The sequence below is a fragment of the Trichomycterus rosablanca genome, chromosome 12 (genome assembly GCF_030014385.1).
Source record: "Trichomycterus rosablanca isolate fTriRos1 chromosome 12, fTriRos1.hap1, whole genome shotgun sequence".
Classification (NCBI taxonomy): Eukaryota; Metazoa; Chordata; class Actinopteri; order Siluriformes; family Trichomycteridae; genus Trichomycterus; species Trichomycterus rosablanca.
Genome location: NC_085999.1, coordinates 6,379,735 through 6,523,913, shown reverse-complemented (window position 1 = coordinate 6,523,913; position 144,179 = coordinate 6,379,735). Strand labels below are relative to the sequence as shown.

Here is a 144,179-nt window from a genome sequence, read left to right as displayed (position 1 = left end):
TTTTTTTATTATATATCAAATACTATATTTTATTTCAATGTGTATAGCTACTATGTACTGTAAATGTAAATATAAAAACTTTCTTATGTAAACAATAAGAGTAAAATTAAGTTATTTAAAACATAAAGCATGTGCATCGCTTGAGTGTCCCAGCGGTCTGTTAATCCATCCTGCCAGGTTTGAATCTTAGCGGTGTTATCAGCAAGCTTGTGTCTACACAAACATACCTGGCTATGTCTGAGAGAGGGATGGCTGAAGCCTTGAGATAGAAAGATATTACTATCCTGCGGCCAGTGTTTCCTGACACGTCTCTGACCAGCATAAAGTGACTGGTGAAAATGTAATAATAAGGTATGTACTACATGTACAGAATGTATACTCCTCTTAACTGGGACATGTCTAATGTTAGCATATATTCTTCTTAACTGCTACTATCACAAAAAACTTGATTAATGTTAACAGTAATTAACAGTCTGCAAAATTATAGTGTACACAGTTCATGTTCCTGACAAGCCAGACATTAGCAGTTGCACAACAGTGATACTTCTATTACTTTTATTGACAAAAAGTCAATTTCATAAATTTATCATTAATATTTGCATAATGCGATAATTTTTCTTTCATTAATCATAAATCCAGCCAGAGCTGTGCCAGAAACTTGCTGATAGTAATTAAAAGTGGCTGATTGAGGTGAAAAGGGAAGGATATCAAAATTATGCTGTATGATTTATTCTTTTGACTTTTGATTTTAAGAAAAAAAAAACAGAATAAAAATTAATTAGTTGTAGAAAAAAGTTGTAGAAATAATTGCAATCCCAGAAGATAGATGTCCCTTACATGTAAATGTAAACCTTGAATGCTTCCAGCATCTCTAATTGAAACTCGCTAAGAGGAACTGTTGAGGAACTGCTGATGGGGATTGCCCTAGCGTATAAAAGAGTAAAAATAACCTTTATTAAAACTACCCCTACAAAGACAATTTATGTATTTAATAAGTAAATGCAACATGTTAGTAAAGGGCAAGTTATATGTTCAGAATCTTTTATACATTTTTCTCTACTAATGGTGATTATCAGAACTAATTTCATGTGGGAAATGTAAAACACGTGAAACTGTGCAGATGTGTCACATGTATTCACCAGTCAGGTACGACAAACCTGGAATGTGGCTGATGGTCATAAGTAATTTGTTAGACACACACACACACACACACACACACACACACACACACACACACGCGCGCACACACACACACACACACACACACACATACACAGAGAGAGAGAGAGAGAGAGAGAGAGAGAGAGAGAGAGTAAATCCATCCTAAGTTTGTAATTATTTAATCAGAATGATGACTCAAGACACTGTACATTTAGACAGCAAATCTTGAAAGAATCTGGGTTAGGGTGTGAAATGTGTCCTAGGTGTTAACTGTGAATGTAAAAATGAAGGCTATGCCTTCAACATTTTATTAGTAGTTGCATTTTTGCAGTTTTGGTAGCTCTGTAGTGAAGGCAGGCTATTGGACTTGGATTAGAAGTCTTGGTTGGTTGGGCACATGAGCAGGACCCTTATTTTCTTAATTGCTTGCACTGAATTTGGTCAAAGCTGTATGTTACTTTAAACAGAAGCGTCTGATGGATTTTAAAAGTGAAAATGTGGTACTGTTTTCGATTTGAGCCAGAAAACTAAGTGTCTGGCAGTAAAGCCGCAATAACAGCAACACTGCTGCCATCTAGTGGTACCAGCTGCATAGTTTTCAGCAAAACCCTTTGTCATTAATCTTGGACAGAGGTTAAAAAATTACTGTTATTTTAAAAACTAAGAAATCGATACAACACAAATTAATTTTAACATTTATAAAGTAGTTTTATGCAAGAATTTACTAGGCTTTTGTCTTATATTTTTGACCACATACTACTGACTATTGCACTGACTAAAATGTCACAGATGTCTACTAGTTTTTGTTTGTCTGAGTTTTTTGGTTACTTACTGGAAATCAAGTCATATACTAATAAATTTTAAATAGATTTTTTCTTATCTTTTTTGGATTTGTCTGACTCAAACTTCCTAATGGCTCGTTCATTTATTCACTATCTCTTTTACCACCTCTTGATCCTGGTCAGGGTTGCGGTGGGTCTGATTAATTGGGCAAAATGTAGGAAACATCCCGGACAGGTTGCCAGTCCCTTAAAGGGTGGCTCGTTCACTGTTTCTCTAATTTTACAAATCCATCTTTGGCATTTTTATATAGGCCTACCTTATTTTGTGTACAGGACATAGTCATGCTAAAACTGGAAATAGTCTTCCTTTAAGCAATGGGTGTGTCTGAAGCACCCAATATCTATAATATATAAATATGATGTGGCTTTACAAACATTTGGCCATGTAACATAACTTTTAAACATTTAGAAACTTAATTGGTAAAATATCTTGTTGACGTTAACTTGACATTAGCAGAAGAAAGTTGGGACATTAAATTGCATCATAACTTCTCCACCATATGTATTAATCTAATTGCAGTAAGTGCAGTAAGTAAGTAATTAATCCTCAAGTCTGTCCCATCAGCCTGTGGTATTAACAAGTCTAAAAAAAATGATCACACAACATTTAGCAAAGGTTAAGCACTGTAGTTTTAAGTGTATACAAAGGTTCTACTGATGGAGGTTAAAGTTCAGTAGGTCTATTTTTATAAATGCTAAGTTAAACAGGAGAATGAGCAGTGTTATATTTCATGTGGGATTCAGCTCGAACTTTACTTTAAATGTGAATACAGGCTACTACAGGTTCACAGGCGGAAGATCTGGTGTGAAAGCACATTGTCTTGTGCACTGTGCAGTGTGCACCAGTTGCAGAATGAAACAAAAGCGGATGGTTACTCCATCGCCCACTGACCTTTTGGCCTTGTATAACCCACACAGTGTAATTGGTCCATGTTAGTGGGAGTAACAGGCCACATTAAGTACTGGAATATAACCAGCGTTTTGATGTTTTTATTTTTATTAGGCACACAAAATGTGAGTGCGGTTCTCACTAAACAATCTCATGTGGAGCATGCTTTAATGAAACAGATTACAGAGGAACTAGTTTTGTAAAGGTAAATTAAGCAGGAAAGAGCTACCCAATGATATTCTAAAGACAGTGTTGTCCATCAATTCTACATAGTAGGGGGTATCCTGAAAACATCCCACCGAGCACACAATCCTAAAGTAAGTAAAAAAAACAAAACAAGTAAAAGCAAAACACCCCTAGAAATCTGTGTTCACGAATTACTAAACAAAATTGTATCTATAAGACACTATTAAGTAAATGACTGTATGTGTGCAAAAAGTATAGCTATACTAGACTAAATTCTAACATTTGTTGAATAGGTCTCTGTAACGCTGGTTAAAGTTAAAAATATGATGATGCACCTTACAGGGCTCTGAAGAGTCCAGGTCCAATTGACATTGGCATTATACTGCAGCAGCAGGAGAGCAGAACAGCAGAACAGCAGAACAGCAGGGTATAAAGTCAAGCTGCATCGATTTTATACCACAGCAGCAAAGTAGAACAGATTCTGAAATTTATGTTTAGGTCAAGCTGATATTAAGTTCAGACTGCAGCAATAAACCAGAGTAGAGTTAAAGGTTTAGGTTTTAGTCCAGCTGACATTAAGCTCGGACTGCAGCACTAAATCAGAGTAGAGTTTAAGGTTTAGGTTTTAGTCCAGCTGATATTAAGTCCAGACTGCAGCAATAAACCAGAGTAGAGTTAAAGGTTTAGGTTTTAGTCCAGCTGACATTAAGCTCGGACTGCAGCACTAAATCAGAGTAGAGTTTAAGGTTTAGGTTTTAGTCCAGCTGATATTAAGTCCAGACTGCAGCAATAAACCAGAGTAGAGTTAAAGGTTTAGGTTTTAGTCCAGCTGACATTAAGCTCGGACTGCAGCACTAAATCAGAGTAGAGTTTAAGGTTTAGGTTTTAGTCCAGCTGACATTAAGCTCAGACTGCAGCACTAAACTAGAGTAGAGTTTAAGGTTTAGGTTTTAGTCCAGCTGACATTAAGCTCAGACTGCAGCACTGAACAAGAGTAGAGTTTAAGTTTTAGGTTTTAGTCCAGCTGACATTAAGCTCAGACTGCAGCACTAAACCAAAGTAGAGTTTAAGGTTTAGGTTTTAGTCCAGCTGACATTAAGCTCAGACTGCAGCACTAAATCAGAGTAGAGTTTAAGGTTTAGGTTTTAGTCCAGCTGACATTAAGCTCAGACTGCAGCACTAAACCAGAGTAGGGTTTAAGGTTTAGGTTTTAGTCCAGCTGACATTAAGCTCAGACTGCAGCACTAAACCAGAGTAGGGTTTAAGGTTTAGGTTTTAGTCCAGCTGACATTAAGCTCGGACTGCAGCACTAAATCAGAGTAGAGTTTAAGGTTTAGGTTTTAGTCCAGCTGACATTAAGCTCAGACTGCAGCACTAAATCAGAGTAGAGTTTAAGGTTTAGGTTTTAGTCCAGCTGACATTAAGCTCAGACTGCAGCACTAAACCAGAGTAGGGTTTAAGGTTTAGGTTTTAGTCCAGCTGACATTAAGCTCAGACTGCAGCACTAAACCAGAGTAGGGTTTAAGGTTTAGGTTTTAGTCCAGCTGACATTAAGCTCGGACTGCAGCACTAAATCAGAGTAGAGTTTAAGGTTTAGGTTTTAGTCCAGCTGACATTAAGCTCAGACTGCAGCACTAAATCAGAGTAGAGTTTAAGGTTTAGGTTTTAGTCAAGCTGACATTAAGCTCGGACTGCAGCACTAAACTAGAGTAGAGTTTAAGGTTTAGGTTGTAGTCCAGCTGACATTAAGCTCAGACTGCAGCACTAAACTAGAGTAGAGTTTAAGGTTTAGGTTTTAGTCCAGCTGACATTAAGCTCAGACTGCAGCACTAAACTAGAGTAGGGTTTAAGGTTTAGGTTTTAGTCCAGCTGACATTAAGCTCAGACTGCAGCACTAAACTAGAGTAGAGTTTAAGGTTTAGGTTTTAGTCCAGCTGACATTAAGCTCAGACTGCAGCACTGAACAAGAGTAGAGTTTAAGTTTTAGGTTTTAGTCCAGCTGACATTAAGCTCAGACTGCAGCACTAAACCAGAGTAGAGTTTAAGGTTTAGGTTTTAGTCCAGCTGACATTAAGCTCAGACTGCAGCACTAAACCAGAGTAGAGTTTAAGGTTTAGGTTTTAGTCCAGCTGACATTAAGCTCAGACTGCAGCACTAAATCAGAGTAGAGTTTAAGGTTTAGGTTTTAGTCCAGCTGACATTAAGCTCAGACTGCAGCACTAAACCAGAGTAGGGTTTAAGGTTTAGGTTTTAGTCCAGCTGACATTAAGCTCAGACTGCAGCACTAAATCAGAGTAGAGTTTAAGGTTTAGGTTGTAGTCCAGCTGACATTAAGCTCAGACTGCAGCACTAAATCAGAGTAGAGTTTAAGGTTTAGGTTTTAGTCCAGCTGACATTAAGCTCAGACTGCAGCACTAAACCAGAGTAGAGTTTAAGTTTTAGGTTTTAGTCCAGCTGACATTAAGCTCAGACTGCAGCACTAAATCAGAGTAGAGTTTAAGGTTTAGGTTTTAGTCCAGCTGACATTAAGCTCAGACTGCAGCACTAAACTAGAGTAGAGTTTAAGGTTTAGGTTTTAGTCCAGCTGACATTAAGCTCAGACTGCAGCACTAAACTAGAGTAGAGTTTAAGGTTTAGGTTTTAGTCCAGCTGACATTAAGCTCAGACTGCAGCACTAAACTAGAGTAGGGTTTAAGGTTTAGGTTTTAGTCCAGCTGACATTAAGCTCAGACTGCAGCTCTAAACTAGAGTAGGGTTTAAGGTTTAGGTTTTAGTCCAGCTGACATTAAGCTCAGACTGCAGCACTAAACCAGAGTAGGCAGACTTGTCAGTGAGAGGAAGCGAGCTCGCTGATTGGCTGCGCGGCCGCAGGCGGAAGTTACAGGCGAATGGGGATTCCCCGATGGAAGTTCCCGGCTCCTTGTATAACATGTAAAATGTACATTTGTGTGAAAACTGCATTTCCTCCCTTCAACGCGAACATTTGGTAGTAGAGCAACATCGAGGCAGCAGCATGATGAGTTCTACCCGATAGATTCATACAGGTGTTTTGAGGCAGTTTTCGCATGAAGGTAAGATCCATTCAAACCAGTGAGGACTGAGTCAGTTCACTAAACTCTGTGTACTCAGATCTCTGCACTTCTCTTTACTCTCATTACGTTTTATTATTGACTGTTTACGCTTTACGTCTTCAGTGATGTGATTACTACACTTATTTTATCTCTAAAGTTTATTCTAAATGTAAAAGTCGCTTTTATTTTGCTTTATTGTTTCACTTGTACTTGAGAAGTGACGCGTTAAGCTTGAACTGATGTCATTACAAACTTCCTATATTTATCAATAGATATAATATCGGTTCTATTGTGTATATTAAATCTATATGCATATAAGAACTGTTTAAAAATTTAATTTGTGTTTTAAACTTTTTTTTTCCTCAGGCCACTTTTGTATTTAACTGTTTTATACATAGAACAAACATTTACTGTTTTGCTGAACACAAGATATTGAAAATAATAATTAAAATTCACAATTATATAGTCTAAATATATAATAATAAAAAATACACACAAATATATAGTCTAAATATATAATAATAATAAAACACACATAAATATATAGTATAAATATATAATAATACAAATACACATAAATATATAGTCTAAATATATAATAATAAAAAATACACAAATACACACAAATAAATAGTCTAAATATATAAGAATAAAAATACACACAAATAAATAGTCTAAATATATAATAATAAAACATACACACAAATAAATAGTCTAAATATATAATAATAAAAAATACACAAATACACACAAATAAATAGTCTAAATATATAATAATAAAAAACACACAAATAAACAACAAATAAATAGTCTAAATATATGATAATAAAAATACACAAAAATATATAGTCTAAATATATACACAAAATAAAACAAATACACAAAAAACTAATGTGCAACAGCTGAAGCAGAATTAATGTTTTATATTTATTTTTATATTCTATTTGTTGATTTTAGCAAATAAATCGTGCATTAACATTATCTCTTATTTAGGTTTGTTCTTTATAAAATGTGTGGGTTGGTGCTGTGCATAATGTATTAATTGTTATTGTTGGTAAAAGCTGGTACATAATGTAGAGTTGTACCTGTTTTGCTGGTAAGAAGATCTTCTGGAGTGTAAATAATATATTAATAATAATATTTTGATTACATTTAATAGACGGCTTTTTAAATAATAGTATTAAACTATAGTTAGACATTGTTTTGGCTTGAATAAATTTTAACAGCAGACTTACTGACAAATATATGTCATTAATGTTTTGTTTTTTCTTTACTCTGGTAACCCTAATACTAATGTAATATTGTGTATACTCTTTTATTTTGAACAAAGCAAAGATGGTCTAAACATATAAAACTGTTGTATGGCAAAACAAAGAGCTTACTGTACAATAAACAATGTCTTGTTGCAAAAAAGTTTATATGATGTACTACATAAAATATGTCATACACCTTGTCATCAACAACTAGTTTTTACAACAGTGGAAATTACATTTTATCACTGAGTAACATGACAAAACATTAGTATGCATAGTTTATGGTTTAATGACTTTGCTGCACATTAAAATATGTGCACAGTAAGAGTATTAAATAATAAAGTAATTGATGATAAACCTTGTGGTTGGTAATACCTTCTGATAAACCAAATACATATATTTTTATACATAAAATAAAATTGTGTGTTGTAACAATTTATCACAAATGTGGACAAGCACATTTAACTGTATTACGGTGAAGTCTAAATATGATTTCCAAACCCAAGATTAGTGACAAGCCTTTCAATATCTTTTACTATGTGTGTATTTTTTACCCAGACTTTTGTCTTTTCAAAATAAAACATGTTTTTCTGCTCATTATTTTAAGAGATTGGCATAGTACTAGTTCTTTTTCTTTTAACCAGAAAAAACACAGTATTGCAGAACATACTTCTCATTTTTGCACAAAATTTTTTTCTAAATGTACCTTTTCTCTATCTGCTTTTCACAAAATTTAGGTTTGTGTTTGTGGAAATGACCACCTAGTCAAAAGAGCCTTTGTGAAGGTCAGGCACTGATGTTGGACAAGGCCTGGCTCACTTTTGGCATTTTAGTTTATTCAAAAGCTTTTCAGTGTGATTGAGGTCAGGGCTGTGTGCAGGCTGCTGAAGTTCCTCCCCACCAAACTTGTCAAACCAAACTTGGTTTGTACCCTATTTTTGGGCACAGCGGGGCCAGGGCAGGTAAGGGTTGATAGTGTATAATTTCTTTTTTTTGTTGTTGTTGCAATGGGTGTGACTAAACCACAAAAACTTAGTACGTAACATGTACAATCAACGTACATAAAGTTTTCTGCAGATATTTTAAGAATTATGCAATCATTACTGGCAATTTATTTAACTACTGGCAATTTATTTAACTAAACTATCATTTTGTAGGTTTGGATACTAGGTTTGAATTTAGTGAACATTACATAAGTCTATTAACAAAAATGTTTTTTTATTATGCTGCATTTTTAACAATGTGGTTTTCAGGATTTTTTTGTTAAATAAATTCACACAGTGTACACCAGGAATTTTATGACGAGTATATGTCAAATCTGTATATACTAGTCCAGAAATCACCAATCACCCAGACCCAGGCTTGGGATTCTAAGTGAGTGTTGTGTGTCCGCAGGACTCATGACAGCCTCAATCGTGATGTTACTGAAGGGCACGGCATGGACAGAAACAGAGATCAGCTAAACAAAGCCTATGAAGCCTACCGCAATGCCTCAATTGAGAAGGACAATGCCAAAGAGGAACTAAAACAAAAGGTGTAGTACAGGCTGACAAAAGCCATGCCATTTCTCTCTATTGTTTTGTCTGTAGTTAGCAAACAAAGATCTGTGTCTGTCTGTCTGTTTGTCTATCTCTGTCTGTTGGTCTGTCTGTCTATCTATCTACAATACATCAATCTAATATTAAACTAATCCTTGTGTGTTTAGACAGAGCAGTTTGAACGCTATACTGAGCAGTTGGAAAGAAAGATAGAAGACCAACAGCAACTGATTTCAGAGCTAAAAGCACAACTGATTTCAATAAAGCTTGCCTCAGGTTAGTTGTTCCTTCATATATAAAATATATAAAATATACATTTCTGTTGCATATGTTCCCATAGAAAGTGTACCCTTATGATTAAAAAAACCTGTATATTCCTAGGGCGGCACAGTGGCTCAGTGGGTAACACTGTCGCCTCACAGCAAGAAGGTCCTGGGTTCGATTCCCAGGCAGGGCAGTTCGGGTCCTTTCTGTGCTGAGTTTGCATGTTCTCCCCGTGTCTGCATGGGTTTCATCCGGGAGCTCCGATTTCCTCCCACAGTCCAAAAACCTGCAGTCAGGTTAATTGGAGACACTGAATTGCCCTATAGGTAAATAGGTGTGTTTATGTGTGTGTGTGTGTCTGTCCTGCGATGGACTGGCGCCCCGTTTAGGTTGTTACTGTGTGCCTTGCGCCCATTGAAAAGCTGGGATAGGCTCCAGCAGACACCCTGTGAGTGAGTGAGTGTATATTCCTGTATTCCCAGGAAATACCATTTTTGATCTAATTGCGTATTATTGTATTTGATTGTGTTAAACAGTTGCTTTTAGCAAAATCTCAACTTAAACAATCAGAACGGCACATTTCCTGCAACTTAGTTCTCAGTGTTAACACATAATTACTGCATTTCATTGTGGTATGAAATGTCCCTGCTCACATTTTAAGTTTAAATGAACTATTTATAATAATAATAATAATAATTTTTGAGGGCCATTCAGTGTACGTTTTTCAGAGGCCTGATGGCCTAGGGGTAGAAGCTATTCTGTAATCTGGTGGTCCTTGATTTCACACTCCTGAACCATCTGCCAGCTGGAAGAAGTATAAAGAGGTTGTGTTTAGGGTAAACTTTGATCTTGTAAACCTCCTGAGGACCTTGGAGTGGTCCAAATCTCTTAGTGGTATGAGGGCTGTTTCTGAGATTGGTCAGACTGTTCTGACCACCCACTGCAGACACTTGTGCTCATGGACAGAGCAGTTTCCAAACCAAACTGTGATGGAGCTGGTGAGAATGCTTTTACTGGTGCACCTGTAGAAGTTTCTTAGAATTCTGACTGACATGGCAGTTTTCTTGAATCTTCACAAGCAATGCAGTTGTTGTTGTGCTTTCTTGACCAGTTGTGTTATCAGACTAGGTGGGATCTATACAGATGTTAACAGTCTTTCTACCATAGTTTGTGCTCCTCTGCCCTTCTCCGATAGTCCACAATCACCTCCTTTGTTTTGTCAACATTTAATAAAAGATTGTTGACCTGACACAAGGTTTCCAGGTTTTCCACCTCTGTCCTGTATGGTGTTTTATCACCCCCAGTCCTATGACAGTTGTATTATCAGCAGATGGTGGTGATGATGATGGTGTTACTGTGGAAGCCAACACAGTCATGAGTAAACAGGGTGTACAGAATAGGACTCAGTACGCAGTCCTGGGGGGTCCCTGTGTTTATAATTTGTGAACTGAAAGTGTGGTTTCCAATCCTGGCAGACTGTGGTCTTCCCGTTAGGAAATCCAGCACCCAGTTGCACAGGGAGTTTATCAGTCCAAGAGAGTGGAGCTTTTTTAGTCAGCTTGGATGGGATGAGATGATAGTGTTGAATGCTGAGCTGGAGTCAATGAACAGCATTCTCACGTAGCTGTCCTTGCACTCTAGGTGTTCTAGAGCTGTGTAGATGGCACTGCAGATGGCGTCTTCTGTGGATCTGTTTGGTCGATATGTGAACTGTAGGGGGTCCAGAGTGTCTGGTATAATGTTTTGTATACAGGCCAAGATGAGTCTTTCAAAGCATTTGAAATGCTTTGAAAACATCTAGACATCTTCTCAAGGTTAATTAAAACAAAAAAGGATCCACCTGACTACAATTTGGAGTAGTGCTTTTGTTACTGTATTAAAATGTGACAAATTTTAGGATCTTGCTTTAATAATTCACAAGAAAATTTTCTGTAAATTAATTATTTGTCAGTGTTTAATACATATACAAAAGTATATTATATAATTTTAAGCTAATCAGTTCCACAAAATGGGACTAGCATTGAAATCCTTATTTGATTTGGCTTATTGATATGTGTTAAACCTGAAAAGAGTACATTTATTTTTGTGGTATTTGTTAATTGTTTATTACTTAATTCTGATATTTTGGTGAAGATTGTGTTTACTCAATAGAAGAAATGTCCTGTATTGCACATTATCATGTGTCATGAAAGTTTAATTTATTTTATTTAATGGCAAGATCCAGTTGGTATATGTGGTTGACCTGGCTCAATTCATGTCGAAAATGCAGTGGATGTACATTCATGATTGTTGTTTTTGTCATAATTTTGTCACAATTATTGTCAGTTCATCATATTAATAATAAGAATCTTGAACTAGATACAGTACAAGTCTATTAAGACATCTGATCTTTTTTTTTTTTTTTTTTACAGAGGAACCGAAATGTTGTGAGGCTGCACACCGAAAACAGGAAACAGAAAGGTTATCACCTAGCAGTCAGTGGCCTGGTAACCCCTCCACTTCCCATAGGACTAACCATATCCTGGTAGGTATGACTCTGCACTGGTCGCAGATATGTCTAACAGTCCTTATTAGCTATTAACTGAATTTATAAAGATTACATATTCCATACCAGTCATAACTAGATTATAGCTGTTGAAGGATTTATTTAGTCCTGACCTGTAATTTGGTAGAAAATGTAAATATGTTACATACTTGCAGTTTGCCCTGCCACTATTATGATTTAATTACAGACAAACATTCAGTAATATTTTATATATAAACTTTGATAACCTCTTCATTTTGTTCAGGATTAGTATTTGTTTTAGTTCATAAAAAAAAATTACCAGTTGACAAATTACCAGTTAATGAAAGGTGTATATTTATTATTTCATTAGTATTGTATGATACTGGTATCAAGGGTCAAACAGTTTAATTTTAAACTTTCACGGTATGACAATTTCCTTTTCCATTGTATGGTTATTTTTTGACAAATTATCAGTATGGGCCAAACAGCAAAGCACAGTCTCTTGAGCAAAACACAGAGAAATTCAGCTGTCGTAACATTACAGTTTGACTCCATAACACTTGGATGCCATTTATCTAAATGAGCTACTTTGGGCACAATAGCCTTGCATGTGCTTTCCATATTTTCATATTGTTAGTAGAAAACAGGCTGAACATCTGATGGCAGCATCTGAGCTGCTTTTGCACTTATCCACAGTTCAGTTGAGGGTTAAATTGTGAAAAATGTGTGAAAAAGATATAGTTCTTTTTCTTCACAGTTTGATATCATTTTTCAGCGCTATCTGTCCATAGTGAGAACTTTTCTCTAATTGAATCCACTGTGGTAATTTCTTAACAATTCTGAATTGTTAAACGCTTGTCATGAGTTCTAAACAACAGAGGGCGCTATTGCACAATACTTGCAGGTTATATCTTTTGTAACGTCAGAGAAACTATTTACCTTACTTATTTTACAAAAAGAAAGTACACACATGTATACATGCATGTATACATTTAGTATTACAACTTATTTAACTTACTTAACTTACAGCTTACTTAGTACAATAACTTGTACTTAATATATACACTGATCAGCCATAACATTAAAACACCCTCCTTGTTTCTACACTCACTGTCCATTTTATCAGCTCCACTTACCATATAGAAGCATTTTAAAGTTCTACAATTACTGACTGTAGTCCATCTGTTTCTCTACATACCCTTTTAGCCTGCTTTTATGCTGTTCTTCAATGGTCAGGACCCCCACAGGACCACCACAGAGCAGGTATTATTTAGGTGGTGGATCATTCTCGGCACTGCAGTGACACTGACATGGTGGTGGTGTGTTAGTGTGTGTTGTGCTGGTATGAGTGGATCAGACACAGCAGCACTGCTGGAGTTTTTAAATACCGTGTCCACTCACTGTCCACTCTATTAGACACTCCTACCTAGTTGGTCCACCTTGTAGATGTAAAGTCGCTCATCTATTGCTGCTGTTTGAGTTGGTCATCTTCCAGACCTTCATCAGTGGTCACAGGATGCTGCCCACAGGGGACTATTCTCATTCCAGCAGTGACAGTGAGGTGTTTAAAAACTCCAGCAGTGCTGCTGTGTCTGATCCACTCATACCAGCACAACACACACTAACATAGTGCTGAGAATGACCCACCACCCAAATAATACCTACTCTGTAGTGGTCCTGGGAGTCCTGAGCATTGAAGAACAGCATGAAAGGGGGCTAACAAAGCATGCAGAGAAACAGAAGTTTGCTAAGGTCTGCATCATTAAATGACATTTTATATTTTCTCTGTGTAGCTCCTGCAATTAGATTATTTAGTTGTTAAATTTTTGACTTAAGATAAATGTAGTGTCTGAAAAGTGCCTTTTTACTAAACTAAACTTCCTATTTTTTTCTGTTTCTGAAGAGTGTGAAGAAAGAATCAGCTGCGTTTACTCAGACGCTTTTTCATCAGTCACCTGGACACAGTGGCACGTATGTTAATCAGAATGACAGTGAACACGTTACTTCAGACATCTACTATGAAATATCACCTAAAGTCATAGCTGTACTTACAAACACTGATAAGGCCTTAGAAAGCAATTTAATTAATGTGTTTTGTTTGTCGTAGTTTTTTATTTTTTATTTTTACAGTTCATTTTTAGTTATAAGTGACAACATGCACAGTACAAGTGTTTGTTCAACACTATCTCTTTGCTTGTGTTCGTTAGTGAAAATGTTCTAGACACGCTGCAGGAAATCCAAGGGACTTTCCAGAGGATTCAGACTCTTGCAAGGCAACAGAAAGATCACCTAAAAAGAATACCCAGAGGAAATGACGCTACTAATGGTAAAATTATTTACTCTTTTTATATCGTAGATTAACCTATTAGGCCGAATGGCTTTATTAAAATATAAATGTTCTTCAACCTATGCACTCTTTTGTTTCATTCTAATTAAATAACAAGTTACAAAGAAATGAAAAATGCAATTGCTTAAGAAATGTCACAACAAAGTGTTAGTTACTGTACTCCTCCTGAACACAATTAAATACAGTCGCACCTGGTGAAGAGGCAAGCAGGTCCAGTGTTACTGCTGCTGGATTCCCTGCCCCTCTCACTCGATTAAAATAGGTTAAACAATTAACACTGCACAGTTGTACAATTAGAAGCTTTTTGTATGGTGTGAAGAGAAACAACATGCTTGCGGAATGTCATTTTAGCTGGAGAATTATGATGAAGATCTGGCAGAAAGGAGTCTGTGATTTTCACACAATGCAAACATTATTGTGTACCATCATAAAGCGATAGATCTGGGTCAGAGCAGTTATACACATATTCATTTCATTTTTTTTTTTTTTTTCATTTTTATCAACCGCTTTATCCTGGTCAGGGGCGCAGGGCAGGAATACTTTGGACAGGTGTCCAATCCATCGCAGGGCTCTAACCTCTTCCCTCAGACATAGCTTTTTTTGTAGACACCCGGCTGAGATTCAAGCCCAGATCTCAGCAAGAACAGGCTAACATAATAGACTGCTCTGCTACCTAAGCGTTGTTTTAATAAATGTGTGTCTTAGGTTCAACAACTCAACAATAAAGTATAATATGTATATGTATAATAGGGCAAAGTTCCCTTATTATGAAATTGTTATTGGTTGGTGTTTTTGTAATTTTGGTGTTTTTCAGTATTTTGGATGTTTCCATGGTATTTTTGTTTCAATATCATCAATTACATCATGTTGTTTAACACATGCAAAAACTAGTACAGTGGTACGTTGAAACTCAACTACAAAGACATTGAGTTTCAAGGTATTTTTTCCCATAAGGATGTTTGGGAGACCTGTTAATGCCGTGGAACTGCATATATTTTAGGGTAATGTAAAATAATGGGGTTGTTTTTGACACACACACACTGAAAATAACACAAATATAATATAAAATCACTGAAATAAAAAGCTGATTATCACAATTTCTCAGAACCTCGAGCTGTAACACAAGTTTAAAAGTAAAACAGGGAGGAAACTCCAGATAAACACAGTTACATGTGGAGCTTTCAGAGTGAATCTGACTGTTATTCCACACAAATGCAGATTCGGCTCATATTCACACTTTGATCACGTTTTACCGCACCGCTCAAGCCGAGCGCTAAACAAAGCGACTGTTTATTGTTAATTTGAAATTAAATAAATACATTTTTAAAAAACAAACTGAACACGTTGAGTTTAAGGGAAACGTTGAGTTTAAGGGTACAAATTTCTCGCTGAAGGGCGTTGAGTTTCAAAGATTTTGAGTTGAGGGGACGTTGAGTTACAAGGTACCACTGTACTGTTATCTAGCGTTAAGTGGCTGGGTCATTTGTTGATGTCACACAACTCATAGGACTCATGTGTGATCTTTGCTTTCAGTCACTGATTGTGTGACCAGTAGGTGCTTTGGCTACTTTGACATTATATTTGTGTATGATTGTACAAGTATTTAATGCCCTGCTATAAACTATTACCCTGTCTGGGGTTCAGGCTTCAGACCCAGTGACACACTAATCAGGATTACTAAATATTGGAATTAATTAAAATCATCGATAGACAATACCTTTAATAGGTCCTACCCTTAGAGGCACAGTACATATTCAGAGACTGACTACATGCATTGTAATGTTACCTGCATTTAAATAAATATATTTTAATATAATGCTTCCAGTAAATGTTATTGTTAATAAACTGGGCAGTAACTTAATGCCTGGCTTGGGCTCAATCACTGCATAAAGTCTTAAAGTGTCTTTTCTTTCTCTTGTTATTGCTCTTGTGCCTTTAAGCTAGGTATGTGGGTGTTGTTATTTTTGTTTCTCCCTAGAGCAATGAGCAATAAGTGCTCAATCAAAATTCTATCCTTGGATGCCTTAAATAGGTTTTAAAGGTGCCTCTGCACTGGTTATGTGGAAAAATAGTTTAGTAAGGGTTTTTTATGTAGAGACAAGTATATGAAAGAATAAAATCAGGATCCTCTCTGCATCATAACATTTATTAAAATATATAAATATTCATTAATTTAACAATTAGAAACATTTCCATTTTCTCTGGCCCTACCATAAAAACTAAGCAAGCCAAACGGTTTGTCATTTAAAGAGATATGTAAATGATCTGGTTTAAACAAATCTTTATTAGTTTATTTCTCAACAAAACAGCAACTATTGAAACAGGCTGCATCACAAACCACATCCTATTACTCTACATAGCCATTTTTTTCTTCTTATCATAACCTTGCCGTACATAAACATGTTTAATCTTTACAGTGATCATAATGGTTGGTGCTGGAGCTATATGTACATTTTGGTATCATGCCAAGAAAAAATAAGAAGAAGCAAATGTTATGGATTTTAACGTAATTTTTATTCTGTTGGGATACGCACAAAACCTTGGAGATATAGAAGGCATCAGTCGCAGTTTCACTGGAGAATCAAAAGAACAAGTTTGGCTTTTGCCCAATGAATCAGACTCACCATGACCAGATCAGGATAAAATGGTGGGAAAAAATAAATAAATGAATGAATGAATAAATGAACCAGTTTGTTGAAAGTGAGGCTGTGATGGCATTCTCCACCAGATGCTGAGAGTAAATATGCTACGTTAGCTGTATACAATAGCAGTACCAACTACAGGACGATTTTCACTTTGCTTTGCTGAGGTTATTGTGAGGTTTAATTATCTGTAGCCCATTTTATGTTTTTTTAAGGTTTTTCACTGCACCACTTTAATACACTTTATTGCTTGTGGGTTATGACATGGTGATTGTATTTTTTAATGCCAGTGATAATTCTGTTTTACCTGTCAATTGTCTACACTCTTGCTCCACCCATATAGCCTGCGTTGGTACACTTGGTCCCTGTTTAAGAAGGGTACTTCAATTTAGCACTAATACTTAGGTATAGTGAAGATCACTTGGCAATGGCATCAACCACTAAATGTGGAATAATGGATTAAATAAAAAATATCGTATCATAGGATATTGTGCTGTGGGTAACATTAACATAATGATTTAAACCTTTAGAAAGTAATAGAAATAGGATGAAAGGAACAGGAAGTAACTTTTAAGTAAATTTTAAACAAATCCCTATGCTTTATATAATAAAATTAGCTATTCAATAGGTTTTAGCCATTTAGGGACATCATATGTATAATTATTATTTGCTCCAGCAAATTAAATGATCTGAACTGGTCCTACAAAAGTTAAGTGTTTTAAATACTGTGTTTTTTTGTGTACCTACAGAGCAGTTCTCCATGCCCATCCAGTGCACGGACGACACAGCCCAACAAGCCGAGGTGCCTTTTCCCGCCTCCTCACAAGCAAAGGTCAAAGACGGCTTAATCTCAGGCGCACTAGCTTCACGCGGTGTCAGCCCAGAAGATACAAGCTTCATGGATGGTGTTAAATTTCCACCTCCTACAGACAGTGAATATGAATTCCTGCACAGTACTCCAGACAGGCCCGTGCAAACAATGTTTAGAAAATGCCTGGCAGCTCCCACTTCCACAGTTCCAGAGGAGTCGTGCTCTTCATACTCAGACTCTCTTCCACCATCACACCTGCTGCCTTCATCAGCGTCAAACGAGAGTGTCCGTGGACCACAACAGGTAAGAGCTGATCACATGTTGGGCTGCATAGTTATACGCTAGATTAGAGGAAGGTATGGGCAGAAAGACCAACTTTCATATCAGCAGGTAAACTTAACATGGCCAGATTTAGAAAGAACAAATTTAATGAAATCATGGCAGGAATGGAATGCATAGCAGGTAAATTTTTCTGTTATTTTCTAATGCATTACAGGGCTTCGGTCATCCGCTCAGACACAGTCAATCATGACTCTGTAGCACCTCTGAGATTCGAGCATAAAAGACAAAACCAAGAACAAAGAAATATTTCATTTCATACACATCACTATATATTATATTTTATTGTAGATGTTATTTTACATCCAGCTTTAGTGTAATAGATTATTATTTATGTTTTCTGTGATCTTAAACCAATCATGTTTTTTTCATTATGATTTAGATCTTGTTGATATTGGGTAGGTTTTTATTCATACCTGAACACATGGCTCTATGTGTAATAACGATTCACAATGTCATATGTTACCTGACAGCTGTTTTACAGCATAAATGCTGTAGCTTTTTATTTATTAATTTTGAATGAAATGCAAAATGAGAGCCTAAATACATTGTGGTCATTGTCCATGTTAAGGTGGCAGTGAGGTTAGTTTTATTGTTCTGAAAGCGTACATATCAAAATCATAGTAACAGCTCTTTTAAAGCTGTTTTAAATAGTTGCTGTTTATTGGCAAATATTGGTAATTAGTCTCTTCAAAGTCAAACTTCTTTTATGTGGTTCTTTTTTTGTCCACTGCCTGTATATTAATTTAATGAGACCTCTAGGGGTATTTTAATACTTTTAGTTAATTACAATTAGTTGTTCTCTGAAAACACATTGTAATCTAAAACATAATGAGACGAAGTAAAGAGCTGTAGCTGTTATACATTGTTTAATAAATCATGTTCACACATTGACAGATATGAAAGATGACAGACATTTACAGAATCCTTTGTGGAAAAAGAGGTGTTTCACTACATTTCTGTCAGGTTTTATCACATGCATGGCAGGTGAGACCCTGTGTTACTGAGAGGCAGGTACTGTTTACAGTGTCCATGTTACAGAAGAAGGTGATGGTATGTCATCTGGTGGATTTGCATTCATCGCTGAGGTTAAATTGTATAAATAACCCACATTTACTCAAACAGTTTAGACTTTAGATTATTACAGATTTTGGATTATTAAACATGTAATGAACCGTTTTGTCTTGTTCTACTGCAAATACATTGTTCAATAAAATACATAGGCTACACAAAATGTCATTTATAAAATTGGTAAATTGGATGTACTGCGTGATTTTATAGCTCACCAGTAGTGATTAAGAGACAATACAGGTACATATTTTTACTTTTTATCCACAAAGTGCTGATATTTCTGTGTGCAATTAAGCAACACTTAGGAAATTGAAATGCACCTTATTTAAACTTGCACTGCAGTAAGGTTTTGTCTTATGTTGTTGGCATGTTTTTAAATTGTGACTGTACCAGCATACTGTATCAAAAAATTGTGAAAATGTACTTGCATGAAGGATACATGCAATGCTGCCTTCGCTCCTTCCTGTTGGGTGCCAGGCGGTGCACCAGTGTAATATTCCAGCCCTCTATAAAACTGCCACTGGCTGTTTTAAAGATGTATTCAGCTGATTCTTACTTGTCTGAAGAGGCATGTGTTAGTCTGGCAAAGGAGTCTGGCCAATGCACAGGAAATCTGAGCATACACAATTTGTGTGGAAAGTATTGCAATTTCTGGATTAACCGGACAAAGTCCAAAAATTCAAAACACACCAAGACTTTCCATAATAATAAAAAAGTGAATAGTATTGTTGTTGTTATTATAGTTATGTCATAGTTAATTATAAGGATTTACACGTTACACGTCAAAATGACCTCTCGGGGGAAGGGGAGCAAACTAGGAAATTATTTACAGTGGTGTCCTCAGAAGTTGGGGGACTACTAAACTACTAACCTGTTTTTGTCAGTACTGTTACCATGTCAGTACTGAATGCATTACATGTAATAACTGAAAAATGAAGTGTAATAACAGCATATCAACTGTCCAACCGACTTTTAATGTATTTTTAAAGTGGTGTCTTTCTTTGTGAGCAGCCTCTTTGGAGCCCTGATCTCTCTGCTTTGGCACTGGAGGCATCAAGCATGGAGGGTGAGGCAGCTGGTCCGAACCTGTGTCAATTTTGCAAGGCTACTGTTCCCAAAGACCTCATGTACAGCCACCTTAATTCACACTTTAAGGACAAAGTGGTTGATTGACACAGCCAGGCCCGGGAGCTGCCTGCAAGCCGATGCCGTGCCTTATTCATGCCTTTGTTGGCTGTCCTATTTACAAAATCAGCACACCGCATGACAGACACGTTGGCTTTTCACTGAAGGCATAGTGAAAGGGGAGGTCTCCATGCTCATTTATTTAAGCTCAAACAACTCTGAATGGTACGTTTTGTGGTTTTTACAACTTAATTAACTGGTTTCTACTTGTAGCAATAACATGTGAATGGGTTCTAATTACCTGTGTAATAAAATGATATATACGTTTTCCAAGTTTTTGTTTGTTTCATTTGTATATAAATATTTTAGTTATGTGGCAGGTTTTTGTTCTCTACCTAGACACCATGGCCTGTTTTAGCTGTACAAACAATACAAATCTGTAGACCTGCACAGTTTTACAGAAAAATTCCAGGTCAGAGAACACACATTGTAAAACCATGTGATCAGTGTATTTTGTTTTCAATCAAGTCGGCTCATATTAACATTTAAAATTATTTAATGCAGTGTTTTGGTTTTAATTCAACTAGCCATCTATAATACTTCATTTGAACCACAGCTTATTTGTGCTATAAGAGTTTATGGGCAGGATTTTAGGGGATTTTCTGATTGACCACTACACTATCAGAAATGGACATACTGGAATGTACTTTTGCTCATCACTAGGGTTTTTACATGCTGAGGTACATCAGTACAAAAAAAGTACAAAAGCATGGGTAAATTCAACTACTTCCATTTTTGAAGCGTATCAGTTTTCATTCCTCAATTTTCACCTCTATTTTAAGATATCATTTATAATTTGTCCATATCTCACAAAAGATGCACAAAATAACTAAAACTGAACATAAAAATTGCACACAAGGGGCCGCTCAGGTGGCGCAGCGGTAAAAACACACGTTGGATCCAGAGCTGGGATCTAATAAATTTTATATTTTATGGCTGAGTGGCCACATGAACAACGATTGGCCTGTTGTTCAGATATGGGTGGGATTAGGCCGGATAGGGTCTCTCTCTCGTAACTAATGCAATTACGACCTCTGCTGGCCGATTGATGGTGCCTTCACAGAGATGAGAAAAGAGTGCTCTCAGGTGCTGAGCTGCACTGCACTCGTCAAAGTGTGGGTGACAAGATGCATATGGCATGCTTAGCTAATTTAGCTTCGTTCTCCTCAATTAGAGCAGGGATCGGCATTGGTGGAGAGGAAACATGACATAATCGGGCAATTGAACGTGCTAAAAGGGAGAACAAGGGGAAAAAATGCATAAATAAATATATATATTGTGAAAAAGTTAGGACACCCCATGAGAACCTTTGTCTTTTTGAACATATTTAAACATATGAACATTTGAGCTTTATTTGAACAGTACTGAGAGATGGAGCTTATATCATTAAACAAATAAAACTGAAAAAATTACTTTTAAACACAAGTTGTAAAATGTAATAAACAAAAATGGAAATTAATTGTGAGGAAAAAGTTAGGACACCCTATGCCCTAATAGCTAGTATTCCCCCCTTTGGCTGAAATAATCTCAATAAGATGTTTCCTATAACCATCTACCAGTCTCTGACATCGACTAGGAGAAAGTTTTTCCCACTCCTCCATGAAGAATTTCTTCAGCTGTGTGAGGCTTGAGGGGTTTCTTGCATGCACAGACCATTTCAAATCACCCCACATCATCTCAATAGGATTAAGATCCGGGCTTTGACTTGGTCATTCCAGAACTCTCCATTTATTTCCTTTGAGCCATTCCTTGGTGGATTTACTGGAATGTTTTGGGTCGTTGTCATGTTGCATGGTCCACCTCCGCTTCAGTATTTGGACAGATGTTCTTACATTTTCCTCAAGCACCCTCTGATACAGTGAAGAATTCATCGTGGATTCTATAATGGCGAGCTTACCAGGCCCTGCTGCCACAAAGTAGCCCCAAACCATGACATTTTCACCCCATGCTTCACAGTTGGTATGAGGTTCTTGTGCTCAAATGCTGTGTTTGGTTTGTACCAGACATGTCTTCTGTTACTGTGCCAAAATAATTAAACTTTGGATTCATCTGTCCAAAGCATATTGTTCCAGAAGTCCTGGTCTTTGTCTAGGTATTCTCTCTCTGGTAAACTTTAGTCTTGCCCTGATGTTTTTTTGACCGCAAGGGTTTCCTCCTTGCACACCTCCCATGAAAACCAAACATGTGCAGTCTCTTTCTCATGGTAGATGCATGTACCTTGACATCAACTGTGGCAAGAGCTACCTGTAGGTCCTGTGAAGACATTGTAAGATTATTGGAGACTTCTTTACACATATTGCGGTCTGCTCTTGGGCTGAACTTGCTAGGACGGCCTGACCTGACCATGTTGGCAGTTGTTTTAAATGTTCACCACATGTAAATTATTTTCCGGACACTTTTTCCTCACAATAAACTTTCATTTTTGTTCATTACATTTTACAACTTGTGTTTTAAAGTAAATTTTAAAATTTTTTTGTTTAATGATATAAGCTCCATCTCTCAGTACTGTTCAAATGAAGCTCAAATGTTCATATGTTTAACTATGTTTAAAAAGACAAATGTTTTCATGGGGTGTCCTAACTTTTTCACATGACTGTATATATATATATATATATAAAGAAATTGCACACAAGTGCTTAGATGAGTTTTCTTAATTTGATTGTTAATTAATAGCATGTGCCAACTTTTAAATACATTTATTACGTTTAGAAAAACGATTTAAAGTGATGGACACCATATAAAATAAAACAGTGGTCACATATGAAAGCTTCTGTACAAACATTTACAAGACTAATGAAATTTTAGGGGTTTTGCCTACCTGAATAAGAGTGAATAAATGTAGCAACTGTATATAAGTACAGTGTTAAAGGTTTCCTTACATTCCTGTCAACCTTATGTTACTAGAATTATGTATGAATCTCCTTATGGTTGCAGATTAGACAACAGATTACAAAAGCATGTGGTCAGTGTACTTTCTAATGAATCTTATAATAACTTCTTAAATGACTTAATTTAATGTTCAGATTTAAATTTGAAGCAGCTGTTTGACAGATTTTAGTCAGAATAAGGAATAATTCTTGGATAATTATTTTGATATTACGACGCCATATGGTCTTTGAGAGCAGTTCTGCACAGGTATAGCAGGTTAATTAAAACTTTGTTACTACACAGAATGTCTGTTACTTTGTGCAATTAAATGCACAATTATCCCAGTAGTGATAGTGTGATGTTCAAATCTTGATTGCTATTAGGCCTATTAAACGTAGACCATGTTTCTTTACTCTGAATATCCAGACGAACAAACACCAGGTATTTTACAGGTCATTGTTTTGTGTATTTTAAACAAAACATTTTTCTCATGAATTAAGCAGCACTGTGAGGCTGTCAGTGTTTACAGACTACTGATCGTATGGATGAATTCTGCTTTGCAGTGAAAACATGAAGATTGAGCATTCTGCTTCATCAGCTCCATTTTCCCACCGGGTGCATGATATTGATAAGTACAGTAATGCATGAGTGAAACTAGATGTATTTTCTAATTGAGTGTTTTAGTCTGTCACCTTCCTGCAGCATTGGACTGTGGGAGTAGATCATTAGCAGCTTCGAAAACAAATGTAATAATTTTCAGCAGCTAGTGTGATGATGTGCTAAGGAAAAAAGGGAAAATATGTGTATTGAAACACATGCGTGTTCAGTGAGGACCTTGCAGGCCCCAGGATTACCGCCTGCTAACACTTGTGCTGGGTAGATGAGCTGGTGTGAAGACTGCAAACTGGATTTTTTTTACTGATTCAGCACTAACTGCTTTGGTTGGATTAAAATACACAGATTAATGCTTTTGGTGTATGAATAAATTAATGAGGTAACAGTAATATGGGTCAGCCAATCAGTGTTTACATGGAATTCTCAAATTTCATAATGATTCAGAGCGTTTAATGGGTATAGCTAGAAAAAGAGCTAAACTGTGTGTTTGGGTGCTGTAGTGCATTATGTTTGTGGGGACCTTTTTTCCCTGTGTTTATGTAAGTTTTTCTCTCACTGTCCATAAAGGTGGATTGACTGCAAGTGAGTGTCTAATGCTCTACAAAGCATTGGCATCGTGTTCAGAATGCAGTCCTGCCTTGTGCCTAGTGTTTTTAGGTGACCACTGACACACTCTAAAACAGGTATAGGTAAATAAAAGTATATACACTGATCAGCCATAACATTAGAACCACCTCCATGTTTCTACACTCACTGTCCATTTTATCAACTCCACCGACCATATAGAAGCACTTAGTAGTTCTACATTTACTGACTGTAGTCCATCTGTTTTTCTACATACTTTTTAACCTCCTTTCACTCTGTTCTTCAATGGTCAGGACCCCCACAGGACCACCACAGAGCAGGTATTATTTAGGTGGTGGATCATTCTCAGCACTGCAGTGACACTGACATGGTGGTGGTGTGTTAGTGTGTGTTGTGCTTATATGAGTGGATCAGACACGGCAGCACTGCTGAAGTTTTTAAATACCGTGTCCACTCACTGTCCACTCTATTAGACACTCCTACCTAGTTGGTCCACCTTGTAGATGTAAAGTCAGAGATGATCGCTCATCTATTGCTGCTGTTTGAGTTGGTAATCTTCTAGACCTTCATCAGTTGTCACAGGACGCTGCCCACAGGGCACTGTTGGCTGGATATATTTTTGATTGGTGGACTATTCTCAGTCCAGCAGTGACAGTGAGGTGTTTAAAAACTCCATCAGCATTGCTGTGTCTGATCCACTCATACCAGCACAACACACACTAAACACCACCATTATGTCAGTGTCACTGCAGTGCTGAGAATGACCCACCACCCAAATAATACCTACTCTGTAGTGGTATTGTGGGGGTCCTGAACATTGAAGAACAGCATGAAAGGGGCTAACAAAGCATGCAGAGAAACAGATGGACTACAGTCAGTAATTGTAGAACTACAAAGTGCTTCTATATGGTAAGTGGAGCTGATAAAATGGACAGTGAGTGTAGAAACAAGGAGGTGGTTTTAACGTTATGGCTGATCAGTATACTGATCAGTATACTGTATATATATATATATATATATATATATATATATATAATAGCTTCATATTTTAATCTTATCATTTACCCATTTATTATTTGTAGTTTAGTTATTATGGTTCACAAAAAGTAAAAAATTATGCTAAATTGATAAAGTGCAGCAAGAATTTACCACTCTAACACTACTGCTCCCAATCTCTTCTATTTTTGCATACTTGTCACACATAAATATTTGAGATAATCAACCTAAATGATGATTTAATTTATTAAAAGAAAAATGCTGTTCAGCCATGCCTGACCTTATGTGACACAGTAATTGCCTCTTTAGCTACTAAATCAACCAGTTAACCAAATTAAATTAACTTTTGGGTTCAATTTCCATGAAAAGAACACAAATGCTCATTTGCATTTGCCAAATTTTCACACACAAAGTAATAAGGGTATACCAATATTCCTATAACCAATTTTTATTCAAAGTCTTCAGTCTGAGGATACCTAAAACACCCTAAACATTTTTTGCAAAAAGTTAATGCCATGCCCCTTAAAGCCAAATGATTCTTTAATATTAAAATTGAAAAAGAAAAAAACTGTAAAAATGCTTACCAGCTCACCAATTAACCAGTATAGTAAAATTATTTGATGCCATACATTTGTTGAATCACTTAGCCCCACATCATACTACATTATTTCTTTAATCTCAGTTTTGAGCTTTTCTTAATTTTTAAATAAGTTATTTAAATTATTTATATTATTATATAATATTATTTTTAGAATTGCACTTTAGAAATAATATTTAAATTCCATTCTGGTCTCCAGTACCTGCAGAATGTGTTCTGTCAATGACAGCAAATGAGACTAACATTTGTGCATAAATCTCCACCCATTGAAACAGAAAATATTAGGATGGCTTACAGACTGCATGTTTCTACCAAATCATTTTCATTAGTTAGCACTCGGGAGTGTTGGGTCGATGAGCTGCTGTGAAGACTAAATTGATTTGTTAATGATTTATCAATTGCTGTATTGATTTTACTCAGAGATAAGAAGTTAGCTGGTTTGATGTGCAGTTAAATTATTGGGATAAGAGTAAACAGTGAGATGAGTCAGTCAATCACTGTGTTTTCTCTTGTTTTAAATGTTTACATAATGTAATCTGTCTAAATAGCTTTTATAGCAAATGCAATTACAAAAAGACTATTAGCAAATATTCATTATAATGAATAGCTTCTTCAGCACAATATGTAGACCCTCTGTGGGACATTGTACACTAACCTCCAGTAGTGCTTTGTGGAGCCATCCCACACCCCTCAGACACAGTCAATCATGTGGCTAATAGCACCGCTGGGGATTCGAACCCAAAAGCATAAAAAAAAACAAGCCAAACTTCATACAGAAAGTGACTGTAGGTTAGTATCAAATTGAGGTCCTCGGGGCTTATGTTGGTGTGCAAAACCCACTTTTCCAGTTGTACCACCATGCTGTCCTATATAACCAGTATGTAGCTACAACAAAAATATTGTACATATAAAGTACTTAAAGTGCCATTAAGTTGATTTTGACATTTGTGTCGCTCCAGAATATCCTTTCATCTGTTTGGGTCTTCAGTCTACTTAATTGTTTCTCTTAATTATATCAATTCCTCTTGTTGGTGGCCATCCTCTTTCTTTTTTACCTTCAACTTTTCTTAGTATGATTGTCTTGGTTGTCAGAGAAGAAGTTAGAAAATAAAAAGCGGGACAGGAAAATATTGATGCTATTGAACATCCATAAAGAATCACAATTCTGATCTTTGTTTAAAGAGACAAATGTATAAATCTGAAAAAAAAAAAAACTTTTCCAGTTATTCCATTTCTGTTCTGGCAAATTCCAGTCTGTGTCCTATTTCTAGACTGCTGGATCATTTGCTGTTAATAACTGATCCACAGTTAGACAAATCTGCTTACCACTTCTACATCTGCTCTATCAATGGTGAAGTAATTGGTCTTTCCTGTTGTCATGACTTTTGTCTTCTTCATATTAAACTAAAGTTCCATAGTTTCACCTTATTCTTTAATGTTCCTTATTAGGGCCTTTAGATCAACCTGATTTTCTGCTATGATTGTTGTGTCATCTGCATTTCAAAGGTTAATGATGTTTCTTCCACCAATCTTGAATTTCTAATTATCTTTCCCCAGTCCTGCTTCTCTCATTATATGTTCAATGTACAGGTTGAACAGGGATGGTGACAGAATGTAGGCTTGTGTGCTTTGCCAGTGTGGAACCTCCTTTGCCAGTGTGGAAACAGTCTGTTTGTCCATTTTCTGTCATGACTGTGGCTTGCTGATCAGTGCAGAAATTCCTCATTAGAAAAATTAGATGTTCTGATATACCTATCTATATGTGGACAATCCTAAATAATTTCATTATATCTTTATAAAATAAAATAATTAATTTTGTATTCTGAATACAGACTGTATTTATAGTCTGTACTGAACCCTCAATGTACTTGAAACCTAATGAAAGCTCACCCTTTAATTTGCTACTTAAACACACGTGTTCTTAGACTGTAGCCTGTTCATGTTAAAGTAAGGGAAAAGTTTACTAAGGAAAGTACAAGCTCTTGTGTAGGTTACATTATGCATAATTTGCATAACTTAAAAAACCTGAACCCAGGTCCCAGCTTTCTGTACGGCATTCACTTAACCAATTGTTACGCACGCCTGTACAAACTGCGTGAATCTGTCATGGCATAATTATTTTCATTGGTTAGCACTTGTACTGGGTATGTGAAGTGGTGTGAACAAAGCAATCTGAGGCTGTTTTGCTTTGAATGAGAACATGCAGTTCAGTGATTTTCATGTACAATATCATTCATAAGCAAAAAGTTATGTGAGTAAGTAGTATATGGGGGAAAAATGTGCACCGATCAGCCATAACATTAAAACCACCTCCTGGTTCCTACACACACTGTCTATTTTATCAGCTCCACTTACCATATAGAAGCACTTTGTAGTTCTACAATTACTGACTGTAGTCCATTTATTTCTCTACATACCTTTTTAGCCTGCTTTCACCCTGTTCTTTAATGGTCAAGACCCCCACAGGACCACCACAGAGCAGGTATTATTTAGGTGGTGGATGATTCTCTGCACTGCAGTAACAATGACTTGGTGGTGTGTTAGTGTGTGTTTTGCTGGTATGAGTGGATCAGACACAGCAGCACTGCTGGAGTTTTTAAATACCGTGTCCACTCACTGTCCACTCTATTAGACACTCCTACCTAGTTGGTCCACCTTGTAGATGTAAAGTCAGAGACGATCGCTCATCTATTGCTGCTGTTTGAGTTGGTCATCTTTTAGACCTTCATCAGTGGTCACAGGACTCTGCCCACGGGACGCTGTTGGCTGGATATTTTTGGTTGGTGGACTATTCTCAGTCCAGCAGTGACAGTGAGGTGTTTAAAAACTCCATCAGCATTGCTGTGTCTTATGATCCAACACCCAAATAATACCTGCTCTGTAGTGGTCTTGTGGGGGTCCTGACCATTGAAGAACAGGGTGAAAGCAGGCTAAAAAAAGTATGCAGAGAAACTGATGGACTACAGTCAGTAATTGTAGAACTACAAAGTGCTTCTATATGGTAAGTGGAGCTGTTAAAATGGTCAGTGAGTGTAGAAACAAGGAGGTGGTTTTAATGTTATGGCTAATGTTAAGCAACCCTAAAATACTTTTAAAATTTTTTTCCTTCACTGTGTATCATGTCATACTTTTAGCAAATGTGATTAACACTGTTGCTTATCTACACAGGTAGACATATAAATATTGTCTTTATATTTTTGACTACAGCTTACAGACTGCATCTTTTCACCATTGCATAATCATTTTCATGAGTTAGCACTTGAGTTGATGAGTTAGTGTGAAGACTGTGAAATGGATTTTAATTAATTCCGCACATGCTGCTTTGGGTTTGTCTGGCATTATGGACATAGCCATCATTTCTTTTAATATGTTGAGCTACACTACTAGGTACTAGTGATATCGGCCATAACTGTGGAATGTTAATAGCACTGAAGCCCAGATGCATGTAACATCCTCTGATGTATACTTACAGATGGACTGTAAGACACCCTGGTTCTGTTTCAGACATTTATACCCTTTAATCTCACACTTTCCCCCCAAGAAAACGCATTATTTTGAAACAGCTTACAGCCGAGCGGTGTCAGATGACTGATATTTACAAAGCTGAATATTACATCTTTCGGTATTGCAATGTGTTCAACATAATGGCCGCCTCGCACTGGATCAGCAGGCTGCTTTTAATTCTCCTCGCTCGCAGCAGATCTGAGAGAATAAAGAGAGAATTTATTCTGGAAATACAAACACACTCTCTCCCTAATGACTCTCCTCTTTTTCTGTGTGTGTGTGTGTGTGTGTGTGTGTGTGTAGCCCTACAGCCTGTGCCACTCTCTCTCACTGGAGCCATGCACAGATGCTTGTACATAATTATGTTGTCAATGCTTGTTATTTGGACGAAGGAAGCTGTACTGACAGTTACGGGGCCCATGTGTTTTTTTTCTTTCTTCTTGTATGGTCGACTCTTTTTTTTTCTGATGGAACTAATATACAGTATAGTAAAGTGTACATGTGGGATGGGTTACATTTCTTTTTCATCCTACTGTAAATGTATTAAATGTATTATTTAACAATGATTAAATAATTATAAAAACAAATAACACACCAGGCACAAAAATGTCAGTAATTTTGAAAACTTATTGATTAATTTATTTGTTTTCAATAAAGGCTTCCTAATCAGGACTGCAGTGAGTCTACTGACGCCTGAAAACACTGAGAGCAAAGTAGGACTTCAGCACGGACACGCTGCCCTCAGCATCATAGGTCACCATACAGAAACTCACTCACTCAGTCACTCACTCAGTCGCTCACTCACTCAGTCACTCAGTCACTCACTCAGTCACTCACTCAGTCAGTCACTCACTCACTCAGTCACTCACTCAGTCACTCAGTCACTCACTCAGTCACTCACTCAGTCACTCACTCACTCACTCAGTCACTCACTCACTCACTCAGTCACTCACTCACTCACTCACTCAGTCACTCACTCAGTCACTCACTCACTCACTAACTCACTCAGTCACTCACTCAATGACTCACTCACTCAGTCACTCACTCAGTCACTCAGTCAGTCACTCACTCAGTCACTCACTCATACATTCACTCACTCACTCACTCGGTCACTCACTCAGTCAGTCACTCACTCACTTACTCAGTCACTCACTCACTCAGTCACTCACTCACTCAGTCACTCAGTCACTCACTCACTCAGTCACTCACTCAGTCAGTCACTCACTAACTCACTCAGTCACTCACTCAGTCACTCACTCACTCTCTCACTCACTCATACATTCACTCACTCAGTCACTCACTCAGTCACTCAGTCAGTCACTCACTCACTCACTCAGTCACTCACTCAGTCACTCAGTCACTCACTCAGTCAGTCACTCACTAACTCACTCAGTCACTCACTAACTCACTCACTCACTCACTCAGTCACTCAGTCACTCAGTCAGTCAGTCACTCACTAACTCACTCAGTCACTCACTCAGTCACTCACTCACTCACTCTCTCACTCACTCATACATTCACTCACTCACTCAGTCACTCACTCAGTCACTCACTCAGTCAGTCAGTCAGTCACTCACTCAGTCACTCACTCACTCAGTCACTCACTCAGTCAGTCACTCACTCACTCAGTCACTCAGTCACTCACTCAGTCACTCAGTCACTCACTCACTCACTCACTCAGTCACTCACTCAGTCAGTCAGTCACTCACTAACTCACTCAGTCATTCACTCACTCTCTCACTCACTCACTCACTCTCTCTCACTCATACATTCACTCACTCAGTCACTCACTCACTCACTCAGTCAGTCACTCACTCACTCAGTCACTCACTCAGTCAGTCAGTCACTCACTAACTCACTCAGTCACTCACTAACTCACTCACTCACTCAGTCACTCAGTCACTCACTCAGTCACTCACTCACTCAGTCAGTCAGTCACTCACTAACTCACTCAGTCACTCACTCACTCTCTCACTCAGTCACTCACTCAGTCACTCACTCACTCAGTCAGTCACTCAGTCACTCACTCACTCACTCAGTCACTCACTCACTCACTCACTCACTCAGTCACTCACTCAGTCACTCACTCAGTCAGTCAGTCACTCACTAACTCACTCAGTCACTCACTCACTCTCTCACTCACTCACTCACTCTCTCTCACTCATACATTCACTCACTCAGTCACTCACTCAGTCACTCACTCACTCAGTCAGTCAGTCACTCACTCACTCAGTCACTCAGTCAGTCACTCACTCACTCAGTCACTCACTCACTCACTCACTCAAACATTCACTCTCACTCACTCACTCACTCAAACATTCACTCACTCACTCACTCACTCATTCAGTCACTCACTCACTCACTCATTCACTCACTCACTCACTCATTCAGTCACTCACTCAGTCACTCACTCAGTCACTCACTCACTCAGTCACTCACTTAGTCACTCAGTCACTCACTCACTCAGTCACTGTCACTCACTCACTCACTCACTCACTCAGTCAGTCAGTCTGTCACTCAGTCACTCACTCACTCAGTCACTCACTCAGTCACTCACTCACTCACTCACTCACTCACTCACTCAGTCAGTCACTCACTCACTCAGTCACTCATTCACTCACTCAGTCACTCACTCACTCACTCAGTCAGTCACTCAGTCACTCACTCACTCACTCACTTACTCACTTAGTTCACTTATTTCATTCACTCACTTACTCACTCACTCACTTACTCACTCACTCACTCACTCACTTACTCAGTCACTCACTCAGTCACTCACTCACTTAGTCAGTCACTCACTCACTCACTTAGTCAGTCACTCACTCACTCACGTCACTCACTCACTCACTCATTTACTCACTCACTCAGTCAGTTACTCACCCAATCACTCACTCAGTCACTCACCCAATCACTCCCTCACTTACTCACTTACTCACTCACTTATTTCATTCACTCACTCACTCACTCACTCACTTATTTCATTCACTCACTCACTCACTCATTTACTCACTTACTCACTCCCTCACTTACTCACTCACTCACTCACTCATTTACTCACTCACTCACTCACTCAGTCACTCCCTCACTTACTCACTCACTCACTCATTTACTCACTCACTCACTCAGTCACTCACCCAATCACTCCCTCACTTTGCAAATTTGAAACTGAAAAATGCCCAAGGTAGCTATAATAGCCAGAAGTTCCCATAAACCGAGTTAACAAGGTAGCTAGTGTACGAGATATGAAGTCAGACAATAGGAGATTTCTTTTAAGTTCTTTCAAATGTTTCTTGTCAGTTTTCGGAAAATATTATCAGAGCATACATTAATTGATGTAGAAAGTTTTATACTGTCATATAACTCATTGTCATGGTTTCCTATTTTTTCAGTGGTTATTATAATTAATGGACTAGTTTGATTGTTTTTATTAAAAAGTACTTGGAACAGGAGTCTCTTGCTCAGACCCTCCACAAAAATAGTTCCTTAAAAAGAACCAATGAATAAAACATTTTAGTTGACTAAAATTTCTTTAGTTTTGAATTGGACTAATTCTAAAATAAAACAAACAAAACAAAAGGTCTTTAGTATAGATAAAACTACTGTGTATTATTTCATAACTGTTGTTTTATGGTTAGTGTAAATATAAACAGACTTAATAATCAGATTTTGCACAAATGTAATTATTACTACAAATGTAAACACTAAAGATCAAATTATTAATGTGAATGTAAATACTGTAGAATAATTACAATTATTAACTGAAATATTAAACGCTCCAGAAATAGATTGCCAGTGCAAATGTAAACACCCTCAGTGACCAGAATCATTAGTGCAGATGTGAACACACTTAATGTTTACAAATAGTATTGCAACAAACGTTAACACACTTAATAATTACATAATGAATGCCATTTTAAACACAAATGTCTAATATTACTGTGAATGTAAAAACAAAGTAATATTTAGTAAAAATGCAAATAAAATGTAATTGACCTAATCATTAATTTAAATATAAATGCATTAGTAAGATTATTTATGTAAATGTATACTCACTTAATGTTTCCATTATTATGTGAATGTAAATACATTCTTTAATAGTTTTATTAGCATCAGTGCAAACACATGTAATGATATAATGATATGAAATTGTCAGTAATATAAACACTGTTGATTACTGTGAATGAAAACACACTGGATTGCTGGGTAAGTGGTGTATAGTTAAATATCAAGCTATTATTGTGAATGTAAACATACTTAGTGATTACAATCAGTAATGCTGATATAAAATCACATGATCGGATTATTATTGTATGTAGTTAATTGATTGATTGACGGATTGATTGATTACTTTATTGATCTCCAAAGGGAAATTGCAATGTTACAGCACCAATTTACAAATACCACAGGCATTACACAAAAACAGTCAGTGTAGTGCAAGGAAATGAAATAAAGATTAAAATGTAATGTAATGCAAAAATAAGATATACAAATAAAAAAAATATCAAAACATAAAAATATAGGAATATAAGAACATAGAACAAAAAACTAAAGGGTTAGGCCTAAAAGGTGCAGTTTATAGACATTATGTGTGCATTTGTGAGCTGTGCAAATAAAAAAAGTACCATGTGTATGTAAACACATTTAGAGACTGCAGAACATGTACATATCACATATACATGTATTATTGATGTTAGTGTTATTGTGCATTAAATGTGCAGATTAGTGTCCATGTGAAACGATTCAGACTGGTTGTACATTAGGCTCAAAGCACATGTGCTACAAGCATTTTTGTTTGAAAAAAAGAAGTATTAGTCCTATACATGATTCACACAGCCTATGAAAAGGCCGAATGGGTGGACAAGGATGGATCGGGATCGAAAAGGGGAGAAGCAGCAGGCTGATTACGAGGTGTCAAAATTGCCAGGAGCAAAAAAAGGTGAAAGCAATCAGGGGTGAGAAGAGTGAGGCGTGCGTGAGGGGCAAGTAATTATCCATCTCATTTGTGGAGTGCGGCAGAGCGGTGACAGATTGGTGCGGAGGAGAGGGAGGTGTTAGAACAATGGAGCCCAAGTCGGGCCGCCATTATTAGCGCATGTTAATCATCCACACAGCTCAGTTCACGGGAAATAGTAAAGTCTCCAGATTCAGGGGAGCACAGTCACCTCCAGCGCCAGCGAATAAGAAAGAGAGAGAGAGAGAGAGAGAGAGAGAGAGAGAGAGAGAGATGGAAAATGGTAGAAAATAGTATGCTTGAGCTGGCACTAGTTCCTCCAACGCACTGAATGAGCCAAAAGGTTCCTCAGGGTGCGCATTGACTTCTTATTGCTGGTAGGTTGTCAGAACGGCATCCACTAGCTGCTAAATTTAAACCCTCATGTAGACAGCAGCTTCAGCTGGGTGATCTTTACTGAGGAAAGTGAACAACAGTTACACATGTAAGAGCTGCATTTCATTTTACACAGATTTCATACATTATTCTGTTTCCAAGCACCATACATGCTGCCCCAGAGCCTATATAAATAGATAGATTGAGATGAATGAATGGAGGAAAGGATAGATGGATGGAAGGATTGACTGAGTGATGGATAAGTAGAGGGATGGATGGGTGGGTCGACAGACAGATACTGATACAGATACAAAATGAGGAAAATAACAAAAATACAAATAATGTTTGTAAAGTATAGCAAATATACAATATACAGTATACAAAATGTAACAGTATATTAATTTCCTTCAGGATCAATAAAGTATCTATCTATCTATCTATCTATCTATCTATCTATCTATCTATCTATCTATCTATCTATCTATCTATCTATCCATCCATCCATCCATCCATCCATCCATCCATCCATCCATCCATCCATCCATCCATCCATCCATCTAAATACAGTTTCAATACCAGGGTGGTTGATATAAGTATATAAATAAGATGTGCAGGGCAGAAAAGTTGTGCAGCTGGCAATGTCAATTACCTTTGGCTTAGAATAACTCCAGGATGTTATGCCATCATCTACTCCATACCTTTACCATTAATGCAATAATGAAACCCAGGCACTAAATTAGCTTGATTTAAAACATCTGTTGCCATTTCATTTGCACCTAATTTTCCTGCAATTAATGTCACCGTATGTCTGCTTACCTGCATAACAGAGCAATTCAGGTATGTGTGTGTGTGTGTACGCACATGTGTGTGTGTGTGTGTGTGTGTGTGTACGCACATGTGCGTGTGTGTGTGTGATTGCCAAGATCATTTAAAAAAGAAAAAAACCCCACAAATGTCAGTTCAGTATAATAATATTACAAATGTTTTGGAGAAGTATTTTTAAACGAATCTGAGAGATTTAATTGTCCAAATCAGCAGCATGTGTTGAAGTAATCAACTTATAGAGGTTTAATTTGTCAATTTGTAAATTTTTCTGCCTGATGTGTAAATGAGCTAGATTTCTTGGCACATATTTTTTAACCAAAAATCTATACTACCTGTCATTTAATGTCATTTGTAACTTAGTTAAAATAATAAAGGTATTGATAAATTGTGCATTCATTACATTTTGCATTAATTAATTAATTTAATTTGTTTATTTTTATTTCATTTAACTTTCACCAACCACTTTATCCTGGTCATTGTCACACTGTCCATTTCCATTGGGTGCAAGGCAGGAATACCTTAAGGCACCAATCCAGCAGGATGTATTTATTGATCTGTTCACTGATTGATTGGTTTACTAATTGATTTACTGAACTCTTAAAAGCCATTATGAAAGTCAAAATTACTTGATGCAATGACAATTCTCAATGTAAATTAGGGGACTATCCATTTACAAATAGACTTAACCACTTATTATTTTCTAATAAAAACCATGAATACATTTTTAAGTTTTGAATTCAGGTGTTTAAATATGTTTGTGATTAAATATGCAATATGCATTTTATTGTTTCTCAAATACATTTATTACTACACATACATTCTGTATTATAATTATACATTGTATATTTAAAATATATTACTTAACCTCAATGTAGATAATGTGAATAAAATTGTTATTAATATGCATATAATGTGAATAATATTTAGGGTGTATTATTAAGAGGTTCCATATTCTAGTGAACATAATTCTGGTTTTTATATTTCAATCCATGGGTTTGTGAGAATTAGTGCCTATAAAAAAAAAAAAAACCTTCTGAGTTCAGGCTTTGATTCCAAGGATGTTGAGTGAGGTTGAGGTCACCCACAGAAGTTTATCCACAACAAACCTGTCAGACTTTGTCTTTATAGACCTCAATTTGTGCACAGAAATGGATTATGAAGGAGCTGCTGTCCCATGATGGAAGGCTATTCAATACACCTGTTAGCAATGGCTGTGGCTGAAACACCTGAACTCAACAACTGGGCAGGGCGTCCACATGATTTAGCCCACATAGTGTATCAAGTTTGTTTGCTCTTTTAAAGGGTTTGTTATATCTGAAAATGTTTTTATAGTCAACCCACACTTTATTTTTCTTGGAACCTTTTCCTAAACAAGCTGAGAATGAATTCCTCCAATGACCATCAGCTAAAATGAGTCAGAATTGTAGTATGTCATTCATGAATAAGCTAGATTTCATGGTGTGTATACAAACAGGGCATTTCTGTTTCATATTTACTAAATTTCATGTGTAGATTTCTTACATCAAAGAATAGAAGATAACTAATAAAAATAACAACAACAGTGATAACAATGAAAACAACAACAATAATTAATAATAATAATGATAATAAAAACAATGATGTTAATAATAATGTAATAATAATTATACTACTACTACTACTACTACTTATAATAATAATAATAAAAACAATGATGTTAATAATAATGTAATAATAATTATACTACTACTACTACTAATAATAATAAAAACAATGATGTTAATAATAATGTAATAATAATTATACTAGTACTACTACGTTCTCCCTGTGTCTGCGTGGGTTTTCTTCCAGGGACTCCGGTTCCCTCCCACAAGTCCACAGACATGCAGTCAGGCCAACTGGAGCTACTGAAACCAGCCCTGGGTGTATGTGCGTGTGTATGTGTGTGAGTGTCTGTCCTGTTCACCCAGTAAAGTAGACCCACCAATAAATTGATTATTTTGATTTTTTTCATTTATTTGTAATATGAACCCAAACCTTGACCATTAGATTGTACTCAGTATCATTTACTATGTTTTCTAACTGTTATTAACATACTTTTATGTAATTATCCCAAACAATATCATAGTAATCTCACTATTAGCTGAAAGCCACATTATAATAGTCAGTAATGTAAATGCAGCAAAAATGACAGGCAGTCATGTGTAAATTTGTAAATCTAAATTTAGTGTGAATGTAAGTGCTAACATTTTTGACAGGTGCATAATTACAAGATCACCAAATCAGTAAATTATTTTCATTTCTAGCCATAAAACTGTGGATAAGTTTATTCAACATTTAAAGATTTTTTCCTGCTGATAACATATTTGATCTTCCCTAAAGTAAGCAAAGAACAACAAGCTGAGTGTGTCTCAGTGACTGCAGAGCACCCAGTGTATTGCCAACTAGCAGTTAGGGTGAAAAAAGAAAATGATTGTAGAATTAGCATGAAGTGTTAATTAGCAGGAAGTTAGAGGCAACCTCATCATTACCAGTTTATTTAATAGGAGAAAGGATATCTCCCTTTTTATTTTTTTTGAGTGTCTGTTTTTTATACATAAACAAAAAATAAAACAAGTCTAAAATTATATTTTCATGCAAGCAAATATTTGCAGAAACTGAAACGTTAATATGAGAGGTGAACTTTCACATAGTGACAGTATCGTGAATGTATCACACATGTCATTTATAATGTATAAAGGCTTTCATTTATTCAAGCATCTGTGACCACCAAAACAACAGATTAAGTGCTTAAAATCCAGACAACTTGATATCAGTCTCAATATCTCCACATCAGAGTCACGTCAGTGATCAACAGCTTCGTACAGAAACATATTTGGGTGTCTCTGGTCTGCTAACGTGCAGGATGCAAACAAAATGTAAGGGCACAGAAGAGAGAAAGGAGCCACCACCGATTTTGAAAGTTGGCCAAAAGGCTTGGTTTCCCCTTTGGTTCGGCTGCATTGTGATTCAACAGAAATGCGTCGCTGTTAGGACTGCCTTCGGTAGGTCTCTAAACAGCCCTGTCTACATCGTCTGTTTGTTTCGGTTCTGCTTTGCGAGCCCTTGTTTCTGGAGCACAGAATTGGCAGTCACAGCAAGTGATGACAGAGGCATTCGTGAGATCGCACCCAGAACCCCAGAGGATGCTGCCTTTACTGGGGAACCGAAGAAGCTTCTGCAGTGCCCAGGACTGTAAACTCTAAAACAATACATAAAGCATCAGCTTATTAGTGACATTTGCGACGTGTTTTTTAAGCACTGTTCACGTTCTAGACGTCTAGTGTCTATTCTCAGTATTGTTTATAATTAAAGTTAGTAATGCATCCTCTGAGCATGCTGACCTTTCTAAAGTGTCACTGACAAAGCTGAATATATCAGGCTCTTATCAGCTTGCTTTTTGTCTGTCTTACCTGCCTAGTAAATATGACCTATTTTTTTTTATGTAGCCCTGCCTCAAACTAATACATTTTGTCTATGGTATTACTCATTATAATACTTTATGTAACTTTGTGGAATTATAAAGTCTAATAATTGTATAGAAAAAAAATTAAGCTTTCTTGTTAATGCTTAAGGGGAGAGGTGTGTGGTTTATGGCTAATCGATTCCTATAATGTTTAAATGTTATATAAATCCTCTGACATTTTCGAATAGCCAGGCAGGTATGTTATTATCCTATAACAAAATTAAATGCTTCAGAAAATGTACGCATTAAATCTAGAAAAATATACACATGGACGGTTCTTTTTTTAAAGTTGATTGTAAAAATTTAATATTTTCACATTTCTGCTTGCTGTTCTGTGGTATTGTAATATCGGTGTGATGTTACTGTGAGATGCCTCACAGCTACAGGATGTAGCCTGTAATGATTTAATATCACACAGTTTCTTACATTGTAGAAAACCAGACACCATTTAACTGATATATATATATATATGTATATATATATATATATATATACTGTATATATATATATATATATATATATATTTAATTTTATTACAAAGGATGCCTGAATAGAAAATAAGTCAATATAATTTGTTTAATATAGATTATATACATTTAATGTTTCAAATAATATCATTAGTATAAATTACTGCCAAATGATTAAGTGTATTTAAGGGATAATAACTGTGGTTGTTCTTGGTGTTACTTACTTAAGTGTTTCTTTAAGAGGTGTAGTCTATTGTTACACTCTCCAGAAACACAAGGTTAATCTATTTAATTTAATGTTTAAATATTATGCACATTATCATAAACAACTACTGTCATTAAAAAAGACCCAACCAGCAAATGATTATTTTATCACAAAATGCTACAAAAAAGCTACAACATCATTTTACGTGAACTCATATGACTTAATAAAAGTAAATCCTAAAGCTTTATAATATTTGCATCCGTTTGTCTGACATTATGGCTGTAGAAGGTTCTTTAATGCAGCTGCTGGATGAGGGATGTAGCAGGATGGTGAGGAATAAAACACGGTGGTGCACTGTAAGGGTTAAGGCAGCATGAGAGAATCCATTCTCAGCTTAATGACCTAGCCTAGCTGGGCGAGGACGACGGGGAACATGCTCTTGACTTGTACTGAATTTGCCAATTAACACCTCCGATAACAGGCAGGCTCTGAACATCAGGCAGCAGGCGAGAGGGGAGGAGAGACTCATATTGCACTTTGTTTTTCATTCTCTGCCTGTTCCCAATGTGTGGGTCTTTCTTATAGAGGCTGTATAAGGACTTTTGATTGTGTGGTGTTTTATTATGGTTCACTTGATTCTTGGGTACTCGAGAAGGTATATGATGCAACGATATGACACAAGAGGAGCGATAAATAGAAAAGAAAGAAAGACAACATGTTGTGTACAAGCCTCATTTAGTTAAGTTCCTTGAAGAGATTTGGCTCTGGGTTGTATGATTATATCTAAAATGCTGTGTATTTTTTTCATGGTTCTTCTTTTACTCTACTCTGGCATTCTTTTTTCACACCAGTCCATATGGCCGCCCGCAGCCTCAATTGGATCTACTACTCTAGTGTCCAAGATGCTCTCAGCTCGATGTTGTCTCTTCCCCGTCTCGCCTTTCTTTGTTGAATGAATGACAAGAGACTGCTATCATCTTAATCACAATGTTAATTATTCTAAAATCTCGATCTTGACTCTGGTCTCTGTGGTTAAAGCACTCCACTCCTCTCCCCAGCCCATTATTTTCTCACATGTTTATCAGACGCCTAAACAACACCTTGGATGGGTGTGAATTTTCAAGCCCCTGGTGAAATTCTCACCGGGCACTTGTTCTGTTTTCCTCCGAGTCCATTTACAGGTAGGAGCTGCGCCACTGCCAGGTTCTAATGACTAAGGCAGGCAGCACCATCAGAAACACCTTTTGTCTATGTGTTGTTCGGACATCCTCACTCGCCTAAAGCTGGTAAAGCGGCTCATAATTAAATAAAAGTGTGTGCACACTACTGCGAACATGCAGCGAATAGTGATACTGAACCTACATTTGCACTATAACACCATGTTTCACAATTCATTAGCAGGTATTCTAATGAAGTATAATAATCAAAGGTCGGCGGCATAACTGATAGCGGTTCACACGGCGGGCAAAGGTGAGGCAATCTATCTAATGATGTTAACAAATCTGTGGAAGAGTTCTAACACTTGAGGTGTGATCTGTCTGTGTTCAGTAGAGAACAGACAGGCCTTCATTTAACACTGTCCACAAAGCTGCTTTATACACAGTCAACGCTTTAGTGGCCTTACAGTAGACCTTTTATGTGCATTATTATTGTTATAATAATCATCATCAACAATTTTTCTCTGTTTTTCTTTCCCTCTTCCTCTCTCTCTCTCTTACTAGCCTTCTCTTTTTCTATCCGAGTCCTGTATGTGCCATAAGAATGTGATCTGTGCTATAGAGGTCCACACCCCCGCGCCCATTTATTTATGCAGTGTGAAGAAACCATCTGGCCGTGGTGGAACGAGAGTGTGGGTCCGCTCTGGCAGGAGGAGAGGATGACTGACACCTCGGCTAGTGGGTAGACAGCTTCATTAGTGCCCAGGCTCCCTGACATTCTACAGGGCCTTTTTAAAATTAATCCCCAATATAAAACCCATTTGCTTTTTAACAGAAATCCAACAGCTGTCCCTTTGACCAGTCGAAAAGGAAATCTCTTGTTTATCAGCTATTGTGTTGAGGGTTTTTTTCTTTTTAAATTCTTATTGGTAGCACTGTAGAAATGACACCTTGAAAATCACATAGTCTGTACTGCCGGTCCTCTCAGCTCCCCAGGGATCCTTTTACTATGCCCAGTAATCTAAGCGTGCCCTGTTTTTTTGTTTTTGTCATGTACAAAACTCACTTATTTGTCTTTTACTATTTTATATTAGTACATTTACATTTTTTTAATCTAAATTTTGTTCTTTAGTTTTAGTCATTTTAGTTCTTGGGATAAAAAAGACTTTTATTTTACTCAGATCAATACCATGCATTTTAATTTGCATGTAGAACTTTACAGACTGCCTGTGCTTTTGTAATGTATTTTTAACTGATTACAGAAAAAGTCAAGAATCACCTCATTTAACTCTCGACTTATTGTTGCAGCTAAGTCGAGTCAGCTAAGCATTCAAGCCTTTAAAAAATAATGTGCTAAAAGATAACTGCAGAACATTAAAAGGTAAATTTAACATTGTAAAATGTTTGAAATGTACACAATGAAACACTACAGACAGAGAAACTGAAACATCACAACTTACATATTTCTTAAGGCGAATGTACAAAACACACAAGATGTTAAATTTTGCTTATCATCCTTTAATTTTGCTCATCATCCATACCCTTCATCTTCAATACTCATGTTCAAGACCATGTTATTTTGCATTTATTTATTTGTTGTTATCCAGTTTGCATTTTACACTGTTAATTGCTAAATTAAGTCCAGATAGTTATTATTATGCATTCTATTCTGTAGAATAGAAATAAATGATACACACTGCAAACTGCAATTACTCTTCCTGTCCGCCAACATTTTCCACTCTCAACTAAAACTCAAATCACACAAATGTTACATGTAATATACATGTATATAGTTTTATTGACTTTTCTAGTTTTAGTTGAATATTATAAGCTTAGGGTCAACAATATGTGTTTTGTTTAATCTGAAACAAAACGCATGAGCCCAAATAATGAACGACACAACCAGGTAATCCATATAAAAAGGTGTCAACTGTTAAAAAGTCTTTTCGCTGGAATGTCTGATTAGCAGATGTGATAAATCAGACACGTCATGTGTTTGAGAAAGACGAGGTAAAAACTGTTTACGTGTCAGATGTGCTGATGATGTGGAACAAATTCATTTAATGTTTTTGGAGCTTTTAATTTAGTGCAACACAAATTGGCTGTGTGCTTTTCTTCACAGTCTCATCTATCTGGGGATAAGCAAGCGCAATTCTCCCTCGGCCAGCCTGTGACAACAATGTGCAAAGTGCTCCCACAACCCTAATCTGCCAGTCAGTGAGCCTGTAACTCCACAGCCCCAACAGTGCAAGTTGCTGTTGTTTTCCACACAGCTTTTTTTTCTCATTACGGATGTGCTTTGTGATCAAGCTGGTGCTATGCATGGAGAAGTATATATTTCATCAGCCTGCAGCTTGAGTGTTGCATCAGTTTAAGTCATTAATACTCTGGCGTATATGGCACTGAATAACTGTGTGTAACTTGTATCAGCAAAATAATTGCACACCATAAATGAGGCTGTATATTATAGTACCACTGTTAGAAAGTAAAGACATGTGGAACTGCAATGTTTCAGTGCAGAAATAATAAGTACTGACGCATGACTACTTTGTCCTGCTTAGATTCATAGTGGGTCTTGCACTATCTTAAAAAGACTGGACACAAAAAGAAATACACCCATAAATGTGGAGAGCAACACATGTTCAATTGTTGGCTTGTGGTTAAAGGGATACCATATAAAACCCTTCACGTTTAGTGACTGGTGGTGAGACTTGAACCCAGCATCCCCAGAAATACTTACATTGTGCTATATACAGAATTAATAATAAATAGTAATTCATGTTTGTAAAATAATAATAATAATAATAGTAATAATAATAGAAAGGTTGACATGGTGGCACAGGAGGTCAATTTCAGTGACCCAGGTTACATTTTTACTTGCAATTACTGTCTGTATGCCTTGTTCTTTTTATGTCTACAGTATTTTTTTTCTGGTACTCTGGTCAGCTCCCACCTACCAAAACATGCCTGAACGTGAACTGGATGCCTTTAATTGCTTCTAGATATGTGTGGTAATAATAATAATAATAATAATAATAATAATAATAATAATAATAATAATAATAATAATAATAATAATACAATGGTTCTTAACCAGACATTATTCCAGCTGAATTAAATCCCTAATTTGGCTGAGAAATGAATTTGCTAGCCTATCGTTACATACCATCATTTAAACTGCACAAATTACTATATTTGTATATAGTATACATATATATATAGATAGTATACTTATATATATATATATATATATATATATATATATATATATACAGTATATATATATATACAGTATATATAGTAATTGCAGTCTAGATTTGTGTTTTATTATTATGTAACATATTTCTTGTTGTTGTTCTTCTTCCTATTATTATTATTATTATTATTATTACTATTGTTATTATGTTGGTGCTACAAGGCACCATCATGTTTTTCCATGTCTTTCAGGATTTTATAACCCTGGTTTCTTTCCACCCCCAAAAACATGCAGCAGGTGGATTGCTACTCTGAACTGCAACTTGGTGTGATTAGATGAATGGGTGTGTTCTGCATGTCTCTATGTAGCAACAGACTCACTGTGGACTAAACTAAAGTAGTTATTAATATATTGGTAGTAATAATAGTAGTAGTAGTTGTTGTAGTTGGAGATGCATTATAAGATGTATGTTTATTGTTATGTACTTTTTAATGCTGTTTATACGTTGGCTATAGGACTGGCAGTGTGCTTTTCTGCTTGAGGCAGGAGCTTTTCCCTATAGAGCGATGGTGTACACAGACACAGTGGATGACTATCAAGTGCAGATTATTTTTGTATCATCTCAGATATGTCAGTTCTTCTATAATGGCAGGAAAGAGAGAGAGAGAAAATGAGAGAGACAGAAATATGTGTACTGGCAGATTCCTCCATCTGCATTACTAAATCATATTCCCTGCCACTCCAATGGGACAAATAAAACACCAGTGCTAAATATTTTAACAATATATTGGATTACATGTATGAGCATGCAGCTAATAAAAACAGGCAGGAACATGCCATACCACAAATAAGCCTTGTTTACCATATATAAAAAATAAAATATATTTACAGATATATTGTAGCAGTGAAAATATGAAAGACGTATCCTGACATAACCGCTGTAAAAACAATATAATGCAATTTATGTAACTTATATGCAGCTCATGAATTATTGAAAAATAATTTCCTGATTACTTGTAATAAAAGGATTTAATGAAATGAAGTACTGCAGATTTATGAATACTTTAGTTAACACAAAAATACTGCACAATAAGCAAGATAAAGATATGTTGTGTGCCTACTTAAAATAGCACTTAAGAAATACATTAAATTAAATTAAATACAATGCCGACTAACAACAAGATCAGGCAACATATACCATTTAAGGAAAGTAGTAACTGAAAGGAAAAAATACAGAAAATACAGAGGTTATGTTGGTTTATTGTTAGGATTTTAACGTCATGTTTTACACTTGAACAGGAACGGTAGTTACTCATTACACAAGGTTCATCAGTTCACAAGGTTAACTTGCATGTCTTTGGATTGTGGGAGGAAACCGGAGCACCCAGAGGAAACCCACACAGTCATGGGAAGAACATGCAAACTCCACACAGAAAGGACCCGGACCGCCCCACCTGGGGATCGAACCCAGGACCTTCTTGCTGTGAGGCGACAGGGCTACCCACTTATAAAGAATAAAGAACCCTTTAAAAAGTGTATAACTATATTTTATTGACAACAAAGTATTCAGACAAACACAGGCACACATTACAATCCCAACTTTGTTGCTAAACCCTTAAGGCAATTATAGCTTTTAGTAAGTGTGGATGGAAATAATTAGCTTTTTAAAACTTTGTCATTAAATTTAGACCCCTTAAATTTCTGAGGTAATACGGTTCTTACTGATACACCCACAATTACAAACTTCCAGCTAAACCATACAAAGATTTTTGCATTCTTTTTAGAAAACTGAAATTCTTGAAATTATGTATGCAGCTCGTTAACGCTTCACACGCTCTTTCAGAGAGCCGTTTTGACAGTGGTAGCCTATTGGGTAGAGCTTTGGGCTATCAACCGGAAGATTGGCGGTTCAAATCCAGGCTCTGCTATGCAGCCACTGTTGGATCCTTGAGCAAGGCCCTTAACCCTCCCTGCTCCAGGGGCACTGTACGATGGCTGACCCTGCACTCTAACCCCAGCTTCCAAACAAGCTGGGATATGTGAAGAAAGAATTTCATTGTACTGTACACATGTATATGTATATATGACAAATAAAGTATATCTTCTTCTTCTTCTTCTTCTTTTGCCAAACATGACAAGCTAAATTATTTAAATAATATGTTGAGAAAAGATAAATTATAGAGGAAAGAAAACTATTTTTCCTTTAACCCAACCAAAAAACATTGTTCCAAAAGTGTTCTAATTTGTCACAATGCTCATGCACATTTAGAAGCTCAGGTCTTAGTACTTCTTTTTTAAGCAGAAAACTTTTGTGTGGGGTGCAGGAGTAGAGATGAAATGTGGTGCAGTTAATTGCTTATTGTTCTCTGTAACTATTGTTCCTGTAGTATTTAGGTCATCGTGCACTTCTTTTTAAATGACTGCTTGCTCTGTAGCTTTTTACACTTAAGTTTTCCTTAACTCTTGTGTTGCCTTGAGGGTCAACAATGACCCACCAATATAATTATCAGCAGATAAGATCTCCAACTTTGTTCAACCTGAGATTTGACTTTTCCTTGAGTGACTCCAGATATTCACAAAATTTGTGATAAATGACAGGTTGCTTCTTTATGTAATATTGGTTTGGGTTTTGAAATTTAATAAGCTGCCTTTTTTTGGGCAGCAGGATGGCTCAGTGGATAGCACTGTCACCTTACAGCAAGAAGATACTGGTTCCTATCCCCAGGTTTGTCAAACACAGGTGACTGTGTTTGACATTAAACTTGTAAACTGATGAATCTTGTGTATTGAATAACTACCGTTTCTGTCATAAATGAAACCAAAGTGTGTTAAAATCCTAATAAATAAATAATTAATTTTTTTGTCCCTAATAACTTTAGGAAGCTTCTTCACCATGATTGTTACTTGTTGCATTACTGAAATCAGGTACAGTTTGCACAAAATCAGAATGTCTAACAAGCTTATGGTCAAAAGTTCATAGAATTTGGCCATATTGTGTTAATTTGATTATGTTGTCTGAATGTTCAGGCAGTCACAAAAGATTTAAGTCACAAAACATTTAAGAAACTGCATTCTTTACTTAGCTCTGATGTTTTTGAGATAATGTTCAGTGGAATTATTGATTTGAATGGGTCCCATTACATCTAACATAAAGCTAAAAGAATTCCACAAATAGAACATTAAATTAATAATCACACATGGTGTTGATAGTGTTATTCAGTTGTACATTAATTGCAATTTTAAAAGTAAATTGTATATTGTCACTGTTTCTTTACAGTTTAATACTAAGACAAAGTTATAATTATAGTAAAAGAAAAGATGTTTGTGATGTTTTGGGTGATAATACAATTTTTTAAAATAATATTTCTTACTGGACTTGTCCATATAGCAGATAGCAGAGCAATAGCAAGACTCACATCACCTGTGTTATTGATCTATCTGCCCGTGCAGACACTGTCATGGCACCTCAGCATTACAGTGATAACTTGTTAGGGTGCGATGATGCTGCTGTCAGATGAGAGCTGGATGTTGTCTTTGTGACATATGCCTTGTAGACCCGTCATATGCTCTAGCAAGCTGGCCCACGCTGGATAACAAAGCCTTATGGTAATACAATTGATGAACGTAGAAACAGCAAAGGAGAAGATATCATTTCGGCATTCACTGTTTTATCCATTAACAGAAAAATGATTCATTATTGAGATTGTAGTCATTAGAGCAGGCAACAGAGGGATGAAACCTTGGTGAATTTTTGTGCATGTGTGGTCATTTGCAGTTAAAGGTTTTTGAACCCTTGTAATTGCCTTTATTCCTGCATTACCTACTCATACATTAAGATCTCATTTTATCTACCTTACAATATAGGACAAACATCTGAGAACTTAATGTACCTTTCATGTCTTTAGTAAACACATTTATATTTAATTTACTAAATAACCAAAATGGACTGTGAACCCTTCTATTTAATAACTGATGTAACCTCCTTTATTAACAGTAGCATTACTTATACCTGTTGGTCAGAATTTTAGCCAATATAATTCTCTTTTAAAACCATTATAAGATTTTTTGCATGAACAGTGAAGCAGCCCCAAACTAAAAACACATATTGCCTTATACCATGCTTAACAGGTTCTGTTACATCTTGTGATTTTCAGTACTAAACATAGCACTGTGCAATTCAGCTTGTACCTCTACAGAATATTATCCCAAGAGCATTGTGGAACATCCATGTAATCTTTTAAAACCTTTTTTCACAGGCAGGGATCTTCTCTGAACCCGCTTGTGTAGTTGTTCCTATAATGCAGTAGTTTCCTAAAACTATGTGCAAAAAAGATCTAGTTTATGAAAACAAATTTTTAAATATTAAGGACATTGGGGAAATATACCTAATTATGCACCTTATCTAGCTTGTAGCTGGTCTTTATGATAAAATTATGTGTTAAAAAACTTCCCCCTTGCTCGACTGGGTTGTGTTTTTAGCAACCTTGATGTGTTCTAGCCTTTTATGGTCTGTCAAGATCAGGAGTGGATGTTCAGCTCCTTCCAGCCAGTGGGGCTTTTCTTTAGTGCTCAATTTATAGACAGCATTTCCCTCATTCCTACACCACAAATTCTTTCAGTTGAGGTAAGTTTGCATAAATAAGGCACAGGAAAATGTCTTTTCCAGTCTCCTATGTTGTTGGGAACAACAGGAGTTTATTGGGTCTGGGTGTTTTAATATTAGAGCTTTGGTAAAATGTTCTTCAAGGTCCTTGAATGCTTGCATAGCAGTTGAGTTCCATTGTATATTTTTTAGATATTTTATCTTCAAGCAGTGAGGTGTGAGAGCAGAAATTGCATATTTACATTTACATTTTCAGCACTTAGCAGATGCCTTTATCCAAAGCGACTTACAGTAGTGTGACAGTATATAGTCTGAGTAATTGAGGGTTAAGAGCTCAAGGGCCCAATAGCTGCAACCTGGCAGCGGTGGGGCTTGAACCGGCGACCTTTTGATTACTAGTCCAGTACCTTAACCACTAGGCTACAACTGCCCTGCATATACAGTATATTGCTGTGGCCACTGTATGACATCTTTCACTTTATTATTGTCTACCTCAATTCTCTTTGGACTTAGGAAGTACTCCAGAAAACCTATGGTTCTCAGATGGAACTCACATTTTTCCAGCTTCATGTGAAAGAGCCTGGCCAGGACCTTGTGAACATGATTAGTGTGTTCTTCAGTCCCTCATGTTTAGTAGGTGGAAGTTTCCCCATTAGAAAAAGTTATTAGCCCAGTTTAAATGTACTTCGCACCAATGAGAGTGTACTTAATTTAAAATACTTTAATCCCCACTTCTAATGTCATTTCATTGAGTGGAAACCTTGAATGGAGGACAAGACATATAATTCATGTACAATTTCCAGTCTTTACACTAAATGATTGTGTGTTATTGAACAAAGATCTGTCTAGTATTGTTACTCAGATAAATAGTTTCCAAAACCATTCCAAACACTTTTAAGGGGTGTTAAAATTTTTTGCAACTGAAATATGTGCACTTTAGATGTGTGTGTAGTATAGAATGAGCAATTTGTATGTCTCCAAACTTCCATGCTCATGAAGAAATCCTGCATGTATGTGCTTAAGTATAAGTTTAAAAAATTAAAGCTCTTTCTCATTTTTCTATCATTCTCTATCCTGCTTGCTCTTCTCCAACTCTACAGAATCTCCTGCAATGCCTCAACTCTCTGCCCTTCAACAGTTGTCATCTGTTTCTTCAAATACCTTTATCATTGAACATGGATGAAAAAAAGCACCAAATGAATGTGAACAAAGGCACAGCGGAGGAGTGACACCGTGCAAATTGCTTCATGATGAAGTGGCTAATCCCACTGCTAGTTTAATTGATACTTAAAGGCCTGGTAGCCAGACACAAGTGCTGAGTGGTTACAAACTGCTTCGGCCAAGGTGTGGTAGCTGGGTGAAAAACTGAAAGCGACTTTTTCTATTTGATAATGTACTTTGTGTTACGTTAGCACTCCGTCCAGGCTACACACACACAGCTCCCATTTTTATGTATGAACTCTTGCATATTGAAAGAGCCAATTTTATCACGTGTGTCTATGGTTTTATTCTTTCATCTTTTTTCTTCCACAATTCACTTTAGACTTTCAGTCTGGTTTGGAGGGCTTTCATTTTCTTTGTGCTATTGCTTCAGGGTGGTGGGCATTGGCTTGCAAGATAGAAGTAGGGCAGAGTTGCAATATTTGTGAGTAGGAATATGTATGGCCCTAATGGATGTCTCAGGACATTTAAGACTTATTAAGAGTATTAAAGGTAAGAATTAAAATTTTACTTCTAAACAATTTTTGCTGATTTAATAACATTAATATCAATAATATCTCTTTTTTACTGTTTTTTTTAATTAAAAGCTTCTTAATTATTAAAAAGATCCACAATTCTGGACAAATTAAATCTGATATATTAATTATGAGTATCTATTGAGCAAACGTTATGATAATTCACCAGCATGTGCTTAATGTAGCTAAACAAAATCATAGTATTTGAATATTTTAATACTAATACAGAAATGTCTGACAACATAATGCTTTGAATCGAGACTAAAATACTAAAATCACACTTATTTGTACATGCAATTAATGCAAGTGTCATTTAGCAATCAGTTTCACAGCTAATGGATACCTACCTCTTTACTCTCTGGCTGGCAAAAATGTGGTAACGTTACCGACATAAAATCACAATTATTAGGGCCGCTCAGGTGGCGCAGCGGTAAAAACACACGCTGGAACAAGAGCTGGAATCTCGAATGCATCGTATCGAGTCTCAGCTCTGCCTGCCGGCTGGGCTGAGCAACCACATGAACAACGATTGGCCTGTTGTTCAGACAAGGGTGGGATACTAAAAAAAGCCGGATAGGGACTCTCTCATAACAACCTCTGCTGGCTGATTGATGCCGCCTGCACAGAGACAAGGAAAAGAGTGCTCTCAGGGTGTGTCTCTCCATACACAGTGCTGATCTGCATTGCACTCGTCAAAGTGTAGGTGACAAGATGCATACAGCTGCTGCCCACGTGTCAGAGAGGGCGTAGGTTGGCTTTGTTCTCCTCGATCAGAGCGGGGATCGGCATTAGTAGAGAGGTCAACTGGAGCTGCTAAAAATGGAGTGTGAAGATGTGTTTCTGTTTCTGTGTCCCTGTGATAGACCTGTCCAGGGTGTTTCCTACTTTTTGTCCGATGAATCACACCCACCGTGATTCTGAACATGACAAAGCGGTGGTAAAACAGACAATGACTGAATGAATGATTAAGTTGTGATTTAAATGTAATAAACAATGTTTTATGGGATGGCTGAAAATGGCATTCTGGTATTTTTAACAATTGTAAGGATGTAACAGATTAAAATTAGACAAATGGTGAGTACAGCATTCAAATGTATTTCACCAAAACATTTTAATTGGATCACAAGTTTCAGGCTCTACAATCTTCACTGTCCTTGTATGAAATGGAAGTGAGTGACCGTGAGTGAAGTGAGAGCACATTTTATTTTACAAGTGATTGTGTGAGGTGCGCAGTAAGGTAATCCATTCCAGCATCCTTTCCCTTTCTCTCTGTCCTTACCCCCACTATCTCAACTTAAAGCAGACTTTCTCCCACTAGAATTGTGTGGTGATCATTAACCTTTTCTTTGGTTTCCACTCTTGCCAAGCTGCAGTTCCTGTTCTGTTTGGTTCCTGGCCCCATATGCCACTTTCCTATTTCCTGACAGTAGACAGCAGGGAGTAGCTCTATTATCACCTTCACTGAGCTGTCTTTGAATGTGAGAGGCAATTCCATTTCACTTTGCCATGGGGAGGAGGAGATAGGCACACTACCTAGTTCACAGAAATTGGCTCAGGGCTTGCTTTCATAAGCCGAACACAAGGACACACTATTATTTTTTCATTAAAGTATAATTCTTCTGCAAAAAAAGTATTATAAAAGCAATTTGAAAATAAGCCTTTTTAAGAATAGGTAAATGTATCATCCAAGACTAATCCCACCAGGTTAAAACATATGATCATTGTGGGAAGGTATAATTTTAATCTGCTATACAACACATTTCTTTTTCAGCAGGCTAAAAATGCAATGTGTAAAATTTAAAGCTACAGTTCGACGAGATGTTTTCTGGTTTGGGAACTGATCTAATAGCCTTCACCTGCTGTTGGAATTTTGTCCATTAAATAGAATAAATTTAAATATACGTAAATATATGCAAATATTACATTTAATATGTGACCCCAAAAAAACTTCACAGATTTTATTGTGTTTGGCTTGTGCATTTATAATAGATGAACTGGCTACTCAAAAATTAGAGATGGCCGAAACAGACTGGCCATTGGGAAGTGTGCTTGTCTGTGCGCTCTCAGTGCCAGTACCAAGCCCAGATAAAAAATAAGACAGGTGCTTCAGGATGGGCATCCGGTGTAAAAGCTAAGCCTGGTCTGGTATATATATATATTAATATATATATATATATATTAATTGTATTTTATATAGCTTGGATTATTTTAAAAAAGATAGACTGGTTAATTTAGTATAAGAAAAAAACCTGAATGTTTTATCACTGCGTTTGTTAATTGCAGCTTGATCTTGGTCAGTCACAGTGGGTAAGGTGTCACCTGGATTACTGGCCCCAAAGCAGAAATACTGCTGGACATAGACAACATATAAATACATTGCAGGGCACCACATACTCACCCATTCATATACTCACACACATCAAGATAAGAGCCAATTAAGAGGAGCCAGTAGTCACTTTCAATGTCTTTCTGGTAGCTGGTAGGAAAAAGGAGTGCTCAGAGGTCACCCATGTGGACACACTGAAGATAAATTTCCTAATAGGCATTGAATAGAGTGAGGTTCCCATGATTATGTTGCTGTGTGTCTCCCACACCATGTGACCCATTATATTTGCCAAGACTAAAACTGAACATTTACTAACAGTGGAATAATGGACAAAGTTTTTCAATATTTCCTTTACGGACAATCTGAACCAAGCAAAGGTACATAGAATAGAATGCCTTTATTTGTCATATGTACATATACAGGTGTACAGTACAACAAAACTCTTTCTTCACATATCCCAGCTTGTTTGGAAGGGTTAAGGGCCTCAAACTCTCAACATTTCAGTTGACAGCCTAAAGCCCTACCCACTATGTCAAAATTCTCCAAGGGTTCAAAACCCTAGCACACACATTTTCTGTCATCACGCATCCTAAACTAAAATAAGTGTTTTATAAATAATTTCCACCCCACAAACATCAAAGGTAAAATCTCAGCAATCCAGTCATATTCATTTGGCATAAGTCAGTTTCATTTCTCTGCACTTTCCCTCAAAAATGGCTTAAAAAATAGAGTTGGTCTGAATTTTTAATGCCCAGAGCTTGCTGGGGACAGGGACTGATGTGCTTTACTCAGAGACGTCTGGCGGTGCATGGCAGCAGAAAGAACAAAATAGTCGCAAAGCCCAACTGCACTCCGCTGGTCACACAGCTCACTGAACATTTAAAGACGCTAGCAACAAACTAAGCAGTTGCTAACAGGCTTGGAACTGGTGATAAAAGATGTTTTAGTTGGGACATTAGCCATTTATTTTCTCTGTGATACCTGATATTAGATCTCACTATCCTTTACACCACTAATACACATCAGTGATTTGGTTTTGCAACCTTATTGCCTAAAATTGAGAGTGTGAGTCTTGGGATTGATGTGCAACACTGCTACAAAATACTCTGGGTCAAAAGTTCTAGCATTGAGAATGTCTTTATGCAGTAGAATAGAAATATAAGCTTAGTATTATTTAAGGAGGCAAAATTTGATTTTCATATCATGTGTGTGTTATGTTTAACTTATCTGCAAGCTAAGCAAGAAAAGGCAAAGTTGCAAGTTATGTAAACAAATGTACAGTATTAACTTAAAAAAGTTATCTATCTATCTATCTATCTATCTATCTATCTGTCTGTCTGTCTGTCTGTCTGTCTGTCTGTCTGTCTGTCTAAATGCATTTAGTTGTGAGCAGTAATTAGACATTATTTATTATGCATAATTTCAGCAAGAATGACTGAGTTTCATTACCACTGGACTTTTACTTAAAATAAAAAAATAATAATACAATGTGTTTGCCCTTTCATTTGATATTAATTAACCAAAGATCTTGATTCCATCCAGGTTTTTGGAGGGCAACTATATAAACCATCATGGTCGTCATGCTTAAACATAAGGATGGGGAGCTATGCCAATGTGCCGTATGTTTGCCATCTAGTACCATACGCTGAGGGTCAGTGCAGCACCTTATAATGTTAAATGTAATCCTACTATATTTTTAAGTGTGATATTTTGGGAAGCCTTGTAGCCCTAAAAGTCATCCTAATTAATTTACTTTTGCAAATAACTTTGTCAGCGTTTGGTCAGCGTTTGTTGGTAGCAAGCTTTAGAAAATGTTATATAATCCACAAAAATAATCCAATAATCCAAAAAAAAGCTGTGATGTCTGATTTACTACATTGCTCCTATACTTTTTAATACTAGTCCAAATACACTATATGGCCAAAAGTATGTGGACAAGTGTATTTTGTCTAAAGTACTAAACATGATTTAAGTTAACAAGTTTAATATAATGTTTAAACATAAATCCACATATTGTGTAATTAAGTTCACTTTTCACTATTTCACCCTATTTAAATCCAGTTAGTTGCATTACACCAGGAAAGCAGCAATAGTTTGTTTGGCCCAGGTTCGACTGCACAGAATGCACAGAAATAACACTGCCCTAACAAGTTTTCTTTGAGAATCGGGCCTTAGTGTAGTTATGCCAGTATAGAATTGGCACAGAGAAATGTTCTTTATTTAGAGTATTCTTATTTAAATATAAGAAAAACTAAATGTTCTATCACTGCTCTTGCCCACAGAGTATTTAAATTCTAGTTATTCTAGCTATAAATATTGTAATTTTCCATTTTAAATCAGATTACTGAGAAAAAATGATTTTTGGACACTGTGACTCATTTCTCATTTCAGTAGATTAATAAAAATATCAGAGAATTAACTAGAGCACACAAGTTTAAAAGACTTAAAAATACACTACTAAAAATCTATCTTCCCATACAGAAGACAGAATTGTCTGGAAAAAAAAATATCAACACGGTCACCAAGACTTAGAATTGACATTATGGCACATAATAATAATAATAATAATAATAACAGTAATAATAACAATAACAGTATTAATAACAATTATAATAATAGTAATAATAATAATAACAATAGTAATAATAATAATAATAATAATAGTAATAATGATAATAACAGTAATAATAATAATAATAATAATAATGATAATAATAATAATAATAATAATAATAATAATAATGTTTTTAATAAATAAGGCTTTTAAAACATCTTAGTGATAGACTCACAATAAAATATGAAAGAAAACTAAATTTAAACTTTAATTTAACAAATATTGCCACTTTTAACACTTAATTGTATTAATTCCTTTGCTGTTTAAGCAATAATTTAAATGTTTAAAACCACCAAAACTAAAATGATCTTGTCTAGAAGAGAACCCCAGTCTATTTATCCCTTTGTGAAAATGATAAGTGAGGCAAACATTTCTTCAGACATCTTGGATGGAGATTAACCTAAGATGGTGGCATAGTTTTCAAATCTACATACCATCAAACTATTCTGAAGGTGTGCCAGAAGAAAGTTATTTAATCTAACCCTAAGCTCACGCACCAGTTAACCACAAAATCAAGCTTTTGTCACCTCCACCTTTTTTTCTTCTCACTAAACCCCACTAATAACCTGTGGAGTGAATAAAGGAGGCCCAGTACATCTGGGATCCAGGGTTTGAATCCCCAGCAGTGCTATCTGCCGGTGGGGCTTCTACATACAGGCATGATTGGCTATGTCTGAGAGAGAAGGTTGGCTGAGGCCCCATGATGGATTGGCTATAACTGCTTTAAAACTGTAAGTACTAATTTACTACAGTAAGTACTAAATAATTGTACATTTCCAAGCAGTTACACTTTACTACACGTTTTTCTTAGGTTTTTTTTTTCATTTGAGAAACTCTGGCTAACCTATCTTGTATTAAATGTCAAATATTGTTTCCAGCACTTGTCTCATATCTACAGTTATCGTAGGCAGTGAGAGTCAGTGCACAGTCAGAGGCCTTCCTAACTATATTCACTATGTGTAAGTGAGAGAGTGTGTCTGCATGTGGCCAGTAAATCAGGCTCCTATACCAAGCCGAGGCCAGTCTGATAGGGACATGACTGACACCTGAGCAGAGGACCTAAAAGGACATCAATAATGAGCGGTGTAGGAGTGTGTCTCGGGGGACGATGCAGTCCTGGCTCTGATTCACTCAGGCTAATAAGGCCTTAAAAGCCACAACTGTCCACACAGCCCATGCCAACCCATCTCCCATCTCCGTTTTCCAAAGACCTGCCTGATGCCTTGTGACAGGCCTCGACCTGTCCACAGGACACTACAGCAGCCAGCATTTGTGTTAATGGCCAACAATACCACCAGTCTTTTAATGAGATAGTTAACAGAGCTGTGAGCAAATTAGCACTGTAAATGTAAGAAATGTTTTAAAATAAGACTTTACATTTTTGTTTGATTTGTTAATGTCATACATTTCTGCATAGCGACTAGCAAACAACTTATAAATATTTGAAGAGCCATCTTAAATGCATTTTCATGAAATTTTTATTGGCACTGTAATATAAGCCACTACCTGCCATGAATCACAAATAACCTTGAGCCCTCTCTTTCTCTTTTTCTCCTGTCAGTACAGTGTTTACTCTGTACATTGCCTCTCTCATGCTCACAAAAAGCAATCGCTTCTGACTGGGGCAGCCTCCTCTGTCCCCATATCCAGTCTGGCTCTAATTTTGTTGTCATTCGATGTGCGGTGATCCTGTCATTGATGTGACAGAGCGGGCATTAGGTAAAATCCCTGAGCTGGTGCTCACTTACAGAAGACTTCTCTCCTTGCTATTGACAATGATTAGATGAGACCTGGGTGGCAAACATAGCACCTCCATTACAAGAATTTAAAATAAAATTTTGATTTAGGCAGAACCCTTGGGTTACTCCTTGTTACTCCCTTATTTCTTAAATTAAGGTATCATTATTTTGTCGGCAATGTGACCTCTATTCTTTTGCTCAGTTATATATAAATGATATTGGGTGAAGTGACTCATAAAGAGTTCTGGCACAGATCCATGGGCAGATGTGGGAAGGTTTAGTGGACATGTCTCGTTCTGCAAGGCTGATAAGAGGATCTGACGTTCGGCTTGTTCATATAGCAGGTTACTGGCATCTTACGACTGATCAATGCCAACATGATGGCTTCGGGAGGCGAATCAAAGGCAAACACCTCCTCATCTGAGGTCACATACTCAAGCTGTTCACAACGGTAACACATTAGAGGTTCTTTGAATATCACTAGAAGACTGGGGCTTCATTTATTGCTCTAAGTTGGATGCATTGACACTGCAGTTATCAGATTAAGACCTTGTTATAACTCAGTATGCACATTATAATCACCTCTATAGTGAGTACTCATATTTTACAGCTTCATTTAACTCCTTTAGAAATACAGACTGATGACAAATAAAAGAGGGAAAAAAACCTGAATAAACAAGTGGAGAAGAATGGATGCAGTTGTTTTCAGAAATTGTAGTGTATGATGCAAATTAGAAATTAACATCCTACCATGTTCCTCGGCATGAGCTGAGAAGGTTGATCTAGGTGTTAAATGAAGATAATAAGTTTGCAAGAATATGTCACTAAAAACAAAAGAGCAATTTACAGGTAAATATGACTGTCAGTCTAGGACAAAGCCATAGCCATGAACTGAACATTGAAGGAAATCAAATCTACTGGAGTATGGTGTACAGTCATTCCTGCCATATCAACAACTGATGGGGACACTGATGGATCATTTTATTAAGCAAATCTAGTAAGTAGAATATGTTTATTTACAATTTTAACATTAGTGTATTGGGGGATATTTATAACATATCTGAATATTGGGGGGACACATTTTGTTATTACAGCGTTTGTGCAGGATCAAACAGGTGTCTGAGACAGATAAACCATGGCCAGTTAAGACAAACACACAAGTTGTGCATACACCAAGAGACCACTGTGGTTCTAAATGCTTTATTCCTATTTTAGAGTCCTGTGCTGGCATGGTTTTGGTTTATTTGTTCCCCCCAACTTTTAAAGTAGTGTAAAGGGGCACTGCAAATTAATACACATTTGTAACTGATCACTATAATAGAACATTTCCGTAAGGGAGTTGTAGCCTAGCAGTTAATGTACTGGACTAGTAATCAGAAGGTCGCTGGTTTAAACCCCACAATTGCCAGGTTGCTGCTGTTGGGCCCTTGAGCAAGGCCCTTAACCCTAATTGCTCAGATTGTATACTGTCACACTATTGTAAGTTGCTTTGGATAAAGGCGTCTGCCAAATGCCAAAAATGTAAATGTAAATCTTAGTGGTCTGGATGACAGTGCCTGGCTTACATGACTCAGTGGGTGACTGAATGGTTTAAACATAAAATTATGTAAACAATATTTTTTAGCATAAAATATTAACTTAAATAGACAACTATTGGAGATTTTATTACTTGACAGAAGTTTTTTTTAACAGTGCTCATAACAGCACCAACAAAACACCAGTTGATGGAATATCTTTATAAGGAATGGAGTTGCTTCTCTCAAATCCAAAAATATATTTTAAAGTGCATTAAGCTGGATCATCGTATAGCTATAAACCTTACTAGGTTATTTTTTCATTTAATTGTCGCTTGTCTGTAATTTGTGTGCTCTATCCTGTGGCTGCAATAATATGCTGATAATTGCATTTGAGCCGATAATAACATCTTGAAATCTAATTAATATCGATATGGAGCAAACATATAATTAAAAGCACAATGCATGGCTTAAACACATTAGTGTAATGTGCTCATGGCACAGACAATAGTCACCTGTGTGCGTGGGTCAGTGGCGTGTGTTTGTGCCCACCTGAGGACGCAAAAGCTGTATGTTCCACACAATGACCCCCTGAGGGACGCTGCACTGGCCCTGGCATTGATAACCCCCCCTCCAGGCCCTTCCTCTGCGGTTACGGCCACTGGCTGAGCTAATAAGTGCAAAGTAAAAGGGGGGCTAATGCACAACAAAACAAGGAAAGGCGAATAACAAGTCAGATAAAAAACAACTTCTTAATGCAAGACATGCACGCTGAGTGAGTCAACAAGGCCTGCAGCAGAGTCAAACCCCAAGACTGGTTAAAGGCTTATTAATGAAGAGCTGGAGAGACTAGGAGAAAGAGAGAAAGAGACATAAAGAGAGAGAGAGAGAGAGAGAGAGAGAAAGAGAGAGAAAGAAGGGGGGGATAATGAGGAGTAGAAGATAGCCGCTCGTTCAGCTGGTTAGACGCATGAAGGCAAGCCTGTGCTTGCACTTTTCTGGAGAATAGATTGCTGGACCCAGTTGCCCCATTCTAATGACCCTTCTTGTTAGCCTCGTAGACGAAAAGCCTGTTCATTAGAAGTGCAGGTCCGCTCACCTCCGCGCTCAGCTCCGCGCTCTCACCCAGCCCAACTCTTTTACACTCATAAACGAGCCGCATCCTGGGTGCACATCTAAAATTCTCAACTACTCAAAAGAGATTTCTCTCAGATCCACTCTCTATCAAGTCCCGGCTTTTTAAATAAATAATATTACTTTAAATATTTGACAAAAATAACAAAACCACCACTGTCTTGAATTTAAAAATAAGCCCGCACATGTATTTACTAGAACAGAAGTGATGCTGGAAATAGTATTTTCTGTTTATTCATTTGTTTGATGTTAAATATTTATGGTAGATTAAAATTTCGATTGCTTGTGACACAATAAGAATTTGTAAATAACAAAATTAAACACAAAATAATCCCCCTCAAAGCAATCAATAAATATAAAAATAACAACAATAAGGATAAATAATTTTATATATTCTATAATAACAATAATAATAATAATAATAGTAGTAGTAGTAGTAGTAGTAGTAGTAATGATAATAATAATAATAATAATAATAATAATAATAATAATAATTTTTATTATTATTATTACAGTAAGTGATTAGATGGGAAAAAAATCTGGGCTGAATTCAGTTCTATTAATCGGTGTTTTAAAGTGCAAGTGGAGCACTCTCATTCATAACTTGATGTAGCCCTCTCACATCAATTTTTTATTTGCCTTGGGACTAGTAAACAGATTTTACAGACGATGATTTCACGCTTCACCACAAACACAGGAGGTGAAACAGATGTTTAATAATGAATCTTAGTTTTTAAGGGTAAGTAAGTAGGTAAATACAGGTGTAAAGAACTAATCACATGGATTCGTTATGAAATACTGCGCCACACATGATATACATGATATTTAAATTACAATAATTGGGTTGGGCATTGACAGTTGGTAATGGTTAGTCTTACTTTGTAATAGTGTGTAGTATGACTATTGCATTAATATTTGTAATAATGTTAAGCATTATATTGTAAAACATTTTGATTTTATAGATAATTGATTATGCATCGGCAATTGCCACAATAGTTAACTATACATTTTAATAGTTCGGCATGTACGTTGCATAAATAAAGGTTGGGCATTGGTAGCTGTAGTAAAAAATTAATTGAAACTGGTTCGACATTGGCAATGTAAAAAGCATTAACGATTACCGTTATGCAGTTTTATTGTTGTATTGATGTTAAAAATGGTTATACATACTGTAATAGATTTCAGTTAATTTGGTTTAAGCATTGGTAGTGTGAAAAATTACGTGCATGCAATATCAATACTGCTTATATATCGTTATAATGATTACTTTTATGTACTGGTAACCTATAGGCATCATAACTTACATTGCTAAGGTCTTAGGTATACATTATTGGAAGGTAAGCCTTATATTGTGATCGTATGCTTTATGAATAATGAATAAGGTTTAGTTTGAAAATAACTAAATAAATAGTATAAATAGTGCAGTATAAACAGTGTATTGATAATTATTGATTGATTATTTTTAATGGTTACTATAATGATCTAATGGTATTGAGAGTTAGTAGGCTATTGCTTTGATAATAATTAGGCATTGTCGGTAGAAACATGTACAGTACAGTTGTTACCATTCTTTGGTATATGGTGATAGTTTTGGCTTATCAAACTATTGTCTTCTGTAGTAGCTAAAATTACACCAGTCCCAGTTTTCACAAGTTTCAGTGTACAAACATCACTGGCCACAAGAAGCGAATACACTGTGGCGTGAAGGGCCTGCTTGATTATCCTAATTAAGTTCTGTCTAATTAAATTACTGTCACGTGTTAACCAATAGCAAAAGTCGATTCATTAACGATGCAGGCGGCAGAAGTGAAAAGCGAAAGCCCTTACGATTGCAAAGGTAGTGTCAACTGGCTGATTTGCTTTCCTGCGCAAAGTAGCTCCGATTGGGAAGGGCGTTTTTTATTATTATTTTTTTCTCTTTCTCTCGGGTTAACTTTGCAAGGCGTTAAGCCTGTGGTCTCACGTCGTCCGCGTTAATTGCTGCTTGTCGTCGTGGAGAGCTATGCAGCTAGAACACTGCATCTCACCAGCTCTCGCTCTCTCCAAGAAATGTATGGGTGTGGGCAGTGGCTACCCAAACTCAGAGAGCTCTGATCTCGCCTTACACGGCCACCCTATTACATCTGCTCGTGACAACCTGGAGAGAAGTTCACCACTGAAAAAAAACTCCGCTGGGATGACGAATCAGTCAGAGGCGGACAATTTCTCCGACTCCAAGGACTCGTCTGGAGACGTGCAGAGAGGCAAACTCTCTCCGACGCTCGACGGAGTAGCTGACATTCGTCACAACTTCGATGGATCTGCTGGAGAAAGGTATCTCCTGTCGCAGTCCAGCCAAGCTCAGCCGCTCTCCGCCAGCCCCGCTGCCATGTTTCCCTACCCGAGCCAGCACGCCCCGACGCACCCGGCCTTTTCCATCGGAAGTCCGAGTCGCTACATGGCGCATCACCCGGTCATAACGAACGGAGCGTACAACAGTTTACTGAGTAACACTTCCCCACAGGGCTACCCGAGCGCCGGGTACCCGTATGCACAGCAGTACGGCCATGCGTACCAGGGAGCCGCTTTCTACCAGTTTAGCTCCGCACAGGCCGGACTGCTACCGGGCAAAGCGCAGATCTACCTGTGCAACAGGGCACTGTGGCTTAAGTTTCACCGCCATCAGACCGAGATGATTATTACCAAGCAAGGACGGTTGGTACTCACATTTTTCAGTTGACTTTTAGATTTTTTTCGAATTACAAAAAGTGTATTATTATTATTATTATTATTATTATTATTATTATTATTATCAATACTATTGTTATTATTATTATTAGTAACAGTAGTAGTAGTATTAATAGTATTAGTATTAGTACTGTTTTACATTCTAGGGAACATACAGGACATTCATTTTAATATATCTATTGTATGTTATGTGAGTGCGTTAAATAATGTATTTATTTTATTATTATTATTTGTTTAATAACCACATACCTGATTATAATTTTATTATTATTAGCATTATTACGTTGCTTATTATCTTTAGGGTGCTCTTTTTATCATCTTTATTGTCAAATGTGTTGGGTCCAGTTTTAACCAATTAGAACATTTTGTTTCATTATATTTTGTTTTGTTTTATTTTAGTGTTAACTTTTTGGATGCGCCAAAAGATTTCTAATATTAAACAATAAGAAAATTTTATAACATTTTGAAACATTACATTTTATTTTGTCTTATTATAGTGTTAACTTTAAGTTTTTGGTAGTCTTAATGTTTTTGCTTTGTACGCATTAATAAATTCATTCACTGAAATATAACATGTCTTTTTTGTTACTTTAGGCGAATGTTCCCGTTCTTAAGTTTTAACATATCTGGCTTGGACCCGACGAGTCACTACAATATTTTTGTGGATGTGATTCTCGCCGATGCCAACCACTGGCGCTTTCAGGGGGGTAAATGGGTTCCGTGTGGAAAAGCCGACACCAATGTGACAGGTAAGCATCCAGTCGAATAGACTGTGCCAAGATATTTTGCAGTTGATTAGAAAGCTTGTTACAGATAAAATGAATTAATCAAGCAACATCAAAAACAAGTTTAAGCATTTCAGTAATGAAAGTAATTGAAATCGTTTTCCACTTTACAGGAAACAGAGTGTACATGCATCCAGATTCGCCAAACACGGGCGCGCACTGGATGCGCCAAGAGATTTCTTTTGGAAAACTGAAATTAACGAACAATAAAGGGGCATCAAACAACACCGGACAGGTCAGTCAGTTAATCAACATGTACAGGGTGAATTTGTGACCTGCTTTTGCCACTGAACTGTAACTGACGCAGTTGACGATAGCTAGAAATGAGTATTTCTGTAACATTTCTATAACAAACAATCTAATAGTTTTGTTACATCTTTTAATATTTGATACAGTATTTTATAGCAACATGTTTACTATTACAAATACATTTTAAAACTAGTGTTTATCTATAAAAAATATTGACTGTTGGATCGCAAGTGTTGGATTTTAAATAGGCTCTCTGCTTTATTTTGGATGAATGCTTGAGCGCAGATGGTGGTGCTCCAGTCTCTGCATAAATACCAGCCGCGGCTGCATGTGGTGCAGGTGAATGAAGACGGAACGGAGGACACGAGCCAGTCGGGCCGAGTACAGACCTTCACCTTCCCTGAGACCCAGTTCATCGCTGTCACAGCTTATCAAAATACTGATGTAAGATATTCAACATGGCCTTCAGACATGATCAAAATTCCCTCCAAAGCCTGCTTAGTGACCAAATTGTTCAAAGCGAACCCTTTAATTTTACAAGTAAAAATCGAAAAATACAAGTTTTCTTTGTACAGTAACTACTGAATTGTAAATAAAAATATAAAGCGTGTAACTTTATGCCATAAAACATTTAACAGCAATAATTAAAAACTATAGGATAGTCTGTCTCTTAACTAAGGGGCCTAATGTTAAAAGCCAATCAAAGATTAACTAGTTTATTTTAATTAAGGACATTTTTACAGTAGATTGTTTTACAGTAAACAGAAGCTGATTATTTTTCCAAATTCAATGTTAGAAAAACGTGAAGCGTATTTATTATTACATAGAAATGAGTTGTGTTTTTTTATTATTGATTTTTACTTTTCTCTTTCACAGATTACACAGCTAAAAATCGACCACAATCCATTTGCAAAAGGATTTCGGGACAATTATGACACGTAAGACTTATTTCATTTTTGTTTTAGTAAATATAATTTATACTGGTTCACTTGCGTCAAGAAAATAGTCCATAATGACAAGTTTATTTATGATTTTATTAAGTTACATGTGGACGTTCTGTATTATATTTTATTATGTATATATTATATATAATATTTTACTTTTTATGCATATTTTAAATTTACTTCTTCCATATACAACAATAATAATAACAACAATATATGTGTTTAGCTTAGTACTCTGATCTCAGTTTTATAGATATAGCTTTATTTAGAAATATAGAAAATAAACGATCATTACATTAGTCTCTTGAAATTGTTCAAAGAAGTGTCAGATAAATTAATGAGCGCACTTGTTCCTCTTGCTAGTTCTCGTAGATTACCAGAATTTATGCATAACCAGCAGATTAATTGCATGTTGAGAATGCATCAACTGTAATAAATTGTAGTTTTACGCACGACACAAAGTTCTCTTGCACAATATTGAAAAGTTTGTGTCCTCCTTTATTTTCGTAGTTACATTTTGACCAATAAAATAACCTAATTATTGACATCAAGATGCACATTGTGTCTGACTCTTTATTGCAGAGTGTACACAGGTTGCGACATTGACCGTTTGACTCCGTCCCCGGGTGACTCTCCGCGCTCTCAGCTCATGTCGGGTGCGCGCTACGCCGCCATGCCGGGCTCCTTTCTGCAGGACCAGTTTGTCAGCTCGTATGCCAAGTCCCGCTTTCACCCTGGCGTCGGGGGTGCTCCTGGCACGGACCGTGGCGTCCCGCTCGGCAACAGCTTGCTCTCGCCGCAGCAAACCGACGAGACCGCGGTGGGCTCCCCGCAGCGCTGGTTTGTCACCCCGGCCAACAACCGACTGGACTTCGCCGCTTCAGCGTACGACGCTGCCGCCGCGGCCGATCTAGCGGGCAACGCGGCCACGCTGCTCTCGTACGCGGCTGCCGGAGTCAAGACCCTTCCGCTGCCCGCGGCCGGCTGCTCCAATCGAGCCTTGAGTTATTACGGAGATGCGACTGCATGGGGAGCGCGCACTCCGCCTCAGTACTGCGGGAAATCCGGTACAGTCCTTCCCTGCTGGCCCTCCAACTCAGTCCCCGGCCGGACCGCGGCTCCTGGTTACCTGGTCGGACTGGATGAGGGTGACCCCGCAGCGCCCGAGAGATCCCCGTTAGGTACTACCGAGGACACCAAACCCAAAGACCTGTCCGAGTCCAGCTGGATAGAAACTCCCTCCTCAATTAAGTCGATCGACTCGAGCGATTCGGGTATTTTCGAACAGGCCAAGCGGAGGAGGATCTCTCCATCTGCCACGCCGGTTTCAGAAACAGCATCACCGTTAAAATCTGAATTACTGACGCCCAGGGAGTGTGAGAAGAACTGCTCCAAGGACATTGGCTACTACAGCTTTTACTCACATAGTTAGATAGGAAAACTAACTATGAAACAGAGAGTAGTGCCCAGTTAGAGTAAATATTGGTAAAGTGGGACATCTTTGGAAACTGTACATTCTCTTTTAACCATGCTCCAAATGGCAAAGAGAATACGTTTTATAATACGTTATTTTAAAGTTAACAACATTCCCTGTAATATTCAAAAGCAAAATTAAGAAATAAATATATAAAGAAATAACAAGCAAAGCTTTGCTGACGAAACATCAATTGTTCTAGGTATAGTCAGACATAGACTTGTTCTTCAGAGAATATATTTTATACAGTTTATTTTAATATCATTTAATAAATTGTGTATTTGTTTTCGTTAATAATACTTATTTATTTATTTTATTTATATTAATTATCAATTATATTAATTTATTTGATTATTTTTGGATAGCTTGCATAACATGCATAAGAACAAAAAACATTGTTAATAAACATAAAACAATTTTTGTAGACCTACATAATAAAGAAATAATACTTATGTTTATGAAAAAACAACACAAACTCAAATATTTCATAAAATGGTACATTTTAGACATTTATAATAATAAAAATAATTTATCCTGTACTAATATCCATTCCTAAGAAATTGACTGTAATAATTGACTGACTAATAGTTAATAATAATAGTTAATAATATTTACTAAACAGTTTAGAAAAAATCCTGATTCTCCTGCAAAAAACTGATTTAAATGACCATCACACTTTATTTTAGTAATACCCTTGACCTATGTGGAATACTGATATACTGGAACAAAAACGCTTGTTGTAGTATTGGGATTAATAATGTATGCACTGTGTATGCCACGACCCTAAATCACGTTACTCTTTTTTTTTTACTATACTACTGATATTGCTATGTCATTGTATTTATCTTTTTATTTACCCAGCATAGCACTTCGACCACCTCGACTTTTCAAGCATGCAGCTTTTTACAAATAATACAGATACTGAAGATCAACCTTTAAGGTTCCACTTTATCATTACTTACTTTACCAATATTCACCCACTCTCATATTTGACCTATTTATTTATCGTTTATTTTAGTACTTATGTATTTATTCCTGCCTTTATTTATATGTTTAAATAGATCCGCTGTTTTATTTTTAATATGGTATGATTTGAAATGTTTTCTTTTTATTGATTACACCGTGCACTGTAACTATTAATGTAAATAGTTGTGTAGACATCTGTGACTTCTCATTACCTGTTGATGTACATTATGTATAAGTACAGAATTAATAGATGCGATGGTGAGATGTTTTAGATCATGCCAGACTGTTTAGAAGGAGTGGTGAAACCCAGTCTGTTTTTTCTCCTGTAAACGATGTTATAGGAGATAACTGACCCTCGGAGCTCCAGGCTTTTCGTAGTTAGGGACCAAATTGAGTTGTATTGCATAGCTCGTTATTGCTGTTGTTTGAAAATACAATATAGCCTATTTGTCAGTAGTTTCATTGTTGCTCTCCACATGACATCGTTTTGTATTTTGTTGTAATGCTGTTTGCAGGCCGTTAATAAGAAAAAAACGTAACTATTTATATAATATTTAAATCACTGGTATATATACCAAGGAAATACATTAAATTATTTGTACAGAGCAGGCATCATTTTGTATACGCGTCCTATTTTCACCATGTTTTTGTGAATAAATAGGTGTTCATGATTAAATGTCTTTCATAATAAGGCCTGCAGAAAAGAGAATGCAACTTTACATCTTTTGCAATAAACATCAAACGAGTGCAAAACTTAAATATATTTCATAGAATGATAAACTCTAGACATTTACAATAAAAAAATAAGTTATACTGTACTGAACATATCCATTCCTAAGAAAACTGACTATCATCACTGTTACTGTTCTGTGCAAGTCATAACAAACAATACTTTTTTAATAGTTAATAATAGTTAAAATTATTTACTAAAATATTTAGACCTGAATTCTGTATGAACACTAGATGCAAGGCAGATTTTCTTATCATCCTTTCTGTTTCACAACTGCATTCTAAAATCCTGTTAAATTAATGCATTTTTAATTACTGACTACATAATGTAATCCTTATTGTTCCATGTAAATTCATAACATTATTTATAGGGGAAATTTTCTGATTCTCCTGCAGAAACTGATTTAAATGACCATCACAGTTTACTTTTAGTAATACCCTGTATCTATGTGGAATACTGATATATTGGAACAAAAACGATTGTAGTAGTATTGGGAGTAATAATGTATGCACTGTTTTATTGTTACTCTCCACATCTTTATGTAACAGAATTTAAACCAGACAACTCCAAATTCTGATTTCCTAAAGGGAAAAGAGATGGGTTGGCAGAGTTTATTCTTTATCCTGGGTATATCGCACACTTATCAAACATAAGAGTTAACATTAGGAGTTACGAAAGATTAAAATCACAGTGTAGATATTGGTTTGTTTTTCAAATGTATGTGATGGTTTCCTCCGGGTGCTCTTTTTTGTTTTTACCCCCTGTAGGTGAGTGAGTGAGAGAGTGAGTAAACGTACGTGTGATTAAGCGTTACCATGCGACGGATTTACTCATCGTGTGCCTGCCTTGCGCACAGTTTTTCCAAGTGGTGTCACACCGCGACCCTGTCCAGAATAAGGTCGTTGCTAAAACATAATGAATTACAACTGCCATCAAATGGTACACTTAGCTGGCATAACATTAAGCGTACAACCAATTTAATTGTAAAAATGGGATTGGGGGCATTGGGAGTTTACGTGGCCATCCATGGCAGGGCTTCACACACACACACACACACACACACACACACACACACACACACACACCTGTTTTCTTAGTTACAAACATAGGAAATTCGGAATAGCCAATTCACCTTCTGCATGTTTTTGTGATGCGCGATGAAAATGCAAGGACATGTGGACACATGGACACATGGAAAACATGCCAACGTTATTAAAGACAGGGAAAGAAGCAAGATTTGAAGCAAGGTACCCAGTATAAGCAATAATTTTATTTATTTAATAAATAGCTAAACTTACTTTAAAAAAAGATTGATGTTTTACATCAAATTGGTTTTACCATGAGGTGCCTCCTGGGAGGGGGAGTTACAAAAAAACAATAAATAAATAAATAAAACACACTGCACCGACCAACCCTGCTCGCCCTGTAAATGTTCAAAAATGTAGTTTTATTTTGTACATATATTAGGTTTGGCACCAAAATATGTTTTTATGTTGTCTTTATATGAATATGCGTTAATGTCAGGTCTTATTAGTTTATATTAAACATTAACATGTAATTACATACTGCCATAGATTTAATCAGGAGTATTTTTACAGAGAACACGACTATTTTGCCATCACATATGGTCTGTGCTGCAAAAACCTCAGATCAAAATTTTTGATTTGGTAGAGAAAAACATGTTGTGCTGAATAGAAAAAATGCTTTGCTTTTTATTTTTTTATTTTTTTTATTTTTACTGACCTTAACAGCTTCAATCATGAACATGATTAAATGTCCTTAACTGTCCAAATTGTGAAAAGCCTAAAAATCTATTCAGTTGTGAGCTGGAGCACACGGACAACGTGGTGCAAATATGGCGCACTGATGAAAACATATTGGGTTCACAAAGTGTCACCAATGTGCTATTAAGTACTTGTCAACAATGCGACTTTAAAAATAATGCCCAAATGTTTTATTTATTTACTTTATTTATTTATTTACTATTTACCATTTCCCATTTTCAAGCCATATAACACATCTCTTTTGAGAATGTAATTAATGATCTGAATTATAAAAACATAGTAAAACAATAATGGTAAACATATTAATAATAATGACCATAATTCATAAACCTGTATAAAACAAATTTAAATCATATTTTAATCATATAGAATAAAAAGCACAAAGTCACCACTGTGAAAATATTATAATTCTCCATTTTGGCTGGTAGAAGTAATTTGTAGGTATACATGAGCTATTAATTAACTTTATGTAATTGTGTTATTGTAGAGATTATTCGACTCATTAGCGCTTTTCCACCAACTCTGGTACTCGAACCGGTTCTGTTCTGGTTTCTTCTTGTGAGCAGGGTTTCATGCAGATTTTTTTTCTATTTTGCTGCCATCAGGTGGCAGAGAAATTATTTTTATATTCTCTTGAATAATAATATCAGTTATTTATACCCAGAAGGTTTGCTAAAATTTTCCTATTACTGTGAAACACAAAGTTACAAAAATATACTAAAATTCCTTTTCATATTGTGCACAACTTTTAAACGTGCACTTATCAATTATGCAATTTATGCTGTTATAAAAAGTTAAAAAGATTTGCCTCACAGCAAAAGGGCCTGAGCTGGATTTCCCGAGTCCTTTCTTTCTGTGTGGAGTTTGCAAATTCTCCCTGTGTCATTGTGGGTTTCCTCCTGGTTCTGCATGCAAAAGCCATGCAGTCAGGCCAATTAGAGCTACTAAGAGCTACTAGGGCAGTGATAGATCAGTGGTTAAGGTACTGGACTAGTGATCAGAAGTTGCCACTGTTGGGCCCCTGAGCAAGGCCCTTAACCCTCAATTGCTCAAAGTCACAATTGTCGCTTTGGATAAAAGCATCTGCTAAATGCTGAAGATGTAAATGTACTAAAATTACCCTACATGGGTGAGTGTGTCCATCTGTGGGTACATTGAATCCGACCCACCGCGACCCTGGCCAAGATAAACGGTGAAAAAACTCTATCTGTCTGTCTGTCTGTCTGTCTGTCTGTCTGTCTGTCTGTCTGTCTGTCTGTCTGTCTGTCTGTCTGTATACTATAGCATAGTATCAGTCATTGCTTTAGGTACCTCAGCTTCTTGGTAACAGGGTACGCAGGCCTCCTTGATTAGTTGAACTAGTATTACAGACAATAACCGCTAGAGGGAGCCAGAATCGGCATATTTAAATGAAAGCGTCCAAAGGTCAACCAGGCAGCACATTGTACATTACACGTAGTACATAAAACGGAAAATATGAATATACAACAACAAATAACAATAAATTACAAACAAATATGCATTCACTTGTCAGTTAATTTGTTTTTCTCCCTTTGTACACACACAATCCAGGCACGTGCACAGACATTTTTGGGGGGCAGGTGCTCAAGCCAAAAAAAGGGCACCCATCGCCAACATTAATAATAAAAGAAAAGAAAAGACACAGTAGGATATTTAACTATTTATTTTTGTTAACACAGTCAATCTAATCAAATAACTCAAATTATCAAATTGCATAAATAAATGAAAAACAAGGCCATATTGTGCACACTTTTTAATAACCAAACAACTGATACTGATACATCTCCCTTATTTGCTTTACTGGTAGATGGCCTAATCCAGGATAGAAGAGAGCTGCTACCCTGAGCTGCTTGCTGTAGTTCCTTTTCTTTCTGCTTTTGTAATCTTTCTTTTCTTGGCATTATGCTGCAAAATTTGTAAATGAGATAAATCAATGTTGTGCATAATGATCAAGAGTGACTTACTGAATCTCCATGAAAAGGAGAACACCGTATACATCATTTTACTGTTTTCTGACAGAGTTGAAGCATTACACCAATAATATACCATTACTAGTATCAATTTACCTCACCAGACTGTCATGTAGCTCAACTTAAGATTTACCTTTGTTTTCAAATCAGAAACCCACTTTGGGTAGTTAATATTAACAATGGGCCTATTATTATGCCAATAAAATCAAACAGACAGCTAAATAACATTTTCCTATTTATTCATCATTTATTCGTAATTTTTATTTTTAAATATTGATGAATGTAAAAAAAACATTGGGCTCCAGCAGAAAGGGCACTTTTCTCATCCAGGGCAAAAGGGCAGGTGCTTGAGCACCACTAGGGGTCTATCTGTGCACGTGCCTGCACACACACACACACACACACAACGCGTAGGACAATTTTACTACCTTTAGTGAGCATGACTGCATGATACCGGAGAACCTGAAGAAAACCCACGCAGACACAGGAGGAACTCCACACAGAGAATCAAACCCAGGCCATTCTGGCTGTGAGGTGACAGCGCTACCCACTGTGCCACAGTGCCACCAATTGTATATTATTAATGTATAGGCTCCATCACAGTCACAGCGGCATGTTCACCACTGTATTACATAATATTTTTTTTAACAATGTTTTGTAATTGTTTGAAAATTAAGGGTGTGAAAATAGAATTTCTCTCAATTCTCTACACATTGAATACATAACACTGTAGTTGTTCAACAGTCCGGGGTCATTGCTGTTATTTATTGTGCTATATACTGCTCTACATGTAACAATAGATGGCTGAGTAGGCAGGACACATGTGTGCAGACATACATTTATTTCATAAAAAACAAAAGTGGGCATATTACAGGACTAACAGGGGAGTTGGACAAAACACAACAGGGAAAAAAACTATAAACATGAAAATATCACTGACCAAACAAAGACTAATCTGAACTTATGTTAAGCTATGCTAACTACTAATAATAAACACAGAGGCTATTCCCTATGCTAGGCTAACCTGGACTAAACAAAGGAAAAACGCAATAGCTGAAACATAACATTGTTATTGCTAATCGCTAAATTTTAACTGCTACAACAGAAAAATGTAAAAAAAAAAAAAAAAAAAAAAAAAAAAAAAAAGAGCTAAAGAAACCATACAATAACAGAAAAACAAGACCGAACACTAGAAAAATATGAGGGAGACTTGGAACCATGAAGAAGGAAACTAGGAAACATGAGAAGGTCAGCACATAACACAAGGAATCGAAAAATGTCTGAAAACCAGAGAGAGACCAGGACTGATTAAATACTGTACATCAGTGGTCCCCAACCACCGGGCCGCAGACCGGTACCGGTCCATGGGTCATTTATTACAGGGCCGCACAGAAAGAATAAATAATTAGAGATCGCTACAAAAGCAATTAAATTTTCAATACTCTTTGGGTGTTATTGTCCCCAATCACCACTAGGTGGGAGCAGCGTTTCATTGAAGCGAAAAAAGCTTAAGATTCACACTGATTTTCCATTCTATAGTTATTCTACAGTATATGCCCCCACCCCTCCATGAAATTATATCTTATATGAATACGGTCTGTGGTGCAAAAAAGGTTGGGAACCGCTTCTAGTACATGATAAATCCAAAGAATGAAACAGAAAAAGGGTGGTGACTAATAGGTGTGGGATCAAAACAAGAACCTGTTCATGTACTAAGCCCCGGGGTAGAACACACTGGACACACAACTGGAGAGAGGTCTGGACTGTAGACAGGCTAGTCTAGCACCTGCACACTTTTACTTTTAAGCCATGTAATATTAACAGAATGTGGATTGGCATTGTACTGCTGTAACAAATAGAAACAATGTCTACTCTAAATAATTGATGTTGCTCGCATATTTTTGATTACCGGTGTCTTCTAGAATGTTTAATTTAACAGTGTCATTGACACCCCCATAGCATGACACTCATTGGCTTTTAAACTTTTGACACAATGTTTATTATTTTTAAAAAGAGTATGACGAAGAATTCTTATAGCACTGCACACATTTATACGTCTATCCCTCCTCTGAGCCCAGAGAAGCAAGCTGCATTTTAATATGCTAAGAATTGGTTTCTGTTTTGGATAGTGGAGTCTTAATTACATTTTAGATGCAGCAATAAACTGCGTTCTGAAGTACTCCTAAGCCCATGTGGTTAAATTAATTTTAGATAGGACTTGAGAACACTTTGCAGACCAAACATTGGTTGATCAAATATGTTGAGAGAGAGGAAAAATAAAAGTCTGAAACACAAAACAGACTATTTAAGTTACACCATTTCAGACATTTCAGCAGATGAACTGATAACAGGTGAGAGATTAATTTTGGCTCACCACTGTGCCAAACTCTGTAAGAAAATGGTTAATCACTTAAAAAACACATTTGTCATTAAACTATTGAAAATAATTAAGGTTTTTACCATCTACAGTACATAAGATTGTAAAAAGATTCAGGGAATCTGGAGAAATCACAGTCCATGTAAAGCAAGGCAGAAAACACTGTTTAATGTGCATGCTGTTTGAGCCATTAGATGGCACTGCATGGGAAACTGTATGTTTTTGTGATAAATTTTGCCATGTGGGCTTTGGAAGTACTTTGGAAAGCTATTGTCACGTAACACAGTCCACCGCTGCAAGAAATGCAACCTAAAACTCTACTACGCAAAAAGAAAGTCATACAATAATTATATGCAGAAATAGCAGATTTCTGGGCCCGAGCTTATGTCAGATGAACTAAAAGACAGTAAAAATGTGTGCTTTAGTCAGATGAGTTCATGTTTTCGCTTGTTTTAGGGAAAAACAACATTGATTTCTCTGTGCCAAAGACAAAAGGACCATACAGACAAAATGACCATCCAGACTGTTATCAACAAAAGGTGGAAAAGACAACATCTGTCATGATATGGGGGTGCATATTGTGCCCATGAAATGGGTAACTCACATGTATTTTCCCCAAAAATACAGTGGACTGCTTGAGAAATGTTTTAGAGATAAAAAAAAAAGGTTAGCTATTTTCTCCAAATATTCAGCTAGGTCAGCACAGTAGTGCAGTGGGTAGCACTGTCACCTCACAACAAGTTCTCCCTACGTCCACATGGGGTTCCACCCACAAGACCAAAGGCATGCAGTCAGGCCAATAGGCACTTCTAAAAATTGTCCTATAGGTGTGTGTGTGTGTGTGTGTGTGTGTCTGTGTGTGTGTGATTTGTCTAGGGTGTTTCCTGCCTTTTGCCTATTGAATCAGACCCACAGTATCCATGATCCGGATAAAGAAGTGCTAAAATAGACAATGAACTCTAAGGACTCATTGAACAGTGTGTTTATTTAAAAGCTGTGGTATCGGTCTCTGCACTGAGGGTATTGCAGTACATTGTGGATGTTGCAGATAGCTATGTCGTATATATCTAAACTACTAAAAATAGTTATTGGAAGATTATTGTTTTGTGTGTACAGTCAATGAGTGTGTGTGGGGTGGCTAGTTTATTACATCTATGGGTTCTGTGTGTGTTAGGGGAATTTGTTTTACTGTGATAAAGTGAAACTGACCCTGATTCCTTTATAAGACCGAGCCTCCATCTGCAAAAAGCCCCAAAACCCCCAAAACCCCCAAAGCTAACTCAGTCTTTTGTGGCAGTCAATTACTACCCGCGTTACATAATAGTGCGAAGGGTACCAATATGTTTGCGGCATTTTCAATTTAATTTCACACACACACACACACACACACACACACACACACACACACACACACACACGAGGGTCGACCGACCACTTTAATAAACACGTGATCACATTGCACATTGTGTCTGTGCTAACATAGAGAGAGAGAGAGAGAGAGAGAGAAAGAGAGAGAGAGAGAGAGAGAGAAATAGAGAGAGAGAGAGCATCTTCAGGGGCTCAACACAGATAACACAGGTACATCATCATGGACCTGAAGGACCAGGGCGCTCAGATGGAGCCGCTGCTTCCCACGGTAAGATCTCATCTTCATTCATGACACGATTCATACATGCTGCGGACATTTACTGCGCATGTAACCGGACATACTGCAGAATCCCCCCAGCCTTATGAGAATCCCTGTATGAACAGTCAGTCAGTGAACAGATAATTAATAGGCTCTGTGTGTTGTGATATCGTTTATGTTCTCCTCTTTAAGGACGATGCGCATGTACAGTATGCGCATACACAATAAACTGCGGCTGAATTCATGCTGGTGGAACGTGACTAAATACTGCGGATCTGTGCGCCCAGAGGACTGAATAATTCAGCCTATGCATGAAAGTCGAAATCAATTCCCAGTTTATTACAGCACACAAAATGACTTAACCTGCCGCATGTAATATATCGAAATGAGCAACGTCACGTTTTGCCTGTGGCGCAGGTTGCATACAAGTTGATTTACACGTTGACATCAGCATCCCAGAACCTGGTCACACCATGTATATTATTCCTCAAAAACCTAATGCTAAAGACTCATGTCTCTTGAAGTATAATTATGATTTAAAACCCTTGTTTCTATATAAGGTGGACCTGAAGTTATGTGAGTTCATTGCAATTGCCTCTTTACTATGAATGTCACACTAAACTATTTCAAATCATTGAAAATATCACACATGTAGAACTTGAGTAAAACACATATCATAAACATAAAACATAGTTTCATTTCATTAATGAACATAACCCTTGTACTTAGTAATTTGTCCCTTGCAACTAGTTTAATAGTCAACTAGTTGCAAGCCAATTTAGCAATTCAGACTTGATTTTAGCCAGCCATGTGGCACGCAAATCTTACCCATCTTAACACAAGTTTCTACAGGAACACAATGTCTATGTAAAATTAATGATATAAATTATGTGCCTCAGACTTTGGAGCAACAATTTGGAAAAGGCTTTTTTCCTGATTCAGCAGGACTGTGCCCCTGTGCCCTAAGTCCATAAAGACATAGACTGGTGACTTTCATGTGTAGAAATCCTAGTGGCTTGAACAGACCCCTGACTTTTCCAGTGTTGACATACATTCGGCCATATACTCTATAAGATAATGGAATGATGTATTCATAAACAGTTGCAACGAAAATTATGGCAAAATATTTTATTTAAGTTACACAAATTGGTTCAACAATGATTCAGTGATTGATCTACAGTAACTGTTGGACAGTATTACTCTGTATTGGATTGGTATGTTGTTAGGGTAACACATCCCAGCAATAGTAGAATACTGGTTTTAGGCTGGAAAATGGCTTTCACTGGGTGTGTTCGAAAACCTAGGGAGCTGCCTTGCTGACTTACTGCCTACATAGGCAGCTACCTCAGTAGAGAGGATTCTAATAAGTCAATGACTTATAAGTCAGGTTATTCGAACGCGCTACTTAGACAGCGATTCCATCGGGTTTTGCATTTAGCATTTAGCATCTTGCCATTCAAACCAATGGGATGGGGTGGCACAGCGTGCTAGCATGTCAACTAACATCTCACTTCGTGTACCGAAAACGGTTAAATTCGCTGACAAGCCTGAACTTGCAAATAAAAACACTTGTGCAAGTTTATACAAGTTAAAAATCAATAATAATTTATTTACGTTTGAAAATAACTCCATTCGTTTCATGTTTTTTTAATTTTTCTGTGAGAGAAGAGCTACCGCACTGAATGCTGGGATTGCCTTGATCACTAAGGACGCTTCCGATGCTCACTCATTCTTGAGTCAAAATAACATTGAAATTTTAAGATGCCTTACTAGACAGCTTATTAAGGCATCTAGGATTTCGAACAGCCTCATTCTTGGGAGCGTGCGTAGGATGGCGTAAAATGCTGCCTATGTAGAGAGCTCCCTAGCTTTTTGAACACACCCATAGTCTCTATAACAAAGATTTGAAAATTGGGGGTGATCTTAATCATGCTTTGCATGTAAGACGGCTCAAGAATATCCCCAAACTAAAAGCCTTCATTAAAGAAAGTTGATTACATTTTATGCACTCATTTAGAAGATTTGCTTCTTTACACCAAAGAGTTGTGTTGTTTTGTGATCACAAACATAAAAGCATGTTCATGTTACTGCTATCCAGTTTGTTATGCCTGAGCTGGAACATTGGGCTATTTGACTATAGTGGGTAACAGTCCTGCTGGGTGTATTAAGCTAAACTTCACTCCCACTTAATCAGATCTAAGTGCTGAGTGTGGCTGTGTAGGGGTGGATGGAGAACACTTTAATAAAATGACATAACTTAAAGGTCTTTTTAATGATATTCAAGCACAAACTCCCTCACTAATCACTTCAGAGCAGATTTCCTGTCATTATCCATGTACAGTTGACAGTAAAGCAGCTTTTACATGGCCCTAAAAGCACAATCCTCTGATGCACCTTTCATGACCTTGCTGCTATGGGGGTCAGATTGCTTTAAACTGGGGCTTAAAGCTGGATTGCCTAAACTAATGATCTTTTGGAATTATGATTACGACTCATGAATAGGGATGGTCTTTGTCATCACAGGTCATTGGTTCCTCATGGCTAATGGGTTTTGGAACTTACATAGCCTAAACACTTGATTTCTCTATGAAAGACAAAAGTAAAGCAATGGTGCTGAACAAGGTTAGAATAGATGATGTTCTAAAACTTATAGTAGAATAAATGCTGACCTTATTTAAGGCAAGATAGACCTGTAGTGTCTTAAAGTTGGTTTTTCACTGCAATACCAGAACCTTAGACCCTCTCCAGATTACAATATTTTAATGTTACTTTCTCTTTGGGAATTTCTTTAAACTAAAAACCAGTAACTAAAAGTAAATAGAAGCTAACACACATAATTATACATAAAATGTTTTTTCACTGCCTAATAACAGATGTTTGTTTTTAGGTAATAACACCCTCCAGAGGAAGAAGTGTGGTGAGTTAAACAGCTTTATTTAATGTCATTAAAGATCAAATATAATGTTTTTCATAATACAAAGTTTAAATGGCAAATGGCTTCAGATAAAAACCTATTTTATCTGTTATTAATGCAATGTCAAAAACTGTTCCTACTGAGCAGTAATCAAAGGAAATGAAAGATATTTATAGAATGCCTTGGCAGTGCAGACTGTCTCATGCACTGACCGAACTAACCGACTGTCCAGGCGCCTACACAGACAAGACTGGCTGTGTATGAGGGAGGGAATGGTCAAACGGGTTTCTCTGTGCTGCTGCAAATGCGACAGCAGTATGCAAAACTGCTCTCTATGAAGGATCATTCCTAGCAGGTAAAAATAAGTGGTTGTCAACTGTGCACATGGATGGATGGGGCACATGATAGTCTGAGGTTCTCCTCAGTCAGGTTTGGGGTCTGCAGAAGTGAGAGAAGTTACAGTTGGTGAATTGGATATTACTAGATAGGAAGGAAAAAGGAGATTAAACTATATAGTGTGGTTGTTTTAGTAGATACCTGTACATTGTTTAGTTGATCTTTTTTGTGTATGCAGTAATAAACTGATGGGCTAGATTATTGTTAGAGCAATAAACACCATCTATTGTTATATAGTTGGTGTGGGGAGGGAGTAAATTACTAATTCATTTTTAATTCAGACTTTGCAACTTGACACATGCAGCATGACTCCTTATTTGTCAATGGGGGCAATGAAGTATGCAATGTTTGCTGTAGCAGCTACAGACAGACACTGATCTTTTTTTAATATTGCTAAGTATCAATTAGGATTATTAGAAAAGCTTTTGATTCATTTGAAGCCACTGTGTTCACTGTCATGTTGGCACTTTCTTCAGTTTACTTTCAGCACAACTTCAGTCTTTTTATAATCACATTCTCATTCTGTTGACTTGTCTGGCTTATAACATAGAATAAACAACAGCAGTGCAGAGTATTTTGTATCCTACATAGATGGTTTGTTATTTTCAATTTGTGCACACACAGTTCTTTTTGAACCAATTGACAATTCTCTTAATTTAATGAAGTGGTAAGCCAACCTTAAGTGGATCCTTCTATCATGATACCCTTACATTTTACTTATTACCTTACCCGTTACAAGTTACCTGCATATAGTGTAATGTTTCAAAACGGTGTAACCTGATTATTCAAACTTTTCACTCTTATTTTGTCCCATTATGATTTTAAGCATGTTGCAGTCATCAGAATATTTTTTTCCAAGTTGACTAAAAATCAGAATCTTGTTTGCCCCTAACTAATGCACTAATTCCATTGTTACAGGACAGCCAATAAGTTGTTCTGAAAAGTATGTAAGGAAAGGAAAATAAGAGGTTGGTGTATTGTATGTGTGCAGGAAAGTGGGGTTTGATCCTATGCCTCGCTTATCACTGTGCTATTCAGCCTGCAATGAGCAACTCGAGACGAATCGATTCTTAATTCAGAGTCGACTCGCCCGAATCGATTCGCGTGAACTAAGTGATCGTGTAAAATTAATGGAAGCCCGCTTAGATTCCCTTTAATAAGAGGAGATTGGTTTCTTTGACGCATTATTTTTTTTAACAGACATAACCTTCCCTTAATGACCTTCACAAACCAGCTCAGCATCTGTGCAATTTGGTGTTATTTGGTGCTGGGTCCAGCTGTTACGAGTCAGACTAATGAACGTGGTGGTGACTGGGCTTTGTAGTTCTATTAGAACTACAGGGCGTTACTCCTTGCTTCCTGTTTCCACGAGAAGTAGTGGATGTTAAAACGCTCTATCACACCCTTTTTTAAATTAGAGTACATTGACTACTACTTCGATATTAATCTGCTGCTGGCTTGGTTGCTAGTCTATGCACAATCATACAAGAATGATGGAGACATACTTAAATAAACTATATGGCATAAAGGCTGTAGACTAATAAGTGAAAAGCTTTTAGCCACATAAATTGGCAACATATGCATGAAATCAAGTATAAACCATGCAGTATATGTATCTATGGGTTATCCAAGCAGCTGCTCGAGGGTCCTTGTGAAGTGACGAGTTAACCCATAGCTTAACCTTTGCACTGTATCTATTCTTGGCAAAACGGAGGAAGAAGGATGGGACTGTGTCTCTTGAATCTGGCAGGCCAGTCAAAAAGGAGTGAAACGTTTATCTTACTTTAGTAATGTCAGGATGAAAAAAATACCTGACAAACCGAGGCATACTTTGCAGTATGTTCTGGTCACACACAAATTGTTTCCATATATGACAGTGTCCTGTTTTTTGTCAGACATACTAGGTTATATAGTTATTATAGTAAAATCGCAGACCGCTGTAGATTACATTGTATCCACTAGCACTACAGTTTTACCCTAGGCACCTTATAGTGCATTTCCTAGCCATTATCACATTATCATCCTGTCTAGATAAATGCTGCTATGGGTTGGTGTTAGAATTAATTTGTAATGTTGTCGTTCATAATACCTTGCAAAAATACTGTAACAAAGACATCACTGTTATCCTGCTTAGTGTAAATACATAGTAGTCATATGTAAAATTGTGTCTGTATTGCACATACTTCACCTGTTCACATGTCCTGTACACTGCAGCTATTCTGAGCTAACAGTGCAGACGGATGCCGTCAGAGTCGAGAGTGGTTAAAGGGAGAGAGCGATGGAAAGAAAGAGGTTAAGAGAAAGAGAAACAGAAAATCAGACCTACATGCAGTCAGGCAGACACAGATAGAGAAAGAGATAGGCAGAGGCAAGGCTAGGTGTAGGATGCTTCTTTGAGTGGTTGCTAGCTAAACACTCTCAGGATGTCCTTGAGATGGAAGAGAGCAGAACAGAATGTGTCAGAATGGAGGTAGTGTCTGTTCTGAAAAAAATAGAGTGGGAGAGAGACAAGGACAGCATGGTAGCTTAGTATATGTATTAGAATACTGCATTGGACCTGTGTAAACACCTACAGTGGAAGACGTGCAGCTGCACAACTACATGCAGATATACACATCTGGATTAAATGACTGCTTGACTCTGTAATGCAGATATGAGTTTAGACCCTTACAGCCAGCTTGGATCACAGGTACTCTCTTACCACTGCTATTACATTTCTCTGATATTTAGTTTTTGCTAAAATGGTTTTGCATTAGTGATTGCAAATACACATCAGGTCAGTAGAAATACACATCAGGTCAGTGAGCACTGCAATACCAGTAGAGCTTATTATGTGTAATGCAGTTTTGCTGTCTAAAGATGAATACATTTTAGGTATTTATACAGTGTGAGCTATAAATATGATCTCAGCCTTAATTACCTTAAGCCCTAAGTTTAAATCTCAGAAGAGCGACTGAACTGGCCGAGTATCCACATAAACACAACTGGCTGTGTTTGAGGGTGGATAGGATCTCTTCCCTCTGTGATATGCAAATTTCGGGACTGGTCAAAACACCTGTGTGAGTGGAGGGAGGATGACATGGAGCATAGTGTGGCTCTCAGTGCGTGATACCACTGTGTGGGAACTTAACAATGGCAGGTGATAAAAAGCAGCTGGAGTATTAACTGGAAATAGGGAATGACTGTGAGAAAAGGGGGGGAAGAATTAACTGAATAACAGGCCAATAACGTGAGAGCTTAAACTCCCATTGGCTATCACATTAACAAATTGTGCCACCTAAATTTATTAATATGACAAATATTAATAAATTTTACCATTTTACCAGCCTCTAGTCTTCATGTGTATGGCATTATTTCATACCTCACAAATCTTATGCATTGAGGCATAATCTTAAGGTTTCATGCCACAAGCTTGGGTTCTGCACTACAAACAATTCACAGTTTGTCAATAAAAAGGATTAACCAAAGAAATTTGACAATTACTGATTTTATTTGAATTAAAATTAAATAAAAACTAAAATCTACGTATAGCTCAGCAGGGGGTGCAGATTACCCTATGATTCCCACCTGACAAGTCAATATTAGCAGTAGGCATAGAGGCTCAGACAGCTGACAGTGCTGGCTTCTTAATCAGCAGTCTCTGTACCTCATTAAGTGTTAATTTGCTTCAGCTGGAAGATGACCTTTAAATTCCAGCTGTGTGGGTTGACTTTCCTCTTTTTTTGTACAGTCTTTGCTGAGGGCTGTAATTTACCCCTGTATGATGAATGAATGGTCTCTTGAAATTTCTGAGTCTATGTGCTTGCTAAAAATAGAGGTTTGCTTGGGCAGCCATTACTTATGTCTCAGTGGGCTAAAAATCTCATCTCTCCTCTTCTCTTTCTGTGTTTTGGTTGTTTGACCACTTATTATTTAAGTTATTATTTATTTCCTTCTTTTTGTAGTTCTTTATGTACCACAGCTGTAAGAGTCATGTTCTTCAGCATTGCTGCTGTGGTCGGCAGAGGAAGCATGGAGGTGCAGTTGATTGATGTGTCAGTTTCTTTAAATTGACAATCATGTGCCTTGTAGGCACTAATTTGCTCCAGGTGGAAGTTTTTCTATATATCACGGTTTCTCCTTCTCAGCTTTGCCAGCTCCTTTGTTAGCAAATCTGCTTTTCTCTGAAACTATGATATCAGGCTAATGAGAGGTTCAGTCTGGTTTTCTGACAGCACGTTTCTTTCTCGGAACCCAGTGTCACAATGTTTTGGGCCTCAAAATTGCTAAAATGATGTGAACCCATAATACTGTTATTATAGTTTTTAAATTATAGTTATTGTTGTTAAGCTCTTTTGTGCCTATTTTATGAATTAAACTTTATTATACGTATGTATGTACGCAAAGAAAAAAAACCCATTATACATAGGGTTCTGTACTATCTGTGTTTTCAAACAGGGCATAATCAATATAGCCCCTAGCAAGATGCCAGACCTGACAGAAAGGCAGGATAGGATAGATTAAAGAGACAGAATGAGAGCCGAGTTACCATCGTCAGCTACTGTTTATATTTACTATTTATTCTTACTTATCAAAAAAAGTAAATACATGATCAGTTAGTTCAAACTAACTTTCTGGACTATATTAATTGTGCAGAATTTGAAGCGTACTCTTTTCTTTTCATTGAACTCCTCTAAACATCTTAAAAATAACCATAGTGTCATTTTCATTAAATCAGTATATAAATACATATCATGTTGCACAATGAAGTATTTTATAACAAACACACATTTGCATTTAATTATTGCATTGAATTAATAAGAGCCAGACAATGTTTCAGCTATCATTGTTCTCAGTGTCAGGAACTTCTGGTAGGTGCTAACAACAGCTTACTCTTTATATTTGTAAGAAATGTAACACACGCAAGTGTTATTGTGATCTGTGTAAAAATATCAGATAGAATGAGCATGTGGTGTTACATCAAATCAAAGTAATTACAATTACTGGTACCCCTGGTAAATGAGCTCAATCTTACACTAAAAAACAAGAAAAATCCAACCTTTAATTGAAGTAATTCTATTCAGAAGAAAGAAATCAGCAGGATATAATAATTTTTAACAAAACTGTGTGCCACAATTATTGGAAATCATATTTTTTTCAGTGTGGTCAAGCTTAATTGAAAGCTTAATTTTTTAAGTCAAGGTTCCAGCAGTGTTTCAGTGGGGATGGGGGGTTGGTCTGATAGTAGCTTTGGAGACTTGTAACACTCCTACAGGGATCCCTATGGATTTTTTGCCTCTTGTATCATCCTTCACACTGTGGTTTTGTTAAAATAATATTTTTAATGAGGGATTGTTTATTTTTTTAAATTATTTTTTGGAGGCACTGAGTGTAGCCCCACACTTGCAGGAACTTAAAAAATATATATGCATGATCCTCAACCAAGGTAGAACAATATTGTAAAAGCCACAAAAAGGGTAAAGAAAAATAAAAGCAGTGGTCAAAATAAGGAAAACAATGTCACAAATAAAAGACAAAAATATGCAGCCTGCAGTGGAGAAAGAGGATAGAAAAGGGATAGTGCAGGAATAATAACTAGTTGCTAAGAGTGCCTGTGACAACCCAGTTTTCAGAAAGATAGAAAGAAAAGAAAAACAAGAACAAGCCAGGAAGGGTATAAAACAATCTCGAATACATCGTATTGAATCTCAGCTCTGCCTGCCGGCTAAGGCTGAGCGGCCACATGAACAACGATTGGCCTGTTGTTCAGATATGGGTGAGATTAAGCCGGATGGGGTCTCTCTCTCATAACTAATGCAATTACGACCTCTGCTGGCTGATTGATGGCGCCTGCACACAGATGAGAAAAGAGTGCTCTCAGGGTGTGTCTCTCCGTACACAGTGCTGAGCCGCACTGCACTCGTCAAAGTGTAGGTGATAAGATGCATACGGCATGCTGCCCACGTGTCGGAGGGGGCGTGGGTTAGCTTCATTCTCCTCAATCAGAGCAGGGATCGGCATTGGTGAAGAGGAAGCATGACGCAATCGGGCAATTGGACGCTCTAAAAGGGAGAAAAAGGGGAGAAAAGGCATACACAAAATTATATTTTAAAGAAATGGGGGAACTGCTCCGGATATTAGTTGAAAAGTGCCACAATGTTAGCCGAGTTCTCAATATAGATAACCAGTGCCAGTGCATTAGTTCCATTATTGAACTACGAGTTCCAGGCTGTCTGCAGAAAGCATGAGTGTGTGGGTGTAGCATGACAGGAAGTGAGTCAGCAAAGCACCTGTATTATACTCATTATGTTAAACACACTGCATTAGTGCTGGTTGTTGCCCACTCTTTACCAATCATTATTTTTACACCTTTTTACTTTTTTAATGGATTTGCCATCTTATCTGCCTGTTTTTCTCTTTTTCGTTAATGTGTGTATATTGTTAGATTTAAAAAGACCATTGGTAATCCGTCTGGAGGAAATTGGTGTTTAGTTTAAGTGTTATCAATAGAGATGTTCTATATCTGCATGTGATGTGCTAAAGTGGCCTTCTGAGAACATCACAGTTTCATTAATCCATCTCACTTTGTTGTAACCAGGCAAATTTAAAGTCCTCTTGAGCCCTGAATTAATGTAGCAGACACACAAATCTTCATTCTAGCCCAGTGCTGCTTACTTTTCGAATGGACTGAGATTTAAGGGGAGCACAGGAAGAAAAGGACGTAAGACACGTGATTAGCTGGCTGATGCAGATTCGAGACCTTACGTAAGATTTTTAACTTATGTCACTTTGTACTAATCACTACTGTACCATCACTGCCACTGTCATTATCTAAATCATATAGCATTTAATTTACATACAGTTACCATAGATAAACCACACAAGTTTATAGACTGAGACTGCCAGATACCAAACTGTATCGCAGCAGTCTGGGAATCACTTCATTTATAGAAATGGAAATGATGAATATGAATGTATCATGAGGGAATATTATGACAAACAGTTCTTATTTTTATTGGTTTGTTCTTTGGATTTCCTGTACACAGTTCAGTTTTTATTGTTTTTTTTCCCTCTTTTATTCTTCTACGATCCCCCCCCCCAATTTTCTCCCCTAATCTAGTCGTATCCAATTACCCTGATTGTGATACAACCCTCCACTGCTGACTCAGGAGCTTCGCAACTGACACACGCCCCCTCTGACACGTGCACAGTACCGACTGCCTCTTTTCACCTGCACGAGGCGAGTTCATATGCGGATCAGCCTTGTGTACGGAGAGCCACACCCTGATCAGCATTATTCCCCAACTCTGAACAAACCCCATCAATCAGCCATCAATCTGCCAGCAGAGGTTGTAATTAGGGGTTAGGGTTAGATTCATGTGGCCACCCAGCCCAGCCAGATGGCAGAGCTGAGATTAGATATGATGTATTCAAAAGCCCAGCTCTGGTGTGCTAGCGTATTTCACCACTGCGCCACCTGAGTGGCATTAAGTTTTTATTTTTGTTAACATGTGTCATGTCCTGCTAATTATTTATTGCACGCATTGTATATACACTCTTTTACAGGTAAATTCATGTCTGATTTTTAAATCAGATAAACAATAATTTGTATAAAATGCCATAAATCAGTACAGCAAAATACCAGCCTTTTATTACCTTTTCAGTTATTATCCAGCCAATTATTAACTGAAATAATGGTGCAGAGCATCAACATCTTATTTCAAGTTTTGCAGAGAATATGCTTTTAACTAAACACAAAGGCTGCTAATCATGCTAGTGCTCAATGATATTGTTATACATGTTACTAACAAAACAATATGCTCTTCATTACACTGCTAAGTAGATTAATGAAGTTAACAAAACACTTTTTACACACATGAGACAGTCAATAGTTTTCAAGAATGTGGATGATTTTGTATCCAACACAAGCCCTCACATAATTTCAGTCTCCACTGATGAGGTGATTCCCAGATTGCTTCACTTTGTTGGAAATTCTTGTGAAATTTTGCTTGTTCTTCACTCCTAGAACACAAGTCACATACTGGTCACATTCACTGACTGTTCTAGTCTGTGTTCTTATGCTGTATGAAGCGAGAGCAGTGATGAATCATCATGGTTTCTGAGAGAAATATAAATTAGAATGAATTTAAAAGATTCAGGAGGTAAAATTGCTTTCACTGAAAGAGACTGACCACATGGGTAACCATGGAAACCAGACACTAGCAATAGTGTTTATTTTTGGTGTCCACTAAATGAGAATGAAAAATGTCAAGGTGGATTAGAATATGTAATTATATTTAGCAGTAAGTAAACATAGAAAGAGTTCAGGTGATCAACATACGCTGTTGTAATATACACTATATGGACAAAAGTATTGGGACACCTACACATTACACCTACTAACATCCCATTCTAAATGTAAAGACATATATTAGCATTGGTTAACCCATTGCAGCTATAACAGCTTCCACTCTTCTGGATCTTACCAGACTCTTGAAGGCCAGAAATGCAGGAATTTATGAATATTAAACTCCAACTTTGGTTCTAACAGAGTTTTAGATTTGTGTTCTTGGACTGTTGTTTACTTAAACTAGGGTAAGGTAATGTCTACTATGGAAGCACTTCTGTAAGTCGCTCTGGATAAGAGCGTCTGCTAAATGCCGAAAATGTAAATGTATTAACAGATTGTTTTTTGTTTGTTAGGATTTTAACGTCATGTTTTTACACTTTGGTACATTCATGACAGAAACGGTAGTTATTCATTACACAAGGTTTATCAGTTCACAAGTTTATATCAAACACAGTCTTGGACAATTTAGTATCTTCAGTTCACCTCACTTGCATGTCTTTGGACTGTGGGAAGAAACCGGAGCACCCGGAGTAAACCCACGCAGACACGGGGAGAACATGCAAACTCCACACAGAAAGGACCCGGACCGCCCCACCTGGGATTCGAACCCAGGACCTTCTTGCTGTGAGGCGACAGTGCTACCCACTAAGCCACCGTGCCGCCTATGTATTAACAGATTCCATGAAGTTGACCAGAAAGAAAAGTCAAAGTAAATGCAAGAAAAGAAACATCACGTTTTATTTTTATTTGAATTTTTAAATACTGTCCCAACTTTTTTCTGATTTGGGGTTGTAGGTTTGATTGGGAGGTTGGCTTTAGGAAAGTAAATATAGACTTAATGAATTTGGAAATTTTCAAGCCTAGGTTAGACTAAATTTTATGATTTAGTCTCTCCTTTGGTCTCTGTCTCTGTAGAGCTTTGAGTTTTCTTACTGTCAATGTGGGTTTCTTTTTTTACTAAAAACTAATTTTTTAACCCACATTCTGTAAACATCCCACATTCTGTAAACATTCAAGTCAGTGGATTGGCTGATCTAAGCACCAAGGTTTAAATAATTGTAAAAGGTAGTTTAAGATGCTCAGAGCTGGTCATTTTTTTAGGTTTTTTTTTTTCAAGATTCTTCACCAAAAGATTCATTATTGTTATTGAGTTGGAAGGAAGAAGCTGCAACAAGGTAACATTTGTTGAAATAAGCATTTGCTTGTTTACAAAGAAATAGCTAAATATTACCAGACTAAGTGAAAAAAGTTCTTCTTTTTGTTGGTCTGATGAGTCTTAAGTTAAACAATTTAACCTGCCTGGTATGTGTGGGATAAACTTACCAAAGTTCAGCAGCTTTGTCATCCATACTGTGAAGTACGGTGAAGGGATGGATAATAATTTGTAAAATGATTGGAAAATAATTTTGCATAGTAGAGAGATTTTAAATAAAGCACACTTTTTCTGTTATACAAAAAGACTACTCGTTGGAATAACTATTAAGAACTCTAAACCATGTACTTAATGAATGAGGAGTGAATAGTTTAGATTTATATATATAGATCAGCCATAACATTAAAACCACCTCCTTCTTTCTACATTCACTGTCCATTTTATCAGCTCCACTTATCATATAGAAGCACTTTGTAGTTCTACAATTACTGACTGTAGTCTATCTGTTTCTCTGCATGCTTTGTTAGCCCCCTTTCATGCTGTTATTTAATGGTCAGGACCCCCAAAAGGACCACCACAGAGCAGGTATTATTTAGGTGGTGGATCTCAGCACTGTAGTGACACTGACATGGTGGTGGTGTGTTAGTGTGTGTTGTGCTGGTATGAGTGGATAAGACACAGCAGTGCTGCTGGAGTTTTTAAATACCGTGTCCACTCACTGTCCACTCTATTAAACACTCCTACCTAGTTGGTCCACCCTGTAGATGTAAAGTCAGAGACGATCGCTCATCTATTGCTGCTGTTTGAGTTGGTCATCTTCTAGACCTTCATCAGTGGTCACAGGACGCTGCCCATGGGGCGCTGTTGGCTGGATATTTTTAGTTGGTGGACTTTTCTTAGTCCAGCAGTGACAGTGAGGTGTTTAAAAACTCAATCAACGCTGCCGTGTCTGATCCACTTATACCAGCACAACACACACTAACACACCACCAACATGTCAGTGTCACTGCAGTGCTGAGAATGATCCACCACCCAAATAATACCTACTCTGTGGTGGTCCTGGGAGAGTCCTGACTATTGAAGAACAGCATGAAAGGGGGCTAACAAAGCATGCAGAGAAACAGATGGACTACAGTCAGTAATTGTAGAACTACAAAGTGCTGCTATATGATAAGTGGAGCTGATAAAATGGACAGTGAGTGTAGAAACAAGGAGGTGGTTTTAATGTTATGGCTGATTGGTATATACAGTATATATATATATATATTTGTCATGGTATCACTTTCTTTCTACTTGCCATTGTGGTTCCAACAGCTATGCAGTACATATGTGTTTATTTCAGTCTAATATTGTCCTGCCTCCATTTACTTAATTGGCCTTTCATTTATTATTCTCACTTGTTCATGATCGTCTTTAATTAGTTTGTGTTTATAACCTTTTATTCTCTTTGTCTTCATAAAGTATTTTGTATTTGCTTGCAATTATGAGCATACTCCTTGTTCCAACCTATATTTCTGTAAATCTTTGTTCCTAGTATCAAGACCTATGTGTTTTTAAACGTATAATTGTGAGTCTGCCTTGTGTGTCTGCATTTAATGCAGGTCTCAAATACAGGTTTAGAAAATACAGTTAAGTTGGTCAGCTGAAGCATTAAAAGTAATTTATTTGTACTTTTGTGAAATAAAGGTTTAAGAGAATAAACAAATCACAGATTGATGTTTTTATTGTTTTTTACAAACTTAGTTTGAAAATGGGGTTTGGGGTCTTTGTCTGCCAGACTTTTGCTCATTAACTTACTTAATGCTTTATCTAACCGCACCACCTCATGACATTACAGATTTTGAAATTTTTGTAATTTTTTAATTACTATCCCTTTTTGGCCTTTTGTGAAAAAAAAATTCTGATTCGAAAAGTTAAATTAATATTAATTCCAGACTGAAAGAGTGATTTATTCACTTTTATTTATTATCTTGGAATACACCCTGGGCTGGGTGCCTGTCTACATTTACATTTACATTTTCGGCATTTAGCAGACGCTCTTATCCAGAGCGACTTACAGAAGAGCTTCCATAGTAAACATTACCTTACTCTAGTTTAAGTAAACAACAGTCCAAGAACACAAATCAGCTAAAACTCTGTTAGAACCAAAGTGTTTTTTTTTTTTTTTTTTTGCAAGAAATGAATAAGAGCGTTAGTAAGTAAGTACAAGTCAGCTTAAGTGCTTAGTAAAGAGGTGATGAAGGTTTTTAATTGTTTTTTAAAGACAGCAAGAGACTCAGATGTTTGGACAGACAGAGGAAGTTCGTTCCACCACTTGGGTGCAAGTACAGAGAAGAGCCTTGATGCTCGTCTGCCTCGAGTCCTGGATGGAGGATCAAGTCGGGCGAGACTAGTGGCTCGGAGGTTGCGTGGTACAGAGCGGGGTTTGATTAGACCTTGAAGGTAGCTTGGGGATGGTCCATTTTTGGCTTTGTAGGCGAGCATCAGTGTTTTAAACTGAATGCGTGCAGCAACAGGAAGCCAGTGAAGAGAACGCAGCAGTGGGGTGATGTGGCAGTGTTTAGGTTGGTTAAAAACCAGGCGAGCAGCTGCATTTTGAATGAGCTGCAAGGGTTTAATAGTGGACATGGGAGCACCTGCCAGGAGGGAGTTGCAGTAGTCCAACCGTGAGATTACAAGTGTCTATCACAGGACATTAAAGAATCTCCCATTTACCCATTTAAAAGTAGCCCATCCACCCCTTCAAAAACCAATTTACACATAAAAAAACAATCAAAACTCTTTAAAGACATTGACCTGAAGCAGGGATTGAACCCAGCTCCCCAGAGCCCATGTTTATGTATGGCATTCCCACCATGCCATCCCTGTAACAAATATTTAAGAAAAATAAGGCTGGGTGTACTTTGTCAAGACAACCTGCCCAGACAGTCACACTTGTTATGTTCACATGCTGCATTGGACTCGTTTACAGCTAGATAAAAAGAGAGTTGTTCTTTTCTATCTAGGATATGGAATAATAAATAGCAACCACCCATGCAGCAGCTTTTTATGGAAATATGAGCGTTGTTGTGTGGGTAATATGACCTGGGCAGCTCCTTCCTTGTGTTAATCTAAAGCTGGAGGAGAGCCATGGGGCTGGCACAGGGACAGAGAGCAAAAGGAGCAGCACAAACCAACCAAAGATCTGTTTTACCCTGCCAGTGATGATCACTGCTGACTGCTCTATATTTGTATCTCCCTCATCCCCCACCCCGTCTCTGTCTGTCTCTGTCTCTGTCAGAGAGGTGATGAAGAGGCAGTGGTGGACCGAGGAGGCACTCACTCCATGTTGAAGGCTAATGTAGAACAGGAGGAAGTAGAAGGTAAAGTCAAAGATTACACACATAAAGTCAAAGACATGCATCTTTATCAAAATAAAAAAAAAATAATGCAGAGTTATTCTGTCTGATAATCGGATCAGTATAATAAAACGTTTCTCTCTTGATGGAATAGATTTTCTCATTATCCTGGAAGCACTACACTACTTTTTTTCACAGTATGAGTATGAGGGGTGACTGACTGCTGAGTATAAAAATTAGGTAAATGATGCCGTGGCCCTCACAGTCACCATTTGGGCCACAATTTTAAAGGCTTGAAGAATCTTTAACGAGCTTATAGTGGCCCCACACCTACAAAAGTATCTTGGCTTTTTTTTCTTTAATTTGCCACCTGTCTGTACATGTATATTAGTCAATACATGTTAGCTTGTAAGGTAAAAAGAGTGAAAAAGAAAATGTGTGGGTGGAACTACATATCTCAGCAGCACAGCCTGACAGAACTGATGTGATCATTATACTGTGTGGGTGTATAAATGCCGGGGCGTGTATATTTTTGTGTAAATGTTACCAATAAGATGAATAGAAAAGGGGAAAGTAAGTGCATTTTATTATGTGTGTCAAGGGCCTCTCTAGAGCAAAAGATATAGGGAGTAAAAAAAACATCAGTAATTTAGATTTTGACGTCAGCTCCTGAATCTGCAAAGAAGCTATTTCTGTATTCTCCTGTGCCTCTCTGTGAGTAAAGAAAACAGCACTAGTGCTTTTATTTTGACTTAATGGTTCACAGCATGCACCATAATTATAGCATTTCGATTTAGGGTGACTATTATTACTGGTGTATCTAAATCTAGAATTAGACCCCTATGTTTATTTTTTTTTAATTTATTCTCCTTCTCATCAAATTCCAAGAAAACATTTTACATGGCTATGGTGTTTGTGTACGCTTATGTATTCTAATCTGAAGTGGAACAGGGGTTCCGGTTGGCTAAGAAACATTAGACAAACATACACCTTTGGTGGTAAAATTAAACCCTGGTGATAATCAGATCTGCTGGCAAGACAATCATTCCAAGCACACTTTAAAGTCAACCAAAGCTTGGTTAAAAAATCCGATCTGGAATAATTTGGACTGGCTTTCTCGGTAGTCACAGTTACATCGTGAAAGCTAAAACGAGCTTGAAGTTTTTGGGCAAAGTTTTTTTTTTTGAAGTGTATCTGTGGGAATCTTTGCCCATTCATCCATCAGAGTATTTGTGAGGTCAGACACTGATGTTGGATGAGAGGGCTTGGCTTTACCAGCCCACTAATTCAAATTGTATGAACTGATTGAGAGATACGGGTATGAACTGATGTAGTGAAACAGTGGACCCACCACAATCCTGACCGGGATTAAGTAGTTAGTGATAATGAACAAATGAATGTTGTAATTTTACTTTATATCTTTTATGGTCTTTACACAACAGTGATAGTGTGCTAGACTTGTCTACAGACAAAACTGCTTGCTTTATAATGACTTTGCATCCAGATGTTGCTGTGAAACTCCTCTGACTGCAGCAATGAAACTACAAACACCATCTGCCAGATGTGCTTCCAAACAGCAGCGAAACATGTATCCAGTTCTTTTACAAAGCACAGCACAGATCACAGTTTGTGTTGTCAAGTTACCAAATAGAGTAGTTAACTGCTTATATTGTTGTATTATTTAGCTTCTGTTTCTGTGTATTAGGTCATATGAAAACTGTGGTACCAGTAAGCAATGTTCTAATGAGTCAAATATGAGTCAGATAAATTTACATGCATGTCTGTTAACTTTAAAATGTCTGTTAACGTTAAAATTCTAAGCAAACAGGGCCAGATTTTGCATGCTTTACTGTGTAGGCTTCTCAATATTCACTATCAGTTACAAGAAAAAGTATGTAATCCCTTTTAATGACATTTATATATTATATACTATATTATGGTGTTAATAAAAGATAAATACATTCAACCTCAAGTAATAACACATAAATAATTTCACTATTTATGCACAGACACATTAATTAATAATTTTAAGTCCAGGCTTGATCCAAAAGTTTAAATGTGAGGTGTCCAACTTTTTAGATTTGTGGGAGCCATGCACTTGAAAGAAAGCACACTAAATGTCCCTCTGTTTTAAGAAACAGTGAACCATACTTAAATCAGTCTCAAAAGAATATAAAAAAAAAATCTGGGATATTGATGGAGAGTGGGCATCAGGCAAAGATCACTACAAGAACACAACATGCAGTGCTAAATTACCCATATTCTTTAGGTAATAAATTTCTTTATGTGCAGAAATCCAGTTAATCAAAAGGAGTTTTATTTATATTTATATTTATAAGCTATTATTACCACCTACTGTATACGTTTTGTCTCAGTGATTATGGGGTGAAGCATTTATTCACCTCCTCACTGTGGCTGCATGTGTAGATTAATCTGGAGCTGGTGCGCTTGTGTGCTCAGTTCAGCTCTGTCTATATTTAGCATTAGTAATGTATAATGCATTACTCACCTAGTATTTTACACTAGTCTGACTGTTTCACCGTATACTTCATAGTACCAACATGGTTATTTGTTCACTTTTTGTTTGTTGTGACTATTGACCTGAAGACGGTCAGAATTGCACTAAACACGTCAAACTAATCCACAGCAGTGTAAAATTCTATAATATTCTTTTTGTAATATTCTATAATATCATGTTGTGGCATGGCCTCCAAATCTAATACACTTTACTCCAGTACACTTTATGGCCAAAAGTATGTAAACATATGACCATAAAGCTTTTCAGACACTAGATTTGACTTTTCACAATATTTTGGAATGTATCTGTCCAAATTTATATTAATTTAGACAAAAACGTTTGTGAGGTCTGACCCTTGATGTTGGGCAAGAAGGCCTGGCTCTCAGTTGACCAACATTTCCCAAAAATGTCTACACTCATGAAATAGGGTCAAAGCTAAGACCACTGGAGTTTCTTAACATCAGATTAGTTAAATCATGTGTTTTTAGACCTTGCCTTGTGTACAGGGTACAGTCATGCTAGAACAGAAAAGAGCCTTGCCCAAACTATAGGATGTGAGTATGCAGATTCTTGGTTGTGACTTGTCAGGCTAATTGTATATAAAATTATACAGTTTACCAAATAATTGAAATGTGACATACTGAAACACAGCTGGTTTAGTTCTCTTCTAAAAAAAAGTAGCAAGTTTATGTCCTTCATTCTGATCTTGACTAAATGGATTAAAGCTAGCCTATTCATTATTCACATAGCTTGTCAACACTTAAATGATTTTGTTTTGATTGCCCTTGTATTAATATTAACTGTTAATCTTTAGACAAATCAACAAGTATGGTAAACTGTTATTTAGAGCACTCACTTTTCATTTTTTGGATTTTGCAGGTCACAGGACTTTGTATATCGGGGTGCATGTCCCTTTGGGGCGCCGAACTCATAGACGCCACCGCCACCATGGCCACAGACACAGAAAGCGAAGCAGGGAAAGGGATTCTGGAGTAGGTGATGGACGAGAATCTCCAGCATATGGTAACTGTTTCCTCTAATATATCTGTCACTCTTTTTTCAGTTTGTTTCCTCTCTTCTATATCTCTCTCATTCTCTGGCTTTCTAGAGCATTAATTTCCATCCTTCTCAGTGTGATCACTGTTCACTTCGCCAACTAATACATGGCGATGAGTCATTTTCTTATGTGAGACGAGAACATTTAAGACTGGAACTGTATTTATTATTCATTTAACGGACAATAGTTCATTTATTCAAATGCTTTGAATAATTACTGGTGCTTTTTAGAGCACCACAGGATAAAGAAGTTCTTAATAATTATGTAACTGAAGTCTGGTACATGTGGTGATGTCAAATAAAAAAATATTTCTATACAAAAAAAAAAAGGCAACATGGTTGCATAATGGTTAGTGTGGGTGAGAACATAATAAACAGTAACAAATAACAATGATATTTTTTCCAACTATTCATTTATTTATCACTAAAACTATAAGATAAACATCAATGACGCGGCATATTTGTTATAAATGTGTAATACGTTCTAAATATGGGCTGTCTGGTACAGTCACATTAATATTTAGATATTCAGAATGTGGTTGTTATTATTAATTATTAATTCAGTTTATAATTAATTATTATGAATTCAGTAAATTATGTGCTTTGGTGAATGAGAATGTTTTAAACCATTGTGGTTCTGTAGTAAATCATCTTCTGTAGCTTATTTGGGTGTTATTTTTGTTCAGCTTATAACTAAATGTAAGTACAGCAGTGATGTTGTGTTTGTCTTTGCAAAGAGGCTTAAATTCATGGTACTTATTTCGAAAAGCTGCTTACTGAAATGATGTATTCATTAGCAAAGCCTGTTATAAAGCACAGGATGTTATTTTAAAGTTATTTAAATTTGATTTTTTACAGTAGATGTATAAGTTTATTCATTTATTAATTAATTATCTAATGAATAAATGCAAAAATGAATACATGGATTTATTTAATAGTTTGTTTACCTCTACATAACAACTGGGATGTAACATTCTGCTTTATACAGTGCAAACACTAATGGTAATTTCACCTAATCTTTGGGCACAATAAGGTGGTTATGTACACTGCTCAAAAAATTAAGGGAACACAAATCACACATTGGATCTCGATGAACGAAAGGTTCAAGTTAAAAATGTTTACTGATATAAATGGTATAATTTGTTGAGAACAAAATTACATAACAATAGTAAATAAAAATCACTGAGGCCTGGATTCCATTTTTCATGAATTTCATCACAGCAACTAATAATGTAACTCAGTAGTGTGTATTGCCCCTATGTGCCTGTATGCACTCCAGGCAACGTCTGGTCTTGCCTTGGATGACATGTTGGACGGTGTTCTGGGGGATGTCCTTCCAAACCAGGCTCAGGGCATCGGTGTGTAGATGTGCCAATGCTTCCTATCTGGACAGATCCCTGAAGTTGAATTGACTTGGTGTCATACTGTGATGATTAAGTGTCCCCTTATTTTTGAACAGTGTATTATTGTAACAGGTCAGGCTATAGAGGGGCCAAATGCATGACTTTAACAATGTCATGTTAAAGTTTTCTGAAATTTAAAGCCAAGTTAAAAAGCTACTATTGATAACACTTTGCCTCTGTGCTAAACTGTACAATTTATATTATAGACACACCTTCTCAGAGGGTCCAGTTTCTGTTAGGAACTGAGGATGATGATGAAGAACACATTCCACATGATCTGTTCACTGAGCTTGATGAAATCTGTCTGCGGGATGGAGAGGATGCTGAGTGGAGGGAGACTGCCAGGTAATCACCCATATATTATATGATTACCCCTTAACAAATAGAAATTGTCTCAATTCAGAAATTCCTAATTAATGATCTTTAAGGCCTTGGTGTCAAATTTTCGTGAATCTTAGCCACATAAAGCTAAAGCTGTTCTATCATTGTAGGTGAAACACACGTTACTGAGCACTTTAAGAAATGGTGCAGATGATGCAAATACAAAGCAGGGGTCTCATAAAAACATGGTTAAAGACTAGAAACAAAAAGGTTTCTCTTGATAAAAAAAATAAATATATATATTGGATGGATTAAAGTTAAGACAACAACCCTCAAGGCTGGGATGAAGACAGGAAACATCTGCAACCAAAAAGCTGTGGTGAAGTTTCTATGGGAGCTCTGATGTGACTATAGTGAAGCAAGAAAGCAGCAATATAAAAGAAGCATTGTATGTACACTGTTACAGCTTATATGTGATTTTATTAACAGATTTAAATGAAAAGCTGTTTTACAGCATTATATTCATTCAGCATTTTGCTGCTGTGTGATTCTAGACTTACACACTATCAATCAACAAATGTGGACTTGCATAAGGAAGGAAACCATGGTGAATTAAAAACAGACTGAACGAGACAGGCTAGAATTAGGCAGCAGTAATTAAGACTGTAGCTGCACAGTCATGGCATGGCTGATGGATGTTAAGGGTTGGGAGTGTGTAACAGCCAGGGTTGATAGAGTAGCACAATATGAAGTCATCATAGTTAAGTGCTAATTATTCCTTTTGCAAGGACTACATTTAATAAAAATACTGGAATAATGATAGTTATTTTGAAATAATAGCTCTCTCTCTCTTTTTTCTTCTTCTCTTTCTCTCTCTTTCTCTCTCTCTGCATGTAGATGGCTGAAGTTTGAGGAAGATGTGGAGGATGGTGGGGAGAGGTGGAGTAAACCCTACGTAGCAACACTCTCTTTGCACAGCCTGTTTGAGCTACGTAGCTGCATTATTAATGGCACTGTGCTGCTTGACATGAGGGCCAACTCTCTAGAAGAGATTGCAGGTGTGTGTGTTTATGTGTGTGTGTGTGAGAGAGAGGGTTTTCCCCAAAAAGAATGTAGGTAACATTTTATAGTATCGTACAGTGTCACCTCTGCACATTTACAAGGTAGCATTAAAGGGCATTTAGTTATAAAAATTTCTATATACTTGGCATGATATGTTGATTTATTTTTCCTACCAGATATGGTGTTGGACCAACAGGAAGCAATGGGAGAGCTTGGTGAGGAAGTTAGGAGGAAAATCCGAGCAGCTCTGCTTAAGCAGCACCACCACCAGAACCAGAAAAAGCTGGCTAACCGCATTCCTATAGTACGCTCTTTTGCTGACATTGGCAAAAAACAGTCAGAATCTAACTGCATGGACAAAAATGGTATGCTCAACTTCTTGTCAGTAATATCTACAATTACACATTTTATTCAGTGTAATGCTATACACAGTAGCACATTCTACCAATCTACCTCATATATGCAATATATATGACATAAATCTTAGATTATAATAATTACCTTGTAGGCCACTGAAGTTCCTTTACATCAAATTAATCAAACCATTTCTTTATGTTATGTCATGTTACAGTCATGAAGGTATAGGAAAAAGGTCTGTCCCAAACTGCTCAATAATTTAAAGGACTGTCCTCTTACAACCAAGAATAAGTTGATTACCTAATGGGGGATGAATAAAGTGTCTTCCATGACCTAACCAATCAACAGATTTAAACACTGATGAACTTTTATAAAACATTTTTAAGGCACAGACTGAAAAATGGGACTCCAATGTCGCACAGACTATTCAGAACTTGGGGCGCAGCTGTAAAACACACTTGCACACCAGAGCTGACACCTCAAACTCGTGAGTTTAAATCTCAGCTCTGCTACCAGCAGACTGGGCCCCTAGACGAACAAGAATTGGCTAGTTCATCAGGGATGGAGCCGGTGGGGATTCCTCATAACTGATGCAATTAGGCCTCTGCTGGCTGATCAATGACACCTGCATCAGGGCAGAGGAGATTAGTGCGTGACTCTCCGTGCGTTAGACTGAGCCCTATATGAACTCGTCTCATGCAGGTGCAAAGATGCATTTGGCTACTGCACACGTGTCGTATGTTAGTCATGGCTTTCCTTGGTCAGGAGTGGAGGTCAGCAGCAGTAGAGAGGAACTGAAATGCAGTTGGGTAATTGGACATGACTAGATGGGGAGGAAAATTGAAGAAAAAAAAATATTTAGAACTTTTACTATAACATGGCAAGAAAGATTAAACCTGTTTTGGAAACCTGTTAAGGATTAAGTCTATTCCTTATTAGCCTTTAATTAAAACACAGATTTTGTTATTTCCTTATTACAAAATACTAAAATATAAGTATATAAGTAATAAGGTGTATTATTAATCAGTCTTTACTCTTGTTTAGTGAATCATGTGGGAATTTTGAACAGTTCTCAAGAAGAACAGATCCACTATTGTGCTAAACAGTTGGAGCCATCTGAAGTGGATTGTAGGACTTGTTTGGCTTTGTCAGAAGAAACGACCTCCTGTTGTAGAACAAATGACAAGATGACTCAACAGATCATGTTGTTTCATTTGTTACTGTAGTTTAGCTAGACAGATATGACCATGCTAGAGCATATATAACTGAATACTTAAATTTACTGTCATTATAGAAATAGCAACATGAATGTGGACACCCCTCTTAGTTAAGTTCAGGTGTTTCCGCTACATCCATTGCTAACAAGTGTAACAAAGGTGATGTTTGGTGTGGGGAAATCATAAAGACCTAACATTAAATCCATTGAACACTATAGGAATAAATTGGAAAATCAATTGTGAGCCAGGCCATCTTATCCAACATGTGCCTTACCCCGCAAATGCCTTACACATCTGGATAATTTGTCAGCATCTTTTTAGCACTGTGTTTAGAAAGTTTCAAGCTTTCTTCATAGGCAAACACTTTAAAAACCGCTAAACTGCTTTAGCTGATCTTTTTTTATCTTCCTCTAACTGTGAAAACATTTTAAATGTCATTAGCAAATGAATTCATGCACAGTACTTGTGTTAAAAGCCACACACCACCAGCAACCCTAAAGCCAAAGAGGATGACTGATAAAAAAAATTCTCTCATTTAATGTAGAACTCATTTCCAGTCATTCTCACTCCAAACTAATGAGATGTGGTGCTGCATCATTGAGGGCAGGCAGAAAAAAGAAGGGTATTATCGTTGTAAAAACTGTGCCAAATCAAATATGTGAACAAATGATCCACAGCGGCGGCCCCCAACGGGAGCAGCCTAAAGAAATCATCCTCAACTGTTGATTTGTTTCTTCTTCTTATAATACGCCCTATGTTTACCCATTGTGAAGGCAGTAATTAAAGGAAAATATTGATTCCATAGTATCATTCTGACTTACATCACTTAATCAGAGCACGTATTGGATATTACTCTTAATATACTGTGGGCTAGATGTTCTAAAATGTGCAACAAAACCTTACATGTTATGTAAAAAAACCTAAATGTCCATATTAAGATGCAAATTGCACTTCCCTTCCACATAGATCTGCAGGAAGTAGAAAAGTCTCACTTACATATTACATGCCTCATTACATTTTTAGTTTGATTTACTAAGGTTTGGACAATGGTCTGGTTAAGGCACATTTTATTTCATTTAATTTTCATTTGTTATCATATGTTCTTTGAAATATTATATGTTCTTTGAAAAAAAACCCACCATCAAACACACACACATATACGTATATATACACACACAAATCACAAAAATTATGTGACATATGTATACAGTAATGTTTAAATTGGGATAACATTTGTTACCTTGCACCTTGCGAATTAATTGGTAGCTTTTTCGTGCCCTTTTGTTTACTAATTAGTAAGGTATACCAGGCATAATTTGCTTAATAAGCTATTAATTTAAACACTAATGTCAGACACAGTGAGCATGTGCCGGTGACATGATTGTGCACCTAAGTATTGAACCTTGATGAACATCTAGTCCTGAGTATCTGGCGTCCTCTTTATTAAAATGCACTAAATGTGATTTTTGCCTCTGCTTAATATGCCACATCAGAACATAAATACATTGTATACAGTGTATCACAAAAGTGAGTACACCCCTCACATTTCTGCAAATATTTCATTATATCTTTTCATGGGACAACACTATAGACATGAAACTTGGATATAACTTAGAGTAGTCAGTGTACAGCTTGTATAGCAGTGTAGATTTACTGTCTTCTGAAAATAACTCAACACCCAGCCATTAATGTCTAAATAGCTGGCAACATAAGTAAGTACACCCCACAGTGAACATGTCCAAATTGTGCCCAAATGTGTCATTGTCCCTCCCTGGTGTCATGTGTCAAGGTCCCAGGTGTAAATGGGGAGCAGGGCTGTTAAATTTGGTGTTTTGGGTACAATTCTCTCATACTGGCCACTGGATATTCAACATGGCACCTCATGGCAAAGAACTCTCTGAGGATGTGAGAAATAGAATTGTTGCTCTCCACAAAGATGGCCTGGGCTATAAGAAGATTGCTAACACCCTGAAACTGAGCTACAGCATGGTGGCCAAGGTCATACAGCGGTTTTCCAGGACAGGTTCCACTCGGAACAGGCTTCGCCAGGGTCGACCAAAGAAGTTGAGTCCACGTGTTCGGCGTCATATCCAGAGGTTGGCTTTAAAAAATAGACACATGAGTGCTGCCAGCATTGCTGCAGAGGTTGAAGACGTGGGAGGTCAGCCTGTCAGTGCTCAGACCATACGCCGCACACTGCATCAACTCGGTCTGCATGGTCGTCATCCCAGAAGGAAGCTGACGCACAAGAAAGCCAGCAAACAGTTTGCTGAAGACAAGCAGTCCAAGAACATGGATTACTGGAATGCCCTGTGCTCTGACGAGACCAAGATAAACTTGTTTGGCTCAGATGGTGTCCAGCATGTGTGGCGGCGCCCTGGTGAGAAGTACCAAGACAACTGTATCTTGCCTACAGTCAAGCATGGTGGTGGTAGCATCATGGTCTTGGGCTGCATGAGTGTTGCTGGCACTGGGGAGCTGCGGTTCATTGAGGGAAACATGAATTCCAACATGTACTGTGACATTCTGAAACAGAGCATGATCCCCTCCCTTCGAAAACTGGGCCTCATGGCAGTTTTCCAACAGGATAACGACCCCAAACACAACCTCCAAGATGAAAACTGCCTTGCTGAGGAAGCTGAAGGTAAAGGTGATGGACTAAACCCAATTGAGCACCTGTGGCGCATCCTCAAGTGGAAGGTGGAGGAGTTCAAGGTGTCTAACATCCACCAGCTCCGTGATGTCATCATGGAGGAGTGGAAGAGGATTCCAGTAGCAACCTGTGCAGCTCTGGTGAATTCCATGCCCAGGAGGGTTAAGGCAGTGTTGGATAATAATGGTGGTCACACAAAATATTGACACTTTGGGCACAATTTGGACATGTTCACTGTGGGGTGTACTCACTTATGTTGCCAGCCATTTAGACATTAATGGCTGTGTGTTGAGTTATTTTCAGAAGACAGTAAATCTACACTGCTATACAAGTTGTACACTGACTACTCTAAGTTATATCCAAGTTTTATTTCTATAGTGTTGTCCCATGAAAAGATATAATAAAATATTTGCAGAAATGTGAGGGGTGTACTCACTTTTGTGATACACTGTATATTGATCATATGTAGGCTAGCAGCCATCTGAGCAGCTATCTGAAAGACTAAAACTCTGTTCATTACTGATTTGCTTTGTGTAACCTGCTCTGGTCAGTCAGCACTGGCATAGTTCTGACTCATGTCTGAATACTCTGGTATGTTCCATGTAAAACATTAAAAGTAAATGTATGTCTGATGTGTGTACAGGCCAGATGATGGTACCACCATCCCAGCTCAGTGCACATGACCCCAAGCCAGATGTGACAAGAGACAGCAGTTCTGTAGATTTCAGTAAGGTAAGAGTGTTGGGACATTAAGCGTGTAATAATGGGAAGAGCTGTACGCTAATCATTCAGTCATCAGCTTGTCTGAAATTAATGTCTGTCGAATTAATTAGGATTAGATTAAATTCTTTAATTTTCTTACTTGTTATTTCCTATTGTCTAATTATCATCCAAGGAATGATGTCCCACTGATGAAAAACATTTATATGAAAAACCATATAATAATTGAATATAATAATTCAATTTTCTCTTATTACAAATATAAAATAATGCTGTTTAATACTTGTAGATAACTGGGGAAGTTAATAATAATTAGATTATTAGTAAACATGTAAATACTTGCTTTTTTTTAGAAAGCTTTGGGGTCCAGATATTAAACTGAATACAATAAATGTTTGCACTACTCTGGTATTTTTCAGACAACATACTGTATATCTTGTACTTTTTAGCCAATGTCATGCAATAATTAGCTCTAGCTAGTATCAGGCCTTCTTATTTTAATGGAAAATAGAACTAGAATGCTAATATCATTGCATATTAATAAGAATATGGTCAAATGCCTATTATGGTTTATAAATCTGTCTTAGAATTAAATTCTTACCCAGTTGTATGTTGTTCCTGGCTGGTGTACTGATTTAACTTTGATTTTGTTAATGTTGTCTGTGTAAAGTTATATAATCTATTATTTGACTGCGTCCAAAACCCAGTGTATTTTAAAATGTCAACATTCTGTCATTGCCAATATGCTTTAAGTGATAAAAAAAAATCCTAAAGTAAAGTGTGTCCCGTATTCTCATTACGTAAGAGATAATATCCACCAAAGCATTCTAATATCTGAAAACAGGCAAAGAGTACTGTTGGTCTTTCCTTTGCTATCCCCATTTTTTGTTTTTGTTAGACATAAGAAGCTTACTTTATGCATAACTGTATATGATATAAAAATAGCAGATATAATTTAATTTAGCTGAGCTTTATTATTTATTTTAAGCGTAGTTTTATTAATGTTAAAAGTACTAGTAATATTATTCTTACCATATAAATCAGTTCTGGTTAAACAATACATCTTGGTTGCAAATATATAAATAATTAATCCTTTACTTACAGTTAAATGTATGTTCTTAAATATTTTGATGGTGGTTTTGATTTACTGCAGTCTAATATGATCTATAGTGATATAACAGCACTATACAAGAAGCACAGAATAAAACAGAAGTTTAATAAACTGAAGATTGTAATGGAAACTTGTATAAGGACACAAAAAGTGTAATGTAATAATTTAATGGCTCATATCATCCAATTACACCTGTGATGTGTGTGTTGTGTTTTTGTAGATAGACCTCCACTTTATGAAAAAGATCCCTGCTGGAGCTGAGGCATCTAATATTTTGGTAGGAGAGCTGGAGTTTTTGGACAAACCTGTAGTAGCATTTGTGCGTCTCTCTCCTGCTGTTCTTCTTAATGGTCTAGCAGAGGTCCCCATAACCACCAGGTCAGTGCTCTTAAATCTTCTTAAGATTTAAATGAATCCTGTAGACTTTATTGTAAGTTTAAGCTTTGTTTTATTCTTGCATTGTATGATCTTTGCAAGTTGCCTTTATCCAATCAGACGAAAGCTTTACAGTCTTTTTTTACCATAGCTAAAACAAATCAAATACAACAATTGCCACAAACAGTGAACAAAGAGTCAAGTGTGGCAACATGCTGTGAGAAAAAATTACAAGTGGACACATACCGTTAGTGGACATGACTTGCAGTCAGTGTTTCAATTCATCCTAAACTCAATAACTAGGATTGGAGGCCAAATATTTTTGGCCATATAGTCTACCTTTTCTAGGTAATCAAGATTATTGTCTGTGATTATTTGAATTGGTGACATGAATTGGAGGTAACAAACTAAAAGCACATTTTACGTTTTTCTTTTTATTATTAATTTTTAGGTATTAATTATTTACTACATAAAAAAAATATATAGTGTGTAAATTGCATATTATTGCCTGACAAATGGTTTTCCTTCACATGACTTTAGTAGTATTTTATTTTTTAAAAAGGCACTGAATAAAGTAATACATACTTGCAGAGTCAGATAACCCACAGCATATGCCATTTATCTGCAAATAACTTATAAGGACATGAGATGTTAAACATATCCTAAAACAATACAATGCAATACAACTGATTTCTTTTTTAAAGAGAAATATTTGGATATTCGTGCATGGATTTAAGATTTTTATATCTTACTTGAGTAAAAAAATAATCATAAGGTTTACCTGAGAAGCAAAGCTCTTGGGTTTAAACTAAACCTCCGGTCACTTTCTATAAGAAGTTTGACATGTTTTACCTGCTTTTTTCAGGTAATTCAGGTTACTTATCCCAGCTCTTAAAAATGTGTTGATGCTCTAAATCGCAAAATATTGAAAATGATATGAAATGATGTTTTTCACCTTTTACCTATCATGACCCTGATCTAGATTAAGCGGTTACTACAGATGAATGAATAAGGAATATGGTCACTTCTGTCGCTTCTGGCTGTAATTCCATGCTTCATTGGAATTTAATTTGGAATGAATCTGCATTACATGTGAAATGAGACTGCTTGTTTATTTTTTATCCTCCAGGTTCCTCTTTATTCTTCTGGGGCCTCTTGGTAAAGGACCGCAGTACCACGAGATCGGTCGGTCCATCGCAACTCTGATGACTGATGAGGTGTGAACATTTCTTATTGAACAAAACACTTCATTAAAAAAAAAAAGAAAAGAAAATGTCCTCAAAAACACTTTTCACTTGTCATTCACACTCTGTGAAACACAATGTGTAAGTGTGTTTTGGCTCCATGAGTCCATTTTACAACTGCATGAAAGATATTTTTAAAGGAATTTTAGGGGATGCGTCATTTTTTTTAAGACTGGAGAGAATTGAGAAAGCCTGAGGCCTTTCACAGCTCTGCTGATTCTCTCACTTCTTCCAGGAGGTGCTGAGGCAACTTTTCTATACACATAATGACATGCAAATGCTTGTTCAATAGCTAGTCTGGCATTTTATTATCATGTTGCCATGACAACACTGCCATCTTGCTACTACTGAGTGCTATGATTTTATATTGTGATTTGCACGAACTGCATTTTTTATGTGAAATGCCTCATGGCCTCTTTTTATTTACGTACTCACCTACGTCCTCCTGTTTAGCACACATAGGTTTCATAATGCAGGTCATTTTAATCAGTGCTGTTTTTTACTCTCTGCTTTTTGAGGGCAGAAATTGGTCTGTAAAATTCACACAATCTGGCCCTAGAGACTAAGGCCAGTCTCACTGGTGTCCCAATTCAGTAACCTGATTAGTTAGTTTGGAACACTATGATAAACTATTTAATGTCATTTACAGGTTTTCCATGATGTTGCGTATAAAGCGAAGGACCGCAATGACCTCATTGCTGGAATCGATGAGTTTCTTGACCAAGTAACTGTCCTGCCTCCTGGAGAATGGGATCCATCCATCAGAATTGAGCCACCAAAAAATGTCCCCTCTCAGGTAAGTGTGTAAAAATGTTGGACTAATCTTCAATAAACAATATAAGTAGATGTACCCTTCTTTTTTATTACTCCAATAAAACGTAGTCTGATCGTCTTCCTTACACAATCCGTCTAAACGTATGACACACAAGACAGACAGACAGACAGACAGACAGACAGACAGACAGACAGATATAGATGGCCGGACGGACAGACAGACAGACAGACAGACAGACAGACAGACAGACAGATAGATAGATAGATAGATAGATAGATAGATAGATAGATAGATAGATAGATAGATAGATAGATAGATAGATAGACTGTTCCTAATAAAGTTAATTATATATAAAGTTGGGATAATGGTTTCACTTATTTTGGACAAGACATTCTGCAAAGATTGCACCAAGAGAACAACAGGTAATACTGAAAGTGGTGAAAAAAACATAGGCATAAAACTTAATCATGCCTAAGTAAGGTAGAAAACACCCTGGATAGGTCGCCAGTCCATCACAGTGCACTTCTCAGAATAAATGAACAATTTTTTTTCTTTTTTGCCTGTAAATTTGTGAACTCTGGACATCTCTAGATCTCCAGCTTTCTCGCTATCTCTTGCTCTTTCTGTGTGTGTGTGTGTGTGTGTGTGTGTGTGTGTGTGTGTGTGTGTGTGTGTGTGTGTGTGTGTGAAATAAACAGGAGAAGAGAAAAATCCCTGCTGTCCCCAACGGCGAGCTGGCAGAGACTGAGGAACATGGGGGGCATGGAGGCCCTGAGCTTCAGCGCACCGGGAGGTCGGTATGGCCAGAGTGTCTTCTTGTGTTCAGATGTCAGTGTGTGTATGCACAAGTGTGTGTATGCAAAGCGAGTGAGTGTGCATTTGAGTGAGGTTAACTGGGTCAGAAGCTTACAAAAGAAAAATCCATGTAATGAACAGTCAGTACGTAACATTAAAGTATGAGCAGTTTACTATATATAAACAAATGCCATGGCATTGAAATCCATTTTCACAACTTTCAAATGAACTGGACGGACGCCACAGCTGACATTTGGTGACAGACACCCCCCCCCCCCACGAGTGACAGTTTTCACAACTCACCACAACTTTCTCTCTTCATAACAACAGCCCCTTCTGTTCTTGAAACCTTTTTTCTCATAATTTTGCGAAAATCACATATTAAATTAAACCTCATTAGGATTTGCTCAAACCTGAATAGATCCCAGGAATATTGGTTAATTCACTATGAGCAGGTTTTAAAGTTTAAACCAGTGTACGTACATTGGTTTTATTTACTCTGTATTACATTGTATACTCATTTTGTTATTTTTGGGTAATGTTATTATTAAGTACTATGATTAGATTTTAAAGTTTATTTTACTGTCATGTGTCTGTCCATGAGCAAATCTTCTTTGTCTCTGTATACATGTATATGTACCTGTATGTATATGTGCGCAGAGCCAGATGCTTTCTTTCACCCACATAATGCAGGTTTATATGGGGATCCACATCATGTGCGGAGAGTCATGCTCCAATCCCCATAATCCCCTGTCTTATTGCGCAGACGCCCTTGATCAATCAGCAGAGGTCATAATTGCAGCAGTTATGAGGAATCTCCTCCAGCAATCTCACCTTACAGATGAGCCAATCATTGTCCACCTGGACTGCCGGTAGCAGAGCTGAGATTTGAACTTGCGAGTTCAAAATGTCAGCTCTGGTGTGCTGTGCCATCTGAGTGCAACACCTTTTCTATTAACAATCTTCTTTAATTGTTCGTGAAATGAGGACATACATTGCTATAGTTATTGAAAGTGGAAAGTCTGGAATCTCTGCTGCTGTGTATCGCAGGATTACAATACAAGCAGTTGGGGTTTAGGGCCTTGCTTAGGGGCTCAAAAGTGGCATTCTGTGCTCAGGTGGTGCAGCAATAAATTTCATTGTCTCACCAGTACTGAGATCTCAAGTTTAAATTTCAGCTCTGCTATCGCCTGGCCAGACACTTACACAAAACTGTTGGCTGTGTTCAAGGGGCAGGACAATACCTGAACAGGGTTTCCTTCTGCAATTACGACCTCTGCTGGCTAACTGGTGGTTTGCACAATGAGACGGGATGATAGAGATTGATGTGTAACTCTTCGTGTGATACGGATCGCCATATGAACCCCCTTCTTGCTGGTGAAAAGATGCAGTCGTTACCGCACATGTGTCAGAGGGGATGTGTGATGGTTGCGAACCCCCTTGGTATGAATTGAAGGTCTGCAGGAGTGGAGGTGAATTACAATTGGGTAGTTGGATAAAAAAAGACATCCTGGTGGTGGTGAGGCTTCTACCAGCAATCCCCTGATCAGTAGTCCTCTACCGTAACCCCTGATCTATCATGTGTATCGACATGTTGTATTGAACTTACCAATAATGTCTTCTATGTTCTCAAGGCTGTTTGGTGGCCTCATCCTGGATGTGAAGCGCAAGGCACCACATTACCTGTCTGATTACACAGACGCCATCAGTCTGCAGTGTGTGGCTTCTTTCCTCTTTCTGTACTGTGCCTGCATGTCTCCAGTCATCACGTTTGGAGGTCTGCTGGGAGAGGCCACAGAGGGGCGTATTGTAAGTAACAGACTGTAAAATATATATAACTCTTAAAATATATTCCATCTCTACATACTTTAACACACTACTGCCAATATTACATAATCACCTGACCTGAATTAATTGTACTGCTTGAACTTTATTAATTTATTCATTGTTTTACCAGCGCATTATCCTGTTCAGGGTCCAGTAGGAAATACCCAGGACTTGTCTATTAAGGGACAAACACACACAAACTCACACTCAGGGCAATTTTTAGTGCCTTTAGCTGGCCAGCCAGCATGTTTTTGGACTTGTGGGAGAAAACCGGAGCACCTGGAGTTTAATAAAAATGTCATACATCGGCAAAAACTTAAAATATAGTGCCCAATAGGCCTAATTTCATGTCCAATTTATGTCCTTAGAGTGCAATTGAGTCTTTGTTTGGTGCTTCAATGACTGGGATTGCCTACTCCCTGTTTGCCGGGCAGCCTCTCACCATCCTCGGCAGCACGGGTCCTGTCTTAGTGTTTGAGAAGATTTTATTCAAATTCTGCAAGTAAGACACCTCTCATCCTTTACAGAATTAAATATTACAATATTACATATTTCTTTAGTATTGGCATTGTGCATTTAGGTTACTGTTTTTTTTTTTTTTTTGATTTTATTAATTTAATCACTTTATTGATTGAGTAATTAATTGCCCCTGTGTGTTGGTAACTAAGTGTGTGATACGCTACAGAAGACAGATAAGGCCAGACAAAGTGGTGCCTCTTGTGTTGGGATAGGATCTGGACACTAATAAAATAAATGGATAAAATAGTTTTGTCTTTTTAGGGAGTATGGGCTGTCTTATCTATCACTGAGGACATGCATCGGCCTTTGGACTGCTTTTCTCTGTCTTGTGCTGGTGGCTACAGATGCCAGTTCACTTGTTTGCTACATCACTCGCTTTACAGAGGAAGCCTTTGCCTCACTTATCTGCATTATTTTTATCTACGAGGCCTTGGAGAAGCTGATCCATCTTGGTGAGACCTACCCCATCAACATGAACAACAAGCTGGAGAAACTCACCACCTATTCGTAAGTGAACACACATACTGCACAATCGAATTTTCCTATTTGATGTTCCTGATCAACGAACTAGTACACACACGCTGGCAGTGTGTATAAAAGCACAAAAATTCTTTGGAAGAAAAGGTCTTGAGTGAGTGTGAAAATAGATTGGAAATACTGGAAATAGATTTAGTTGTTATACAACGTTTTTGAAATAGCCAAAGATTACAATAGATTCTTTTTTTCTTTAGGGGCAACCAGTTACAGCTTGGTAGAACTCACAATCTTCTGATTAGTAGTCCAGAGCCCTAATTGCTAAGCCACCTGAATCACATTCACTATAGCTAAAACATTTTTTATTTTCTTTGCGTATAGTTGTGCTTGTATTGAACCAATCAACCCCAGCAATGCCACCCTGCAGTACTGGGAGCAGAACAACATCACGGCATCTGAGATCTATTGGGAGGCTTTGGAGGTGCAGGTCAGTATTAAACCAAGAGACTAAACCCAGACAAACGGTTTTCACAGTATTTATTAAACCTTCCTAGTTAATTATATTTACATTCTGACCAGTATATTTGCCTTGTGCATAAAGTAAGTAGTAAAGCACAACAGGCTGTGTTGTTTTAGGAAAGTAAATAATGATGGCTGCTGTGATACAGCCTTAATGCAAAGTACATGGCCCAGTTACTGTTCTATTTAGACATTTTCCACTTTGTCTACTTATTTCATAAAAACCTATGAACAATTGCATGGTTTTCTTTGTTGAAAAATACTGTAGATAATTGTGTTTTGCTAAATTGTTTAAAAAGCATCTGAGGTAGTAGGAATATGAACCCAGTTGCAAGAGACTAAACCAGGACAGAACAATATAGTGGCCACAAAAACAAAAGACAAAAATAATAACAAAAAATGAAGTCATAAAACTTGAGTAATTAGAAAACTAAACCAAAAACCACAGCCTGAAACAAGACTCAGTGATTAAAAAGACAGTTCAGAAAGGTCAGAGCTGAGTCCATGGGACACTTACACCGACAAGGCATAACATTATGACCACTGAGGTGAAGTGAATAACACTGTTTATCTCTTCATCACGGCTCCTGTTAGTGGGTGGGATATATTAGGCAGCAAGTGAACATTTTATCCTCAAAGTTGATGTTAGAACCAGGAAAAATGGGCAAGTGTAAAGCTTCGAGCGAGTTTAACAAGGGCCAAATTGTGATGGATAGACGACTGGGTCAGAGCATCTCCAAAACTGCAGCTCTTGTGGGGTGTTCTTGGTCTGCAGTGGTCAGTATCTATCAAAAGTGGCCAAGGAAGAAACAATGGTAAACTGGCGACAGGGTCATGGGCGGCCAAGGCTCATTGATGCACGAGGGGAGCGAAGGCTGGTTTGTGTGGTCTGATCCAACAGAGGAGCTACTGTAGCTCAAACTGCTGAAGAACTTAATGCTGGTTCTGATAGAAAGGTATCAGAATACACAGTGCATCACAGTTGCAGGGCTGTTTTGGCAGCAAAAGGGGGACCAACACAATATTAGGAAGGTGGTTAAAATGCCTGATCGGTGTGTATATAGTAACATTTTAACTACACTTTATATCCAACTGCGCCCTCTACCTGCCAGGCCAAAGTGCGTATGGCAGGTCAATTAGCATACAATACATTTAATTTTAATTTATTCATCCTGATAATTATGGACACTGTAAACCTGGAGCCTAACCTAAAAAGCTTGAGTGCCAGACGGGAAAACAACCTATACAGGGCATACAATAAATTTAACTCACATCTGGGCAATTTAGAGAGACCATTTTACCTACTTATATGGGTTTGAAAAGTGAAGCAATTCCACTTGTACTGTCAGGATCCTGTTTCTTAATAATCAATATAATATGAATGTTTCTATAGAGGGAGTTTTACCTTATACATGACTGCCTGTCTTAAAGTGGTACGTAAGCATTCATTTCATTAAAGTGCTTCAGACAGTCAATTTTATGTAAAAAGTTTAAATATCAAAGTTTCATATATGAATGGCATGTTTTAGCAGATGCAGACAAAGCAGCAGAGGAGATTAAGGACATGTGCTTGGATTATGATGGATTACCATGCAAAACCACTAAAAGCAAACTGTTTGTGCTTTTCTGCTTTGCTGGACAAGATAATAGCAACAACAGACATGTACATTCACTGGCCACTTTATTCAAATGTACACTTGCTTATTTATGCAGTTGAACAAACTGTCCAGTCACTTGGTACCAACATCAATGACAATGAAATTCTACTTATATAAGTTACAAGTTTCAGTTAATATTAACCTCAAACATTAGAATAAGAAAAATGTGATATGAAGGACTGTGAACATGCTGGGGTTGCTTTATTGCCTTATCACTGGTTAGAAACTGTTTATCTACTGGGATTGTCACACACAACAGGCAGGTTTTGCACAAAATGATGTAAAAACTAATTATTTTCTATAAAATAAGAGAGATCCTAGATAAAGTCCCCGATTGGTTCAGGCTGACAGTAGGGCTATGATTTATAATGACTCTTTATAACAGTGGTGAGCAAATCATCATATGCACAACAAAAATTGGATGGGCTACAACAGCAGAACGTCACACTAAGTTTCACCCATATACAACAAGAACAGGAATCGTTACATAATGCTTACGGTCTGCATGTTTGACTGTGTATGTTAATTGCATCTTTCTCTCTCTCTCTCTCTCTCTCTCTCTCTCTCTCTCTCTCTGTGTGTGTGTGTGTGTTGTGGTCCTTCCCTCAGGACTGTATAGATAAGAAAGGGGTGTTTGTAGGTTCGGCGTGTGGTCCACATGGTCCCTACATTCCTGATGTGCTCTTCTGGTCTGTGGTGCTCTTCTTCTCCACTGTGGCCATGTCTGCTTTTCTTAAAGAATTCAAGACCAGTCGATACTTTCCTACTAAGGTAATAAAAAAGCACACACTTACTCTCAGTACAGACAGACTTTTAGTGTGTATTAACGTGTGGATGAAAAACTGTAACAGATGTGGAGCTTATCTGAGGCAGCTCAGTGATTGTATATATTTATTTATTCTCTATCTGCTGGTGCTCTCTAGTGGCACACCGAGTAAATGAAGGTGCCCAATAGATATTTCTCACTTGAACAGACATAACTGACCTTTTTAATAGAAAGAATAGAATATTTAGAGATAATAATAGGTCAAGTGCAATGTAAAAAAATTCACAAAGTCGGTTGCTAATTAAATATATATTTTTAATTAATTTAATTACATTTTTATAGTGACTTTTATAGCTATATTGATTTACTGACTTACACAAAGAACCATTATTAAATATTTAATAAATTATATATACTGCTATTGTGTGTATGTGTTTTAGACATTCAGATTTGCTTTGGTTTATTTCAGGCTGATTTATTACTTATTATGCTTAAGTTTTGTTGCGGTTTTATCTTAGTTTATGGCAGAAGAAAAATTATGGTGCAAACTTTGATTGGCATTGGTATTTTATTACAGCTTTCGAATGTATTTTGTAGTTGTATTTTTATATAATATCAATGAACAAACTGTTAGATATTAAAATGACAGGCACAAATACATAACAACTAAATACACTGGCCAACAAAGAGCTGAAAAAGAATTTAGTAATATAAGCTCTATAGGACAAAGTAAATTCAAGCTTCTTCTAACGTTTTTAAATTAATTTTTTTTTTGTCTTTGGAATATGCAATTTGTTATGTAAATGTCTATGATCATGGCTAAAATTTGTACTACAATACTATGAATCAAAAACACTTATAAACCCATTAAGTAAAAGCACCCAAAACAGGTGATAACATTAATTATTTTCATTATATCATCATGTCCTCCCTAGGTCAGAGCCGTCATCAGTGATTTTGCTGTGTTTTTTACCATTCTGACCATGGTTTTGTTGGACTACGCTTTAGGCGTTCCCTCTCCCAAACTGCAGGTCCCCAACAAGTTTAAGGTGAGTCTCTCTGTTTAATGCTGAACCTGCATACAGTGTAGTATTCATCTAACCAATGCTTCTAAAGAATGCACGTAAATGTCAGCTCATTATTTTAGTAAGTCTACTGACAGATGTGTTTATGCCCACAAAGCCAACACGAGATGACCGAGGCTGGTTTGTAAACCCTTTGGGTCCGAACCCCTGGTGGACGTGTATCATTACGTTTATCCCTGCTCTTCTCTGTACCATCCTGATCTTCATGGATCAGCAAATTACTGCCGTTATCATCAACAGGAAGGAGCACAAGCTAAAGGTACAAATATTCTGGGTTTTTATTCTAACATTATATGATGATATAAAAAAGTAAAAGTTTCAAATTGCTTGTTATTGCTTACATTACTGAATGATTTCAGTTAGTTAAAATAAATATATTTAAGCAATTAAGTAAAACACAACAGATAATTATGCTAAATTTATCCAACACCAATTGTATAGTTGTAATTTGTCACTACTGTATTTATTTTATTTTACTCTGTTTTATTTGTTATAACTGTATTTACTCTGTGCTGCTGTAACACTCAAATTTCTCCCAAGAGGATGAATAAAGGAATCGTATCTTGTACTGTCCTGTCCTGTCCTGTCTCACCCTGAAAAATCAATTACCCTTATTTACTCGACCATTTTACCAAATTTAATTGGAAAGCTTTTTTAGCTAACTGAACACAGACAGGCTTAGTTTTCACCAACTTTGTACAATCTCACTTATCCCTAACCTCAACATCAAAATCAGTCACCTTAATGTTAAACAGAAACAATATGCAACAATCGAAGTAAATCCTAAGTGCTGAGAGATGAAGTTAGATAATATTAGTCTGAAAAAGGTGCAGTTAGTCTGAAAAACATGCAGTATTAGAGTCACTTATAAAGAGAGAAAAATACCATTTCCACACCACTGCATGTACTAAATAATATTATAGCAGGGCAGTCAATTTTTGGTTCTTTATCAGTACCATTAACTGAGCAGTTCAGTCGCATATGTTTTTTTGGAATTAGAATATCATCACTGTCACCAGAAAACCTTGTGAGACCTTATTTAACAGTTTTCATTTTGTTTTACTTAAACTGAAAAGTGTCGCTCCACTCTTTTCCCTATGGACATGCAACAGATCAGACAGATACAAAAATTACATCTATGCACCTCCAAATTCTATGATGATAAAGGCCAAAACACTGTTTTTGGAGATATTGGATGTTTTTTGTATACAGAGTTATTTGGTAGTTATAAAATATGTTTCACACTCACATTATCAAAAAATTATATGCTGGTGATTCGATCAATTAAAAAAAAAAACAGCTAAAGAGCTAAGAGACAGCATTTAGTTGTCAACCTTTCTCACTAATTTTGTTCCTTTAATATTTAACAACTATTACTTAGCACACACAGTATACAAATGTGCAGAATGTGGCCTGGAATTATCTTGCTGAAATAACCATGGACCTTCTGGGAAAACAATGGAATATGCTCTAATGGAAGCATATATTTCTCTAAAATTCCACTATCCACATCTACAAACCGCTGTATGTTAAGTGTATTTTAACCTTTGACCGTATTGTACATGAATATGTGTGAATATGTGTGGAGATGTTGTTGTTCTCTAGTTGATTACATGTCTGATAAATATATTTTTGTTTGTTTTTGTTTGTATTTGTTCTGTCTGCAGAAAGGCTGCGGTTACCACCTGGATCTCTTTGTGGTGGGTGTGATGCTGGGAGTGTGTTCATTGATGGGGCTGCCCTGGTTTGTGGCAGCAACAGTCCTCTCCATCACCCATGTAAACAGCCTGAAGCTGGAGTCAGAAAGCTCAGCCCCGGGAGAACAGCCCAAGTTCCTGGGCATCCGGGAGCAGCGCTTCACTGGCCTCATGATTTTCCTTCTTATGGGATGTTCCGTCTTCATGACTTCCGTCCTCAAGGCAGGTCCTCCACTGTGCCTCTGCTGGGTTAGGGATACAGTCAATAATTAATGGACATAATCGAAAAATTATATTCAAAATGTTTCTTACTTTATTGAGGATGTGAGATTTTTGATAGGTACATGAAGTAAATGTGCTGCAGTTAATGTGTGTAGAATCCTGTTTATCAGAGCCAAAATGAGGACTTCTTTCGGCTGCTCCCATTAGGGGTCACCACAGCAGATAATTTATTTGCATATTTGATTTGACACAGTTTTTATGCTGGATGCCCTTTCTGACACAACCCTCCTATTCATCCGGGCTTGGGACCGGCACTAAGGGTGCACTTATATGTGGCCCATCAATGGCTGGGTTCATGTAATGCTACGTTCCTTCTGTATTTGTAAGCGCAACTCAGGATTTAAACCATTTCCAGTAATGTGGCTTTTACCATTACATGTATGGTTCATGTGTGTCAGAGCCAAAATATCTTATTTAAATCTTAATTTTACAGTACTTACAATTAAATTATTACAACAGTAGAAGGTAAAGGTGTTAATAGAAAAAGGTTTTCATTTTTATTTACACTTTTTCTTAAGCAAACAAACTTTTTTTACAGCTTCACAGAGCACAATAAAATGTAGCATTAGGATAACTGTAGATTAATTAGCACAGTGAGAAGGTCACTTCCTGGTTTGTCGGTAAATGACATTGTTTTGACTGTTTATTTTGTGTTTGTTCTCCAGTTTATTCCTATGCCAGTGCTGTACGGTGTGTTTCTTTACATGGGAGCGTCATCATTACGAGGAATACAGGTAAATACAGAAAAACCTGTAATCTTACTACTTATACATCGATCAGGCATAACATTATGACCACCTCCTTGTTTCTACACTCACTGTCCATTTTATCAGCTCCACTTACCATATAGGAGCACTTTGTAGTTCTACAATTACTGTAATCCATCTGTTTCTCTGCATGCTTTGTTAGCCCCCTCTTCATGCTGTTCTTCAATGGTCAGGACTCTCCCAGGACCACCACAGAGTACGTATTATTTGGGTGTTGGATCATTCTCAGCACTGCAGTGACACTGACATGGTGGTGTGTTAGTGTGTATTGTGCTGGTAAGAGTGGATCAGACACAGCATTGCTGATGGAGTTTTTAAACACCTCACTGTCACTGCTGGACTAAGAATAGTCCACTAACCAAAAATATCCAGCCAACAGCGGCCGTGGGCAGCATCCTGTGACCACTGATGAAGGTCTAGAAGATGACCAACTCAAACAGCAGCAATAGATGAGCGATCATCTCTGACTTTACATGTACAAGGTGGACCAACTAGGTAGGAGTGTCTAATAAAGTGGACAGTGAGTGGACATGGTATTTAAAAACTCCAGCAGCACAGCTGTGTCTGATCCACTCATACCAGCACAACACACACTAACACACCACCACCATGTCAGTGTCACTGCAGTGCTGAGAATAATCCACCACCTAAATAATACCTGCTCTGTGGTGGTCCTGTAGGGGTCCTGACCATTGAAGAACAGGGTGAAAGCATTCTAAAAAGGTATGTGGAGAAATAAATAGACTACAGTCAGTAATTGTAGAACTACAAAGTGCTTCTATATGGTAAGTGGAGCTAATAAAATGGACAGTGAGTGTAGAAACCAGGAGGTGGTTTTAATGTTATGAATGATCGGTGTATTTTTATTATTTACTTTTAAGAAAAGCTGCAGTAAGTGTTCTTACTTTCTTTGCTTAGTTCTTTGATAGATTAAGGCTGTTTGGGATGCCAGCAAAGCACCAGCCAGACTTTATCTACCTGCGTCATGTTCCTCTGAGGAAGGTCCACCTGTTCACTATAGTTCAGCTCAGCTGCCTGATGCTGCTCTGGATCATCAAAACCTCCCGCGCCGCCATCGTCTTTCCCATGATGGTGCCTTCCTGTCTACATACTTAAACCAAATAGTACAACTCTATAGTCAACACATAGTTTTACATTTATTTATACTACTTAAAGCAATAGGTGAACATGAATGAGACTCTGATGAGTAGATCAAATCCACCTGCTTAAAGTCTTCTGAACATGTGATTAAATGGAAAGCAGAGGTTTTAAGGAAAGTTGACCTTTCGTACAAATGAACTGGCATTTTACATTTTTCAAATGTGTTTAAATGTGTTTATTTAAGTGTTCATGTAAATGGGTCATTTAAAAAACTAAAAATTATATAGTCTATATATAAATCATTTATCATCATTATTTGAAAAAATAGCCGCTCAGGTGGCGCAGCGGTAAAACACGCTAGCACACCAGAGCTGGGATTTTGAATACATCGTATCGAATCTCAGCTCTGTCATCTGGCTGGGCTGGGCATGAACAACGATTGGCTGCTGTTCATAGGGTAGGATGAGCCGGACCGGGTTCCTCATAACTGAGCAAATTACGACCTCTGCTGGCTGGTTGATGGCGTCTGTGGGCGTCTGTCAGTCTCACTCTCCTCAATCGGGGCGGGGTTCAGCTCCAGTAGAGAATCGAGTAAAAAAAATTGGACGCACTAAAAATTGTGAGAAAAAGAAAGAAAATGCATTAAAAATAAATGAAAAAATACATACTTCATTTGTATTTGCAATTGCATTTAAAAAATAAAGTTTATATAATATTACCTGGGTTCAGTTTGTTGTGAACTGTGCCTAAGAGATTATTACGTTTTAAGCTTGAGCGGTTTGATGCTTTTCCTGTGTGCAGGTTCTCGCTCTGGTTTTCATTCGAAAGCTGCTGGACTTTTTCTTCACAAAGCGAGAACTGAGTTGGCTGGATGATCTCATGCCTGAAAGTAAGAAAAAGAAACTGGAGGATGCAGAGAAAGAGGTGAGCTTATGTCAGTGTTAATTAGTTTGACGTTAGCAATAATCTGTTTCTAATTTAGTAAATGTGTGCTGAGATTTCAAGTTGAATGTACTGAACTGAAACAGGAAACCGAAGGATCAAAAGGTGGACGAAGTTCTTTCTGGCAGGATTGCAATAAAATGTCTATCTCTCTCTCGCTGTCTTTCACTCTGTCTCTCATATCCCTCCTTTCTGCCAGGAGGAGCAAAGCATTCTGGCAGAGGAAGAAGGAGTAGTACAAATGCCATTGGAGGGACATTGCAAGTGCGTGCCAATATCACTGATGAATCAGACAAATATAGCTGCAGAGCACAGCCTCATATCTACCATTTTTACCATTCAGACATGTTACTTAGTGCTGTTTGTGGATTTGCTCATTACTGATTTTTTTTTAGGGATGATCCTTCTGCTGTGAATATTACTGATGAGATGTCTAAAGCCTCCTTTGGAAACACTTGGAAGTCTGTCAGCTCTGACGTCTCCAAGAAGTGATCCAGATTAAAAAAGGTTTGAGTTTTTCTGCAGTAGTACACAACATCTCTTATCTCTTCACTACTTATCTCCTTGTATGATTAAAAATACATAAACAAAATAAAAAAATTTTTTAACAAGACAAAAAAGTAAACAGGAAGCAATTACATTACACCCCCCCACCAAAAAAAAGATAAATAATTAAATAAAACCTGCAACAAGTAAAATCCTTTTAAAGTTCAACCATTAAACTATAATTTCTTCTTACTCCTTCTATTACAAGGCTTACTTATTGTATTAGGGATAGGGTTTGGTTTAGGGTTAATCATTTCAGCTATTCAGCTATTGCAAATTAATAATTAATAATTTTTTATACTCAGTGCAAATTCTCTCATGTATTTCTTTAATGAAATTCTACAGTTTGGCACAGCTACTACAGAGGGACAGTGGTAGCCTAGTGGGTAGAGCTTTGGGCTATCAACCGGAAGATTGGCAGCTCAATCCAGGCTCTGCTATGCAGCCACTGTTGGGTCCTTGAGCAAGGCCCTTAACCCTGTCTGCTCCAGGGGCACCGTATGATGGCTGACCCTGCGCTCTGACCCCAGCTTCCAAAAAAGCTGGGATATGCGAAGAAAGAATTTCATTGTACTGTACATCTGTGTATATATATATATATACAGTGTATCACAAAAGTGAGTACACCCCTCACATTTCTGCAAATATTTCATTATATCTTTTCATGGGACAACACTATAGAACTAAAACTTGGATATAACTTAGAGCAGTCAGTGTACAGCTTGTATAGCAGTGTAGATTTACTATCTTCTGAAAATAACTCAACACACAGCCATTAATGTCTAAATAGCTGGCAACATAAGTGAGTACACCCCACAGTGAACATGTCCAAATTGTGCCCAAAGTGTCAATATTTTGTGTGACCACCATTATTATCCAGCACTGCCTTAACCCTCCTGGGCATGGAATTCACCAGAGCTGCACAGGTTGCTACTGAAATCCTCTTCCACTCCTCCATGATGACATCACGGAGCTGGTGGATGTTAGACACCTTGAACTCATCCACCTTCCACTTGAGGATGCGCCACAGGTGCTCAATTGGGTTTAGTCCATCACCTTTACCTTCAGCTTCCTCAGCAAGGCAGTTGTCATCTTGGAGGTTGTGTTTGCGGTCGTTATCCTGTTGGAAAACTGCCATGAGGCCCAGTTTTCGAAGGGAGGGGATCATGCTCTGTTTCAGAATGTCACAGTACATGTTGGAATTCATGTTTCCCTCAATGAACTGCAGCTCCCCAGTGCCAGCAACACTCATGCAGCCCAAGACCATGATGCTACCACCACCATGCTTGACTGTAGGCAAGATACAGTTGTCTTGGTACTTCTCACCAGGGCGCCGCCACACATGCTGGACACCATCTGAGCCAAACATGTTTATCTTGGTCTCGTCAGACCACAGGGCATTCCAGTAATCCATGTTCTTGGACTGCTTGTCTTCAGCAAACTGTTTGCTGGCTTTCTTGTGCGTCAGCTTCCTTCTGGGATGACGACCATGCAGAATCAATTGTGTTGATGCAGTGTGCGGCGTATGGTCTGAGCACTGACAGGCTGACCTCCCACATCTTCAACCTCTGCAGCAATGCTGGCAGCACTCATGTGTCTATTTTTTAAAGCCAACCTCTGGATATGACGCCGAACACGTGGACTCAACTTCTTTGGTCGACCCTGGCGAAGCCTGTTCCGAGTGGAACCTGTCCTGGAAAACCGCTGTATGACCTTGGCCACCATGCTGTAGCTCAGTTTCAGGGTGTTAGCAATCTTCTTATAGCCCAGGCCATCTTTGTGGAGAGCAACAATTCTATTTCTCACATCCTCAGAGAGTTCTTTGACATGAGGTGCCATGTTGAATATCCAGTGGCCAGTATGAGAGAATTGTACCCAAAACACCTAATTTAACAGCCCTGCTCCCCATTTACACCTGGGACCTTGACACATGACACCAGGGAGGGACGACGACACATTTGGGCACAATTTGGACATGTTCACTGTGGGGTGTACTCACTTATGTTGCCAGCTATTTAGACATTAATGGCTGTGTGTTGAGTTATTTTCAGAAGACAGTAAATCTACACTGCTATACAAGCTGTACACTGACTACTCTAAGTTATATCCAAGTTTCATGTCTATAGTGTTGTCCCATGAAAAGATATAATGAAATATTTGCAGAAATGTGAGGGGTGTACTCACTTTTGTGATACACTGTATATATACTGTATATATACCATTTATAGTGCATAGACACATGCACATTTAGTACAGTAATGTGGGATTTGGGACACTCCTTGCTTTATTTTCTATGTGTGAGAGCTTTTTAGTTACCGATTTCAGTCTTTTCAGATTTTCATGTATAAGTGTACTTAAGTGTTACTGGATCATATTTTATTACCAGATGTTAATGTAAAATACAAGCAGTGTTTAAACAGAGATGTGAACACATTGCAAAGCTAGGACAAATATTTCAATGGCTACAGTTCTGCTGCATTTGCTCTCTGGGTTCGAGGGTTATCTGAATTATTTATGTTGTTTTTGTTTTTGTATAGTTGTGTTTTCCTGATAGTTTACACGGACCTGACAGCAGCAGTGAAATGAAGAAACATTGAAGAAAAAGGCTCAGAAAGAGTTTCAGCAACTGGAGGAGTTTCTGAGCTACATTTTTCTCAGTGTGACTCACATACACACTAATGCTGATATAATGTGCCACATGTTTCTGCTTCTCTGTGTCCCGTCCTGTGTGTTTGTTTCTGCTTCATTATTGCTGTGCTACAGAACAATCTTCATTATTTAAACTTACAGTGTGTGTGCGCGTGTGTGTGCTTGTGTGTGTGTAAAAATTGTCTACCAGCAAACTATCTTATTATTTAGTCATATAAAATAATACCAGCAGATGAATGCCTAAAAGGATGCATGTGCTTTCTGAGAGCTCTGCGGTGTGTTCAAAATGTAATTTTACATTTTAAAGACAACTATTGATTCAATTAAACTCATCAGTATTTTGTATATTTTGTACTATTTGAAAGTGGTGGAATATGTTCTCTGTGTCATTTTAAATACATTAGGTTTTTATTTAATCACTAAACAAATATTTAGAAAATCTGTTTAGTCCAACAGATTAATAATAGATTAATGTGATTCATTTAATAAACATCTATGGTACTTTTGGTACAGTATAAACACAGTATTTACTACATTGTTAATACCAGGTGTTTACATTTCTATAATTTCTATACTAATTTGTTTCTATAATAATTTATTATAAAATGATTACAACAGAGGATTTTTTTTGCTTTTAATGCAATTAAGTGGTGTCTAATCATTTTTAAATATTTTTGCTCTTATTTTAACTGAGAATGCTGGATATATATTAGCAATTCTTTGTCTAATTTTATAAGTTGTGTGCTGAATCATTAAGCCAAAGTCAGATATTCATTATAGCTGGGTCAGTGTGTATCTCTGAATAAACAATACCACACAAAGGGTTTTTATTAGCTATCCAAAGCTTTATCTCATGTTTGAAATAATCACCTGCTATAAAGATTTTAATGGGCATTTTTTTACAGGTCATATTCTATAGCATTATATAACTTGAAAGTTAATGCAATAGTAACCTAGAAGGGCAGATAATATACGTATGAAACAATTATTTTTGAAAAGATTATATAGACTTGCTTTGTAAATAACATTTATTTTTCTTTCCTATTTTTTCCTAAAAGTAGAATTATTATTTATTTACAGTTATTTAAAATGTTATTGTGTGTTTGGTTGACGTGTTTGGTTCTAGGCAACATGGATTAAACTGATATATTAAAGATGTTTGAGAAGGCCTGTAAACTATAGTTACTTCTTGTTTTATTATATGTTTAATAATATATTTATTAATTTAGTTTTGACTTTACATGGCACTTTGCAATTCAATGTACATGCAATTTTAATGTTACACTTCATGTTTATTAATGTGTGTCTGATAAATAAAGCTACATGACCTCTAGATCCTCCTGACTGCTCATGTTTGTACTAGACTTAAACATGTTGTGGTTGTTATGTGTAGTTATTGCTGTACTATCAACCAGTTAATGCACAGGCTGGACTAAACTGAAACTCATTTTGTGTGTAAGTTGCTTTAATCACTTGAATCATTTTAATTAATTAAATTATGTCAAATTATTCACAATAATGTAAATAATTTGACATTAGGCACTGCTGTTATTTGTTGTTAGGATTCCATCATGGTGGCAGAGCTGTTACACTGGTGTCTGCACTGCAACACTAGTCTTGAAGATGTGGGTTCGAGCGTCACATGTAGTGAGGAGTGATGCATCATCTCCCCATGTCTGCATGGGTTTGAATACAGTACTATAAAATGCCTCACTGGTGTAAATGTAAAAGTGTGCAGTGCTCTGCACTAGATGTCCGGTTCAGGGTACATTTCTATTATCGTCTCACCGCGACCCTGTGGAATGAATGAATGAATTAATGTGTCAGTGAGGGATATAGTAATGATGTGGTATGCAACATATTCTAATTGTTTTGGCCACTCAATGCTGGGAAAATGTTGGTAATTTATGTTTTTTTCACTTGCATATTTTATATACTTGTGTTCACAACAGCCTTGGTCATGCTTAAAAATATCCATCAGATTAGTATCTGTCCATTAACAACTGCAGATGTTAAATAAATATATTTGCACTGGTTAGTGGCATTTCATAGGCAATGTTACCTTAGTAGTTGAGGTACTAGACAGTAATCAGAAGGTTGCTGGTTCAAGTCTAAACAATGTGTGTAGATGGGAACTGTGCTTTATCAGATAAAACTCATTTATTAAGTAAGGAACATATAGTGTTTAGTTGCTTTATTCTTTCTTTTTTACTGTCCATGCTTTACACTTACTTTTACCTAAGCATCAGGATAACTATCTTAGCATTTAATCTGGCTATTAATAATAGCAAGATTAAATATATATATTTTGCTATATACAGTATATACTATATACATGAATGAATGTATATAATAATATTTTATTATGATTATTATTGTTATTTTTTGCTATCTCTATATATATATATATATATATATATAGCAAAAAATAACAATAATAATCATAATAAAATATGAGAACAGCCTTGTTTTCCGTCTTTTCCCAGCAGATGGTGTGAAGTGTCAGCTGACAGCTCAGAAAGACATTGGGTCCCTTTAGGCTTCTTTCTGACTTCATCTCCCTCAACTATCAGTGTCTCTCACTGACTCATGTTTGATGCGGTTTTGTGGTTTGACATGACATATGCTGCCACTGGATGACACACTAGAGGGGCAACCATGTTAAGCATCGTGCACACTGGGTAGACAAGATATCTACTTTATATTCTAGATAATTGATGGGATTGTGTTTGAAAAATAACCATAGTAATTGAATAACATCTTGTTAATTTTATTTATTTATTATTATTTTTTTGTTTTATTTTCATCAACAGCTTTATTAGGGCAGGAGCACCCTGGACAGGGCACCAGTCCATCGCAGGGCTTTGAGCAGCAAATTTGTCTTTTGCTTTAAACGATAATTGTATATTTGCAAAACCAGTCAGTTGTTGGAAGTCTTGAATAATTTTTAGCTATTTTAGTTTTTGTAGTTCACTGAACAGATCTGCCCTAGTGGACTGAAGCACATATTAGCTGGGCTCAGGCAGTTGTGATATCATATAGCCATGCTTAAAAATTTCAGTTTAGATATTCTTTTGTCCAATTAATAAAACAAGACTAGGTATTGGTGATGGATAAACAGTCTGAATTAATGTATTTGAAAAATATTACAATGAACTTTTTGTGACAGAAACTAAATGCATGATGAGTGAAAGACAACACACTACACAGTCCAAAGTTAAATCACAGTGATCAGATTCAGCAAAGATTTATTTGTAACACATGTTGTTTTAAAGAAATGACAGCACGGTTCTTTATAAAATGTGATATGTTGGTATGAGGATAGAAAGGTCAGACAGGGGAGCAGAAAGAGTCTTTTGTTTTATGTTTCCAGCATAAAAGGATTTAAATATTTATATTTCTCGATGTCTTTACTCTCTTCTTCCTCTTGCCATTTTTAGCCAGGATACAAACTCTCTGGCTGCCTGGTTCTGCAGGTATGAGCTTACATCACTGGTGTACGTGCCATCTGCATGCCGTCTTGATGGGGAACTAAACAAGCAAATGCATTAAAAGTTAGTCTTATTATCTTTAGTGTTTGGATTTTACACACTCTCAAAATAAAGAAGCAGTTCAGTTAGAACAACAAAGAAAATGTTTACATATCTATATACAGTATATTTATATAAAACACTTAAAGCGTAAGACAGATTAGTCAGGCTGGCACTGAATAAAATGGCATGGTGATACAGCTGAATTCCATGGGTTCTAAGAACCTGTGTTAGATACTAGCCACCAAACCCGTTCTCTTAATGTCTGTATAGATTTTTAATAAGTACTTAGGTTTTCTTGCACCTCCAAAAATAATGCAATATGTGGCTTTTCTAAATTGCACCAATGTGACCCTGACCACAAAAAACAAGTCAGTGAAAACAAATAAATAAATAAATAATTCTGACATGAGCCTTAAGTGCTGGGCCCTCTTTTAGAGCGCAGAGGCTGCTGGGAACAAGGAGAGTAGATATTTAGCAAATCTATTTTAATTATAAATATTAAAATCTAATTAAATTATTATTTATTTATTTATTAGGATTTTAACGTCATGACAGAAACGGTAGTTACTTGTTACACAAGATTCATCACACAAGTTTAATGTCAAGCACAATCATGTATCTCCAATTCACCTCACTTTCATGTCTTTGGACTGTGGGAGAAAACTGTCTGGAGGAAACCCACGCAGACACGGGGAGAACATGCAAACTCCACACAGAAAGCACCCGGACCGCCCCACCTGGGGATTGAACCCAGGACCTTCTTGCTGTGAGATGACAGTGCTACTCACGGAGTCATCATGCCGCCCAATTAAATTATTAAAAATTTGGACTTTGTTGTGTCCACAATTTGTAAAGAACCATGGATCTTTAATGCAGATCACGCATACAGGATTTTTGCCTAAAACTAAAACAAAAATGCAATCTACATGAATTCCAGCCACAAGAAATCAGGGCAGGGGGTGGATTTTGGGCATATGGCTCTGAGAAAAGCACATTTTACTATACTGTAAAAATGAAACATGTTTAATTATTTAGTATCTTATTAGCAAAATACAATTCAAGGACAGAAACAAATAATGTATAAAATTATCCACTGACAATTAACTCATCATAAAATCATAAAGAGATTTTGGCAGATCTGCTCTGCTAAAAAGTGTAAAAATCACTTTTGTAACACAATTGTAATACAAAAGACAATTAAAATATCTATAGAAATAATAAAAAGCATTGTTTAAAACAATAATTTAGTTGAGCTGAAATTCGAATGTGTTCCTCCTTCAAAATCTGAGATCAAAAGGTTTAAGAAATTAAATAATTTCTATAGCAATAGTCATTTTTGACGTTTTGTCTATATGTATATAATTAAATAGGACACCCTGGTGGTGCCTCGGTCTGTTACGCTAGCCCATCACTGCTGAGATTCAGGTTTGAATCTCAGCAATGTTAGTAGCTGGCCGGGTGTATACAGATATAATTAGCTATGTCTGGGGACTACTGCCCCGCCAGGGTGTTCCTGCCTTGTGCTCAGTTTTTACGGGTGAACCAAACCCAATGTGACCCTGCCCAAGATATATCAGTTAATGAAAATGAAATGAAATGTTAATATAATTAAAATAAATAATTCAAAACATACCCACTTCTCTTTGAGTTCATCAACCACTGTATGAAGTCCTGGGCTCTTCTGGTCTCCAGATATTTGCTGTAATCGTTTGAGAATGTTCCCTCTGAGTGCCTCTTGATGCTAGGTGGGTGGTTAAAAAGGTTGTCTTCTAACACCAAACTGAAATGAAATAACCACTATTTACATTTACAACCAACAACCATTTAAAGCAAAAATAACTTTGTTTTAAAACTACCCGGAGGTGTAAAATAGATGGAAATGATTGTCAGTATACTATACAGGAGAACTCAGTCCTACCTGGAATTTTCTTCGGTGTCCTGGGTTGGAAATTGCCAACTACTCTGTACAATGACGAGGAGTAAAAGTCCTGCCAAAAACTGCATACCCTTCATTCTGTTCCCTTAAAATGCAAGTGACATGAAAAAAGTCATCATAACATTATCTATTCCACTATCAAATCACTCATATTAAACGAAACTCACTAGGTTGTGCGAAGACCTTTTGAGACTCTCTGCTTTTCTTACCTGTAGAGTGATTGTCAAGACTGCTGAGAAATAGTAGGGAGGTTGTAAGAGCGGTTCTGGTGTTGGCTGGTTTTGTGTGGCTCCCAGGAGCGTTTTCATGGTCCCTGCCTGGCACGGCGTACCTTATATACTGAAGAGAGGACCCGTCCATCAACAGGTGTCCCTGGTGGCAGACACACACACACACACACACACACACATACGCATATGCACACTGACTCGTTACTCTCAATCCATTAGTCAAGTCTCCATTTCAGTGCACTGGACATATTTACAGTGTGACCTAAGAGAAATGTTGCAATGTCCAGAAGAGCTAAAAAGCTGTTTTTGCCAGAGTGGAAATAAAACATGATGCCATCCTGTCAAATACGGTAATGCATTTCAGTTGCCAGGAAATTGAGTATTTTCTGCTGAGATCTGTACTGCCGAATGACTGGAATAAAATGTTACGTTTTGTACAAGCTCAGTTGTTGATTAAATTCTGTAAAATAAAATCAAATATATTTTATATTAATACACTCAGTAAGCAAAGGTCATCTGTAATTAAGCTGTAATAAGTTAACATAAGTAAACATAAAGGGTACAAATTGAAATGAAATTTTGAAGGTTTAGACAAGTGGAAATGAATGAAAACAGTTCCCAGATGTAGCCATCATGAGTTTTGTCCTTTGACGTAAGTGTGATCCACTATAACCATAATGAAAAAAGGCTACAATACCTGTTACATCATTTAATACAATAACAATGTCTGCCACCTAGTAACTTTGGTAAGTCTGCTTTAGCTACCGTACTCATGTCAAATGTCATAACATGTCAGCATCTGAGCTATTAGGAATTGTCATTAACTGCTTATAAAAAAAAGTTATTAATTCCATCATGACTTTCAGTTGCCAGGTCTGTTACAGAATCATAATGGACTTGTCTGGACCTGAAAGTGGCTCCTGTGATGCTTTTCCAACAGCCTTTAAAACATTCATGCTGAGCACTTACTACCTTCTCTTTTAGTGTCTATCTTATATTTTTATTTATTTCAAATGTTTTGGTTTTTAAATTAATGTATACATACAGTAGATATCAATACTATCTTTGATTAAACCTTGGTCGGTGGCGTGGTGGTGATGTCATGTTTGATCCATGTCTGTGTGGGCTTCCTTTGGGTAAAAACATGCAACAGATGAATGTGCTGCTATAAATTGTTTTTAGGTGAGTGAGAGATTCCTTGATGTCCCTCATGCATTTGTGCTTTTTGACCAGTGTTTTGTCTCGGGCCAGTGGTAGCTCAGTGGTTAAGGTACTGGACTAGTAAACACAAGGTTGCCGGTTCAAGCCCCGCCACCACCAAGTTGCCACTGTTGGGTCCTTGAGCAAGGCCCTTAACCCTCAATTGCTCATTGTGTTCAGCTCATTGTGTAAGTCGCTTTGGATAAAAGCGTCTGCTAAGTGCTGAAAATGTAAATGTAAATGTCTCTATCGTTTGTCTGGGAACTCAGCCAGCGTTGCGGAACTCTTCAGCCTTCACGAGGGGAACAGTCCTGGACGAGTGAGCTGCCCCAGAGGCCGTGACAGCCCTTCTCCAGAGCAGGTCCCATGTTGGGACTGACGCTGGGTGCAAGCTGCGGCAATTGGTGGGGTGGGGTGCAGCTTGAGTATTGCCATCCATGGCTGTCGGTCTTTTCACTTTTCTCAAGAACTTGGTTATTGCAGGTGCTTTAAATATTGTGCCGTACTGTAAAAAACAGTTTTCATTTCTGATCTTTTTTCTATCTTCTTTGTTTGTTGTGCATGGACTGTAGGCTTTTGTGTGTAATTTATTCACTTTGTTTAGGTTATTTTGTCTGCTGCTTTTATTTTCCCTGTTTTTGTGGCTTTTTAGCCACAGTATTGTTTTAACTTTGATGCATTCTTCAAGATGGGTTCATTTCAAAATGTGAAAATTTAGGTGTTACATACAAGTACTTAAAATACTAAAGTAAAAGTTTCATTGTATATACACAGCTCAGCTCAGTCAGAACCACACTATAGTGTTTTAATCATTTAATTTGCAGTTAAACACTAAAACAAGTTACAAATTGTATTTCAATAACACTACTGTATCAGACACACATTTACCAGGATAGATAGTGCTAAACACACATGGAATTCAGTGCAAGAACACTATCAAATTTTACAGTCACATTTGACATTTTTATACATTTCAAAAACATGCAAAAATTGTAAACATAATAAGAATCATGTTTCTTCATAAAAAAAAGATTGTCAAAATGAATAGAAGAAAATGGAAATAATCAACATACAAAAAAGTCTCAATTTGTATGTTTTTAACATTTCAACATACACCGATGAGCCAAGATATCATGTCTGACTGCCTAACATACTGTTAAAACTGCTCTGACCTGCCAAGGTATGGACTCCACAAGACACCTCAAGAAGTCCTGTAGTATCTGGTACCAGGGCATTACCAGCAGGATCTTTAATCTGTGTACTTTAGAGGTGGATCTTCTTACAATGCATGCTGTACAATGCAATCTCTACATGGGTAAACAATGCACATGTGCCTGCAATCCTTATCGTCTACAAGACTCTCTTCCTCTGCTCCAATATCCAGTTCTGATGCTTGCATGTCCATTGTTAAGTGCTTTAGACAGTGGACAGTAAAACAGTTTATATATCCCTGAGTGTGACATGCACAACTGTCGGAAATATCAGCTGGCATTTGCATTATTGTGAGGGGGTCATAATTATTTAGCTAATGGTGTAATATATTTACATTTGTTGCACAACCTAAATTAAGAACAAACATTCGTGATAAACTGTGATTATTTTTTTTCAGAAAAGCATTTTTGAAGAAAATGACTGAGATGTGTGTAGAGGTGATAGCGAGCCTTGCCAGACAGTGCATGGTCTTTATCTGTGTACCACTGGAAAAAAAACCAAAAAAAAAACCACACATTAAAAAAAGACAGATTTCAATTTCTATATGGACTCAATGCATTCATATGTTGGTGATCCATCAATCACAATTTAAATGTCTAATGTTTTTTCTATTCACACAGCAGCACTCACTCACCATTGCCTCAAAGTCGACCTGCTGTTCCACCAGGGCCTTGGAGATGTGAGCAGCTTGTTGAAAATGGACATTATCTGAAATAACAAATACAAATAAATGAAAAGTTGGGAAAACTGTGTGATATTGGTTGGTTCATGGGCATTGTCTAAACACTTAGCAGTAAGTCTGGATGACCAGGACAGATTTAAAATGTTAGAAGTTTTAACAAATGGACTTGTTGAAAACATGGCATTTATCTGAAATCACTAAAGGCTGTGATATGTCAAATATATATTTAAACAACAAATTCAGGTGCTAGAAAAACAAAACTTGATCTACTTAAACTTAATAAACTGTGTGTACAATCAGTACTGATACACTAGTCAGTGCTGTTCATTTAAGAAACAGCCAAAGTGTTGTCCATGGCTTGCACTAGTGACAGGACATTTGAATGGAAACAAGATTCTGAAGTGGTATCCATAGAAATAAACAGATACACTACAACAACCATCTTAACAGAACAATACAATTTGGTTTTGATTTTAATTTATTATTAGAAGTATAATCTAACAATGTAGTCAAAAAGTATGTATGCACCATGCAGTATAAGCCAAAAGTCTGAGACTATTAAATGCTTTTAATTAAAATTTCTCAGTTTATTACGTTTTTCTCACACATCATCAAATCAGCATAACAATAAAAGTGAAAAGTTGAATTCTAACAAAAGTTAATTCATTACACAATCTCTTGGTATTTGGTATGCCCCACTAATTATGTAATGAACTGGCATGAAGTCCACTAGTTCAAAGTCTGATAATCCACGTTATCCCGAAAATTATTTTACATTTTTCAAAGAGCTTCTTGTGATGTTACTGCTTAGCTTTCTCTGTGTACAGGTGGACCAACAAATGCTCAATGGGGTTTAGGTTAGGTGACTGTAAAAGGAAGTTCTTGACAGTCAGCACTCTTTAAGTAGTTGCTGTATAGCTTTTAAGGTTTGAGTTTTGTAATGAAAACATAATATTAAAGACCACTGCAAAGTAAAAGCATTTTTTACTAGTGGCCTCAGACTTTTGGCCCCTACTTTTTGTATGCTGTGTTATTATTATTTTAAAAAAGTACTGTTGTAAACACTAAACACAAGCAGCTGCACTAAGGCCTAACGGCAGCTTTTTAACCATGGTAATCGGGCACAAACAGGAAGTCTTACCATCTGCAGTGCCATGCACCAACAGGTACTGCACGTTGTTGAAATTCGCCGCTCTGCCTGTTACTGTGGAATTCTGCAACAGCAAAACAAGAAATGTGTAAAATAAATGCAACGGCTACTATTACACATAGTTCATTAATCGTTTTGATACACAGTGAAATAAAGCTCTCACATTGTAGCTGTCTAAATTTTCCTCAGGGCGATGCATGTACCTCTCGGTATACACCGCATCTGAAATGAAACTTTATTCAGTGCTTCACCAAACTTAAACAGTAAAGTAAAGTAAATCATAACGGTACCTCATGATACATTTTTGCTCATAATAAGGTTTTTCAAAACATACAACATCGGTTTCAAAGATTAGGTTGTGGATAAAAAAATAAAAAGGACATACCATAATATTCCCACTTGGATACAGGAGCCACTGCAATTCCACATTTAATCAGACCACTTCCTGAGCCCAGAGCCATAGAGGTTACATATCCACCGTACGACTATAACACAAACCAAGAATCAACTACTAACGCTGTTAAACGACTAACCAACACCAATGTAAAGACACCAGACAGCTGAATCTATACAGTGCTGTGAAATGAATACAGTTATGGATAAAATGTAAACAAATGTGCCACGGTAACCTGTTTAACCCTCGTGTTGTCTTGTGGGTCAAAATGATCCACCAATATGATTACGAGCAGATAATTTAGTTTAGTTGCTGTAGACAGACCCACATTTATTTGTGTAAATCTCAGTGAATAATGGACAAACATGTTACTTGCACTTGAACCTTGCAATTGAACCTGATAAGACTGAATTAAAAGCAGCATTTTTATTGAATATTAGAAAGACATTACAAATGAGCACCACTTTAATTTTATTGCTTTAAAAGCAAGCATGTGCATTACTGTATCACACTCAAAGAAGCATTATTAAGCTAGATGGCCTAATTAGCTCATTTAAATAAGCAAGGGTACACAAGCATGTGATGTGGGTCTCTTAATTTTAAATTGTGATTTGTATTTGTATATATAGAAATATATAAAATAAATGATTGCATTAAATGTATTTAACAGGATATGATGAAAAACTGTGGGACAAAAACTGTTTTAATAAAACCTTAAACCCTTCAAATTTAAAAAGCATTCAACATTAATAATTGGCTTTAATAGTGTTTTTGGCTATTTGACATGAATATCTATTGGTACTACTAAAGAAATTTAATGTATGCATTTACTTTAAAAATACAGTATGTACTTACTAGATTTTATGGCAATACTTACCCATCCCCACATGGCAATTCTGTTTTTGTCTATGAAACCCATATCGATGAATTTCCTACAGAAATAAAAAGACAATATAAATTAAGCTCCAAAAGTAGAGAACAAATGTGCAAGACAGAAATAAAAAGTTACAACAAATTCTAGTTTCAATTAAAAAAGCATCACTTCATGTTTTCATTTAAATTTAATTTTTTATTCTTTTTAGCCACTAAGAGCATCAAGCTCCATTTGATTGCAAATACACACATGAGCGACATACATCTCTGTACATTTTCTCAAGTGCATGTGTACCCAAGTGTATTTTTCTGTCTCAGCACCTGCTGTATCCAGCTCTACGATCATTTACTGTGTACACATTGTTCCCCTCAGGTTCACCTGATTGCTGAGATCTGATCTTCCACTTCATATGTGCCAAGTCGTTCATAGATTGCGTGCATTATTTCATCGCCTTGGTAACCGCTTCCTCTTCCGTCAAAGCTGGCGATGATGGCTTTCTCAGTGCTGCATAGGTAAGTGGCCCACTCCAGCTTAAACTTATAGTCCACGTACTGACTTGCTGGCCCTGCATAACTGAAATACAGAAAACTTTAGTCTCATCTAATTGCATTATAAAAATAATAAAAATATATAAAATAAAAAGTAATAAGTAATAATTTTTTAAAATAAATAATAATAAAAATAAATGGTTTTATTTATTATTTTAATAAATAATTTTTTTTTTTTTTAATAATAACAATATATATATATATTTTAATTGTTATTATTTAATTGTTATTTATTATATTATTTATTTATTTTTTATTTATTATTATTTTATTTATTATTATTTTATTATTTGATTTATCTGAATGAAAGAGTTTAGAGATGAATGCCCATGATGCCAGACACCTGATGACTCACAGCTGCAACACTTAACAATGCCCATCAACAGGTAGTCCTACCGATGTTACAAAACTGCTATCAATCAGTGGCAGCAACGTGGCTGTATGTGATTATTCTGATGCACAGATAAACATGGTCACATGTAAATACAAATATGAAACTTACACTTGAATCAGCAGTGGGTACTTTTTGGATGCATCAAAATCGGAAGGGAACATCATCTGGTACCAAAAATCTGTTGAAGATAATAATAACAATAATAACAATAATAATAATAATAAAATACAATAATAAAATATTATAATATAATTTTTTACTATTTTAGTAATTCTTATTTCCAGGTACAATGAGAAGCAACATGCATCAAGAATGATTTGGTAATCTCACAGTGATTCCCTGAATTGTAATGACACCAAACTGTAAGGTGCTAAAAAAATGCCATTCCTAATCAGTACCAGTATTCAAATCACTTTTAGCTGAATGCAGGGGGAAATCCCTGCAGTCCTTTTCCAAAATCTACTGGAAAGCCTTTCTAGAAAAGTAGAACTTATGGAACCAGCAAATATGGACACCTATCCTACATTTTAAAATAGTTTTAAAATGAGATGATTAACAAGAACATACAAATGTGATGTACTTGTATGTTCATATATTTGTAATGCATATTGTCTGTGAATGAAATATGCTGCTCTTACCAAATCCTGCTATCTTTATTGTGCCACGTTTGATGGTTGGCATTAATATTTCTGTCTTCAGAATTTGTTCCAGTTTTTTGTTGTCTTCAAGCACCCCGATTTCTGAGCAAAGCATGAAATAATGAATCAAGCAGAAAGTTGCTTTATATGGAAAATAATTTAATCTAGCAACAATCAAACCTTTGCGAGATCCTCGATTATCCATGAGTGTGAATATTGGTAGTCCTGGTCCTACAGACAAACACAGCATGAATGAATGACACCGACAGCAGATAAAATTCAGATGATTTGAAATAGCAGTGTTCACAAATAACTACTGGAGTGATTATAAATTGTGCTCGAGTTGCTGACTTGTGGCGACTGTATCCTGTATTTATGTGAGTTTTTTTTCATGCAGTAGCAGGTGTGAAAGTGCAGGATGGAGTTGGAGTACACTAACCGTAGCAGTCCATGCGGAAGAAGGAAGCGTTTTGGCTGAGGTACGCTGAATTGTACTGACACCTGTCCTTATAAAGTGAGCAGGTGAGGCATTCAGAAACAAAGCTGCTCTGACTGGTACTGACAGAAATCCTAACGCAACACAAAGCACAAATAATGTAGCGTGTCAGCGTGATGACTTCATTCTGACAGCAAATTCTGATCTTGTTCAGTAGTCATTTGTCAAAAAATATTGTCATATTCACATCACTAATTCTTGGTCCTGAACAAGCACTTAAAAAACACACATACTGTATCTGCCACTGCAACAGTGACATACAGTGTTGGTCAAGGTCTTGGCATAAATGGTAGAAGATTTTATTTTCGAAAAAAAAGTTGCAGCACCCAGCATTGGTGTCAGTGGTACCAGGGTGCACTTTGAAATTGAATTAGAAATAAAAAAGCAGACATTTTAGTATATGTTGCTATTTGGGAAAAAAACATGTCAAACACGTCAATTCCTTTGTACAAAAGATAAAATTTAATTCAGTCTTACTCTTTGTACTGAAGGGCAAGATTCACTCATCAAAAGCACTGGTGTAAGTGTATAAGGTGCAGCAGTGCTGGAATTTTTAACCACCTTAAATGTCAAAGCTAGAAGGACAAAATTGCCCCAACCAAAATATAAAGCCAACAGTGTCCTTTTAGGGCAACAACAGTTAGTGTGCTACAGTTAGTAATTGTATACACACATAATTCATCTTACTGATAAACAGATTTCTAATGAAGTGCACAGCAAGAATATAGCCACAATTATGTGGACTGGACACCTTGCCATAAGCTTGTTGAACATTTTATTCCAAAATTATTGACTTTTATATTTCACTGAAGTTCCTTCACACCAAATTCTGCAGACCAAGGGCTTTTAGGATCTTGCTCTGTGCACAGGATAACGCAAATATTAACTGGTGCTACAAAGTTAAATACGTATATTTTTTGTAACTCACCTGGGCAATGGATGTGGCTGAAACACTTAAACTCAGAAATTGTAATGTTCATATTCATATATTCCTTAAATATTTTACTACAAACATTAAATAATGTTATATATAGTTATTGTTTTATGAACATATGACTTAAAACTGATGGCTATCAATTAGAACAGCAGCTGGAATCTTCCTGTAAAATAACATGGCATTTAACATATAGGAATAATAAATATGGATTGTAACAAACTAGCGCTTTTTTTTTTGTGCTAGGGCAAAGTATTACATTATAACACCTGTTATTTTTACACCGACATCTATAAGTAGTAGTGGTGCCAGCAGGTACTTACTTGTAGAGATTTCTTTGCCCTGGTATTCCCATATGTTCGTTACTCACATAGTAGCTATGATAAAAGCACATATTAAGCAACATGCACAGATCTGTATGTAAAATAAATTGTGTAAAATGAATGAACTTATTTTATGATACTTACATGGCATCCTTAGTTAATTTTGAGATGTAGATTACCTCCCATTTGCCTGAGGTTATTGGTACTGCTTTCCCCTATAGAACATGAAACAAACAATAATGCATACATAGATAAACATAATTTATGTTTTTAAATATTCTCTCATACTTTCTTCTGCCCCACACTTTAGGAATACATTGGTGGCAAAAATAGTGTTTTAACTCCTAAATTAAAAATACTTAAATGTTCAATGTTTCATTATTATTTATGGAGATCGTATATTTGCAATTTAATTGTATACTTTTTTTTTTTTTTTTTTATGTAACTTTTTCTTGATACTAGGAAACTAATTTAACAACATTACCAACTCACTTTACCAAATACAACAATACACTGTATGTAACAATTAAAGGTGTGTATAACAGATACTTTTCTTTCCACCCCACATTTCTACTATTAACTTTGGGAACTTTTGGAACTGACAGAAAGAGCTGAATTTGCTAAATTAACATTGTTATGCATTAAAATCACAGCCCTGATCAAGATGAACTGATTGATGAGGATTAGTAAACAAATAAGAGCTTGCAACTTACATCCTTCACCAAGTGGAGATGTTTATAGCCCTTTGCATCACTCATCACCTTGTAGAAACTGTTGCTGTCTGCAGCAAAGTAAGGAGGCAAAGGGTTGTACTGGGAAAAGGAGAAAAAATACGAGCTGTTTAGTTTGAAATGTATGTGCAGCTGAAAACAATAGTTAACATACTTTTGTAAGAAACACGTATACAATTACAGTCTTGGGATTTATATAAGTTATGTGACTGAATAATAAGAATACATACTTCATCAAAAAATAAATAAATCCTCCTTTAGTGCATTCTAGTGCCATCACTTCCCCTGATAAACAGTGCACACAGATTTTATAGATTTTTTGAGGAACAAAAGGTAAGGCAGCATTAAAATATGCTAGCTCACCAGTGATGAGATTTTGAGCTCTTAAGTTCGAATCTCAGCTCTGCTATCAGATGGCCAGGCACTTATACAGACACATGATTGGCTGTGTGTCTGTGAGAGGTGGGACGATGGAGATCAGTGTGTGACTTTGTCCCAGAGTTGTACCAGAGATTTCTCTAGTTCTACTTTTAGAAAACCCCAATAAAAAAAGTCCTAGAGCTGTGATGACATACATGTTCTTTAAATGTGTATATACATTTTATAAACCATACTAAACTCACCCGACCAACCCAGCCAGTTTTGCTCTTTTGTTCAAACTTCTGTAGAAACATAATCCAGAAGTGTGTTAATATGCATTACAGCAAGAAACCAGAGGTTGCTGAACAAGTTATTAGATGTTCTTTTCCACCAATTTAGGACCAATGGTGGACCAAAGCCAAAGCCAAAGTCAACAAAAAGTTAGCTTTAGCACCAAAAAGCAGTGACAAAGTGATAGGAAGGACTTCTTGTATGTGGTTATTTACAGTGAAAATGTGCATTAAAAAAAACTATTGTAAATTTAAACTTTATAATAGCTAACTTTATTTGCGCATACACTGTATGGCCAAATGTATATGGACAACTGACCATGAGCTTGTTGGACATTCCAAAAAACAAATGTTATTAAAATAGAGTGACCTCTATGTGATCCTTTCAGCTGTAACGGCCATTCTTTTGAGAAGGCTTCTCACAAGAATTTATAATATGTCTGTGGGAATTTGCACCCATTTAGTCAAAAGAGCATTGACTAAATCTACTGCATCATTACTGAATAAATTGATAGTAAATTTATAGAGGTGACCAATAAGTGGTGTTCTAATTTTGCCATGCATAACAAAATATCCACATTAAGCTCATATGTTACATCTCAGACTGCTGAACATATGCAGATTGTAAAAAAAATTAATACTGTTCTGGCATAGCCCCTGTGCTGGCTGAATAGGGGTATTAATGAACAAAAAGCCAGCTTTGGAAACCATGACTATCTTAAACAGTAACTGGCTTCTGGTGTAAGGATTTTTCCATAAAATCTAAAAAGCGATGCCACGCACCGTGTTTTCATTCCATTTGGTTCCATCAAAGTCATAGATCTGGAGGAGAACTTGGTCCTGTCTGCGTGTTAGCCATTGTACAGCAATACGAGTATCAGTTACCCACGTAACTGAACTCAGGTAGTGATCGCTGAGGGAGAACACACATGTAAAACATCCAGACACAGAGCTACTCAAGACCAAGCTGATCTAACATTAAATAGCTACTGAAACATCTATAATGTGTAGTCATTTTATAAGAATAAAATAAAGAGTGTAAGAAGTCTGCCATACCTTGCCCCAATACTTTTCGGCACCACTATTTCTGTGCGCATGGATGGCTTTGCAACATCAATCACAAACAGCTTTGCTCTTGGAATATTGGAGCCAGCCTTCAAAAAAGAAACACTTACAATAGTGTGGGGAGCACAAAAATCTATAAAATGTTTTAATATCATTGTAGAAACACATGTTTTACACTGCTGAGAATTTCCATACCTTTGGGTAGGGGACTATTGCAGTGGTAGGGTACTGCCCATTTCCATATATGGTATACTCAATGGCATGCACCTCTGTGTCATTAATCTGTACATAGGCCAGATATTTAGCATTGGGAGACCACCACAATCCCTCATTTGACACAAACACCTCCTCTGGAGAAAACAAAAGACTAATGCACATTAAAACACCTAGTTAAGATATTAATAAATAAATAACCAATAACCATGAATTAAAAACAAAAAAAACAAAAACAACTACGATAATAAAAAATGGGTAAATCTCTGGACAAAAGGATGAACGAATGGATGGAAGGGAGAGATGGACGGATGGATTAACAGGCAGGTTGATATTTGTATGTATGTACTAAATCAATAGGAAGCTGTTTAATAGTTTAAATGTCTGGGTGGAAGACAGGATGACATGTATAATACCAATATGGTATCATATAAATGAAATGAATAATAAACACACATTTATATATACATTGATGGATTAATACCTAGTTGATTAGTTAAATTAATGGTTTTTGAGTGAATGTATAGATTAGTGGTGTGCAAGGAAATGAAAGAATAAATGAATTGGTTAATAAAATATTAACAAACAGATGAATGACCTTCATATGACCAGTCTGGTATGCCATTCAGTATCTGGTTGACTTTTCCATCATGGGTGACCTGTATGGGCTCAGCAATGGCATTGGGTTTGAGATAAACGTTATAATTCCAAACATAGGCCTGTAATAGAGAACATGGTATCAGCATCAGTATCACTAAAGTTTTGTAATGAAAGAAAGTGTTTTTTTAAGTTGTAAAAAAAAAACTGTGGTTCCTACTCACCAGCATGTTTCCTATGGGTGCCAACAATAATAAATGTACAGCTTCAGGGATGTGAGAAGGTGTAATAAAAGACCTATTTAAAAAAAAATCAAATAATAATAATAATTATTAAATAAATATGAGGTAACATGAATTATAGCTATTTATTTATCTTATTGCATTTAAAAAAAAAATACTAAGCACCTTTAAAAAAAATACTAAGCACCTGCTAAATTGTGTAAATAACATATTTCATTAACAAAAATATTCAGCTTACTGAGTCTCCATATTATATATGGAGTATGTTGCTGTGAAGGAGTGTCTCCATTGCTGTCAAAACAATTTAGTTTAAAATTAAATGTAAATGGTCAACGTGCAAATGTTTACCACATCATAATATGTGACATGTTTACCTTTGTATAATTGCTCTCAAAAAAGATGAACTTTCTGTCAGCGGACACTATGTAATCTGTGGCATCCACCTGAGACTGCAACATAAATTCCAGTCACAAATCACATTACAATCAATAGACAATACAAAATGTAAACTCAAGAATGTGATAGTTATCATGATGAGGCATCTTACAAAAGTTGAGTTGCTCAGGTACAAGGAGCTGGTCATGGTCTCTACATTATGCACATAAACATTGCCATCTTTAGTTTTGTGGAGGTATTCAGTGTCTGTTGAAAAAAATGACAAGGTTTTATATCATAGGCAAACAATACAGATGTGTAATGATCAAACATCTGACAGATCATAGTGTGTGCCCTATATCAGGTTAAAAATCTAACTTTGCTTTAGAGTAAAAATAATAACCAGATTTTTTTAAAACTGTTTAATTTATTGTAAAGCTTGATTGCGTAGTTGAATTTTATAGATCATTGTTACATGCATACAAAAAAAAAATGCATTCTGTAATTTCCAAATTCCTTAATATTATTTGGTTAGTATTTGGATCAGTTGTAAAAGTATACATTGCAAACAAATAATAATAATAAAAAAATACTTTATGATGCTATATATCTTGTAATTTTGGCCTTTCACACATAAATGTTTGAATGTATTACCTGAAATCCACCGTAAATTATAAGTCTGATACCTGATAGTATCATTATAAAAGTCATCAAATGTGAAAGTCCGTCTGGAACCATGATCACCTCCTGAAAACAAAAACACATCTCTTAAACATGGTTATGGTAGGTCACATGATTCATCACATGGTGGCGCCACTTTAAAACTATTTTATTTTTTAATAAGACGAAGTACCAAATAAAATTTAGAATACTCAATCATTATTACGTGTTATAATGTACAATTACATAAAATAAATTAGCATTTTTATTCTGAGTAATCTACCAAATCAATCAATTTAAAAATTATTTATTTGGTCATTTTGATCAGTTGATCACTTTGCTAGTTTATTTTTCACACTAAATGAAAAGAAAACAGTACACTAAAATTGATTGAGGGGGATTACATCCAACCCAAAAGCATCTGCATTAAAATGTATAAAGAAAAATCAAGTGTATTCTAAAGAGCTAAATATTTTGGTTTGCACATAATGAAACAATAGGCCTAAATGGGAAAAAAAAAAAAAAAAAAAAAAAATGCTAGGTAGAAAGTTGCTTGAATCCCATTTGGACTCTAGGTACTTATCTTTATAATGTATAGAATAAAGTGTAGGCATAGATACTCCTGCACTACATATCCTATATTTTACAAGAACATTATAAATACCCACACATATGTAGCAGTAAACCAGAAGTGCAGTTACAAGTGGAGATTTCACCTATTTAAGTATTTTAGTTTAAGATACATTGTAAAAGTACTTTGGAAAACAGTACACATGTGCAGGATACAGAAAAATATTTAACAAACCCTTTGGTGTATAACAGGAACAAAGACATTTTCCTTTTGACTGGAGAGTACAATGGATGGCAAAGAAGAAAAATAAAAGGATCCTAGACCAAATCAAATCTAACCTCTTACTTGGGGCCCACATACCCAAACTGAAGCTGTTATTTTGGACACATGATAAAAACCGATCCAGTGGAAAAGGCAGTTATGCTTGAAATAATTTAAAGTTAAAGAGAAATATGAAAGAAGATTGAACTAGTTAGAGAAACAATGAACAAGCCATTAAGAAGCATAGGGACCAAAATTTAAGACAGTATGTTCTAAAGAAAGCAAAATTAATGTTATCATTTATGTACTTCAGCTTCCCAGCCATGACTGAACTTTCATAGTGTTAAATGTGTTTATTTAAGACATTCGAATTTAATTTAGCACTTTAGAAGTAAACTAGAAGTTTTAATGGTTTATTTAGAACACAATAAACAAGTTCCTTGTTGAGGAAGGATTAGGTTAGCCATTACATGTCTTCTATCGCTAAATGCACTTCTGTATCAATCATTTTACAGTATTTGACAATTAATCCAACAATAGAAGGCGTTTATTCAACACTGCAGGAATTAATTAAACTTTAGAAGTAAATTTAAGAATTCAATAGCTCATTTAAACAGGGAAGTTAGCGCCGAGTGTGTGATAAACAGGAAGAGAGGTTACATGTGTGATTACTCACTGTTCACATAGATGAGAACTGGCACAGCTATCAACAAGACGAGAACAAGCGCGGCGATTAAAACTTTACCCTCCTTACTGAAGCCCTGCAGGTACACACACAGTTACAGATCCAGCTTCAGAACAACAACAAAAAAACAAGTCTTCATAAAAGGTACAATGTTTTTCCCTGTAAACTGACCATGTTAGCGCTGGTTGATGTTTAAGGGCTGAAGCTGTGCGCTGTTTTGCAGTCCAGGTTCGCTCGCTGACGTGGAGCTCAAAACTTCATCTAATCAGCAGCATGAAGCGATCAAAACTTCTCCCACTACTACTGAGTATAAATTCCTCTGTCCAACACACTGCATCACGATATTTAATATACGTTCCCCTGTTAAAACAACATTTCAGTCTTATCTAAGTTCAGCGGTAAAGCAGTGTAAAGTTTGCTCTCCCATTCCTGTACAGATGCTGCTGGGAGTGAGCAAAGCTCAGCAAGTTTTCAGAGGAAGCGCCTGAGCTTCAGAGTGAGTAATCATCATCATCATCATCATCATCATCATCATCATCACCACCACCACAGCTCCATCTCACACACTCATACAGAGCAGCATACACACTCATGCACAGCAAAAACTGGAGTGTTGAAATCTCAGAGTTAAACATTTCAGAGTTGATTTTCACTCTCAAAGTGTCATTTTAACACATTCGGATTTAAATTGTGTTCAGTGTTGGAGTTATTTGGCAGAGTTGATTGGATCGGTGTTAACCTAACTTAGATTAATTTAAACTCCGCCCATGCATTTAGATTTAATTGAACTCTGCCCATGCATTTCACTTCTTCGGTTGGAGACAACGGCACCATTTTCCTCCTCTCAAGTTTACAAGGTAAGTGTAATTAATTCAGTCTTAATGAAAGTATATATTGATGATGATAATCAGTCTAAAACATAGGTGTACTGAAGGATGTGAGAGTGAGAAAGTTTCTGTTGTAAGAACGCTGCACAAATTGACAGCAGCTGATTGCTGCCACTTAAGTTACATCAGCTGCTTTTGGTCCTGTGTGATTTTTTGTTTGCATGTGCAGCCGTCTAGTCAGCTAGGTTAGCAAGCTAAATGACTTGTTTTCTTCCTGCCTCCTGGGGAACTGTGTACTGTAGTTGTTTTGTGTTCTTTTTTTCAATGATTATTTTGGGCAAATGGTTAACATATTGGTGGCTCATATGATGGGTATATGTGTTCCATATTCTTTTTATTTGTACCAAATAACTGCATGACAATTGCATAAATTTTAATTAGATATTTAATCTCGTTTCAGATTAAATGAGAATCTGAGAAGATGATGAGGGAGATTTTTCAGCACCGCCAGAAACTTGTTAATGATCCAGGCAGATGTGCTGATATCCTTTCCACCTTCCCAAGATTTTTGGATACAAAAGGATTGGTAAGTTTGGAATGATGTTTATACTGGGTTGAAATTAAGCATTTAATGTAGTAGTACAACTAGTAGTTTAAAATGAATTCTTTATTAAAGGCTGATCAAGACTCTCCTGTTTTGATGACGAGACGGAATGTGTTCTTCAAGCCAAATATCATAAAAGAGGCCAAGAGGCTCACTTCAACACCAGAGCTGCATCACGTGTTGCAGTCAGCAGAAAGTTCACCAGGAAGTGATCTCGAGGCGACGTGTGTTTTGCATGTTTTAATTAATTTGCTATAATTTTCACCTTTCATAACTTTGTAATTATAGACTAGTTTACACACTGGACAATCATTGTCTGTTTACTGTTCTTAAT

At 36.8% G+C, this 144,179-nt stretch overlaps 5 protein-coding genes across 7 annotated transcripts; 3 read left to right on the top strand and 2 right to left on the bottom strand.

Moving 5' to 3' along the window:
- The first annotated feature begins 271 nt into the window (after positions 1-271).
- tank (TRAF family member-associated NFKB activator) lies at positions 272-20,373 on the top strand. 3 transcript variants are annotated; one of them, XM_063006145.1, is made up of 8 exons: positions 272-351; positions 8,798-8,936; positions 9,108-9,216; positions 11,616-11,728; positions 13,614-13,681; positions 13,918-14,036; positions 17,449-17,813; positions 19,932-20,373. In XM_063006145.1, exons 2-8 carry the CDS (start codon positions 8,841-8,843, stop codon positions 20,091-20,093), a joined length of 1,032 nt encoding a protein of 343 aa, XP_062862215.1. In that variant the 5' UTR covers positions 272-351; positions 8,798-8,840; the 3' UTR covers positions 20,094-20,373. The 3 variants fall into 3 exon arrangements, with proteins under 3 accessions (XP_062862215.1, XP_062862214.1, XP_062862216.1); XM_063006144.1 differs by lacking the exon at positions 272-351 and adding an exon at positions 5,965-6,149; XM_063006146.1 differs by lacking the exons at positions 272-351; positions 19,932-20,373 and adding exons at positions 5,965-6,149; positions 18,007-18,083.
- A 41,226-nt stretch (positions 20,374-61,599) lies between these two features.
- tbr1b (T-box brain transcription factor 1b) lies at positions 61,600-65,734 on the top strand. The gene is made up of 6 exons (XM_063006385.1): positions 61,600-62,291; positions 62,919-63,073; positions 63,223-63,344; positions 63,644-63,802; positions 64,235-64,296; positions 64,885-65,734. Exons 1-6 carry the CDS (start codon positions 61,600-61,602, stop codon positions 65,732-65,734), a joined length of 2,040 nt encoding a protein of 679 aa, XP_062862455.1.
- Positions 65,735-75,183: 9,449 nt separating this feature from the next.
- slc4a10b (solute carrier family 4 member 10b) lies at positions 75,184-121,761 on the top strand. The gene is made up of 26 exons (XM_063006386.1): positions 75,184-75,260; positions 78,139-78,168; positions 91,324-91,405; positions 94,779-94,922; positions 96,565-96,703; positions 97,577-97,737; positions 97,918-98,106; positions 102,612-102,700; positions 104,020-104,177; positions 105,304-105,391; positions 106,068-106,214; positions 106,892-106,986; positions 108,623-108,797; positions 109,184-109,317; positions 109,596-109,841; positions 110,190-110,295; positions 112,595-112,756; positions 113,687-113,800; positions 113,934-114,095; positions 115,504-115,755; positions 116,481-116,549; positions 117,501-117,674; positions 118,485-118,607; positions 118,825-118,889; positions 119,021-119,132; positions 121,709-121,761. The coding sequence occupies exons 1-25, from the start codon at positions 75,213-75,215 to the stop codon at positions 119,115-119,117; spliced, it is 3,249 nt and encodes a 1,082-aa protein (XP_062862456.1). The 5' UTR covers positions 75,184-75,212; the 3' UTR covers positions 119,118-119,132; positions 121,709-121,761.
- Positions 121,762-125,082: 3,321 nt separating this feature from the next.
- gcgb (glucagon b) lies at positions 125,083-127,366 on the bottom strand. Its single transcript, XM_063006319.1, has 3 exons — positions 127,272-127,366; positions 126,987-127,133; positions 125,083-125,351 (listed from the first exon to the last, which is right to left on the bottom strand). The coding sequence occupies exons 1-3, from the start codon at positions 127,364-127,366 to the stop codon at positions 125,231-125,233; spliced, it is 363 nt and encodes a 120-aa protein (XP_062862389.1). The 3' UTR covers positions 125,083-125,230.
- Positions 127,367-129,731: 2,365 nt separating this feature from the next.
- fap (fibroblast activation protein, alpha) lies at positions 129,732-142,758 on the bottom strand. Its single transcript, XM_063005815.1, has 26 exons — positions 142,586-142,758; positions 142,406-142,490; positions 140,892-140,984; positions 140,410-140,504; positions 140,237-140,311; positions 140,101-140,153; positions 139,845-139,917; positions 139,622-139,742; positions 139,006-139,160; positions 138,802-138,899; positions 138,529-138,658; positions 137,719-137,757; positions 137,078-137,176; positions 136,509-136,579; positions 136,365-136,418; positions 135,051-135,181; positions 134,792-134,842; positions 134,612-134,713; positions 134,082-134,151; positions 133,410-133,604; positions 133,035-133,089; positions 132,149-132,248; positions 131,927-131,985; positions 131,755-131,827; positions 130,566-130,639; positions 129,732-130,416 (listed from the first exon to the last, which is right to left on the bottom strand). The coding sequence occupies exons 1-26, from the start codon at positions 142,586-142,588 to the stop codon at positions 130,315-130,317; spliced, it is 2,256 nt and encodes a 751-aa protein (XP_062861885.1). The 5' UTR covers positions 142,589-142,758; the 3' UTR covers positions 129,732-130,314.
- Positions 142,759-144,179: the final 1,421 nt, after the last annotated feature.

Bases quoted from the DNA above. Each gene is read 5' to 3' on its own strand.
- tank (XM_063006145.1), top strand. From the start codon at position 8,841: ATGGACAGAAACAGAGATCAGCTAAACAAAGCCTATGAAGCCTACCGC. The intron at 11,729-13,613 runs GTAGGTATGACT...CTGTTTCTGAAG, and splicing joins ATAGGACTAACCATATCCTG to AGTGTGAAGAAAGAATCAGC. The intron at 14,037-17,448 runs GTAAAATTATTT...GTGTACCTACAG, and splicing joins AGGAAATGACGCTACTAATG to AGCAGTTCTCCATGCCCATC.
- slc4a10b (XM_063006386.1), top strand. From the start codon at position 75,213: ATGGACCTGAAGGACCAGGGCGCTCAGATGGAGCCGCTGCTTCCCACG. The intron at 96,704-97,576 runs GTAATCACCCAT...CTCTGCATGTAG, and splicing joins GAGTGGAGGGAGACTGCCAG to ATGGCTGAAGTTTGAGGAAG. The intron at 102,701-104,019 runs GTAAGAGTGTTG...GTGTTTTTGTAG, and splicing joins GTTCTGTAGATTTCAGTAAG to ATAGACCTCCACTTTATGAA.
- gcgb (XM_063006319.1), bottom strand. From the start codon at position 127,366: ATGAAGGGTATGCAGTTTTTGGCAGGACTTTTACTCCTCGTCATTGTA. The intron at 127,134-127,271 runs GTAGGACTGAGT...ATTTCATTTCAG, and splicing joins GACACCGAAGAAAATTCCAG to TTTGGTGTTAGAAGACAACC. The intron at 125,352-126,986 runs GTATGTTTTGAA...TTGCTTGTTTAG, and splicing joins ATGAACTCAAAGAGAAGTGG to TTCCCCATCAAGACGGCATG.
- tbr1b (XM_063006385.1), top strand. From the start codon at position 61,600: ATGCAGCTAGAACACTGCATCTCACCAGCTCTCGCTCTCTCCAAGAAA. The intron at 63,074-63,222 runs GTAAGCATCCAG...TCCACTTTACAG, and splicing joins AGCCGACACCAATGTGACAG to GAAACAGAGTGTACATGCAT. The intron at 63,803-64,234 runs GTAAGATATTCA...TCTCTTTCACAG, and splicing joins CAGCTTATCAAAATACTGAT to ATTACACAGCTAAAAATCGA.
- fap (XM_063005815.1), bottom strand. The intron at 140,312-140,409 runs GTAAGATGCCTC...TTTATGTTGCAG, and splicing joins ACCTGAGCAACTCAACTTTT to TCTCAGGTGGATGCCACAGA. The intron at 134,152-134,611 runs GTAAGAGCAGCA...TATCTTCAACAG, and splicing joins AATAAAGATAGCAGGATTTG to ATTTTTGGTACCAGATGATG.